Below are 144179 nucleotides of genomic sequence, written 5' to 3'. Positions count from 1 at the left end.
AAAATAATAATAACCGTTTGTCTTTTCTAAACTTATAAAGAACTTCTATACGTGATAACTGAAAACTAAATACATGGTTAATTGTACCAATGATCATTCATTTTCAAACGTTAACTATATTGATCAAAGTTAGTTTTTATTTATCAGAACAGTTATTTATTAAAGCAGTGAAACAGTTATCTTTAATACGTGCTTAACTAATCCAAGGGCAATGCACCGAGCTGTAACCTGATAGGTGTGCGAACCTGAGTAACACATACTACCATTTTGACTAATTTAAAAATGCTTTTTCAACATTTCAGTGTCAAGTATTCATTAGTGATTGATATCTTTTGCGTTATAAAAGAAAAATATGGTGTGTGGGCTTTTTGAATGTTTAATTTGGTACAAAAGATTATGGACGCACTCGTCAATATATACAATGCACGTTACATGTTTTATTTATTTAAAATACGCTTTTGAATATGTCTGTATTTTTATTAATACCAGACTGTGGAAGATTGCCAAATCCATCAAACGGCTATGTGTTTGCAAAGGCATCAACGTACGAATCTACAGCAACTATAAAGTGTCATATAGGCTACACTTTGCAAGGTGGCAGCACTTCCTCATGTGGCAGAAATGGAGAGTGGAGTAGTACTGGCCAAACTTGTTCACTTATTGGTGGGTTTTCTTATTTAAAAGCTTTGCTGTTGTGTATGTCGTTCGTTTTATTAACAAAAAGGGTTAAGTACTGTACTATCGCAGCGAGGTTATTGTTTTGAGGCACTTTGTTGGTCTGTTGTCTGCATACAATCCACAAAACGTATTGTTATTTTTGATTAACTTCCTCTCATCCATATGTCTCAAGTAATTTAAAACTTCATAAATCTCGTCACCTTCACGATTAAATGCGCAAAACACTTCTTATCTTCAGTGATTCTAAGAGACGCATTAATAATTGAGATATATTTTCTTGAATATTCTGGCAAAGCGTTGTAACGTTGTCACGTTTTAAGCAATATTCTAGTTAATGAATATAGTTGAACTGACGCGTTCTTTTATATTACTAACAGATCAGTTTAGTGTAATTTTAAATAATATATAAAGACAGAAACATGCATATTATTAAATAGCTTTTTATGTCATTGAAATACTGGTATTTATTGACCTTGTTTTGGAGACAAAGAATGACAGTTACAATCTAATACAGATTTCCCGTAAAATATACCAACGATAAGTTTTTAAAAATAAACAATAAAATGTTTACTTTGCAACATGAAATCCATGCGTTTTGGATTTGATATTGTAAATTAAAAACTGAACGTTTGGTACAACATAAAAATTAAGTTGAAATCAGATGTTATCTATGTACCAAGTGCCAAATGCCCCGATGGGGTTGATGTTTTGACCCAAAATTCTGAAATGAACCTTTTGTTATTAGACAACATGCAAAGTTCATTTACTGATTGAAAGAAAGTAAATTATAAAAGAACAATCTCTCAATATAAGTCTCATTTGAGTGTCAGTTGTAATTATCATCATAAAAACTGTCTGCGATATCCCATTTAATATTCATAGAGCAATTATAATCCAAAATAAAGTTCAATTTTTTATACTTTTTAATACGTTTCTCAATCGATTGAAATGAACATTGAAATATGTCACAACAAAGAAGTTTACCTTGGCGAGACGCAAGAAACGTGCAAAGTGGGGCACACATTCCGTGTAAAATATATATTATTCTTTATGCGGTCTTGGTGCATTAGTCACGTAATGAAAAGCTCCATTTTTAAATTCAATTGTAATTATTCAATTTAAATATAAGCTTTGTGGTTATGCTTTGAAGAACAAATCCAGAAACTTACCAATTCAAACTAAATTCAGAAGTAAACGTGTAAAAATTGATTTAGGTACATGTATGGCAATTCATTATTCTTTTTTAAATTTAGAATGCCCAGTATTAGATCCTTACGACAAGCTTACAATTGAATTGGATCCAAATACTACAAAGCCTATCGTAAACACGACGGCAATGTTTTCTTGCCCACCTAATTCAAGTTTGGTTGGTTACAAAACAATAAAATGCACGATCAACGGACGATGGACTGGACCGGTTCCAAAATGTATTATGCGTAAGTGTTTTTGTTCTGAGCGTTCTTATGAAATAAAATTCATATATTATTATGTATGCATCATGGGACTTTGGCTATTTTATGTTGTTTTCAGAAACTTCTGAGTTAAGTAATGAAAAAAGATTTGCTAAAAATGATGATATATTATTTCTTGAAGTTTATACTACAAGCAGTGCACTTTAATTCACCGCGTCTGATTTATTTAACATGTTATGGTTTGACTTCATTATTTATTTATTAATTACAATATGTTTCGTAACATAGTCTTTATAGTTAACGTGAGTACCACTTGTACGTCAAATAATATACAAGAAAAGTTTAAGAATTTCGTTTGATGTGTATATAGTGGATAAGACTGTTAGAAACTGTTCGGTCGATGACGATACGAAAAACAGAACCTGGCGAGAAACTCAACCTGGGGCTATTGTATTGGAAAATTGTCCAAATGGTAAATGTTATATTCATGTTCTTACTTGTAACAAATGATTTACTTCTTTCACCTTTATTCTTGTTCATACAACATAGTAGAAGTCTTCTGAAATGTGTTATAAAAACGTGGGCATTATTTGTATTACGCGCTTGGCTCTTTGTTTATTACCGGTAACATTTGCTATATGTGTGTTACACAACAGGGAGATACTATTGAATATATTATAATTCATTTAAACAAAATAATTAGGACACATGTAACTCATGCAACATTCATGGTTTTTTAAGGATATTCTGGCGAGATTAGTCGACAATGTAGCGAGGAAGGACGCTGGCTCAATCCATTCTACAACTGTGTATCAGAACGCGTTGCTCAACTCATATATGAGGTGGGTATACATTACAGTTTATTTATGCTGCATTGTAAAATGGCTTTACTTTTATGTTGATGGTAATTATCTTTATAGTTTAATACAACCAAAACAATACGACATTTATTCTAACACTTCTCAGCTTAGTACTATCAAAATTGTAATTCGTTTACACAATTTCTTCTTGATTACAGGTGAAAAGTATCGAAGAAGCACCATCATCTCAGAAAATCACCCACAGTCTAGATCAGCTAGTAAATTTAACAAAACCTAACAACGGAACATCCTATATCGGCGAACTGAATGCAATTACTAACATGCTCGATATAATAGCAAGCGTCAGTGGCAACATTGAGATTACGGACGAGCAAGCTAATGTAAAATATTTAACCGTCATTGATTTTTAGTTACGAGTTTATTAAACTACAAGCCACTTTTGATCGTAAACATCGTAGTCAAAATATATAAAAATGAATGTTATTCTACTTTATGATACTAAATTCGAGTGCACATCTGAAAGCGGCGGTAATTAAAATACACTTCATTCTTTTCTATAGTCGTTTTTTGCCGCAACAAGTAACTTACTGGACTATGACAACGCGGAATCATGGAAATCCGGGGACGACCACAATGAAATCAACGGGTCACCTGATAGATCTGTAAAATCTGTTCTTTTATGCTTACAATTGATCTTATAATAATAATAATAATAATTATTATTATTAATATCATTTTTAGTATTTCTCTATCATGCAAAGCATTTAAAGTCCACAGCACACAATCTCGGCAAAACGTCATATAAGAACAACCTTTTTACTTACTTTAAATAATTTTGCTCTTTATAAATAAAAAAAAACATCCCACACAAATGGTTTCTATGATCACAATTATTGATATGTTTTCAAGCAAAACAGCCAGAGCTGCATACATATACGAAATGCATATTTCGTTTGTGTGCTAAAATGACATCTTAAATTTATAAATAAAAACAAAATCAGAACAACAAACCACACAATATCTTTATGCAACGTTATGTTTCCCTCATCATATTGTTTTTTACTTTGCAGAGTACGGCTAATCCCAGTGCGATGAAAGTTCTAAATGTGGTTGACAAGTACGCAGACATTTTAATGAATACACTCGCAAACAATTCGGAGAGCAGTAAAACCATACAAATGGACAATATGGGTAATCCGTTTGTTCTCTGCAATGAAGTGTATGCAAATTCAATATTTATCTTATTTATTGATTATATAGATACGATATGGCGTTTGTTATTTGTTCTTAGCTTCTTACCCTATTTCAGTGGTGCATGTTAGTAAAGTAAACACGACAATAGACGATTTGAAATTCCCAGATAAACCTGTCAACATTTCGAGTTCTGTTATTCTGCCGAAGGCCTCATTAATAGGTATGAAAATAATGTGATTGAGTTCAAAATGTTCATTTGGGCTGATGCCGTTTTAAATCTGTTCTATAAGAACTTACCATGCACATTCATAACATGGTCTGCTGAGCAGTGTTCATAATATTGAAAAGAGTCTCGTATGCATTTATTGAATGTTTAAAAGAAATTATGTATGCTTCTCTGGCTTCTATGTAAATAAGAATTTCTACTCCTCTTGCGCAATTGAAATTTAATAATCTGCATAAGTACGTGTTTATTTTTTTTAATTTCGGTAAATCGTGTTGAGTGTATTTGAAGTAATACATTTACTTGATTAAATACATTTAAGGATCAAACTCAATCGCAGCAGTAGTATACAGAAATCTGACAGGCATAGTTTCATCAAAGCTAAAAAATGACAGGTATGTACTATATGTTTACCTAGACTAAGCATAAACCTTGATGTATGAAATAAATACTTCAACTATACATATACCTAGACTACAATTACTTTATATTCCAGTGATTACACTATAAATTCAGAGGTTGTGACAGTGACGTTGGATAACTGGGAGAACACCACGAACTTTTTTCTTGATATAACAATGGACTACGCACAGGTACTTTTATGACGTCTCATTATTTTCTTTGTGTTTTGTGGTTGTGTTTTTGTGTTCAATAATTGTTTTACAAAATGTGTTTGGTTTTATTTCAGAACCTCCACTCAGCCCCAATTTGCAGTTTTTGGAATACTACTCTGTATGGGCAGCGCTTTCTGCAATATCTCCGTCAAGCTAAAAATATCCACATTTACCATATCATCTAAAACTTAAGTTCTTCTTAATCGTTAATGGATTTTGCATAGCGTTTTATTTGGGTATAGATATTGTCTTCATGAATATCATGTACATCATATACACATGTATGTATATAAATATAATTTGTATTTTGCATGCCATGCGATATTGTCTTCATGAATATCATGTATATCATATATACATGTATGTATATAAATATAATTTGTATTTTGCATGCCATACGATATGTTATGCTCGGCATGAACCAAATATTTAATGCGATATTTTAAAATTGATTCATGTTCGCTTTTCCATAAAAACCTACAAGTTTTGCCTGGGACACCACCGGATGTCTCGTCATGTCCTCCAATCATTCCAGCGCAACATGTCGTTGCACGCACCTGACGAACTTTGCAATTCTTATGAGTCCATTTATTCAGGTATTATTTTCATATGATATTATCTATACAGATTTCGCATGATTGTGTAGTACTCTGCTTTACAGTTTAACTTTTTAGTGCCTTTTTATTATTTAGATGGTTCAATGTTACACTTATGCTTCAGGAATATGAGGTTCACAAAGTCAGATGATATTGAACGTATACATTCAAAATTGTACATATGATTACTACAGGTCAAAATAAATGCTTTTTTGCTGTTTATAGAGAATGAGTTAGATGTCCATTGTATGTAAACACAATATTTAACTATTTGTTCTTAACAATTAAAACATTATAATGCAAGTTGTGAATAAACAGGCTTATAAAAATTGTAATACAGTAGACTCTGCCAATACCGGACTCTCTGAATACCGGAACTCTCCCGATTCCGGACGGTCGGGCCAGTCCCGCATTTTCTCCTTCTATTTCTTTGTTAAAAAATGTTGAATAAACCGAACTCTCTGAAAACCGGAAACCGGACGGGTATCTCCGTAAATTTGGTCATTTTCAACGTAAAATACATTGAGTATACCGGACGGTCTAAATTCTCAAGATGCCTGAGGCGTGAAAATAACAATACCTAGTCAGCACAGCGAGTGCGGTGTCACACATTTTTCTCGCGCAATTATCGATAATCGGATTAAACATACCATAAAGGTGTCAAGTCGTTACCGCGCTATGGGAGTCCGATTAAGTTATGTAACACAAACTGTGAATGTCTATAATAGACGTGCGGTTACACCAAAAAGTGATTGACTCGATCGTTTTATTAATTATTTATTATCGCCTATGATAAACAATTTAATTAAAACATTAATGCATGCCGTTGCGACGATCACTTTCTTGTGATCTTTTCGGATATTTTAAAAGATCTTATAGCCATGTTTATAACGCTGAAATGGTTGTTTGGTTTGTTTGTCAGATAAACTGTTAAAAATATGACTGTTAAATATCCATCCATCTGTATGCAAATTCATTCATTGCCGTTTACTAATTTTGAACGCATCTAAAATGTCGCAGTCTCCAGCTAAACGCAGACGCGTAGAGCTTACGTTAGAGGATGAGATAAAGCTCATCGTGTATCTACAACAATCTTATTTGTGTCGTCACTCGCCTATATGACAAATGCCACGTACGTACATTTATAAAGCACCACGCTGACTTTGGGATTAATCAAAACTAGTCGCTATGGCATTGTTTTTTTCTTTTATCGATTAAAAACACATTTTTTAGAATGCAATTAACATCATCAGTACCTGCGTACAGTCATCACATGGTACATGTAAATGTATATGTTTATTTTTATATATGTATAGGTTATACATATTAAATTTCGAATGAAAACAAAATACTTATGTGTATTGTTATTTATTTGAAATACCGAGCTTTTTACAAATACCCCGTTTTTTTTCTGTGCTTCAAATGAAGGCTTGTTGACAGATTTAAACAAGAGTTGTATGATCACTTGCTTAACAGTTCGATATTGGATATGCTTAAACTGTTAAAACCCCTTTTTAACATGATATATTTGTTAAGACTTACTTTGTAAACGTATGCGCTGATTCAGAGTTTCCACACACCCGTTGAGAATCCAAACTGACAGATATGCCTAAAATGACATACGATGCAATAAATTGTATTGTTTATGTTGTAAACTTTGATTAAAAAGATGATTACCATTGTATATGTTTAAGCAGCTGTAACAGAAATAAATGAATTAACAGTATATTTTTATTAACCCATCTTTGTACAAATTACGCCGTTTATGAGTTTGACTTGACAACTCAGTAAAGTTTGTAAATACATCAAAGCAGCTTTTGTTATTAGGGTTTCGATCGTAAAAATGCTGTAAAGATAATTATCCGTGCCGCCTGAATATATATTGTTGTTGTTACCATCGCTTGCGTTAAGTTTTGATTATAATTATATACTGTTATATCTTATTTAGTGACATTATGCAATCTTAATATATGAAAACGATGTAATGTTGTAAGAGTCGCAATAAACTGTTTGTTTTTCTGTCTTTCTTTCTGTCTTTGTGTCAGTCCGTAGATACTGCGTAAATAGATATATGTTACGGTATCACTATAACGATGCGTTTTTTCAGAGCAGAGCAAGTACTAAACACCTGGATATCATTTCCATAGTTGGCTGTTCGGTATCACTGGCCGGCTTGGTGTTGACAATAACTTTCCATATAGCGCTTTGGAAGTAAGTTTCATTAATTTATCTAAAATGTGTAAACAAAATGATATATCGATGAAAAATATTGAGAGTTGTTTAACATGGAATTATTTTTCCAGGTATGTAAGCAAACGACGTGTTGCTGTCTTGTTGAACCTGTCTGTGGCCCTCATAATTGCTTACGTTATGTTTATTGGTGGCATCGACAGAACGGAAAGCAAGGCAAGGCTGAATACTTCTCATTAGCTAACGTGGTAAAACAGAACTGATTGCAGTACATGTATTTTAAACTGACATAATGATAACATTTTACAATTAAAGATAATGCATGCTTTGTAGTTACCACCGTACCAATGAGGTGAACCAATAAATCATCATGTTTTGATTAAAGCTCCATCTGCTATAACGTTTGATAAATTCACCAGCTTATATCATGTTTTTAGTATTATTGTAGTGTGTTGAGTTCCCATTTTCGTATAAACAATCTATCACATGCGTTTAAATAAAAAATACTGCGGGTAAACAATTAATTCTCCTGTGATAATAGTTATGATGTTTCATTTTTCTTATCTTTGATCATGTTTAATGAAGATTTTCACCCAATTCTAGATCATTTGTACTACGTTGGCGTCCTTGCTGCACTATATTTACCTGGTGGTGTTCTCCCTTATGTTGGTGGAAGGTATTGACGTCGCCGTGTCTATACTTATTGTCTTCCAAACACAATCAAAACTGAAATGGATGCTGTCAGCTGCCTGGGGTAATTATCGTTCGATATCTTTGCAGTATACTTGGTATAGATCTACCACTTTTGAATCACTTTATATTATGAATGTTGTGTTATTTACGAAGCACAATGTGAGATGACTGAAGAGTCTTATTTATTGATCATGAATTCTTTACAAAACACTCATTTGTTTGCAGTTTAAATTGTCAAACTGGCTGTTTGATGTGTAATATATTGTTGGTGCATACTTTCTACGTGCAGTTGTTCCTGCTGTGATCGTTGGGATAACGCTCGGTGTCACCAAGACAGAAGGATATGGGAATGAAAGCTCGTAAGTGACCACACCATTGTTCTTGATTTTTTTGTACGGAAAAACAAGGAGTTTGTGTTCGGAATGTAACCATTACAATGAACAGCAAATATGCTGATACGTATATGTCTTAACTACAAATATCTTTTAGATGCTGGTTGACAATTAAGGGAGGTGTCATTTGGGCCTTCGTTGGACCTGCCCTGCTGGTCGTTTTGGTACGCTCTACTCAATTCTAATAATTTTAATAATAATAGTTTCGTCCAATACTAAATCAGAATTATGTTCGAAGCATTATTAACAACTAGATCCTCTAAACACTTGTTATTTAAACTAATTAATTTATTAATATCGTTTTTATCATTTGAATTCTCGATAATTTCACTTTATATTAGCCTTGTTCCGCAGGTAAACTTCATCATCCTAGTGTTTGTGATACGGGCAACACTAAGATCGTACACCATGGCAAAGAAGTCAACAGTTGAAAGATCAAAGTAAGTCATCATGTATTGAAATGTCCACAATAATTCATTTTGCACCTCGAATAATACAATAGTCACTAAGGTTCCGTTATGTCAATATGTAGCTACACACCGTCGTCAATCCCCTTTGTAATTTGCTGATATACTTACTGTACTGTTATGTTTAAATTGCATATTAAATAAAACAACAACAGAATTGCAGATATCATGAAAAACAAATTCGAGGCCAAATGTCTTAAAGTAAAATAGTGTAGCGCAAAAAGAATTACGAACATAATTAGCGTATTCTTAGCAAAGTGAAGTATTATTTATCAGATTTGCATAATTTATGATTATAAATAAGATCATCACCAAGTATAATCGTTTAACTTTTTTTTGCAAAACGATAGTTCGAGTACTTCATAATGTTAATAACTGAGTGATTTATTATAAGGCAAACTATGATACTTCATTTTCGCTTACGAATCTTTATTTTGCAAGTAAATGGTATTATCATTCAGGTCAGCAGTGTGGTGTCTATTAGTTTTACTACCGTTGATGGGACTTACTTGGGTTCTGGGGGTTTTCTATCTGGACGAAAGCATGGCCTGGGTACAATACGCCTTCGCTGTCTGCAACAGTCTCCAGGTACTCAATGGGATAAATATAACTATAATCGTCGTCATCAGTTGCGTGTATTAATGATTATTTTACAATGGCGGTTTTTCTAAACAGATATGCATTATTAATATTCTTGATTTATATTTAATTAATAACATTTGTTATGATGTGTGCCAAATCGAAAAGAATGTGCACCGAATTGCAGCAAATTAGAACGGTATTGTGCTTTTTCAAAACTAACAAAACAACTTCATATTGTATCATGATTTATATGTAGACATTACACGTTAGCTTCAATGTATTTTGCGAATGTTAGCGACTTGCAGATTTTTCAATAAAATCTTATGTTGTTATATAATGAAATTGATTTTTTATATTTGAAAATCTTTTCAGGGTTTGGTGATATTCATGTTCCATTGTGCATTTAACAAAACGGTAATTAACTAAAATTTCCATTTACGTTTACTAATGTGTTGATTAGGTAACTGATGAATGAATGTAAAAATAAAGGGACGCTTAAAAGCAGTGTATTACATAAACACAATCAAAGTTATTTTTTTTAATTTATAACTATGTGTTCCCAATCTTGTTGCTTGCTTAAAGCAAACTTAACAAACTTGTCATAAATGAATAATAAACACTTTGAATATTGTAGCTTTGGAAGGCATATAAAACGAAAAAACAAAGGTCGTCGTACGCCAGTAGAACTTTCCTCAAATCTAGAAGCACTTCAGTAAGATCGGTAAGACTCCATAATATCAATTCATTTTAATCATAACATTTTCTGCTACAGAACTACGTCTGCTATAAAAAGATTGCTTAAAAAGCCCATATATAAAATGTCCAAACGAGTTGAAGTTTAAAAACAGCCGTTGTCTCTACTTGAGATTTCTTGTCAAACATGTTATATATTTTCATGTAGATAATATAAGTCGTATGATGTAATATAAAGTATTTGGTGCAATAAATCTGATTTAACCATCTCAAGTATCGTGCTAAAATACTATCCGCTGCTGACCCGATATAATTAAATGCGCTCCCAACAAATCTTTTCCTTTAAACATTTTCAGCTAACCCTTGACGTGTTGTATTAGAATGTCATATCATCGTTATCTCTATATCGATTCTTTTTCTGAAATATATTTGAGAATATATATATAAGAATATATAATATCTGATTAATCATATTATGATATAGGTAATAACGGAAAACAGTGAAGTAAGCATGAATGTTAACGACACATTCGAAATACCGTCAGTTGACGAATCGGCAATTACACGTTACAAGGACTTACCGATAAAACAACCAATGCAAACTGCTGCACAGGCTGACAAAGAAGAGCAAGTGGATGGTTTCAGTAAGCACTCTGGGGACAACACTACTGACGACAAGCTCAGAAGAAACGGTGATGAGGAAACGGTGAACAAAAATAGCAATGGTAATATATATGCAATTAATGATTGATTACTAGTATTTATTTGTAATATTGTGTTTTCATGTTTAAAAAATCGGCACAATATGCGATATTCAAAAATGATTGAATACAGTAAATTCCTATGTCGATATTATTGTGTTAGTTAAATGTACAGTGTAGCATATTTAAATGAATTGCAATAATTCACTTAAGCCATATCGAGAAATACAATAGCATCAAACATAAATTAATGCAATATGATTGCATTTTTTAAGACGTCGGACTGGAAAATCCTGCAGACAAATTCCTCTTTAGTACGGCGTTATAGATGTTGAAGAGTTACTGAAGTAAAAATGATGCGGAACTATTTGGGTATACCGTTTAATCAGTCTCATAAAGACACGGAGAGTCTCCATTTCCTGTACTCACAATGCTGCTGATGAATGCACTACTGAAAATGATTATATGCATGTCGAAGGATGGTTGGTTTATATGAATTCCATGTAAAAAATTAAAATACTTTTGTTTAAAATACTAACGTTAAAATTCATGTTATTGTTTGTTATTGAATCAAAATATTTGTGTGATCTTTTCTTGGAAATGCCGCCTCGTTCGATACGGCTTTTTTGTTTACCGTCACACAACATTTCACAGCTTTGTGATATTTATATAAGAGACGGCCATTTTAGTTTAAATTACTTTTATAATGTAATATGTATTACATACATCAAATTAATTATTTCTTAAGTATACTCCGTAAACCTTATATAGATGCATGACCATAATAGAGTTTATCGATAAATACTGCTGTTTGTTAAAGTATGAATAAATGTTGCCGCTTACTTACACAAAAACGTGCACTGTAAATGAATTCCCCATACCTCAAAAAATGATTAAAAACAAATCGGGAACTACGAGTGTATATTGTGTTACCACGTATGCTATGCATAAAACAAACTTGTTGTTGGTATTTTATTTTTTCCGTACTATATGCTTAGTTTGCATTATCAAGTTTTATCCCACTTTTATAGCAAATTCGGTTGATTAAAGCCCCGTTCATTAAATTTCTGCTATAATCAACGGCACGTGCTACGTTGTAAGGCTACTTTGTAAACAAATGTCGTTCCTTGTACATAAGAACTAAATGTTATATTGATAAACTTTTAGATTTGCAATTCAATATGAATAAAATTGTAATTAATAACGCACGAGTCTTTGTCACAGAACGATATTCTGATTATTTGATCAGCGGTTGTTTTTGGAACGCGGAGTAATACATTGACCTCGATTACACGACAGTCATTATCAAAGTACCACAAACACTCATGAAAACTAATTTTGTTTAAATAAAAAGGTTGAGTGAATAAACAGTGGGATAAATAGAATAATAGGTTAGTGTTGATTATAGATCAGGTTTATAATGCTCGGCACGAAAACGAAAAAGAACTCGCCAAGGCTCGTGCTTTTTGTTTTCTAAGCCTCGCATGATAAACCTGCTCTATAATCAACACTAACCTATTATTCTCTATTTAGAAAATGTGTTATAATAAACGAATCGAACATTTAAATTTTCAGGATGTCGGTCGACATGAATCGAGCCGTGTAAATCTTAGAAAGATCAACAAATGAACACATGTTTATATTAACTTCCACATAATCATTACTGAATATTATTGGCTACCCAAATAAACACAATATCTTACATTCTATGAACATATCAACGAGATACTTAAGGAAAACCACCGCCTAGCATGTAAGGTAAACTTTAAAATCGAAGGTTACAACGAAGTTGACTATTTATACAAATAATGGAACCCGATATTTTTGTTTAAGTAGTAAAAGTCTGACATCAACCAAATGGTAACACATTGGTTATAAACAACATTAATTGTAACTTGTATTTCTCTGAAACGACAACGGCGCCTGGAGATACTTATAATATTGATTTGAAAACATCGTATTTTGGTACTATACAAACATGTCATGCCCCTTGGGTCAAAACGGGCCACACCCTGGTGTCTGAAGGTTTTAACGTTAACTTTGAAAGTCCAGAGCTCTGATAGCGAAGTTTGTTACCCAAGTTCATGGTCGACATTTTATCATCGCCTCTAATGTTACAATATCTGGCGGCATAACGGATGTGTGTGTTTTAGTTACTCTATGAAACATGAATTAAGAAGGAAATGTCTCGTTTTCTAGATAAACGTTGTTCACGTCTACATAGTTATGCTTTCATATTATTACAGTGTACATTAAAATTACAACTAACTGCATATCGCGTAGATGCTTGATCGTTAAAACTGCTACTCGCGCAATAGTTAAAAAGTGAATGTGTGCTTCTAAATTGGCGTCAACGTCAGAACTCATATGCGTCAAATAGGCTTAAGCTTTGTTTCTCGAAATTTTACAAACAAACCTTAATTGTGCTCTCGTTAATTTTTTTCCCCATACTTTAATTGGTTCCTTGTCTAAGACAACAAGCACAAATGAAATCAATAAAACAAATCGGTATTTCACAGATTTATGTAGGCTGTTTTTTTTTCTTCAGCTTTTATTCATCATCTGATTTATTTTAAATGTTTTATTTATTCGCATAATCGGCAATACATGATTTTGGCAATATAAATCATATCATCAATACATAAACACAGATGAAGTTCGGCTATAGAGAATTTTTGTATGTAATAATGATTGTTACTTTACCACTAGTATAGGCAAGTAAGTCGTAGCATAAACATAATGTCAAAAGTTGATATAAATAAATATTACATATCGTTACTATAAATAGTAACAAAATGAAGTCGCGAGCGGGCCGTTATTCGTATCTAGCGGGCCAATATAAATTATATCGGCCCGCTTAGCCGGGCCGATTTTTCATATCAGAAAATATCGGATTACGCTACTTCAACTGAACAAAATGGCGTCCACATTCAATCTAAGCCAACGATGATCAACGATGATCAATAAAATTAGCACACAATTTGGATAGTACAAATTTGTATTAAAACTGAAAGTCATCTGTAATTAGATTGAATCATCTATTTGCGTTTTAAAGCGGGTATGCACGATTTTGATATGTGTTAAGTTGTAATATATTTATAAAAATATGTTACAATAACACAAAATAGGCAAGAAAAATTATACATTTAAGACGAATTTCGTAAAATTCAGCGAAGACAAATTAGCGCCCCCAGCTGATTGTGACGAAAATATTTCGTACATTTTTTCCTACAATAACCGAAGCATTCGTCTTTTTACTAGGATCGGAGTAAGTGTTCGTATGTTTTATGAATAGATATCGTTGCAGGAAATTAAAATGATCCGTAAAATTAAATTTAGATTCAAATTGTACAAGCATGATATACATACTGGCGAATTCGACTGTACAGACATTTTCGATTTCAGAATTAAATATCTGGCCTATTTCGCATTTTTCGACACATATTCTTCTTAACTTTTATTTAATTTATATTGAAATATATGTAAAATAAGTTTGTATGCATTTTATATAAATTCATACAAATTTGACAAAATCGTGCATACCCACTTAAACAGGATTCATCAAACAGCAAAATTTATTGTGAAAGACAAACTTACCTCGATGGCAACTTTAATCCGGCGCTTTTGATAATAAAATAACAACGATGTTTTATTCCGTTTTTCGTTATTCACTCCGTTTTACTTTATCTCTTTTGATTTTAATTAACATTTTTTTTTAAACAATTGTATCGAATGCTAACCACTGTCACCAAAAACACGATTTCAAAAATCGATTGTCGAAGCGATTACAATAATTTTATTCCTATCGAAGCTCCCAACTATGCATGACAAACTCCGAAATACGTTGTGGATGTGTTCGATGCTTAACAAATATTTAACTGTTAAATAAAATCCCGTCCGAATTGTTGTCCTAAAATCCAGAGAGTCTAGCTGGTTTCGTTACAGAAATTACTTCACATGATATACGTCATAAATTTTGTAATCAATTGAATCAAATAAAAGTCCGGAGAGATGGTTCTGTAAAATGTGTACTGAAGGAACAAAATAGTATGATATGTAATATAAAAGATAACACACGGCAGAGCTGGGCCGGACGCCTGAATTCGGCCCTCGCCGCCTAATGTCCCTTGGGCAAAATAAACAAGAAAATATAGAAAACAAAAAGGTCTATCATACGAAGTAATTTTAAACAACTGCGAAGCAAACGAAGAATCAATTTTATCTGTTAGTGTTAACATTGCAAAATAGATTACTTTCGATACTTTACGGATACATCTTAAGAATTTTTGATTCCATATTTTTTTTCGAAATAATTCAATGCGTTAAATGACAGCCTTATTTGGTTTTGACCAAAAATCTCTATACATTTGGTAAATGTATCGAAAATGAAATTCTAATTCAATCATAACAGTAGTATACACTGTACGCTTACGAGAATCTACTTAATGCAATTTCATGCCTTTTATTATCTATACCCGATAAGTGGGATTCAAAACATAATGATTATTTTTAATATGATATCATATTAAAGCTCACTTTTAGACTTAATACATTCAAACCAAGTTTGGATGTTAACATCACAAACTCTTTGTTTTAGTATACAAATGTAATCGATTTAATGAAACTTGTGCAACCATTAATTACTGAATTGTAACAGCATTTGGCAAACGCAGTTTGCGATCGATATATATGCAAGCATCGGCAGTAGTTAATGTAATAAATTCTCGATTTATCATAGTAGTTTGTGATTCCTTGATTCTAAACTAAAAGTTAAAGGGAGATTATACGATTTGTATGTGTGCTAAATTGTAATACATTGATAAAAATATGTTACACAAAATAGGCAAGAACAATTATTTACTGAAGACGAATTTCGTAAAATGCAGAAAAGACACATTAGCGCCCCGAGCCGATTGTGACGAAGATATATTTCGTACATATTTCCTACAATAACCGAAGCATTCGTCTTTTAAATAGGATCGGAGTTAGTGTTCGTGTGTCGTATGAATAGATATCGTTGCAGGAAACTAAAATGATCCGTAAAACTAAATTTAGAATCACATCGTACATGCATGATATACATGCTAACAAATTCGACTGTACATACATTTTCTATTTCAGAATTAAATATCCGGCTTATTTCGCATTTTTCGACACATGTTCTTCTTAACTTTCATTATAATTTATATTGAAACATATTTATATTAAGTTGTTTACACATGTTATATAAATTCATAAATATTTGACAAAATCGTGCATACCCTCTTAACAGGATTCATCAGCCGATATGATATTTCTCACAGCAATAAGGTTAATCTCAACTGACCAGGATTGATTAGTATTCGTCAAATACATTCAAAAGCTTAACTCTTCCATACTGATTTTCGCAAAAATTGTGCCAATATATGCCAAAAGCATAAAAAATACGAAACCTAATCATGTACAAAACGGAATTCTGAAGACTATTATTAACCTGTGACGTATGCACGCTTTGGGTCACGTGAGCGCCAATTTCACGTGATTTCCACTTCCGCGCATTTCAAAACAAAGAAGAACTACTAAATAACACAAGCGATTTACAAACGAATAATGTCTACGGATGGCCCTAGCAAAGTTATTTTAAAATACGTTTTTGTTGAAATGTATAAACGAGGATCATTGTGTATTGAATATCATGTTCGTAAAAAAGTAATAATGCAAGCTGATTGCATAAAAACGATTTCTTAGATCAGAGCGAATTCAATAAGGCCGATTTGTGGATTGAAAACATAAGGAGTTGTTATCAAGCTAGCAGAAAGTAGATTAAAATTTGTCGAATAATATGCATAGTTATTGACAAAAAATCACGCTGCAAAAAACATTACGCTGCTATGCCCTGTCTGTTTGCTTGTCCCATTGTTAACGAGTAATGGCATGATAATTCATCATTCATGCAAATGGCGTTGTAAACAATGATTCAATGGTCACGTGGTTTTGCATGTGACCCGCGCGTGTTTAAAATTAGATTATTTATGTGCATTCGCAGAAATTGAAAAGCCCTATCTTTGTACTGAATATGGGCATTTCCTGGCTGATGTTGACCAAATTGTTTGCACATCTGACATCTACAAACACAATTTGACTCATAATCACTTTTTGCGAAGCATAACAAAAATTGGAAAATATACCAACATCAACTCGGGCGGCTTTAAGGGCCCATTCTTTACAAATGACAGAAAACGAGAAGTGACAAAGTTCATCTATTTTAGCAGCATTAGATGTTTGTTGACGAATCCCAAGAATATGATTTCAAAATTTGAAATGCAAAAACAAAACAAAAACATTTTCGTTTAAATATCTAAATTGATTCCCCAAAATAATGAAATAAGTGATTATATACTTTGAAAGCCTGCTCATTCAGTGCTTCAACTGCACGTTTGAGTGAACCGTTATAGAAAAGTTAAACATCGAAGTACTTAAACACATCTAATATCTCAATAGTGTCGCCGTTGAGTTTCCATTTATGAATATTTCTATATTTATACATTTGAAAAATACATTCCTAAGTTTTCCAGACATTTATCTTGATAACCCACCTCTTAGAATATTTATTATGCTCCCCCAAATTTTTTTTGGGGGGAGTATTAAGTCGCCGTTTCGTCTGTCCGTCCGTCCGTCCGTGCACAATACTTGTCCGGGCTATTTCTCAGCAACTACTGACCAGAATTCAATGAAACTTTATGGGAAGCTTCACTACCAAGAGGAGATGTGCATTTTATCAGCCGGTTCTGGTCGGATGATTTTTCACAGAGTTATGGCCCTTTGAAATTTTCCATTAACTGTACATATAGTGCAATTCTTGTCCGGGCTATTTCTCAGCAACTAATGACCGGAATTCAATGAAACTTTATGGAAAGCTTCACTACCAAGAGGAGATGTGCATATAATCAGCCGGTTTTCGTCGGATGATTTTTCAATGAGTTATGGCCCTTTGAAATTTTCCATTGGGCATATAGTGCAATTCTTGTCCGAGCTATTTCTCAGCAACTTATTACGGGAATTCAATGAAACTTTCTGGGAAGCTTCACTACCAACAGGAGATGTGCATATTATCAGCCGGTTATGGTCGGATGATTTTTCACAGAGTTATGGCACTTTGATATTTTCTGTAAACTGTACTAATAGTGCAATTCTTGTCCGGGTTGTTCCTCCCCAACTACTGACTGGAATTCAATGAAGCTTTATGGGAAGCTTAACTACATTGAGGAGATGCGCATGTTATTTGTGGATTCTGGTTAGATGATTTATTTAGAGTGGTATGGCCCTTTGAAATTTTACAGTTGCTAAACCATCGTATTATTTTGTCCAAAGTTATGCCCCTTAAGACATTTCCTTTTATCTGAATATATAGTGCAATATTGTGACAAAAAAAACTTTGGGGAGCATCACCCGTCTCCGACGGTTTCTTGTTCATACAATTTAAATGTTGTTGTAGACTATGGGGATCAATTGAAGAAATTGCAATGTCATCGGCAAACATTAACATTAAAAAAAGATAATTTATCATCATCATTTATACATGGGTTTGAAGATCTCAAATAGTCACTAATATCGTTCATAAACAGAATAAAAAAAGAGGTAACAATATATCACCTTGCTTTATCCCTAATGATACGTGAACTCATTTTGAGTACGACATTAAACTTGAACACAAGATTGAACATTAACATATAAAATTATGGATTTATGTATATAAAGCATATTCAGCTGATACCCAAGATCACAAGTTTAATCCATACGGCATCATCAATGGCAGTATCAAATGCTTCTTCATAGTAAACAAAGGCACATAAAAGGTTAAAATTATTCGCTAAAACCTACTAAATACTTCTATGTAGAACAAATATACAGTCAAACATAATATCTAAAACCAAATTGACAATCATTAAAATCGTGTCATTCTCGCTCAAATTATTAAGACGGTTGCGCAGCGTTTAGGACAATATTTAAGCAAAAATATTAATTGGAGTTATACCTCTATAATTTGCCGGATTAAATTTATCACCCTTTTTGAACAATAAGACAATTGAGACTTTGGTCCAAGACTCAGATTATACGCTGTTATCAAATAATAATTGAATATTTTAACTAGGTGAGGGCAATGAATTCTGTATAAACAATAACAAATTCCGCAACGTTTCCGTCCATATCAGCGCTTTTATTTCGGGACAACGAATTTATCGTTAAAATTATTTCATCGATCGTCGAGCAAGTCAACATTTATGCTGAATCTGAGTAAATGCACTTTCCATAACAATTTTCGTTTGGTGTTGCAAACATTTGCTTAAAATGATTGAAACATTCATTAACATTTAAAAATGTAAACGCTTGTATCATTTTGCTGGGTATAAAATAATCTATATATTTCGATCCATAAAAGGTATTTTGCTTTTTTTATAATCAGTGTTAAACCAATGCGGCCTAATCCGAAATTATCAGATTTATATTAACTCGTACTACAGCGTCGTTTGCCATGGACACGAAATGATATCCGATAAATGATTCAGGACAGGTCATAAATACACGAATCCAAATCCAATGAACCGTTAACCAACGACTGTGTAAGTCGGTCAAAATTGTATGATTCGTTTTGTAATAAATTAAATAAGGTATCTTGATATCTACTCGCTGTGATCCAATTGATACGATGATGTGTATTGTTTAATGACGCATTTTTATTTAGTATTTTTAATGAAAATTAAATTGCACAATTATCATTAAATTCGCAAATATTCATGTAAAAATTGTTTCATAAAACTGATAGTTAGATAAAATATAGTTAACAAAACTCGCTCAAACATTATTTCTGTATTAACTATAGGAAGTGAATAATCCTTGCTCTAGGCGACAGTTAAGAACACATACACTGCAGTCTTTGCATGCAGTAAACAATCTATCCCTAAACCGGTTTGTAATGACACCATGTGATGTGCGACGTGGTAGATCAATATATTTAACTTCATCGACGGACATGTTTACAAAAGGGTTCAACTGAGTATTTTCTATGTCACTTTTTTCGCCAATGCGCGAGTATAAATCGCCCATGAGAACTACATCACCAAGCGTATTATAATACTATATGCGTTCAGTAATAAAGTTTTATAAGTCAAATTTAAATAAATGCGAATTGTAATACCTATTAACTAAAGAGTCTTCTGGTGGGATGAAACAGTGTAACACATACTCCTCATTATTACAGACATATTTGTTTTTAAGTAGTTTACATAAAAAAACTACATGCATTATGTTCATTTTGACGTTAGCTGAATTTGTGTTTATAGTCACCAACAAAATTATCGCTTTTACGTTAAGCTTTATGTTAAGCATGAACTATCAGGGTCACATAGTTGTGAGCTTAAACGTTGAACGTTCCAAACAAGAAATTTAAGCGGCTTCCATTGCTGATTCTAGCTCGCGACTTGAGGTAGGCCAGCGCTCTGTAATTTGTTTGCTTAGTTGCATGTTGATGCTGGGTCTCGGAGCGTTGTGGCGGCAGTTCGGGTGCAGGGCTTGGAGGCAGTTTATCCACTGTAAATGTTGACTCATCGATGTGAAGTTTGTCTTTAAGAGATATGGAATAAGACGTTTTCGTCTCTCCTGGATCGTCCATGGAATCTGATCACGGATGCGTTTGTTAAGAGCATAATGAATGTCGAACATTTGCTGTTTAATTTGTATTTTGTCTTGAAACTAGTCAATTTTGCTACAAGAGGTGGAAAGAGCATCGATCATAACTGCCGATACGATTCGCTTTGTCGATTTTTACTGCACTGCGGGCATTTTGTTTTGAAAGCTTATTTTCACAAACACTTTAAAGGTTTATCATCACAATTTTCATTTTTCGGCTTTCAAATAATGCTTTTTCTAAAAAGTTAAAGAACAATAAATTATCCCGCATTTAGCGTGATTTAAGACCTAAAAGTTCGTAAAAGAGTGACATGCTATTTGATTTCAAGTCAAGTAATTTTGTTTTTAGAGTGGCTATCTGTCAAGGTCGGTTCAAAACTTGCCTTGAGATCAGACAGTTTAACCTTCAAATAATGACGTTATTCACTATCAAACTGTCGACGTGTTTAAATATCATTAAATTTGGATTCGAGTTAAGAGAAGTTCGTTTTCATAATGCCCATTCATGCTTCAACAAGAGTTACGTATCAGGAAAGTTTGTTTTCATCATTTTCAATTGATAAAGTTTCACCAATTTAAATTCAATACATTCTAGTTTATGTCAGAAAATTACTGTCATTGGCATATGAAGGAGGTTTGGTTGCGGGCGGACCGGAAGTGCACAGTGAAAGAGGAGATGCAACCCAATAACCCTGTACGATACATTGTTAATGGTGATGAGCAACGTATTGTAAATGCGGTGGAAAGTACGGGCGAACTGTTCATACACCGGTGTAGATGGCACTTCCAGAACACTTGATAGTTGCGTGGGTGATTGATTGGAAGTGCGGCTGCATTTGTCGGGTTGTTTATCACTTATGAAGCCAGGAGACGCTTCGTCATTGGTCCTCGTTTTGTTATTGGATTATTTATTTGCACAATTTGTGTTGGCTGACATTGTCAAACATATAAAAACGACGAAGTATATGTAATCCAATAAAAGTTATTTTTGTTATGAACAGGTATACACAGGTAAACACATCAATTGATCACTTTAATGGATTGCAATGCTGCATTCTACTTTCTTCTTGCATCATTTGAAAAGTATTTTAATGTTTCGTATATTTCATTTGTAAATAGGCGATTAATCATTATGCACTAAAACGAAATATTCCGACAGTAAAATAATTACAGAATGTGCTTGATGTTAGAAAAACTTACACACTAATGTGGAGATACGAACAAAGAACGTTATAAACAATTGTTATTTCAACGAAATTATGTTGGAACATAAAATAAATTGTAGTTGTGTGTACTTATGAAAATGTGGGTATTCCAAATCTTATGTATTCGGTGATAAATAAATTTTCAAACAGTATATATATATGATATATATATGATTTTTTGTCGAAGCTCACTGTATATATATATTCCATTATCCACTGTATATATATATATATATATATATATATATATATATATATATATATATATATATATATATATATACAGTGGATAATGGAATATATATATACAGTGAGCTTCGACAAAAAATCAGCATGTATAGCATTACGAAAGGCACATTCCTCATTAATGTAAGGTAGTAACTGTTAGTCAGCATACCACATGTATCAGTCGTATTGGGTATGAAATGTTACTGGAGTTATTTGCAACAATATGGCGCCATACATTTGTTGTCTGACAGCGACTTTAAATCACTTCATCGATCATTGAAATGACCGGACAGTATTAAAACAAATACAAGAGTTATCTACCGACAAAACCACTATAAATTTATGATCGTGCATAAAATCTATATAAAATTGTTAACAATAGTACAAGGCATTTTAACTTAAGTCGGTTTGCTGAATTAATAACTGTTTCTATCACCTGATCGAGTGTAGGTGTTACAATGTAAAATCAATGATATATACTAACTTCACAAGTATTGAATAATATCAAGTTGATATATAGTTTACCGCGACTCCATATTGAGAAGTTATTTAGATAATGCAGCCGTTTTATCAACGATTTACGACTAGTTGTAAATAACGATTAACATAAATTACGATGTTTCAATGAAATCGCGTTTCAAGCAAATCGTAAATTAAAATTACATACATTTCATACATAAATATACGACAGGGAAAGGGCACCCGTAAATAAACGTAATGGAGGTCGTTTTTATCATCGTCGATGACTGGAAACGAAAAATACCATTGGCAAGGCTTTAAGAGAGAGTATTGTTCCGAAAACATAAGAGATGAATAGAGCGTTTGCTGGGTTTGGTCGGGAAAAAATGGTACCCACTTGCCGACGATCTAATGTCACGCAGCTATGTAAATTGGGCGAAGAAACCTTTGATTTTAACAATGATTAATATGAATTGTATTGAAAAAGATTTGCAAACAACAAATAAGTAGAATTTAACCCCTAACCCTTAGAGTAGTTCCCTTTTGTTTACATAGCGTTTGACCACTCTGGATTAGCAGACAATTTATTCCATGTATCAATATCTGCCTTCTTTTAAACTACTTTCAATATGGGCGGCTGTGGGCATCGAATCTCTAATTTTTAAATGTCATGGAAAATGATTCAATCATGAGGACGCTCGAAAAAAACAACAGTGGAACACGATTTATATTGCGAAAAAGTGAGAAATTTTGTACATGTGGCACGGTTCTATAGTGTAATAGTGTTATTTTCAACTGTTTTCGAAGCAATTGAACTGGTAGTTGAATTGTTAGTGGACTTGGAATTTAGAAATATCTTATAATTCATCATTGTGTAGAATTATCATCAGCATCATTTCTGTGGAAATTGCAATATTCAAAATACTAGTGTTTCATAGTAATGGTGGTTTGGACATAGCTCGCTTACCATCAAGACTGAAATGATACCTGTCCACAGGTAAATTAGTTATTCCCGAATGCTCTGAGCTTGCATTGGTACATACGTACAGCTCAGGAGGGACAATAGCTGGGAGTTGGATTATTGCAACTAACAGGTAAATTAAATAATTGTATTTGTGAAGAATGTTTATTTTTACAAATAGTTATTTATTTAACAAATTTATTTGAGAGAGATTGCACTGACAGTCTAAAGCTTACTAAGACACTCAAGCCTGTTTCCTGGGTAGAAACAATCCCTGTTGAGATTATAGCAGACTCATGCGACCTTGGGTTTATTTGGCCTCGGCCTTCAACCTTGGTAGATTTGGCTCCAGAATTATTAACCCCCCAAATTAACAAGGCTTTCTTGGCCCTATCTTAACTTAATCATATTATTTAAAGATTTTTAGAAACCTCACATAGTGCGAGTGGGGATCAAACAGGGCCCTTCTTAAAGCTAGATGAACACAATCTCCAATATGACAGCAATCTTTTTTATAATCGAAAATATGATAATTGATGATTCTGTCCTTCTAACTACATTACTTATTTACTTAAACAATGTGCAACTCAATTTTTTGCTACTGTCCTCTGCACAAAACATGATATATATGCATATGCATCCAACCAAATCAGTAAAACTACCTGTCACTTAATTAACTTAATTACAGTACATGTAACTTTTTTGCCTGTTAGCTTTTCCACACTAACAAATCTTGAAAAAAGTTAACATCAAATTTCACATTGTTTTAGTAAATTATGGGCTTTAAATTGTATTATGACGCTTTAAATTGTATTATGACAACACTTATGCTTGTGACTATACAATTATACAACTATGGGTCACATTATTTATGAGAACTTCCAATACATCACCATATCATCTCAGATTTAAGGCACATAAGTGATTTTTTACTGCCATTTTATACTATTTTTTTTTTCATTTTATGTTATGATGCACTCATTCACAAAGCAATTATGTTAAACTTTTGAGGATAGATGTTGCCTGATAAATAATGGAAATATAATAACTACAAATTGAAAACAATCAGTTGAATACTGTGACCAACTAAGATTTTCCAAAGGACAATATAGATCATGAATTAAATTAAATATAAATTATAGGAAACTCTGCCTCTGGGATCACGGTTAAGACTTATTTGTCAAATCTGCAAATTTGCACTTGACCATATACATGTAGAAGTGGGGAATAATTAACATCAAGTCACAAGGGACAGGGTATAGCACACTGTTATTAATCTCTTGATCTTTCAAATGACCTGTGCGAGTAATTTTCATACAACAAAATAGAAGTGGCAGATACATTGTTTTCTAAGCAGAACACATGATTCATACACATGATATCATAGCGTGTAATGAAACAGCATATGAGCACAAATTATATCTTATATTAGTGTTTCAAATGTCATTTAAGCGTCATATTTCAAAAGAAAATTTATGTAAAAGGGTATTATTAATTGTTAAAAACGTTATTAAATGATGATTTCATTTTCACTAAAGCATTTAATTACAAGAAAAAGGGCATGTGATGCCCATTAAATATAACTGTATTGGCATTTTTGTATTTTATGCATTTATTGCACATTTAATACACAAAATACCTTCTAAATATGAAATTAACTCTTTTGTCAGACAATCAACAAAATGTCAGATGTCTATTAAAAATTTGATATCTTAATTCAAATTCACATAAATAATTGTTCAAAACACACAACTTCTTCAAATCCTTTCACACAATACTGTGATAATGTCACAGTTTATGAGTGTTATTGATTCTTTATTAATTTAAACATTTATCATTATTATCTTGATCATTGATGCATCTTCCATAGAATTCAACACATGTAAAATCACTGATTAAGGCTGACTCAGTAAAATAATTCTCCCTGATTTCTAAAGTACTTTCACAAAAGCAAGGGATACTGCTGTGATAGAAATTTTAATAGCTCATGTGATATTTATTTGACCTCAATAGAGAAAACTCAAATCAAAGAATAGATCTATAAGTTAACCTAACATTGATTGACCATCGATAAAAAATATTGAAATATATATACTTGTAAAACGAGTAATACAAATATGCATGTTTTTATTACATTATTTAAGATTATTATTATAAGACACAGACGACTGAGAAGCTTAAAACAGTATCACATTGTGACAGTCATTATTGGGAAAATCAACATTTTTGTATTTGTTCTGTGTTTGACAATGCCATAATAAATATAATATGTATATTACACTGGAAGTTTTTTTATTATATTAAATGATAATATTTGCTTGGTCAGCTAGATTGTCACACTCCATAGGCATTGTTACACTGAAGTTTCTCATTAGAATCAGCCACACAAGGTAGCACTGGGGAGATGTGTTGTTAAGTTGATGATCATCAGTCTTTTATAATCGAGTATACCTGTAAAAAGCGAATTTGCAACTTATAATCAAGGACAGACAGGTAGTTATCATTCATGTATGAAGAGGGATGCACCATTAAAATTGTATGCATACGGCCTTATTTTATACTACATATGAATTGTGTTCCACATGTTTGTAGCAACATAATATTATATCATGCTGAAATACTTAAATATTCAAAGGTCGCAGTGGAGTAGTGGACATGGTGTCCACCTAGCGACCGGGTTCAATCAAGGAAACGGACTCTTCCTTGCGCTTCAAATAAGAAGTACGTACTTAAAACGCAATTGAGTTAAAATAAAAAGGTTTACACTAAATAATACTATCCCGATTCATACATTTTTGACGATGCTGCTTCAGCGAAGCAGCTCGTCTAAGTTATCATACCATGAACCAATTCTTCACAATGGCGAACTATGTAAAAGACCGAACCAGTCCGATTGAAATAGCTCGATTTTTCTAATCGGCATACCTCGCTGATTATCATTAATAACATTCTCCTAGCAGAGTTGTCGTTCGTGCCTCAACATACAACAATTGCCGCGCCCATGAAAGAACGTTGACACTCGTGTCAAAACTTTTTTACAGCAATAATCGGCTTGTTTTGCTATTTAGAAACTGTCATTTATGATATTTGAGTTATTTATTCACTAAATGTCCGCTTATGACAACAATAGATGGAATTCGAATGATATATTCGATGTGAATGAAGGATTTTTTTTATCTTGACAGCTTGACACGGCAAATCTGGCATACTGGTATTTTTAGTTATCAATTTAAGTCACATTTTGCTTTATAAATTGTATTCGAGCATTTTTGCGACTTATTGAATGACTATGATACCCGATATCAACATATCATAGGGGATCTGCAGATCACCAAGCTGTCCTGAAATTCAACATTGATTACAAACTCTGTACTGTTTTGTACTCTTTCTTGTCTCTATGTTAGTACCTTATATCATTTTAAAGTTAAATGAACCGTGTCACAGTAAAAGAGACATTAAGTGGTCAGTTTGGATCCAGATCAGCCTGCGGTCGCTTGGAAGCTGTTTGCTTAAAAGCGGTTTTCTGACAATAACAAATAGTTTAATTGGATACTGGTTGGACTGCGCTTTTCCTTTGACCTGGCTCAAATAATAGAATTGTCATTAATCAAATGATTTTATTTCGAACATTAATCATGTGGGTTTTTTCTGGTCCCTTGGGATCAATAACTCCAGCACTTTCCTGTTGAGAATTGAATACTGCTTAAGGCGATGCTAGGGGCCGTGGGAGATGTTGCACCTTCCATTATTGCTCGATTGGTCATTGTCGGATCGGGTATTACTTACATGTACCCCGGGTACTCTTAAGTATACTTACATGTATAAATGAATTATATTAATAATCAACCCAGACAATTTTAATTAATCATTTATACATGATATGTCATCATATGTATTTGTAGCCAGTACACCAATCGTTAATTATAGTCTGAATTGAATAAATATTACGTCTTCTGTGATCGATTCGCTTCCTCAAACTGAACAAATATTTGATGTTTAGATCGCGAAACGTAATGAATCCAGTTTCACTTTCGGTTTGGTTGATTTTGTAAACAACGTAAATTAATTTTCAAAAGTGGGCAATAACGTGATTACTGACAGTACTGGTGTGACGATGTTTTTGAAGAGGATTGATATAAAACATATATTTAAGTTTATCTACATCACCACAATGGTGTTTGTGGGTACGAACATTTTGGGTAGGAAAAAAATGGGTACGAAAATTTTTGGTACAAAAATTATGTCAAAACAAATTGGGTACGAAAAAAGATTTGGTTACGGAACAAAAATTGGGTAGGAAAACAAAATTTGGTATGAAATTTTTGTTGGGTACGAGCAAAAATTTGGGTACGAAAAAAAAATTGGGTACGAAAAAAATTGGGTACGAAAAATGTAGGGTACGAACAAAAATTGGGGGTACGGGGAAGTAGTACCCGTGGGGAACTTGATCCATTCAGCGAAACTGGGAGGCGGGTTACATTCTTGATCAAATATAACACGAAATATCTTTAAAAATATATTCGACGTGTTTTTTCTGTACCACTTATCTTAGAAAAAAACGTTCTGTTACAGTAAAACGTTTGTGGTTTATAACATTACGTTTCAGCATATAAATTCAAAACTTGACATGCTCTTTAATTACACCATGCTCTTTAATTTCACATGTATATCATACCAAACTTTTTATTTCGTTGTTTTCTTTCCTAAGTTAATGATGCTATGTGTACGGACGTGATTTCACATGCCCATGTGCATGAAAATATAATTTTTCTCTTTTGATTATTGTTTTTTTTTCTCTAATGCAATAAGCTTAGGCATGTTTGTTCGTTAAGTACGGCAATAATGTCATGATGATTCCCGAAAGAAGGTATGAGCACATAGTCGTAAGAGCACTTGAATACGTGAGTTCGCCCATGAACACACGGTAAGGTTAACTAAATCTCCGCGATATGACCTAATATGTGTTTAAAACAGTAAACAATATCCAACAAACGAATGAATTATCAACCATAGTATGTGCACTGATGTGGCTCTGAAATTTATGTTTGAAAAGTTTATTTAATATGCAAAATGAGAAAGCACGCATGAGAGCTATAATGCTGTTTATATACCATTTTCGCTACAACGTTTACAAATGGCAGGTTCGAAATAATTCGTTTTCTTTACACTCATGATCGCGTTTGAAAGTTAATTATACACGTTTTAATTCGCAATTTATTTACTGAATAACGACAAATGTCAAATACAATACAGAAAATGCATAGTTGTTTCATTGATATATAAACATATAATGGATTGAATATAACTGATTTAAAATTAACGTGTTCAAACTATCATTAAATCTTTTTCCCAGAATATGTTGTCCTATTTATAGCTGAGCTTCCTATACCTTTATCAATAATAATCAGCGAGGTATGCCGATTAGAAAATTCGAGATATCTCAAACGGACTGGCTCGGTCTTTTACATAAGTCGCCATTGTGAAAAATTTGTTCATGGTATGATAACTTAAACGAGCTGCTACGCAGCATCGTCGATAATGTTGGAAAAGTAAACAATTTGGTCAAAATGCAACACAGATGCACGAAGACAGCGCTTTTTTAAAGTTTCGGTAGAAAGTTTGGCGCTAGTTCAACTTGCGTCGCATACAACCTTATAGCAATAGACTGATTTTCGTTTGGGTATTAAGTAGTAATATAAGCCAAGATAGCGACCATTATACACGAGGCATATCTTGCGGAGGAGTCCGGAATAGCCGATGTATCACGATTGAGCATTTGACAACACATAACTTGGTTTTAGCAAAACGTTTGAGTGATGAGTCAGTTTTGTATCTTCTTAATAAAGCGGAGCTTATGTAAAATTGTTAACGACTACATTAATCTCGATACATAATTTACGATCTTATAAAAATCGTAATTATTGATGAAACGGCCCCCATATAATCGCACATTCTGCTCAAAATGTTTATTTGTTTAATTCATGTATTAAATTGATAATCTTACTTCCGTCAAACCAACTGATAATCTTTTACAAAGGTATTCGATCACGGCAACAAACTAATACCATGATAAATCTTTGAGCACTCACATAAATGCTTAAGATAACGAGGCCTTCAAAAACAAAATCCAAACGATAACGGTCTAAGCGAACACAAAATGTTTATATTGGTTTACGTCTACGCTATTATGGTGGTTTAAGAATCTTTATATATATATATTGAAAAATATTTTGCGTTAAAATAACAAGGATCTAGCGTAAACTGTAATTGATGGAACGTTGAAATGTACAAAATAATTGGAATACTTTGCATTTTAGTGGGCTACACATTATCAATAGAAGGTGAGAAATGGTTTTGTTTTCTTTTTAAATATAATTTAGACTGAATTATAGGTTTTCAAATGCCTTTGTTGGTTTTTGTTAAAATAAAACATTACAAAATCGCCTCATTAAACCTGTCGCCAAATACAATATACTGTTTCAGACACAATGTGTCTTTGGAAATCTTTTGAAATTAACTGGGGGTATAATGGCCATGAGTCTTGTTAGGCATGTTTTCGTAGAGTCTTATACTGTATGTCGTTTTACTTGACTCCCAATAACGTCGTTCTACTTGACTCCCAATAACGAATACGAAATCGAATTAATCAGAATCAGTACGTTTAGAAATCTGTTCGTTATGACATGTGTTCATTCGGTATTATATCGGAAAGCTCCTACAAACATCTTCAAACTTCTGAAACCGGAAGGATGATGAATGTTTCGGAACTCTATGTCGTATGGTTTCCGATTGTGCTAACTAATTTGGATATCTCAAAAGACGGTAAAATAATTTACCACTTGATATCGATAAACTGTTAAAATGCTGCTGATTATCTTTCGTTGTTTTTAAAAAGTTGCCGATCTATCAACATATTTTCAAATGGTAGTAAGACAGCATTTGCACACAAAATTGCGTCCATGTGATTTTGACATCATGCTTGTCGTTGCAATGTACTTAATATGGGGAAAATACATTTTCGATTGTAGGTAAAAGTAGGTCAAATTACGGCATCACCTGATAGATGATAAGTGTACTTAAACTCGAATTCATGCAAAACAAAGTCCTGTTCATAAGCGTAAATAATGGCAAGTGATCATACATAATTAGATATGCACGAATTCTGTGTTGCTTCTTACAGTCCACAGTATTGTGTCGGCTGCCTTGCTTAAGAATAATTGTCAGGTCATTCCCAAGATATCAGTGGCCTGGCGCAATTCTGCAAAATGTAAGTCGTGGAATAAACCACATGTTGTTGGGTTTCATTCAAATATCCGAACCAAATAAGCATAGCCCTTTACACCTATTTGCAACATTTTCATAGTTTTTGTTTCTTACCAACATGGGATTTCAGACATTAGTTTACACATAACAATTTACAAATTAGACATAAGGCATCCAATTTCGCCCAAAAGTGTTAGGGGAGGTGCACAATTTTTACGGTATGATACGAAATGGTTCCGGTTAATAGGGAGGAAGGCACAACATTTTGAACTCGCCAAATTTGCATTCGGAATTAGCTGCATAGTGAACAACTTTCTTATTGTTCTCTTCGTGGGCGGCATTAACATTAAGGCTACTCTTCAAAGAGAAGAGGTTTGACACATCCAAATTGCCAATTATGATATCTAACTCATCGAACGCTTGAACGTAAAAATATAATAAACCGACCAACAGTTATTCTTAACGATACTTTATTTAAAATATAGTAAAATGTATGTTATAATGACTTAATGCAATTTGAGAAATAAGACAGTCTCTTGCAGAGAATGGTATTCATTTCTATATTTTATATATTTGTTTAGAATAATCATTACATAATTACTTTATCAATGGTTAAATTCTAGTCGACAGACATTTCATATTATTATACCTCACTTTTATTTACAATGCTAAACTCCCATAGGCCATCGTGACATAGAAATACTGTCAGACCCAGCGGGAATAAATTTACTGTCCAAAATATACTGTATCCCGCTGTCATAGCAAGCACGTGCCACCAGCGAGAAAAAATTTACTGACAAAAAAATACTGTATCCCGCTGCCTTAGCAATCACGTGCGGAATGTTCGAAAATTATACTGTCCCATTCGCGCATGCGCAGTACGCAGTTTTGCGTGTCCGTTGTATTTGGATAATTAACATCTCGATTGCAGCTGAAACTGTGCTGTATAATAGATTAATGCCATTATTTAAGCTTTGACAGGAGTCAAAAAGAAAATCAATTTAGTATAAACGACACGCTTACCTCAAAGGCAACTTTAATCCAATGCTAATAACAATAAAGTTACAACGATATTCACTTCCAGTGTCTGTTCTTAAGGTGTTATGCATGACAAACACACAATCCGAAATACGTTTTGGATTCGTTCGATGCTTTAAACAAATATTTTACTGTTAAAAAAACCACCACGTCCATATTGTTGTCCCAAAATGTTTCGTCACCGAAATGACGTCACACAAGTACGTCATGAATTGCGTAATCAAGTGATGAAAATAAAATACGGAAAGCTGGTCCTGTAATATATTTTTAAAGAAATAATTGACGACTAAGAAAATTGCTGGGATAAATTGATTACTAGGTCGCTGCCGAATAAAGCGTAGTTCATTTTGCTCTGCCCGTAAATCTGAATCACTCAACATATTAATGGTTGTTCATTGCTGAAATTAAATTCAATTATTGAATATTAAAATTGTTCATGGTTCATATAAATTGTTAATGTTTGAATAGTTTATTCGGTATAATAAAATAAATATTACATGTCTGACAGGGTGACATTAAATTTGTCAACTTTCGGAAAATACTGTCAACATTGGCTTCGCCTCGGTTTACAGTATTTCCTCAAGTTGACAAATTTACTGTCACCCTGTCAGCCATGTAATATTTATATACTGTGCTACTCACTTTCTTTTCGATTCCATATTACCCTACTAGCTGGACTATTTTAATGACGTCATCATAAAGTTTCGTTAAAGAACAATTATCTTTAGATAGTTGGCGCAAATTCTAAGTCACTTTAAATGTAACAAATGGATAAAATCAATTTAACGAAATTAACCTCAAAAGCATGAGATTTAGGCTGTTCATTTCGTTTTGCTAGTGCAACATGATCACCACAAAAAATATCATTAAATACTAATACATCTGCAAAATCATCAACATACACACATGAGACTTTTCATGACAGAAACTGACAGCAATTTAAAAGTGTACAATGAAAGTTAAATCCTCACAAGTTCAAATACCATGCTTTTTGTTTACTTAAGTTCGGAATGATGTGCGTTGCCAATGACGTGAACTAGTGACGTCAAGTTTATTCATACGAAATCAAAATACGAAGTGTACTTATTGTCATTAGTGTTCTCTTATTGCAAATAAAATAAGAGAATGTATATTTGAAATTTGTGATCTTTAATATAAGGAATATTACGTAATTCACTAGCTTGTATCAGTCTTGTTGCGTGCGCTTTTTCGTTTCACACGAGATCCTCGATTTTGATACGACACAAAACAAGCTTCACTTATTACAATTGACTAGCGTTACATATGCAAGATAAGAATTGATGCAAAGCATCAAACTGCGTCGGGAATTTCAGTGTAAAAGGCACTCAATGAAGTTACATGGAACGATTTTTTTTTTCTACTGCAAATATTAATATATTGGCCGATTATTTTAAACAAAATAGAAAAAGATACTGGTATAACCATTATCTATGATTTTGTGTTATAACCCCCAAATAACCATTATTTATGATGTTGTGTTATAACCCCCAATAACCATTATCTATGATTTTGTGTTGTAACTTCCAAATATTTCATAGTTCATTTTATTTACATTGGTTTCATTTTTTTACTGGTAGCCGTGGGGCAGTTTTCATTAATGGAACAGAACTGTGTAGGTTTTAAAAAATCTGCTTCATCTTGTAAGCGTAATTTCATATTTTTCTCAACTTCAAGGGGAGATGAATCTGAACTTATTGTTACGTTGCTCATTTACGATAGGGGTTGAGTACTCATTGATATGAAAACACTGTAAAAGTTTGAAAAAAAATGAATGAAAACTGTAAATTGTATGAAGAAGCTGCATTTCACAATACTTTGAAATTCAGTAAGAGATCAAGATAGATTTATTGCTCCGATATTCATCATTTTCAATAGGGTTCGAGTAATACTGATATAAAAACACTTAACAAGTTTGGAAAGAATCAGACGAATGTTGTGAAATCTTTTAAACAAGTGGAAATTGTTTATTTTGTCAAATTTAATAGAACAAAATTCTGAACTTATTGTCCCGATGTTTCTCATTTTAAATGAGGTAAAAATGCTCATTGTTATGAAGACACTGTAAGTTTGGAAAGAATCTGATGAAAAATGTTGACATAATCACCTAAGCAAGCAGTTTTTCACTTTTATTTTTAAATTCAAAGAGACATAATTCTGGACATATGGTCCGATATTGCTCATATAGAGTTTGGGTTGGGTCCTCATTGATAAAAAAACTGTGAAAGTTTGGGAACAATTGGATGAAAATTTTGGACTTCGAACAAGGATCTCAAAATTTCTCAAATTCTAAGGATAATAACTATGGACGTAATGGTCGAATAATGCTAAAGGGCCCATACCACCTGGATAGTAATACGTATCGAGCTTCGCGCTCTATATGTGGTTCCTAAAAAAAACTCCGAGGATTGCTTGACTCTAGGGAAACGGGTTGCTGGGACAAAGCTCCTCCTTGATAAGGGGCTGCTTCCTTTATCGCAACTCATTGTTACAATCAATAATACGTGTCGCGCTTCGCGCTCTATTTGTGGTAGGGATAGGCCTATGATAGACAACCATAAAAATACATGGAAAATAGATGTGTTGTTTGCATTTATTTGTTAATATAAAAACACGTGTATTTTTTATAAGATATTTAAGTGATGTAAGACATTTTAATTAACGTTGTCACCACGTTGCATCCATTAATTTTAATAAAAATCTCCAATTATAGTAAAATGGATTTTAAAATGTCTACATAAAATAAAGCTTTATTATATTTATTAACCTGACTGAAAAAAATGTCAGCCGCCGAACTGTTCCGTTCGTGCCGGAACACGGGATTGAACCGGGGGCCTTTTGATGACTGTTGTGTAAACAACTTCAGTCGAACGCTCTCCCAACTGAGCTATTCCGGCTGACATTCACTTATTAACTGCTATTTGGTGAAGTTGTGTATAGAAATCGTTATTATATGTATATTAATAAACTAATACATTGTACATTTTCGTACCACTACGCCTTCCAATAAACTTGCTTGCGCGATAGGTCGTCGAATATCGTACTACATTGATTCCCCACTAAATAAGTAAATTAGAAAAAAACACAAAATTAAAATATTTTGATTATGTTTTGTTTTTATACAAAACATCATTTGTTTTTATACAAAACCAGAAAGTTTCGCGTATTTGCCCAGTCCCTGTGATCTTTCCCCTGTGATCAGTTGTGGATCAGTGATTAATTAAAACAATTAGCTTTGCATTATTGGCAATACATGTTGTAATAAATGTAATAGGCACAAATGCAGTACTTATTTACACTAATTTACGCAAAAAAATCACCACTATGCAAGATATTCTTAAAACAAAAATATATACATTGATCCGTAAAATAACTTCTCCTCCCATAAGCGAAAAAAAATGCATTACATACTTGTCGCCGCCCTCAATGCGACGCTAATAATCGTATAAAACATGTTATAAAAGTTCTAACACTGATAATTACTTGTAAGTGACATTTCTTTTTTCCCTTGCATATATCAACCATAGAAGACTTAAAATCTGCAGGATTCTCTAAAAGTTACCTCGTCATAGTTTCCACAACGCAAATAAATTTTAACACTGTCACTAATGATACTCAACTACAAAATATATATATAATTGTATAATTATCATGAATATAATATATGATATTGGAGTGTTTGTTTATACTGCGTTCGAAATCATTTAATGTATCGACCATTTTGAATACCTATCGGTATAATGTATGAAATAGCACACACAATTTCGAGCCTTCTTGCCTTTTTCGTGACTTCAACCTTCATAAAGTCTTTAAGGTCGCCGTGGCGTCCACTATGGTGTCTGCCTAGCGATCGGGAGGTCACGGGTTCGATCCCCACTGTGGGAGCGTTCTTTAGATCTCCCCCATAGACACCAAGGAAACGGACTCAAGAGCGTTTCATATAATCCTTAGGCTTGTTATGCAATCGAGCTTTAATAAATAGGTTTAAAAAACAAAACAAAACAAAAAACTTCATAAAAGTAATCAAATTCAGCTTTCGGCTCTGGTCCGCTTACTGGTCAGTCGTTTAGGTTAGAAAGACTCAGTTGTGTTTGCTGTTTATATAATTGACATCGTTGGAAAGTGATCAAAAATTGTAAAACCTTAAAATATGGTAACCAAGTTGCATGATAGTTTGAAGTAACCCTATATTAAATATCTATTCATTTTCTGTAAAACAATTTATTCAAATACGAACTTTTAAAGTCTCATGTTTTCTGCATAGGTGATGATCTAACCATGGTTTTGCGTTCTGAAATTACCACAAAAAGTAAAGAAAGAGCCTCTCCAATTGTAACGAATGACCCAGGGGTGACACGAGTCATAGATGGTCAAGTTGGCGATCCGAATATATGTAATTGTTGCGTGACATTGTTAAGACCCGCCTGGATTGAACTTGATTTCGGAAAACCGTATTTGCTGCACACAATTAAACTATTTGGGCCGACGAAAAGTACAAATATATCTGTGATTAATCAGTTTAAAAACATCGTCCTCTTTGCTGGCGAATCGGCTACCAGCCCAATGATTGAGGTTTCCTACAGCTCGCCGAATACAACCGATATCAAGTTTGAGTTTTACCGTCCTCGCAATATTCAGTTTGTTCGTGTGTATGGATTCGATGGCGATGCACACATGACTATTTGTGAAATAAAGGCATTTCATGTTAAAGGTATTGTTTTAATAAACATTTATAAAATAAATTCGGAAATGAATGTTTATTTTATTTAATACCAATTTAAGTTTAATAAACTGATATAAATTTTCTTTCATGAATGTGTGCCAGAAAAAGTCCCAAGTTGATAAGCCTACTCAAGCGGAATTGTTTTGAAATTTTTAAACTTAAGTTCATTATAGAAATATGTCACATTTCTGATACACAGGTAAGAAGTGACTGAGTGACTTAAAGGGGCCTTTTCACAGATTTTGGAATATATTGAAGTGTGTCATTATATGCTTTACTTTGATAAATGTAAACATTGGATTAAAAAGCTCGAGGAAAAAAATAAATAAAATAAAAGATAGAAAAAAGTAATCCTCAACTGGGCCCTAACCACTGACCCCTGGAATAAAAGTCTATCGCTTTGACCAATCGGCTATCCGTGTTAATACGATCAGTGATGAATTATATAGTTTATTTAAGCAATCCTTGTAGTATAACAAAATATAACGACAAAAACAGAACTCTTAAAATTATTCAATCGGTTTGCGTTGCAACGCTTTATAATTTTCATGTTTTTAAATCTTCACCATATGCATACTAGATACTAGATATGTACTACATACTAGATATTTAAGAGCATGGTAAATGTTAAGTATTACAGTTACGTCAAAAATATCATAATTACAACGAAAATATGCGAATCGGAAACATTATTTTTTATTTTGTCAATTTACCAAAACGTGAAAAGCCCCTTTAAAATATATACTTACATTCACATTAAGTACGAATGTTCGTCACTTTCATGTTTATGTTCACATATTTAAATATTACATATAGAGAGATACCCTTAAAACATTTAATCATTATCATATTTCTTTTTAAGGACGTAGGATTATTGGAAAGGTAACACTGTCGTCACCGTCAATGATAGAGGATGCCAACGAAGCTTGCTCTGCAGCGCATGCCTTTGATGACAAGGATATCACCTCCGCTGGAGACCTATGCTCCAAGTGTAGCGCAGCTAGAGGAATGACACCGTGGTTGGAGGCAGATCTCGGTCAACACTACCTGATAGCATACGTTAACATAGCTGGTCGACTAAACAGAGGTTTAAAAAATGGAACTTTATGGAATGTTGATTGGAAGGTTGTTGAATTACTTAACATTATGCTTACGTCCAACAGCATGTCGTTTATATATTTAATAAAGTGGTGACCAAGACGACCATTCCTCTATTTTCAGATGTTCAGAGAGCCGAAAGTCAGTATCTGGTAATGTTTTTAAGCAATAAAAGCCGCATAGACGTTGACAACAACACACCTCAGAATGAAGCTTCGAGTTCGACTGGACTTTCTTTGACATTTAATCCACCAGTAGTTGTCCGGTATATGCGTATTGTTCAGACACATCCAGCTCCACAAATGATAATTTGTGAGGTTGACATTTTTGTGATAGGTAAGACAAGTATAGATAGTTTTATTAAGAACCATATTAAATAATACATGATAATGGCCTAGCTCTTTTAGCACGAACTAGTAATTGTTTAACTATTTAAAAATTGTTGAATCAAAATCATTTTATAGTTTCAGATGTAAATAAATCAGATAAATACCAAAACGAAAAATACAAATAATAAAACGCCACCAGCGCATTAAAATCGTTTACTAAAATAATAAATGTATACTAATTATTTTATTTAGTACATAAAATTACTATTGATTATGTCAAATTATGTGAACAATAGCAAATATTGGCAACAGTATATATCTTGTAAAAAAAAAAACATTTTTCAGAAGAGACGATGACAACTACGATCGACTTTTCCTACATAACTGATGTTACAACCTCCAAGAAGATCATCGAAACAGCCTTTATGAATACACATACCATGTCTGCACCCTCCGTTTCACATTTAGGCCCGACAACACAAAGTACTATGGTAGACACGACCTATGAGGAAACTGCTAAATCTAACATTTATCTTAATATTATCGTGCCATCTCTTATTTCATTGTTGGTGATAATATCGATTATTGTTGTAATATTGGTGTGTCAACGAAGGATAAAGAAGACAAAGAATCGGTGAGAATACATTAAGGTTTACTTTCTTGCAATGTTTTGTGAATTATTCCGTTTTGTAATATGTACAGCTAAACTAAATACCTGAATGCGTATATGTATAGCATATTTGTGTCGTATCGATACTATTCAGGTATATGACTAACCAATATGTTTCAGTAAACAATCAAATGCAGCACAAGACAGCACGTATTGTACTATTTCAACTCCGCGGAATGAAGAGTCCAGCTACTCTTCGTTGCATAATCCATCCAATGGAGGCCACCAAGAGATAATACCGATGACGATCAGGCTAGTTCTTCTTAACGACATCTCAGTAACACTTAATAATTGACATTTATGTCCGATTACATGAATCTTCGCCAGTATGCACCTGTGTATGTACTTCCGGCTATTAATATACACTTAGTTTAAGGATTAACAATTACTGCAATTGTATAAGAGTATTCCTCAAGGACGGGCCTATAATGCTATGACATCAGTGACACTAGATTTAAAATAAACAGGTATGGATTCATGCGCATTGATGAAATATTTTATGATATGTTATTTGTGCAAACGGGGAGTAACAAACATAGAATCGCCTCTCAAATATACTGTGCATTTCCATATGAAAAGTATACACTGACCAATTGAAATAGAGCATATAGTACTCAAACTATGAAAAGTGTAACTGGTACGTCCATTTCTCAGAAACAACCATCAATCCCGAAGTCAGTCTAATAAACTTCCCATGGATTAAGTTTGACTACAATCACTTGAGTACACGTTGGCTAATCGCAGAACAAGAAATAAGGCTGAACTAATTTAGAGGTACTTGTTTACATTTGGTAAAATCAAAATTACAAAAATGCATAGATACAAATAAATCATGTAATACATTCAAACGAGCAAAATGAGATAATTTTTAAAAAGTATGTTCGCTTTTTTTCTGATCATGAATTTAAATCATAAAATAATAAAGCGTATTAAACGCTTTTCACCGACAATGAAAACGTGCATTCACGACATAGATTTTAAACTACAATATAATTTCTGTAGCCTTCATAGTGAAGTGGTAATTCAGGTATATGACTAACCATTATGTTTCAGTAAACAATCAAATGCAGCACAAGACAGCACGTATTGTACTATTTCAACTCCGCGGAATGAAGAGCCCAGCTACTCTTCGTTGCATACTCAATCCGTTGGAGGCCTCCAAGAGATAATACCGATGACGATCAGGCTAGTTCTTCTTAACGACATCTCAGTAACACTTAATAATTGACATTTATGTCCCATCACATGAATCTTCGCCAGTATGCACCTGTGTATGTACTTCCGGCTATTAATATAAACTTAGTTTAAGGATTAACAATTATTGCAATTGTATAAGAGTATTCCTCAAGGACGGTCCTATAATGCTATGACATCAGTGACACTAGATTTAAAATAGACAGGTATGGATTCATGCGCATTGATGAAATATTTTATGATATGTTATTTGTGCCAACGGGGAGTAACAAACATAGAATCGCCTCTCAAATATACTGTGCATTTCCATATGAAAAGTATACACTGACCAATTGAAATAGAGCATATAGTACTTAAACTTATGAAAAGTGTAACTGGCACGTCTATTTCTCAGAAACTACCATCAATCCCGAAGTCAGTCTAATAAACTTCTCATGGATTAAGTTTGACTACAATCACTTGAGTACACAAACTTCCCATGGATTAAGTTTGACTACAATCACTTGAGTACACAAACTTCCCATGGATTAAGTTTGACTACAATCACTTGAGTACACGTAGGCTAATCGCAGAACAAGAAATAAGGCTGAACTAATTTAGAGGTACTTGTTTACATTTGGTAAAATCAAAATTACAAAAATGCATAGATACAAACAAATCATGTAATACATTCAAACGAGCAAAATGAGATAATTTTTAAAAAGTATGTTCGCTTTTTTTCTGATCATGAATTTAAATCATAAAATAATAAAGCGTATTAAACGCTTTTCACCGACAATGAAAACGTGCATTCACGACATAGATTTTAAACTACAATATAATTTCTGTAGCCTTCATAGTGAAGTGGTAATGGATTAGCTTTGGCTACCAGAGGCCCCGTGTTAGATACCCAGGGCAGGCGCATCTTATTATATTTTTTCCGTGTTAAAACTGTTCTTCAAAACTACTATAAATATTTCAGTTTTGTGAGTAAATTCATTTCATTACATTTTGTTTACAAATACGAACATCTTTGAACAAGTCCTTCTAAAGGTCAAATGAAGCTTGGATAGAATTACCATACGTACAGAAATTAACCCATTTATGCCTAGCGTCCTGAAAAAAGGACATTGCAAACAGCGTAGACCCAGATGAGACGCCGCATAATGCGGCGTCTCATCTGGGTCTGCGCTGTTTGCTTAAATGAATTTCTTTATGAAATATTCTAAATATAGAAATAAATATACTTGACACCCCTAATTTTGGAAATAAATTGATCCAATTAAGAAGGATGGGAGAGTCCACTGGGCATAAATGGGTTAAGCAGATCAAGCCGTTCTTAAGTTATTTGTTTAAAATATTGAAGGGGTAACTCTAAAGATGATAGTGCTTTGACTGTTCCATTCAATTATCGGAAATGGCCTTAATCGATAATGGTTAGTATTCCCTTCATAAGGGCACAACTTCCAGCCACAGTTCAACACCAACAGAAACAAGTTGGTATGAATACATTTTTATATGTAGCTGCATATACTTTACAATGCACAGATATCTAGAAAATGCAAGCACTTACGTAAATATGCACGTCTATTCAATAACACAATAAATCAGGTTTTGAAAGTGTTCGAATGTTTCTGTTTTCAGCGAAATTCAGGATGTCGGTTGGTATGAGACGTTGAACTCGGAAACAAGAGTGGTTGAGTCATACACAACTCTTCATACTGCCGGGGGAAGATAATTCGTCGTAGATTGTTTCAAGTTTCAAAAGAAAACAATCAACTAAATTGAAATACTAAACGCTTTCAGCTGACAAAACACATAACGTCGTAACGTAAATGAATGTGATAAATTAACAACGTGCTTTTGTTTATTGATTAGCATATATAACAAAAACACAGAAAAAGTAACTATTCACGTTTTAATTGACAGATTTATCATGCATGTGTTTGGAGAGCAGAACTTAAATGTCATCTACTCAGTTGATAGCAGCATAGTTACCGAAGAATTTAGAACTGTAGGCCAATGTTGATAATCATATTAGAATGCTTCGCAAAGAAGACATTTAATTTAAACTTTCCTTGGCGCACGATCAAGTGAAATAGTGAATACTTCAATTTATCTACTTTGGCAAAACTATGATAATATATTGACATCGTTTATGGCAGTTAACAAAAAAATACCATTTGTTGACAAACATGTTTGCATTATTAATGATAAATATAAATGTGTTTTGTTAACAAAAACGTGTGCTTTTTAGAAAATCTGCGTGCAAATAAAGCCCATAAATCGGGTCGCTAGTTTAATTCTTGTTTTAGTAAATTCAGCTTAAAAAATCTCGATATACGGGTAAAAGTTTACTATACAAATACGATTTCATTATTGTATTACTTTTGTTATACTAAAGCTAGATGCTTCTATTCTACATGATATATAATAGTGGCAAAATGTTTGTTTATTCGATTAACGAGTTTTCGAAAACAATAATAGGTTTAATTGGCTTTGAAATTAATGAAAAGGGTGGATATGGAAACTGTACATACGGACATCGATTGCCAGTTGAATGATCTTTTTAAGGCATCTTCTTTATTCTCACAATGACACTCACCTTGTTTAAACACGTCTCTGAGCAGTATGCGATCTGTTCCTGGTCTGCAAACTAAATATTACCGTCGTTGTTTATAATATAAGTATGACAGCAAGATCCTTTTCATTATAATCGAACCGTTAAACTGTAATCACTGTCAACCTAAATAGCTGGTTGACAATCGATTGCATCATCAACGTGGAAACAGTTTATTTTTTATTATACTTGTCTTCTAGTTATTTCAATCCTTATTCGACACAAGTCAAAAGCTTATCTTACATCCACAATATCTCACACTTTATGGACCTTAACTAAGATTGTGTAATTGAGATGATTGTACACCTTAATTTCTTTTCTATTGACAACAGCAATGCGACATTGAAGTTATGAACCAAACGGTTGGCCAAATACCTTGATAAACGTATATTCCTTCTAGTCTGAGGTATCTTTAAAGACTGATGAGTCATTGTTTTGTATTGCTTTTTATATCCTATTATGCTAGGTTTACATCTGGCCACGATTACCACGATGTCCCCGATTCCAGAGCATCGTGGCGAACGTAATAGAGCGTGGAGTCGAATCGGGGTGATCGTGGGGGAGCCTAACGGAACGTGGTTGAATCGGGGACATCGTGGGCATCGGGACAGATTTTTAATCAAACTTAAATTTCACCACGATTGCCCCGATTCATTTTATAATCTCAAATCGTAGGTCAAATCGCAGGAGATCGCAACAAAGCGGCTTTGTCGTGGAAGATCTTAACAGGACGTAACGGAACGTGGTGGAGCGTGGAAGCCAATCGTGTTGATCGCAACAAAGCGTAACAGAACGTGATGCAAATCGTGGGCTCGATCGTAGCAACAAAACGTGCTGATTTCGTAAGAAAGCGTAACAGAACGTGGAGTATACCATTTAATCGTAGAGCTCCCCGATTTGTAAGCCTCTGGCTAATCGGGGAGATCGTGGCCAGATGTAAACTTAGCATTATAAGTCAACAACCCACTTATGTGGTGCGGCGCACGATGTTAGATGTTTTTGGAGTTGTATTGCATGCGCATTATCAGTCTTGTGTTGTCAGGCTCGCACATGTCATTAATGTACCGAATATTAATTTGTGATGAATTTGAATGGGAAGCATGAGCAAATTTAAAGAACGCTTATGTATGGTGTGTGTTATAGTTTTGATACATCAGGCTTACACCGCAGGTGAAGTACTTTTTTGTATTTTATCTAACGCATTTAAATTGACCGAACTCGTCTGCAAAAGCATATTATTATATTATTCTTAACGCTACAATGCGACGGCTTAAGTTTTACTCACATATTTTAATCGTTCTTCAGTTAGTGTGCTTATTAGTTGAACTAGATGCTTATGCTCATTCAACATTCGTATGCTCGAGTAATCTCACCTAACATCTACTTAGCGTAATACTATTCCGGTTAAAGCAACTATATTAATGCATGTATTTAATTGATAAACATAATAGAATAACCATCGCTTTTGCTTAGATACAGCAGACCTCATATTTGATTATTTCATATATGATACGATGTTTCCTACAAAGGTCATGTACTGAACACGAAAATTTGGTTTACTAATATTATAACCTGGCTGAAAAGCGCTTCTGAATAATTTTGCAATTAAATTAGTGGAAGCTTTTCACGTTTTAAAACATATCGTTAATGTATATGTATGATATAGTAAAAACGATTTTTTAATTAGGCTCAAACGCTGTAAGGGAACATTTTAGAGCTTAACTGTAATCATTAAATATGTTTAAGGTAAACATAAACATTGACAGATTTTCTTTGTAGAGAAAGATCAACCTATTGACAGCGGCTGTGAAACAGGAAAATTTGGGATTGATTGCAGCTTAGAATGTGGAAATTGTATAAATAATACCTTCTGTAACAATATTTCTGGCCGGTGTCCGGACGGATGTGATCCCGGATGGACTGGTCAATTGTGTAATATAGGTTAGTTGTTCCATACATTGTAATATACATTTACATATCCTCGTATCAAAATAACAAAATACAAAACAACATCTCCGTTTAACCATACTTATTATTTTCATATTAGTTGCATTTTTTAGTTCCTTTCCGTCCTTTTGACGATTCATAGTTATTCATTTTAACACTATCACAGTCCTTTAAGATTGATATTTCAATCTCCACCTCCTTCAACCTTCTGGTTTTATGAACATTACCAATGTTTAACGATTACATGATTCAGCCTCGTTTTGCATCTATCACCACAGGTAGAAATTAATGAAAAACGTGTTGAAAACGGCACTTTAATATATCCATTAAGTACAATGTTTCAAAAGAGATCATCTGACAATGAATGACGAAGGCTAAGCTGTATTCCACTTTGCTCATTATTTTATTTATCATAGACTAAACCTATTGTTACAAAAGCGTACTTTGTGCATTTAGCATTCTTATGTTAATTTGACAGAATGCGCAAATAAAACGTTCGGTTTAAACTGCTCCAATCGTTGCGGGAATAATTGCAATTCTGATGGAAGATGTTACAAAAATAACGGAATATGTATAGGCGGCTGTACATCTGGGTACGACTACAACCATGATAAGACATGTAATACCGGTAAGTAAAGTAATAAGGAAACTCGAAAAACATTCATAGGAGAGAATATCTTATTAACGTATTCTGGTATTTTATTTAATGTGTGTGATCATTTAAATGATACCATGTCCCATGATCCAAGCGCTTAAGCGAGTCGCTGCAAAAAATGAAAATTTGGGATCGTTTGCATATTTATATTTTGCTTCTGCATCGATAATAACTTCTATAAAAAAATTTTGTTTCAATAACTTAATGTGATCATAGCTTTAATACCATTATTTCCACGAAGATAAGATATATCATGTTAATGGCTTTGAAAAAACTATTCAGTTAACTATGTATACATTTTATAAATTAAAAAAGCACCATGTGCCATGAAAACATGACATATGTATAATGAATCATGCAATTAAACAAAACGATGTCATGTTCCTGCACTTGAAATGTTTATTCCTGCAAGGTTTGAATAAAACGAAGTTTTTTCTCGGGGTATTAAGTTTCAACACTATCCGTGTCATTATGGAATACAAATGTATGTTTTTATTTGATGCTGTTTAATTTAGCCTGTTCAACTGGATTTTTCGGACAAAACTGCACTCATAGGTGTCACTGTTCAAATAACGATTCTCTGAATGCGTGTGGAACAACAGACGGCAGTTGTCCAAAAGGCTGCGAAGAAGGATGGACTGGTCGTAACTGCAGTGTTTTGAAAAGTGAATATTCTTTAAGTGTTACTCTTAAAACGCTCTTATGTATAGTTCTTAAAAAGGTATATACACACATGGCTATATTTACGGTGCGATATGGGGCAAGATATATAATTAAAGAGCGCATACAACAATCAAATGTCCAAAACACGAAAAATATACGCCAAAATAAAGAAAACAAGATGTGATCCAAAAGCTTGCAAAAGAGCACTCATTTCGTTCTTTAATATAGGTAATAACAGAAAAGTGAATACGATATGGTATATTGTTTCTATGCTCGTTAGTTCAAATACAATTGATTCGGCACAGGATGTCAACATATTCCTTTAAGTATTTGTCTTGATATTGGTTTTAGTGTATGTATTATTATGTGTGTTGCAAAGCATGCAGTAGCAAAGTCAAGATACAGCTTCCATTACACAAATCATTTTCAGTTGACATCATGTTTTCCTACTTAAGATGTATTGTGAAATTATATGTAAATCAAAATGCACTAATGTTTTTGCAGTAAGTTACCAGGAGTCTGGTGATTCAGTGGTTGTTGTTGCCATTTCTATTTCCGCATCAACAGCGACAGTCGTCGTACTTGCCACTGTCGTCGGAGGTTGTATCTACTGCAAAAGGAAAGATCGGTAAATAGCAATGGCAATCTGACCTACACGCATATAAAACCTATTGCTAAAGCAAAGCTTTTTATGTGTTAAGCGGAATTGTCCACGGCAAAGTATATAGTGTGTATGTTTAATAGAATCTTGTCTCAATCAACAATTCCAATCATTTGATTCAATTTAAAAAATGTTATCTGGGGATGTTAGCTGAATGTTTAAAGCGATGGACAGATTCCTTCAAAAATAAAAGAGGCAGAAAAGGAAGATGTATAAGATTCGAGAACAAAGTCCTCAAATAGTCCCCATGTTTATAAAACATCACAGCCACTTACTTAAATATTTATTCTTCCTTAGTAACAACTTAAACATCTATATCTTCCAAAAACATTGCTTACAATGTCTTCCGTTAATAATGTATATGAACATGTTGAAACACTTTTTTATTGTACTCGATAGTCTCCCATATCGTTTGATAATGCATTATACCAAGCGCTCAACAAATATTGTCAGTTTTTCTATCATTCGGACTTACGTCAGGGCCATATCTCGAAACCTATAAGAAAATATTGTAGATTAATTTAAACTATAACACTTGCCTCTAAAAATATACATTTATCTATTTGTTACGTTTTGTATTAACATTTCGTCCGCGGTATTGATCTAAAACAGACTGTTGAAGTATGTAGATAGAAATTTATGTAAGGGTTATGAAGACTATGGACAGTCAACAGAACACAAAATGTATCAAAATACTAAGTGTTTATTGATGCCTTGTAGACTCGTATATACATTTAGAATCATTTAAAAGAATTTCGAAGTTTTTGTCAGTAATTTTGAATGTTCGGCATAAATTAAATTTCATCAAGACTATGATCATGCAGATTAAAATGTTAAGGTTAATAATCAAGGGGAAATGTTGTATATATATTGTGGCTGTTAACCCGTTGATTAATGTTGATTTAGACTTGAAAACATACCCGTTCTGATAAGTTTAGATTCTCACAACATGCTATTTCGAACAATTAAAATTAAGAGATTCTATTGCCTGGTTATCTTACAAATTCAACGTTCTGGATATGTTTTAGGCAATCAACAACAGCCGACACCGAATCTGTAGGGGCACCAAGTGCGTCAACGTCAAACTCTGATGATTATATCACAAACATTGGTATTGCGAGAACAGTGAACACATGATTTCAACGAACAATAACCATACAACGCAACATAAGATTGTGCAAGCGTTTGTTAACTGTACAATGGGAAGGTTATTGAACCACATTGATCAGCAATTATGACCAATACAAGAATACCTTGCGATATGCCGTATGTTCAATCTATTTGCTTATATGTTTTATGTAATTTAATTTTTAAATAATTGTTTTAATCTAACGATTTTAATAAAAGTAAAAGTTATCCAAAATAATTATAGCTATAAAGAAAATATAATGATCCTGTCATTAGATGCAATTATTAACAGATTATGGTAAACCTTTTTAACAATTAAATCCATAATTTATTATATGTAATATTGTAGCAGTATATTATCTTTAAAAATATTCAAACGGAAAACACTCGTTCTATGATAAGTGCAACATGCCAAAATGAGACACAAATAAAGAGCAAGAAATACTGATGCAAGTTCATTACAAAATATGAGGGTCATAATTTCCATATAATGCCCTATAATGCCCACCAGAATAAACGTCATGAAGCTAGAGTATCGTTAGGTGTTTTTGTCTGCACAAACTTATTTTCACATCTCAGCATTTCATTCAGTAGCATTAAAAGTTGTATTGCAATCTGTAATATATCTCACATATTTCCATTTTGAAACAAAAACGACAAAAAGACAAAATAATTGAATATTAATATATCTAGTATATTAGGTATACAGAGTTAACGACGACATAAATGTTATATCCAGTAACTTATGGTTTATGTTATATGATATTAAAATATGTAAGATACTGATATCGCTTATCTCTCTTACTTGGGCAATTGTCAGATCTCTAACTACAGCCCTTGCGATTATACCTAAGCCTGAAAACATTATTGTATGCAATGTGTGTTTTGCTATATTTGTGTAGTTCTTTCTTTCAGGTTGCATAAACGTGCACATGTCTCATCAATGCAAACGGATCTGAGTTTAAGCTCACCAGAGCCACGATTAATTGACCCTAAACAACGGTGATCTTTACAATACACATACAACAGCCAATTCAATTCTCTTATAAAATTTTATGCTCCGATCTTAGCTTTATTCGATAGTATTATACATGAATTAACGATTTTTATCTAAAAATGAATACAATGTATATCATCGCCGAACTACTGGCGTCCGGGATACAACTGAATATAAAGGTTGGAAAGGAGCTATCGTAACAATGCCTAGCTCATCTTTATACTTTAAGACAATATACATCTTTTAAAGGCTCATAAAAGGTGACAAATCAAATTATTATGCATATAAACTGTACTCTTGCATAAAAAATGATAATTACACAGCTAAAGTGCAACGTTGTCAAGAATTATGTAAGATATGCCATTTTCATAATTGGAAGAAATGTTTACAACTTTGCAACTAACGTGGTGTGTAGCCTTTAAGCGGAGACGTATGCTCAAAATAACCTAAAAGAAAATTCAATTTAAATTATATTTTAAACAACTTTTTACCAGCAGAAAGTAACTTAGTAGATCAATACAAACGTTTTAACAATTTAGAAGAGACCTATTTTGTGAGTGATACCGGAAAACGTTGAAAATCAACGATATATTTTTGGTGACCTGAGTCAACCGAGCGCTTGCTCTATTCTGAGTAAACAGCGATGTAAATAAAGGTTAATCATGCGCAATTAATTTCCTTCTATATAACATATAAAGTAGTTGAACTTCGATATCAATTTTTACCATGATCAAGCGTATAGGCACTATTTCATCATACATCATTGGAAAGATAAATGCATTATGTTTTGAAATAAATGCATGTCATTTAATTCGATGCGTTGTAACTCAAAATGTTTACCTTAGAATAGGCACACCGGTTTTGACAGCTGTGGCGACTGCCATTTTGGGCTCAAATAGTATGACCTACATTTAAAGCCGGGAACCATCAACAGAAAAAGTAGAGCACACAAATGGCTTTTTTTCTTATTGCTCATAACTATACTTTCAATTTGATACCCAAACCAACCATTTGCAATGTATTTTACAACTCCTAGGCCGCATGCACTGATCAATGTGTGCTAAGTCTCAAGTTGACTGCATGTAACCCTGAAAACAGGAGTTCCGGTTTGGAGCTATGTGACCTAAACTGATTGTTTGTAAATACAATTGACTCGGAGGACACTGTATTTTGAGCTCAAAACATGTTGTATTGCTCATTTTTTATGGTTATGTCCAATAGCATATATATATATATATATATATATATATATATATATTGTTTTTTTATAACCTTGATTAATAAAATATGCAAAAAATATCTTAAAAATCGGTAATAATTACGGATCTTCACCTTTTATGAGCCTTTAACGAATCTGATTACATGAAAGAATCATATATATAGTTTACATCAGTTCATTAGTTTTATAGTTGCATAACATTTAAAAGTTGAAATTTGTATATGCTATACTGTTCACAGCTACATATAAAAGTTTTATTTATTTGTAAAATAAAAGCAATACTGAATTAATGGAACGAATGATTGAATGCAAATGCTCTTCATTTATTGTATTATTCAATATAAGCTTATTATGCAACGCAAACACTATTTAGAGGCTGATGATTAGTTGCTTCTCCTTGTAATGTGATAATCAACTGACGATATCTGTAATGGTCTTTAATTTTATTGAAGTTAACGAATTTAGGAAGGAAAACACCCGATGAAAGCGACGATTCGTTATTAGTTCACCCAATTGTGAAGTAACTTCAATAACTTCTCTATGCAACACGTTGACCGTCATCATCATCATCATCATCATCATCATCATCATCATCATCATCACCATCATCATCATCATCATCATCATCATCATCATCATCATCATCATCATCATTATTATCATCAGCAGCAGCTTCAATATCATCATCATGATAATCATCATGATCATCTTCATCATCATCATCATCACCACCGCCATCATCATTATCATCATCATCATCATCATCATCATCATCATCATCATCATCATTATCATCATCATCATCGTCATCATCATAATGTGAATCATTATCATCACCACCACCATCACCAAAACAAGCACAACCACCAAAAACATCACCACCACCATCATCATCATCATTGTTGTCGTCGTTTATGTTAGTATTATAATCATTAACACAATATGTAGCCACTAATTTGAACTATAATCATCACAATCATCATCATCATTTCCACCACCATCATTGCTTAGTATATGTGATATTTATGTGGGCCAACGCTTTTGTATTAGGATTTCTTTCATTAAAGACTGATATTAATTTTTGAAATCATGCGATTGTGATGAGCATGATGATGAGAAGAATCAAGTGGAGTTGGAGAAGCAAGCACGCTATATTTCTTTGGATTATATTGTAGGTTGTTCAAGGATGCGTGATGATAGTGTCATGATGTAAGATAAATACTGCAACATGGTAGAAAACAAATTCAAGTGTTCTTATTCTTTTTTTGCACTACACTTGTGAACACAATCGATCACTTTATTTTTCACTAATATTTACAATCTCTTGCACGACGGTTACATTACATTCACATCTGTGTTGGGCTCAGAACGGACTACTGATATGAAAGCGTGTCATTCATGTCATGATCATTCCAAGCGTTCATCATTGAGGTTACAGTATACTAAACAATCTCTTGCGCGACGGTTACATTGCATTCACTGCTAAAAAGAATCAAAGCGCTGAAGGCGCTGAAGATGTTCGCTATTGCATAATTCAACACGCAATTCATTTTTGAAAATCAATCGCAAGTTTGAAATGAACACACGCCATTCAACTTTATAAAGTGTGTGTCATAGCGCACGGGTCGAGTTTTGTGTGCACTTTTTATCATCCTTATTATTTCATAGAAATAACTAAGACAAAATAAAAACAACATGCTTTTTGGAAGTTCTGAAAGCATAGAAAGTATGATGAAAATGGTAATGATAACTTAATATAAAGAAAATTTGCAGTCACCATATTAAAGGAATATTTTTTTCTTATATCAAATGACTATCTCACCAAGAATATAAATTCATAATGAAAGTTCCGTGTACAAAACTTTTGATTTTTGACACCATATACAATTCAAAATATACAACAATCTTCGTATCTTGTATATGGAGGAATACAAGTATATAAACATTGCTGTTTATGCTTTACTTATTACCCGAGCAGTTCACACGGTGTCAACAACGCTAACATAAACATAGGTATAGAGCACTCATGCGCTTTTAGGCGTAGCTGTTTCAGTTTTCATCTTAGTGACTTTTACATAACGCCAACAGACACGCATGAATATTTTCGAATATTTAATAAGCTGATTCGAGATACAACCTCTGAATTTTTGCTACATCACTGCGTATGTGCTCAATTCAAAGGATGTAGCACTGTTCAGTGTAAGGAATTCCGGACTACTCTCTGTATGCTCAAACGACACAAATTGTGGCCCTGTTACAATTACGCGTTACAATCCATCTCGCAGAATTTCACTTTCGCCTCCAAGATGAGAAAACAATCATTAGCGAAATAGTATAGTGTAACGATAAGAGAAAATCGTTTAATTATCATACCACAATGTTTTCCGTACTTGGTCAGCACGTCTGGAAATCATTCCTTTATGTGTGGATAGGCTGCCATTATTAACAAGTTTGCTATTTTCAATTCAATTTTGTATCAAAAAGCATTGTTCTTAAATGTGGCATTTTCAATTCGCAATGAGATTTGTACTGACCCTCGTCATGTGAAAATGGGTCTTATTCCATATGCGCCCATCATATAAATAGCCCACTCAGCTATCACTCCTTCTGGTAAGGAGAAACATAACATATTGAGTGATTTTAAAGCGAACAGCATCGCCTATGGCCTGACTGCGCAAAAGCACATGTTGGGTTTAACAAACGCTTGCCGAAACGCATAAGACCCATTTTCGCATGACGGCGCTATTGACGTGTGATTTAAATGTGTCGAAAGAAAACTGCGTTTAAATCAAATATAAACATACGATATATTTCGATAGTGAAGAAAGATACTCATAACAAGGCATATGAGGACACATATGAAGTGCTCTCCCCTAGTATATTTTTTATTTTACTCACACTAATGTTTGGTTTGACAATGCTAACACACATTTCATGCGGTGAATATGCAGCTTACAAGTGAAAAACACAACACAATAGTTACACTTTTGTTTAATTGTATTTAATTATTTAGAAAAGTAAATTGCTAATTTTATTTCAAAGTCAGCGTATACGCCGACTACATTTTTAAAAGACATTTATTGTTATAAATATATTTAATATAATATATTAGGTTGTTTTCGGTTTTAGCGATTAAAAAGCATTTTCGAGGTTGCCTATAGTATGCCTGTAGTAATTCATGAACTCATATCCAACTGTCTATGTATTGAGAACTGTGAATATAAACAAGCTTAACCTTCTACTAACCTTCTGCTATTGCATTCGTATTATTATTATAAATTGTTTGTTATATTCGGGTTTAGCAATTATGAAACTATTTTTGTCTATCGTATCGCTGAAGTTATTGTTGAACTTATGTTCAACGTTTTATAAATTGAGAATGTAAACAAAGACCTATAGATAATATGGGTCTTTGATATAAATAAGCGTCAACTTTTTCCCAAATCTCTCATTTTACGACCTGTACTACGTCATTGAGTTGTATGCGAGAGCGTAACCTATTGCGTTGTTATAACCCGTAAACTTTCCTTTGTTTATCGACAGACGCATCTATTAATAGCCTCATATATCATGAATGCCAAAACAACCGGGAAAAAGAACCAGGTGACCAAATAGGACGCAAAACGCAAATACCATGCGACTACGACTTTTATTATGTAAGAAAGCTCCGCAATTCCTTTGAAGTCGGAGCCTTGTGATTGCTATTACTTAAATAATTGACCTCTAACTGAAGTAAGCAAAGGAAACGCAGCACCTAATTGACCCATTCCTTCTATGTGCGAAGGCAGATTGAATTTTACTAATGTATGGTTTGCCTATTATAACACACATTATAATGCGGTAAATATGCGACTAACAAGTAAAAAACACTATAATTAAACTTTTGTTTTGAATTAAGTTATTTAGAAAACAAAATTCCAAACCTTATTTCAAAACAGCAAGACTACATTTTTTAGAGAATATTATTGTTATATTTAAATGTTTTTTTTTAACAGTTTCAGCGATAATGAAACATTTTTTTATGTTGTCTATCGTATCCCTGTAATAATTGTTGAACTCGTGGTCAACGTATTATTAATTGAGACCTGTGAATATAAACAAGCGTAACCTTATACTACTGCGTTATTCTCACACGGACTCCCCTTTGTTTATCGCCAGCCTCAGATTTATGAATGAGCTGAGCGAAAATACTACGTCACGCACACGCAGCAGAAAGTGGACTATTTTAATCATTCATAAACAATCTCCTCCGCGACACGTACAATACGATCATTGTTCATTGATTCTTTTCTATAAAACACCGTTCGAAAATATTGAATGTAACACGATATTAATATAATGTTGCCATTTGTGAATACACATAATTGGAGAACTCAAACCTCTTGCATAAATTATACAACTCTTTCTTGCGCGGATACGCAAGCGGGTATTGGGTTAATCATACCTAGTCGTATCGACCTGAATTTCACACTAAGCACTTTAGACGGGCGCTAAAGCGCCCATCTAAAAACCATCGCATACCATTATATCTTATATCAGTCTATAATTATATAATAATTAATTATTATAAATTTGATATGTTTTTTTGATGTTAAGAAACCAACATACATAAATACGTCGAAGCAATGCCTAACGTCACTCAATAAAAAATATGTACAATTGTTTACATTTGTGAAGTGCGTGGACTGATTCCATCTGTGTAAATGGGCAATAAAATAGTTCCAAAGAGTTGCATTAAAACTCACAAGTTCTTGCACGATTTATCGTAAATTTAAAAGTCATATTTCTTAATTTAATGCAAGCGATCTTAAATATCCACTCAAATATACATTGAATGCGTTTGTTTGGTTTTACCTATTTGGTAGACAAAATGGCATGCTGAGCCTTACGCAGAGGTGTATATGAGAGCAAGGAACGACAACTCTGCGTGGAGATTGTAATATTTACAGGACAATAACCTAAATCCATGATCATATTAAAGTACCAATACGGTAAATACATAATGGTTCACACATAAAATATGATTAAATAGACAGAGGAATATCGAATCGACTGACTGTTATGTTATCACTTATCCGTGGAACTCGTGCGCGAATGACATTGAAACGAATTATGTAGGCCACTAAATCATTTATGTTGTTATAACTATTGAGTTCAAAAGTATCAGATCAATATTTGCGAGCTTAAACAGTACTCGAAATGTATATAAAACATAATAACCGTTAGCAAGAGTGGAAATACAGAAAAACAAAAATGATCAAGATTAATCATGTTACTCTTACAGAGTTTGACCAGTTTATTGGACCGGAACTCTTTTTCTACAATGCCAAAGAACACACAGCGGAACATTTCGTACCCATGTCAACGAATGAGACCGAATGAAACGGACCAACGCCTCATTACTATATGTAAAATAAGAGTGCTCCAATATACATGTAATATCGTACCCATATTTAAATATAATCATATGTGCAACCAATTTAGTCATTTAATTGGTAAAAGTACATATTTCGAGATAGAACCCTTGATTCAAAGTTAGCATCAAAATTACACTTTTATTTAATATAAGTTTATTAATTTCAGATATTACAAATCAGTTTTAAAAAATAAAAAATACCGATGAGAATTTAAATAATTGTTTATCTATCATATAAATTGAGATCCAAATAATCATCATGTATCATTTCTCGTAAATAAAAATACGTATATGCTCGTTATTTTAGACGCCTAATTTATTGTATTGAAATCCCAAGAAAAACAAAGCTTAAACATATAAAACGAATAAATCGAGATCCAGATAATCATCATTTATCGTTTCTCGTAAATAAAAATACGTATACGCTCGTTATTTTAGACGTCTAATTTATTGTATTGAAATCCCAAGCAAAACAAAGCTGAAACATATAAAACGAATATGTAACTGTAGTTATGTAATTTCCAGTATGCAAAAAGTTTGGTACTAATATGTTAAATCATTTTATGTGCGTCCATCATAGTCTTCCATCTGCGTTTGAATTTTATGAAATTCTATATTATTTGTTTTAAAAAGAACAAATATAAACTGTTGGTGATATCAATGTGTGGTGTCACTTACTGCAAAATACACAACATAAAGTATTGCTTATAAAAGGTTAGCATAGGGAAAGTTAGTGATCTTGCATAAAAATGTATCTAATTCCAACAAATAGTTTTGATGGAATGTTTAAACATCCGGGTATAAAAATAATTTATTATGTAAAATGGCTATAACATCATCGGAATACAAATCGGCAATTTCTGGTTTAGCACACGATTATACAATGTAACATTTTACACGTAAATGAAGTGCTGCTTTTGTCTGCTTGAGGTTTGATTAGGCAAATCGTCTGTTAACAGACAATAACGTTAACCAGATGTTATTAAATCCGAAAAAACTGGACGACAAACGGGCACATAGGATCATGCTTTATCAATTGTTTAAATGAGAAATTGTCAATAACGGCCGTATGACCAATTATATGATTTCTTGATATCTGCTTTGGCGTACGCTCATAAATCAACATAATTTTGAACGTTTTGTTTAGTTTGATATTTTGAAGTTTTTTGTTAAGGAGAAATATATGAGTCGCGTTCTGAGAAAACTGGGCATTATGCATGTGCGTAAAGTGTCGTCCCAAATTAGCCTGTGCAGTCCGCACAGGCTAATCAGGGACGACACTTTCCGCCTTAATTGGATTTTTGCTAAGAAGAGACTTCATTTAAACGTAAAAAAGGCATAAAAGCGGAGAGTGTCGTCCCTGATTAGTAATTGTGTGTAATTGTGCCTGTTTCTGCTTTTAGTAATATTACGTATCGTTACTTTAAATTCTAGTCAACGACTGCCTATTTTAAATATTTAATAGGACTATATTTAGGTTTATATCTTATACGCATAGCTTAAGTAGCAAGCTGAAATTTAAGTATAAAGAAAGACATTATGCCCATTGTTGATTTTTAAAGTTACACAAAAACTCCTCTTAGTGATAGTTATAACTTGTGTTAATAAACCTATATCAACCATTTAAATCCGTGTGTCGACGCATTCGATTCATACGCGAAGGGGTCAACAGTTCGAACATATACTTGCGTTGTGAAAAGTTCTATGAGCTCACTGTTGAACCTGTATCCACTAGTCGGTTAATATCTGGAATATAGTTTTATTTTAACGAATTTAGAGCTAAAGGCATATTACGCACTTTACCGCGGAAATTATCTTTCTACGTTTTCGTTGCAAATATAGGTGACAGGTCGATAACGTTGGCCTTAATTATGCAACTTTTATGTTGATAATTTGCACCTGTTGTGACGATACATATAATAACATTTTCAGATCAGATCGAAAGCGAGAGAAAAGAGAAACATGGATATTATTGTGTTGTTTATTGGTAAGGTCACCATTATACTCCTAAACAAGAATTTCAGATGTAATTGTTAAAGTAACAACAAATTATGAGACAAAATGATTTGCTGGGCGAAGTTCCTAACTGTATTTGTGGTATTAATATTCTTACTTCACAGCAAAATATAATTACAATGACATGCTTCTGTAATACAATTCCTAATTTAAGTATGCTTTTAAATACAACCTTATAGGTTATATTCAACAATTACACCAACGTTTAAACGTTTTACAGTTCTACTGGCTGTACCGAAAGCAGATGGGAAATGCCAACCGTTGTTAATGTGTCCGTCGTTTTGCATGACTGTTAAAGATGGATGCTATGCATGTGATTGTGGTAATTAAACCATCTACTATTTTGTCAGCTGCACTATGGTCAGATTTACCGTTGTTACTTGATAAAATTGCAAATTACTGTAAACCTTAGTTAATCATTCGTGAGCAGAACGTACTATTACTCAAATTAGGCAGTTTTAGATAGTCCGAACATTACTGCCACTTCATGTGATATAAATTTGACATAAATGTTCATATATTTTGCAAATACCGCTAAACATTTAAAATAAACGGTTAAATTATACAAAGTAATAAGATTATAAACATGTTAACGCAAGCGTCCTTGATATCCAATATACCAAGCAACTTTATTGTGTTGGTTGAGCGACAATTAATGCACTACATTAGTTGCATACAAAAATCAAGAATATATCAGCGTGTTGTTTGAACTGTTTGTTTGTCAGATACCAATTCGTTATACTTTGCAATTTTTAATATTGTTATAAGAACAGTGTTGATTTAGAATTAAAGAAAATAAAAATAAAGTTAGCCATATTCAGACCGAATACCTTGGACAGCGATTTACGGCGGCATAAAGGGGACATAGGAAATATTTTATTTAACTATTTTCTATGACGTGCGCACGTCATAGTTATGACGTGCGCATGTCAAGGCTATGACGTGCGCACGTCGTAGCTATGACGTGCGCACGCGATAGATATGACGTGCACACGTCATAGTTATGACGTGCGCACGTCATAGGTATGACGTGCCCACGTCATAGCTTTGACGTGCGCACGTCATAGTTATGACGTCATAACTATGACGTGCGCACGTCAAAGAAATAGTTAAATAAAATATTTCCTATGTAATATTATTTAACTATTTCTATGACGTGCGCACGTCATAGTTATGACGTGCGCACGTCATAACTATGACGTGCGCACGTCATAGCTATCGCATAGGCATAAAGGGGGCATAGGCAATATTTTATTTGACAGTCTCTATTAGGGGCATAGGCATAAAGGGGGCATAGGCAATATTTTATTTGACAGTCTCTATGACGTGCGCACGTCATAGCTATCGCGTGCGCACGTCATAGCTATCGCGTGCGCACGTCATAGTTATGACGTGCGCACGTCATAACTATGACGTGCGCACGTCATATCTATCGCGTGCGCACGTCATAGCTATGACGTGCGCACGCGATAGCTATGACGTGCGCACGTCATAGAGACTGTCAAATAAAATATTGCCTATGCCCCCTTTATGCAACTGTATGACGTGCGCACGTCATAGCTATGGCGTGCGCACGTCATAGAGACTGTTAAATAAAATATTGCCTATGTCCCCTGTATGCCACCGTAGCGATTTGATAATAAATATAAAAATCTTATTTCGAAAAATCTTGTCACGAAAAAGCAAACTTGATACCGACATTTTTTTTTTCAGAAATCTATCATTAATATGTTATGTATAATGATAAGCGATGCCTGATAATCCCCGCCGACTTTCCCGTACAATAGAAGCTGGCGGTATTGTGCATGATTGCTTGGGTGGTAGTTGTTGCTCTCTGATAGCTGTGCTGCATAAACGCACTAAAACGCGATCCTGGTGGATCTTATGAATAAATCATCCATCTAAACAACTAGACATTTACAAACTACAATAAATAAATACTGCACTATATTGGTTATTTTCATTAAGGTGTAATACTTACTTCATTAAGGTGTATTACTTACTACTACTAATGAAATGTTTAAAACATATTCTTTTTTTAACTAACACTGACATGTTACAAAAACTTTCGACTCGATGTTTATTTACTTTTAAGGCCAGTTTGTTATTATTGACAATACAATTGATAAAAGAAAAGGTGTTTCAAGTTACAAAAAGATATATTTCTAGGACACACAATTTATCTGTGAAATGTTATCGCCTCAAAAGGCAGATGAAAGTGTGTGCTAGCTATTCCCCTTCTATCACTAGCTAAACAGATAACACATTATATATAATATCTAACAAAAAGATACTTTACGAGAAATTTGAGATATTTTTTTCAAATTATCAAAACGTTTATGAATTTCATCCACATGTAAAGTGTTAATTTGACGTACAATGTGTGTTCAAAACAAAATACACTTCGCCTAACAGGAAGTTTCAACAGTTTCATGCAGCATGCAACGCTCAACATGGATCAAATAGAAAAGGGTCAAGGGTCACAGACCGGGACTCAGCTAAGCACATACACTTCCGGCTATTCCGGCACGGACATGGGGTTGGGTAGACTGCTTTCTCCTCAGACGGGAGTTGAGAGCATGGTATTTTTTTTGTTATATTGTTTACTTAGTACTGCGGAATCACGTGTGTCATTTTTAACGTGAAGCTATATTTTTGGCACGTTTAAAAAGATTAATGACTTTTGCATAACACTTTTCTTTGCTCTTTTCTTTTAAACTTGTTGTGTATTCTTAATATAATTTTATTTAAACGTCTTAACTATTATTTCGGAACGACACTATGAAAATGACAAAAATAGTTCAATACCTATTTTTAAATGATTACTATAATACTATGATGATGATAATGATCAAAATAATACTAATGATTATTGATAATGATGATGATTATAATGATGATGATCATGATGATGATGTAAGGGAATATAATGATCATAGAAATAAAAATAGTACAATTAACATGAGTTATAATAATAATAATAATAATAATAATAATAATAATAATAATAATAATAATAATAATAATAATAATAATAATAATAATTATAATGATAATAAATAATAATAATAAACAATAATAATTATAATAATAATAATAATAATAATAATAATAATAATAATAATAATATTATTATTATTATTATTATTATAATTATTATTATTATTATAGTAATAATAATGATAATAATGATAATGTTAATAGTGATGATGATGATGATGATGATGATGATGATGATGATGATGATGATGATGATGATGATGATGATGATGATGATGATGATAATTATAATGGTCACGCCAATAATGTTTATATTTGATTTAAGATAAGGCCTGGCGTAGGATCTTCAGGAAACGTACAATCCCTTGGTCTTAACAAACTGCCGTTTGCGGCACCGGATGTGCAACAACAGAATTCCGCGATGATCAGTAAACATTTCGCGTTCATATAGATATACGTAAAAATATTAGTTAAATGAATGTAGTACATATATACTCTATATGGAGTTCTATTATCAATTTATAAACGTTCTATCAACGTTTATGTATATGTTATGGTATATGCAGGCCTCAATAATATATGTATAGACGTCATATATACTTATTTTTGTATAATGATATTGATTCAGGATATAATGGGATGTCGCCGCAAATGGCACCTATGCCAGGGATGAATTGTCCTCCGATGGGGAACCTTTGCCCTTCTTCATGTTGGTCAACTGATGTCTTAACAGGATGCATCAAGTGTTCGTGTGGTATGATATACATATAATGTATAGGATTATAACAAAATAGATAAAATAGATAATACGAGCTACACTAATGTCTTTATTGCAACGCTTGATAATTAATATACATGTATATCTTATTGAAAGTTAACTACGGCATGGATTGTCTTTTTGTAGAAATGAACGTTGCCAATTCCATAAAACCAAAGTCAACAACATCCCCTGTGACAGCACAAAATAACAGCAACTCAGAATCAACACACGCAGTGCTCAGGCCTACGCTTCAAGTACCAACCCGCCCGCCAGCATCAAAGAATAACATGTCAATCGAACCAACAACATCAACAGTTCATCCTTCCCTCAAAGGTACCTTTTCAACAAAACAAGTCAATCAGCAGATCCCATTTGCACAAACCATTTATCCAACTTTGAAGCAACCGTTCGATAATCTGTCGACACAAACAGCAAATGCACAAAAACAACAGACGCCAGTATCTCCAACCAGGAAATGGCACCACTTTAGCACAGCGCTGATTCCATTTTCTACAAAAGAACCATTCGAAACGAATGAGGTTCTCGAAAAGCCGTTTACCCCTAACAGCTCATTAATAATCAAAACCTACCCAATGACAGGACCAACGAACACAATCCTGTTGAGTGAAGCTGATACTATGATCACTGCGTTTCCACCAAGCCCTGTCCACAGGTTGACCTCAAATAGTGCTACAACAACCACAGCTCTAAGCAGGGCTCATCCCTCAAGGCCTACAGACACGATTCTGTTCCGTGAAGCTGACAGTACGAAAACCTCTTCGGTTTCACTAATCCCTTCACAACGTTCGTCGCCACATAGTTTTCCAACAACAACAATTCTAAGCAATACCGATCCATTGGTAGCTGCCATTCCTTTAGACACCCTCGGAAACACAGACCACAACAATAATAAGAATGCCATTAACCATTCTGGAATGGGTTTTTACAACAACAGTAACTCTGGAAAGGGCTAGTATGAATTCCTTACGTGGGATTACTGTAGAACAGTTTTGAATAAATCCTGAAGGAAATGCATCTGCACGAATTTTATTTCGGATATTTTTGAAGAGGTGCACGAGTTTTCTTAACATGTACACGTAATGTTATAAATGCGATACAGTTCACAATATTCCGTTCTCAATAAATGTATTCATGTACGATTTTTATTTACGTATAGGGTGTGACTTTAGTGTATGCAATTATTATTCTCATATTGTCCAAGACTAAAAATTAAGCTATTTATTTTATTTCACATTTATGTCTTGTTCTGAGAAAACTGGGCATGATGTATGTGCTCAGTGTCATTCCAGATTAGCCTGTGCAGTCCACACAGGCTATTCAGGGAAGACAATCTCAGCTTTGATGGTATTTTTAGTTTCAAGAAAGTCCCTCCTTACCGAAAATCAAGGTTAGGCGGACAGTGTCGTCCCTGATTAGCCTGTGCGAACTGCACATGCTAATCTGGGATGACACTTTACGCAAATGCATTAAGCCCAGTTTTATCAGAACGCGGCTCATTTGATCATTGTACGCGTATCATTGGTGTAAACCAATTAACATTAAAAGCTGTTTAGTTGCATTTGCCATACAGTCAGAAATGTTTACCGCACTACTTTTCTGTTGGGAGAGCAGCAGCAGTCCATATAAATACTTACTACAAAATATAATAAAACAAACAAAACAAGTCATTGGAAAAGGATATTTAAAACATGTGCAGGTGTTATGGGATTTATGATAGTATCATTATATAGTTTCGATTTATGCAATTATAATTATTGAAAATGCTGAAGACTCAAATTTTTTTAAATTGCTAGATGGCTAGTTACATAACTTTGCTTTTCATGCAAATTCTTGTATTGTTTGATGTTTTTTTTGCACAGAACCATCGAAAAACATTATGTTGTTTGTGGTTAAGTTTTGCCTATATTTCGAAAAATTGTACAGAGTGGTTGACAAATGAGATTACAAAAGAAAAATTTTACTTTATTATGACCGAACATTTCGCCCCCAGGTAAGCTGAACGGCCGAAATCGTTTTTAATAAATATATTTTTCTGACCACAAACCGACCATAATTAAACATGACCGCAATGGAATATGGGATATACCCAACAACATTGAAGGAAAATATGCGTTAATTCATTATTTATAACGCACCGATATGAAATTGCTTTAATCTTTAATTCGCAAATCAATTTATTTGGATTTATGGTAATACCAAAATGCATACGAAAGGATTTAGTATTTTTCACAAAATGTATTTAGATAATGGATATTTGTGATTTAATACTTTTAGATACGAGGTGAGCTGTGACATTAACCCAGTTTATATCGCGATAGCTAGTGAATCATGTAGAGTAATTCTTCTGGTACGTGTGCTTTACAATGGGACCATTCTGTTTGTAGCAAATATGTATAATACTATACAGCTATAATATGATTTGAACACTATATTAACGTGAGCTTCTATTGAAGATCGCTGAATCGGTGATACTTAAAGGACATTTAGAACCCGGAGATACGCAAATAGTATGTTACTACTAGAGTGCTCTAGTTACATCTTTAATATGTAATTAACCTTTAAGTCTGACCGTGATCGTCAAGACAGCTATCTGTCGGGGAAAAGTGAAGAATTGTTTGACGTGTTTGGCTTATTTAGAAACTAAGACCTCTGAGTAAAACTACATGTGTCAAAGTTTTGAAAGTTAACAGGTATGGAAGTGGGTTTGCCTGTGGGGCTTACATTGTTGATAGGCTCATAGTTCATTTTCATGTTATATGGTCAAATGACGATTGCAACAATGTTCTTCTTGAGAAGGTCAAGAGGTAGTTCTAGCTTTACGGGCCTATGTGAATATTTTAGGAGGAAACTATTGAGTGATTTTCTGACTCTCAATCATGTGTTCATGTGGTAAAGGTAGGAAGTTCTAATGTTGAGTTACATGATCTAGGCTTATGATCATGCATATTTTGGTACAACTTTAACATCCCTCTGAGCATTTCAATGATCTCTTCTTTTTAGTCCATATATACCATCGGCATAAAGTTTTAGATTAAATGGATCCTTCTGAACTCATTTGAATCCCCATACATTCTACCTTAAATGGCGAATACATACTCAGCTAAACTGGACAACTTTACAAAACTGGGTATTTTCTTTGCATAACATGACCGCATTCAAAATGCAACTAGCCCACAAGCAAAGCTAGTCAGAGTGAGTACTTAACAGACACGTTTGCCATATTTTGCGCACATTTTTATATACTTTGTGCAAGCTTTCGTTACAGTCGTAAAAGCTAAAATGATTTTATACTGGAGGCCCGTGTTAACACTTTTCTGTAACAAAGTGATAGTCAACTACTTAAAGTAAGTTTAACTGTATTTCATAAAAAAGCGGGTGCCATACGCTAATCCGCATTTTGAACATTTCTACCAGTTTTCATTCAGCAATTACTCAGTGTAAGAAGTTATTCCTTAATTACAATATAGATAGATGCCTTACGTTTGCACTGTCCATTGTTCATACTTAAGCCCGCGTCACAAATATGTCCGAATTCAGCACACGAGCCGTGAACGTGATGGCATACGTTGCAGTGGCATTCCATGGAACAGTTAGAACCATACCGCCTTGTTTCACAAGCTACAAATGTTGGCCATATACAGTTCAGACTTTGTTTGCCTGAAACACTATACTTACACATACATGTATGCCAAGAAGTTAATTAATCATTAAATAGACAAAATGCAAAAATCACAATTGCGATCTTATAAAGGTCCGGTTAATAACACGTGCTACAATATTTCAGCCGGACTTAATTTAGCATGTAATGCGCAGATATATAGAAATTGAGATAAGTGACTTATCGGAAAATATTATCTTTTCTTTATGACACATACAAGTTGAATCGAAATTTCACAAATCCTTACAGTTTATGCACCTTTAAACAAACAAAATCTGGAAGAAGAAGGAGAAGAGAAGTTTCATTAGCACGGAATGACTAAAACAAAACGGTACAGTACAATAGTACATACAACACAAACACAATTTACTAAATAAAGGAGTAAAAACCTACGAAAGTTCAATGAAAAGCTTTCATGGTTTTACGTGTTCTATAAGTGAGCAATCTTCACCTAAATTCTTGACGTAGAAACAAAATGAAATTACATGCATAATTTCCATGTTGCCATCTGTCCATGTTTCAAGTTTCATTAAAATATATGAAGAACTTTTAAGGTTATCGTAGGATCCAGAAAAGTGTGACAGACTGACAGACACACAGAGCGCAAACCATAAGTCCCTCTCCGGTTTCACCGGTAGGGGACTAATAAAAAGCAACTTGCGAGCACTGCACGAGTCTCCCCTCCAGCCATCTAGACAACCTTCTTTAGTAATGCTCTCAAATGATCCATGCATGCAATGACATTCATTAGAACATCTCGGCCCATATCTTCCTACAGGTCAATCAGGCATATAAAATAATTAAAATGTTAATGCGTTTGTGTCGTTTGGTATGTAGGATAATATCATAGTTATACATGGAAGTAAAAGGTAGATAAGTGTTTTCTAAAAAATTTAATACAACATTTGATCAAAATTAAACCAGTTAGTAGGATTTCAGCCTATTGATATTGTTGATATATAAATATTTATGTTCATCCTTACAGTATAACATCTACGCTGCATAGGATATATATATATATAGTTTTTATATATATTTGTTTCGACCAGTATTTAGATAATATGTAGTTCAATGATACGTCATACACAATGAGGACGTTCGCAGTATTGAAAATAAACTTTGTGATATTAACGTTATGCGTTTGCATTGGTTGTAAGCCTTTAAAGTCATGGACATAACTCATAGGCATATAATATTAGTTTAAACAACACATAAAGTTGGCAGTTAGATAAATACTAAATGCTCTGAAATGAAATATTAGTTCGCTTCGCGCACATTATTTTTTTGTAAACCTGATTGTGTTTAATATAATTTTCTTATTTACTTACTACACCAAGTATTTGAAATTTTTGCCAAATTAGTATTGTATATGGTATATTTACATTTAACTAAATATTTCATTTAAAATACTTTAAACAAACAAAATCTGGAAGAAGAAGGAGAAGAGAAGTTTCATTAGCACGGAATGACTAAAACAAAACGGTACAGTACAATAGTACATACAACACAAACACAATTTACTAAATAAAGGAGTAAAAACCTACGAAAGTTCAATGAAAAGCTTTCATGGTTTTACGTGTTCTATAAGTGAGCAATCTTCACCTAAATTCTTGACGTAGAAACAAAATGAAATTACATGCATAATTTCCATGTTGCCATCTGTCCATGTTTCAAGTTTCATTAAAATATATGAAGAACTTTTAAGGTTATCGTAGGATCCAGAAAAGTGTGACAGACTGACAGACACACAGAGCGCAAACCATAAGTCCCTCTCCGGTTTCACCGGTAGGGGACTAATAAAAAGCAACTTGCGAGCACTGCACGAGTCTCCCCTCCAGCCATCTAGACAACCTTCTTTAGTAATGCTCTCAATATATATATAGTTTTTATATATATTTGTTTCGACCAGTATTTAGATAATATGTAGTTCAATGATACGTCATACACAATGAGGACGTTCGCAGTATTGAAAATAAACTTTGTGATATTAACGTTATGCGTTTGCATTGGTTGTAAGCCTTTAAAGTCATGGACATAACTCATAGGCATATAATATTAGTTTAAACAACACATAAAGTTGGCAGTTAGATAAATACTAAATGCTCTGAAATGAAATATTAGTTCGCTTCGCGCACATTATTTTTTTGTAAACCTGATTGTGTTTAATATAATTTTCTTATTTAGAAATTTTTGCCAAATTAGTATTGTATATGGTATATTTACATTTAACTAAATATTTCATTTAACTGAACTATGATGATGCCAACGCCTTATAAGAATACGTTACTACAATCACATTTTTCAATTCAGTAATCATTTTGCAGATGCACCTCGTCAACTCGGATATACACTGCTTACTTTGTACTGACAGATAAAAGCATGCTGGGATTCGGAGTACGAGAATGATTGTTCAATTCACAACGACGACCAAACGCAGACGACTCCTATCAACACTATCAAATGAAAGTAAGGAAGGAATGATAACGATATACTTGTGTGTACTTTGAATAAATGCGTTATTTTGCCCATAACCTCAACATGGTAACAAACACAAGTATTGTATAATAACACATACAATAAAGCGATCATTAAATCACTGCGATCAACATGTTGTGTTCTATAAAACACGTACACCTCCATGTTTAAAATAACTTAAGAAAAGTGGCAGTGTCGCGAGCCTTTCACCCGTCATCCATACATTGTTTTTATGTTCGCTTTTGCAACGAAAATATAAAACGAATGTACGCTCTGTGGGGCGATATTATTATAAATCACACGTGTGATCGACGATTACCAAGTTTCATAATAAAGCAGTGCGACCATGAATGTTTTAATGTTTGAGTCCTTTTACGTTGCACATATTTCTTTGGAACTATATCCATCCTCCTCGTTAAATTATTAAACACCACGAGTACCGCGATGGTGGAGGAATTACGAAATAGGACTAGCGACTCATTTAAGTACACATGCTCTTCAGTAACAATAAAGCTTATGTATACAATAACATATACGAATATTTATTTCTAGGTGATATTAACAAAATGTCCGTTTACATCAGTTTTTATGTAAATTATTATGTTTGAAAATTACGCTAATTTTCATAACTTAAGTATCACTATCAAAATCATGTTAAGTCTTGTCTCAGCGTACATGCATCGATCGGTTTGTCCAAAAACTCGAATACGTTCCACATGATGAATCACGGGTAGATCGTATGTATATGTTTTAGCCTGCTTTTACACACCAGCTCAAATTATGCAAAGTTAAAACGAGGGATTCGTTCATGGTTTGATACATTTACAATCATCAGAAAATTTATTAAAAAAACAAAACAACTTATGTTTTGTTTATGAATACCTTAGATAAAAGGTTTTGTGAGGAGTGGTGACTCCATGATCTAGCTGATTGCCTATAACGACAGTAACAAGTTTAAAGTGAAAACACAATGTAATTAAGATGTTAATAGTTTTACTTTACGCATGGAAAAGGTATGCAACCCTAGGGCACAATTACAAAACACAACACAGGCTGTAGCTGATTTCAAAAAAACATATTCCAAGTTTCAAATCCATGACCTGTAAAGTTTGAATGTTGCAAGACACTACAATAAACTCTAACTCTTTTTAAACACAAATGCTTTTATTTTTGAATGATGCAACTCAACTTCTACTTATGTATGCATCGAGGCTCACTTTAAGAAGATATCTTGGTTTAAAGTTACAGCATTTGATGTGAATACCATAGAACTTATCTTTGAAACCACTTTTGAATGTTAACTTTTCACTGCTTTTAACTGCTAACCCTGAAGTCAGGTCAATATACATTCTGATCCCCCACAACTTACTAAACCAAGTATTTGAACTGATCCTGTAAGATAGAAGGTACTTTACAACATATCAAAAGTTTACATAATCGGAACTTCGCAATTGTTTTCCAAGATGGCTGCCAAAAGCTATTAATGATATTATCTATGTAACTATCCACACAAAGTTGATGATATTGGTGTCTATACCTAGGTTTCTGGAGGCAATAAAACACACCAAGATCTTAAGACATAGTGAATTATGTTACACACATAATGGCGTCAAAAATCGCCACCGACAAAATAAGGACAACAAGTCCATTAATTTTGACTTTAACGTTATGATAGTAATGTTTACCGCCATTGTTTGGGAGACAAGGAACGCGTTGATTTGATGGTTGATATCACTAACCACTGAAATAATAATGATATCAAAATTATGGCATTCAGCTGTCCACTTTCATTTGATTTACAATCACCTTTGTCCATAACATTTGTCTCAGAGCGTTACGTTGTCGGTGTCGTCGTCGTCCTCCTCCTCAGTACCAATCTCTTTTTAAAATGTTATCAAAACGGCTCTCCGCCCATGTATAATATTATTAAAACAAACGACACTTTACCTACATGTATGTTAAAATGGACAAGCACCTTTGAAACAATTGAATTAAAGGACTGGAACCATATTTTCGAAAAGCCATTTTCTATAACCAAAGATTCATCACTACAATCGTTTCAGTATAAAATTATACTCCGAATAACATGTATTGGTACAAACTTTTTTTGAATAAAATCAATTATATAGCATCTGCAGAATGCTCTTTTATGTCATAATAAACATTATGCCGGAAACAATCGAGCACATTTTTGAGTGAATGTGAAAAGCACAAGTGTTCCTCTCAGTCTTGCATTCCTTCTCACTAATTTTTGATATACTTGTAAAATGAATAAAATTAAAAACCCACCGTTATCGCAGCAAAATCGTACTTTGCAATCCAGTGAACTATTTTAAAGTAAATTAATGCCATCTGAAATCAAGATTCTAACGTTATAACTTCAAATGAAGAATTGGGTATTTTGCTAAGTCTGTATCGTTAGAAAAGTGTGCCTTGTATAATGTATCCCTATATTGATAACTTCACAACATGTATCAAGTGGTATGTTGCTATTTATGAAATTATTTTATTACTCTTATTATGTAACTGTGAGCACTTGGCGACTAAGCAATACTGTAAATTTTGCGTTGTGACATGCATAATTTAGACATATTATTTAATACTTTAAAAGATACTCATGTATTGCTATTATGACAGTTCTTTTTAGTATGCAGATATTAGCACTTGACTATCTTGCAAAATTGTAAATCACGCATTATGATCTTCTATAGTTATATATACTATTGTTGCACGGTGTGGAGGGGGATTTCCTCGACCACCACAATCCTATTGACGAGGTAAGTTAAATGTTTAGAACGGAAAACCAACTGTTTGGATTGCCAGATTTTAGTTTAATAAGTGGCACAAACAGCAGTGCAGGGGAGTCAATAAGGACTTTAGCTGCATTAAGAGGACTTACATCATACAAAAGAGTTATTATGGATTATTTACCATTGCCATTGATATTTTTATTTAATAGTATACGCGTTGGCTATGGACTACGGTTGCATGTGAAATTAGGAGAGGTTGCTCATAAGCGACGAGTGTTTCACAGTAACCACATTATTTGTTCAAATGTAAGAAGGCAGTGATTCTAATTAATCATTGGACTTGCCACCAAATCAGATCCACCATCAAGCATTTGCCAATATTGTATCTGTCCTCTTGAGACTTGTTCGGAAGGAGGACTGAACAAGCAAATAGCTTTATGATATGAAGAGGTGTTACTAATTTTCGAAAGGACGACTCTTTCCCGATCCCGAAAACCATTAAAGTTAAAGCACAGCCTTAATAAGCGAATATTCTTTTCGTACCAAACATGTTCGAACTTCAATTTGTTATAAACAATATATGGACTGGGGCTTTCAATTTAGATCGCTGAATCGATTGCGACGAAAGGCAATTCTTCACGTTTTTATGACTTTAAAGTCAAAAGCTGTCAAAACGTTTTGCATTTTCTACCAGTATGAGTGTCAGTGTAAGCTTAAACTGCTTAATATCTATCACCCAACACTGAAACATCCACAGACGACGCAATCATGCAATGATTTTAAGGGGGCCACACGGCGGAAACTTCTTCAAACAAATTATGAATTTGAGATAATAATAATAATAATGTGGTATAATATCGGATACATATCGCTGTATATAAGAAGAAAATATGATATCAATTCTGATATAAAAATCATTTTATTATTTGGGACCCATTTGTTACGCCTTTAAATGTCCACATTTTGACTTAATATTTATGAGTATGTTATATAACCTTAGGTTGAACAGGGTATTTACAAAGCATATTATCTAAGTTGGTTAAAGCGATGTCTGCAGGCGATTCTTTGTAAGATAACATATTAAACAACGCTTCAGACTGTTTTCGGCAAGCAAAAAGAATATTAAATTACACGGCTTCGAGGTGAGCGCTTAGGCAAAAGGCTCGACATAAAGTGGGTAATGTATGTACAGTAGTAGGTACGCGGTAAAACGAATATAGAACATTCGTCAAATAAAATAAGATTTATTAAAATAATTTACAACATAAAAAGTACTCTAGAAATATATATCAACAAATAAAGATACACACAAAATCCAAAAACAAACAAACAATTCTGTTGTAAATAAGCATGTAACATCAATTTTCAAACAAACAGAACATTTAATATTTCAAACTCTTTGTAGACACTGTTCCAGCAGTTTTTTAATATAAACGTATATATATATATATAGTTGTATGGTTTCGTTAGTGTTTAAAAAATATAGGCTTTCGATATTAAATCATAGGACTACAATCAATATTAACACAAGAATGAAATGGCACACAGTTGAGACAAAGCAATAGAAACTAGAGCTTTGTCACAGACGTGACGAATACCCCGACATGCCGCATTGACACCGAATATTGTGCACGTTGTCTTAACAAAAAAAAGCATAGCATGCTCAATTTTAAAAAACAGTAAATTACCCCGTGACCTTGTTTTTGACCCAGCATGGCCCATGTTCAAACTTGACCTACACATCATCTAGATACGACTTCTGACCCAGTGTGAAGATCGGATAAAAACTACTTGAATTAGAGAGCGGACACCATGATGGATGTGTAAAACGTACTAAAAGACTCCGTGACCTAGTTTTTGATCTGGCATGGCCCGTGTTCGAACTTGGCCTTAAGATCATCTAGATACAACTTTTGACCAAGTTTGGTGAAGCTCGGATGAAAACTACTTGAATTAGAGAGCGGATACCATGCTCAATGTTTAAAACGCACTAAGTGACCCCGTGGCATGGTATTTTTACCCGGCACGACCCATATTCGAACTTGACCTAGACATCATCTAGATACAACATCTGACCAAGTTTGGTGAAGATCGGATGAAACAACTTGAATTAGAGAGCGGGCACTTAATACGGACCGACAGACCGACCGACAAGCTCACTCCAATATACGCCCATAAACTTCGTTTTTGGGGGTATAATTAATTGAGGCAAAAGAACTACAATAACTTATGCAATTGAAACACAAGTGAATTTCATATAAATATGCATTAAATTATTAAGTATAGGCGTAAATGTAACAGACTGAACAAGAGATGTGTTTGTCAGAAAGACAATGCCCCCGATTGCGTCGCTTTAAAGCCATATATTTGACCATTGACCTTGAAGAATGACCTTGACCTTTCACTATTCAAAATGTGCAGCTCCATGAGATACACATGCATGCCAAATATCTAGTTTCTATCTTAAATATTGCAAATGTTATCGCAAAACTTTAGTTTTGGGACAGAATGACAAAGTGACAGAATGACAGACAGACAGGCCAAAAACAATATAACCCCGATCATTCGATCCGGGGCATAACAATCAAACTAGGAATACATTGATTACATAATAAACACATGATGTACAAATGAGGTAGTTACGGTTATATTGTTAAAGAATGAAATTACGGTTATTCAATGATGTATGTACTTTTTAACTGCTACAACATTGTTCAACCTTGTTGTTATCGAAAACCACTTCACTTTGCGCATGAAATATTGCAAAATAATGCGCGATGTATTAATCATAATCGATTTTTATTTGATCTCAATTTTTCAATAGGGCTACGAACAGATATTTGCGAACGTTCCGTAACCAACGAACTACACGACGGGACGAATTTTTACATAAGGGGCATGATTTAAAGAGGCATAATTTGAACAAACGGTTTAGTAGAATACCATTAGCTGATATATTCCATATGTTACACATCTTGGTTTTGACGTTTTAGAGAATAAAATTAAATAATTTTGCTATATTTATATTAAAACATTACGTGACTCATGGGCCGCGGTAAAAACTGACACCCCTCAGGGGCAAGACTTGAACGAGTTTAGTAGAAGACCGCAAGACGATGATATATTTTAAAATTATAAAGCCACGAACCCTGTTGTTTAAGAGATTTTTTAAGTTTTCATTTTAATCGAATTTTATACAAGGTTACGTACATATTAAATGGAACGAAACAATTTGAAACAAGAGGGCCAATATGGCCCTAGTTCGCTCACCTGAGCGGAGTCGCTTCATTCAATCATTACCAAACGTCAAACTTGACCTAGATATTGTCTAGACAAACATCCTGGTCAAGTTTCATCATTATTGAACCAAAACTCTGGTATATAGAGTGTTTTTGTTTTGGTAAGATTTGACCTGGTGACCTTGAGTTGACCTCCCTTACCAAACATCAAACCTTGCTTACAAAAATAAATATTATGACCAAAATTCATAAAATCTGAAACAAAATTGTGACCTCTAGAGTGTTAACAAGGATTTTGTATAATATAATGAAAATTTGGACAATCTAAGAGCAATAATTATGGCATTAATTATGTGATATATATAAAACCAATCTTTTCACCAAGTTTCATGATGATTGGACAAAAAATGTGACTCTTAGAATGTTCACAAGCTTTTTATACTATATAAATATAAGAAAACTGCCCCCCCCCCCCCCTGGCAGCCATGTTATTCAACTGACCGGAACCATTTTCGAACTCAACTCTCATATCAAGGAAAAAATATTCTGACCAAATTTCATGAAAATTGGCCATGTGTTTTCACCAATCTGGATCATTTTCGAACTCGTCTGAGATATGAATAAAACCAATGTTTTGACCAACTTTCATGATGATTGGGCAACAAAAAAATGTGACTTCTAGAGTGTTTACAAGGTTTCTCTATAGCCAAATAAGGAAAACTTCCCCCCCCCCCCTGGCAGCCATGTTATTCAACTGACCGGAACCATTTTCGAACCAAACTCTCATATCAAGGAAACAAATGTTCTGACCAAATTTCATAAACGTTGGGCCAAAAATGTGACTTCTAGTGTTCACATGTTTTACACTATATACATATAGAGAAAAATGCCCCGCCCACTGGCGTCCATGTTTTTTCACCGATCTGGACCATTTTCGAACTCGTCCCATATATCCTTAAAACCAATGTTTTGACCAACTTTCATGATGATTGGGCAAAAATTGTGACTTCTAGAGTGTTTACAAGGTTTCTCTATAGCCAAATAAGAAAAACTGCTCCCCCCCCTGGAAGCCATGTTATTCAACTGACCGGAACCATATTCGAACTCAACTCTCATTTCAAGGACACAAATGTTCCAACCAAATTTCATGAACATTGGGCCAACAATGTGACTTCTAGAGTGTTCACATGTTTTCACTATATACAAATAGAGAAAAATGCCCCGTCCACTGGCGGCCATGCTTTTTCACCGATCTGGACCATTTTCCAACTCGTCCGAGATATCAATAAAACCAATGTTTTGACCAACCTCCATGATGATTGGGCAAAAATTGTGACTTCTAGAGTGTTTACAAGATTTCTCTTTAGCCAAATAAGGAAAACTGCCCCGCCCACTGGCGGCCATGTTTTTCAACGGACCGGAACCACTTTTGAACTCAACCAACATATCATTTAGACAAACATTTTGACAATGTTACATGAAGATTGGGTATGAAATGTGACTTCTACAGTGTTTACAAGTTTTTCTTTTTTTTGACCTAGTGACCTAGTTTTTGACCCGGCACGACCCAGTTTCAAACTCGACCGAGATTTCATTGGGACAAAGCTTCTGACCAAGTTTCATGAATATCGGACAATAAATGTGGCCTCTAGAGTGTTTACGAACAAATGTGGACGGACGGACGGACGGACAGACGACGGACAAAGTCTGGTCACAAAAGCTCACCTGAGCAATCAGGTCAGCTAAAAAAAACACTTTAAATAGAGGTTAACCCGCGAATTACTAATCTGCAGTTTCGTTAAAATCGGTTATTTTCATGAATGTTCTAAATTCAACTAATAATACATAGCATTTCGAAAATCAACATAAAAGAAATCAATTTTTTGTCGACATTAAAAAATAACAATATCATCATATGGTTTAAAACAAAATAATTGTTTAAAATGTCCACCGCATAAAAGTAAGATAATAACACGTATTTCAATGTAGAAACATGCAAACAATTTAACGTTACGAATAAGTTTGCATGTTTCGCTGTGGATAATTACATGTGTACCTGCGTTCAATGTTATAATTCATATTTATTAAGCAACAATGCTTTTTTTATATTAATTGATAATATACGTCCATTTGTAGTATATAATTAAGACAAAGCTGTGTTAAAAAGTGATGTCAAACAACAATACATGTTGACCAGACATGGATGCATCCACGAAATAGACCGATGCATTATGTCCAGTACATTCTAGTGACATCGACAGTCTAGCTAGCGTCACATGTCTGCCTTAAGCCACTTGTAACGACGTCTTCACACTATTATCATGTTTGACAGACAATTTTTGAATTTGCATTAGCATTATAGAGCTTATTTTCAGACACGTTGTACTACGCCAACATTCAACTGTTAGCGTGAGCTTGATTACTAAGGGACACGGCGTGATGTATACACGATAAAGTAACATGTCGGTTAAGATCGCACAGAAGAAGTGTGCACGCACAGTAGTTACAATGGCTACGAGCAAGTGCGGTGTGTGTTGCCTGCCACGTTGAGCCATATTACAAAATACCGTAAAACTGACCGGTCCCTTTAATGCTAGTAGAAGGATGACGTTTCTTGGTAACAAATATTGTTTTGTACTTTTCTTTAAGTGCATTGTGGTTTTGTTTCTCATACAGCAATTATGAATCTGTCAAGGTTTGTGCATTTTCGTACAGTCCGGATGGTATCAAGCAGTCTTTCGCACCAGGAATAGTTTCTGAAAATTGGTGGTGTACTTTTCTGAAATAAGATGATATCATGGTTAAGCATATTTTAATAACTATACAATATTTGTTGTAAGAAATTACAAAGTACTAATGAAACATAACAGACGTGTCAAATGATAACGTTGATAGTTGTGATAATCATTAATGTCGCAAAAGCGTAAGGCAAATTTGCAATTTAGCTACTTGAAACAGTGCGTACATGGCGCATAAATAATTGTATATATGGGGCTTATGAGAAGTCGTTTTCTAAAATAACAGCGGTCTGGCTATATGAAATACTGTGTCCTTAGTTATCCTCATGAAACATGCAATTGAAATGGACAGCATGTCTTTCAAAGGCAAATAACTAGTGTTCAGCATAGACACCGACCTCTGCACAGAGTTTTGGCTGGATACAGCATAGCTCGATCAAATTCCTGCCGTTATAACCAACCACGTGATGATAACCCAGTCACGTGGTACAATAATTTTCCCTTTGTTATTTTTATAATTTAGGCCTTTTTTAAATTAACAACCTAAACTTATACACTACTTTTTAAAAATATAAATGAAAATGATACTACTTTTCATAATATAATACCATACAAAAAATATCTGGAAGGATTTTCTTGTGATTGCAGAGATTGCATGGGACGACAACTCTGCGTGGAGATTTTTATAGAGACAACAGTTTTTAATGCTCCGCATGACCTACTTTATAAAAATACTTATTTCTATTATGGGCATGCTGACAGCGTATAACATAAGGCACATATGTACACAATTCACAATAATACTGTTATGTTTAGAGACACCTATTTATTGAATAATTTTTGTTACATATTAAACAATAATTCCACAAAAACATTACGAAACTAGTGACCTGAAAATCAATAGGGGCCATCTGCGAGTCACGATCAATGTACCTATGAAGTGTCATGATCCTAAGCAAAAACGTTCTTGAGTTATCATCCGAAAATCATTTTACTATTTCGGGTCACCGTGACCTTGACCTTTGACCTTGTGACCTCAAAATCAATAGGGGTCATCTGCGAGTCATGATCAATCTACCTGTGAAGTTTCATGATCCTAGGCGTATGCGTTCTTGAGTTATCATTCAAAAACCATTTTACTATTTCGGGTCACCGTGACCTTGACCTTTGACCTAGTGACCTCAAAATCAATAGGGGTCATCTGCGAGTCATGATCAATGTACCTATGAAGTTTCATGATCCTAGGTCCAAGCGTTCTTGAGTTATCGTCTGACAACCACCTGGTGGACGGACCGACAGACCGACCGACAGACCGACCGACCGACATGAGCAAAGCAATATACCCCCTCTTCTTCGAAGGGGGGCATAATAAAAGATTAACATACCAACGAAGGTATGGCAAACCCTGGGTTTATCTTTCCACATTATACCAACCACATATATTGGCAAGCCTGCTACCAAAATGGCAAGACCTCTTCCCAGTTTGTATGGTTCTTGATAAATGCTGAGGAAAAGCACCACGATGATCAACACTAATTGTGAAATCGGTATAAACAGCATGGTCTGAAATGTAAAAACTTTACAATTGAAAAAAAAATCTGGCAAGCAAGTATAATTCGCATGGATCAATGAAAAGGCATATAATGTTTTAGTAAGTTTGATTATATTTTATTACATTCAAATTAAAGTCAGGATGCTGTTCACGCTTGTTCAGCCCGAACTATAACACAAATGGGAAGAAATAGGTTTTAAACACCATACCTTTATATTATCTTAAAGAAAGACAGATTTCAATATCAATTTAGAAGACATTTCACAATATCCTGTAGTGTATAAATCAGTTCACAAATGTCGTGATAACCCGTATGCTCCGATATAGCAGAATGCTCTGATATAGCAGAGATGAAATAGTGTCAAGATGGTTTTAAATAAAACTAGTGAATAAATTAAACAATTGCTTAGCAGACTTACCTTATATGGGCGGGGCATATCTGGTTCTTTCCAGCGTAAATACAGTAGAGTAACGACAACAGACAAGCTCAAAAGAATGGAGAACAGGCTCACGAGTTCGATCATGGTAAACAAGGCACCTGACAACAGCATCGCAATTGACCACACTGTCTGAAAATAACAGCGAATTACTCAGAAAAGGATACACTATTATTTGTATTGCTTGTAGGTTGAAGACATACTTTAAAAAACAATACATACAAAGTCTAAAAAAATGATTTAGAAAGCATATACAAAATTGATTGTGATTGGTTTCATTTTAAAGAAACACTGAGAATGACTGCATAATGAATACATAACAAATAGAAAAAAGTGTTTTTTATTTGTTATGTATTCATTATTCAGACATGTCAACGAATATCCGAATATTCGGTCCCGCACCGAATATTCGAATAGTATTTTCCGAATCGAATATTCGGAAGAAAAAATAAAGTATTTTCAAAGACTTTGTATTCGTGACATTTGCTTCATTGTTAAAAAAGTTGTTCCTCATCTCAGTGTGTATTGCGGTAGTCGCAATATTTCGTCGCTATGGTGATGACAGTACACATGTCATAAATCCCGCTAAGTGCCTACCTTTATGAAACTTTAATTGACCAAAGACAGTCACTTTGTGTCAAAATTATGATACAGTGTAGGTGCAAATCGCATAGGCAATTAAAACACCGACCCGCATTTGATCTAATGACTCGAATTACATTTAAAATTATCAAAGATTAAATGAGTAAAGAAAAAGCCGACTTGGTGTAAAAACAAAACAAATAAGAACTTCTGCAAAGGATTTTTGATTGACGTAAATCCAATCGAAAATGGTTTGTTTTTATGCTCTAATTAAATTCAGTAAATGCGTATCGTACATATATGGTTACAATCAGGTTGTCCAATCAAAAAAGCTTTTAGAAAATAATTTACTCAACCTCTAATGAGTATTTGCTTATCCTAAGGTCCAAACTTTAATTAATAACTCAATATTTGATCAGGTACTTAATGAAAGAAATGTTCTTGGTATTTCGCCCAAGATGTAGACTATTATAAGTTTAAAAACAGTTTTTTATCAATCAATTTTAACAATTACATCTCTCTATAAACAATCTCAATATCAAAATAAACAAAAGTCACTCAAAATTACCAAATGTATATGAACGTTTTGAAATTTTTGACGTTGTTCACACTGAAAGCTAGACGTGGCTGTTACCGTTCAATTCCCGCAAGAATGAACCCACCTACCTTCCAATTCGCCGATTCCCCTACCCATCTCCCTTTCAACGAAGAAAAATTCCGATTCCTTTTCTCGATTAAGCTTTTAAACAAATATTCAAGAATATTTGATCAACATCTAATAATAAATAAACAACAAAATCAACTTCGAATTAGCGACGGCAACGTTGTGCCAATATTTAGTCACTGAACTTTCGGTAAAAACGAAAGTAGAATTCATAAAGTAATGGTACGGTAAACAAAGTTGATTTTGTTGATTTTTTTTCCGACAGATGTTTACCGAATATCCGAATATTCGTTCGGAAGGATGACCGAATATTCGAACACCAAAATCGGTATTCGTTGCCATCCCTAAAAAAACACATGTTATTGTATTTACCGGTACTATTGCTATGATTTAGTTGAGTTTAATCTATGCATACACTTCATTACTTGAAAGAAAAAACTTATTCAATACAGAAAATAGGTGTATGCAAATATTATTATATTATAGACATAATAAGTTAACCTTTTGAGATAACAAACAAACGCAATACAGTATATTATCTTTTGAAATGACAAAAAAGACACTGCATTTTTTTCTGCTAAAGTCGCTTTTTTGGACAACAAAAAGTGGATGATATATATTATCTATTAAAATAGCAGAAAACACGATAAATAGGTTCACGTACAAGCAGAAATATAGCAGGCCACGGGGTCATAAACTTAGTGCTAATCATTGAAAACAGCAATGGAGCCTGCCCGTTCCGTGATGCAGCAAACGGAATTCTGAAATATATTTTAATTTGTATTTTACTACATTAAGTCAGTAAGGAAAGATCTAACTTCATTATTTTACTTTATTTAAATTGCATATATGTAGTGCAAAGTGTTAGCCTTTTATAGATTTTTGAACAAATGTGATGATTTGTTTAAATCTACTATTCTACTAATAATCTATTATATATAAAGTGATACTAGTCAATAACAGAATTTTCAAACATATTAAAATATTCGTTTAAAGACCATCGCTAATGAAATGACAAAATGTACCTTGAATGCCCCAATATTGAACAGTTGAGTACCCCAATTGCTGTCAGAGCAACTAGAATGGAGATCACAGGCTTTAATGGGGGATAGAACCTCTCGAAAAATAACTGAAAATAAAAACTGGATGTAAGTACAAAAATTAGCCTTTTCAATACAGACATTTTCAAAGGAACACATACAACAGAACAATTTGTGTACAGGAGTGGGTGCCAACTTGATGCCAGCCCTGAATGATAGCATGTTTAAAGTGGTGGACAATATATAGCCTTCTTAAAGGCTCTATAAAGGTGACAATCCGTAATTATTTACCGATTTTTAAATATTTTTTTCATATTTTATTTATAAAGGTTATCAAAAAACATTATATATATATATATATGCCATTGGACAAAACCATACAAAAATGAGCAATACAACTTGTTTTAAGCTCAAAATACAGTGTCCTCCAAGTCATTTGTGTTTACAAACAATCAGTTTATTTACATCGCTGTTTACTTGGGAAGGTGAAAGTGAAAGTGACTCAGGTCACCAAAAATATATCGTTGATTTTCAACGTTTTCCGGTATCACTCACAAAGTAGGTCTCTTAAAAATGGTTAAAATGTTTGTAGTGATCTAATAAGTTACTTTCTGCTGGTAAAAAGTTGTTTAAAATAAAATTAAAATTGAATTTTAATTTTATTTAGGCTATTTTAGCATTACGTCACCGCCTTGAGGCTACACATCACGTTAGTTACAAAGTTGTAAACATTTCTTCCAATAATGAAACGGGTATATCTTCCATAATTCTTCACAACGTTGCACCTAAGCTGTGTTATAATCATTTTTTATGCAAGAGTAACTGAACTCCGGTAAAAATTACACTAGTTTATATGCATAATAATTGGATTTGCCACCTTTATAGGGCCTTTAAGTTACAGAAAAGAGAGTACAAAACCCTGTACATATATAAAACTAAACAATATGCTAGCTAAACAATTAAGACAAAATAAAAAAAATGTTTTGATAGGGATGCTTTTCCCAAATAAATTCAGAAACAAGTTCAGTAATGCCATAATTCAAAAATTAGACCAGATTTCTTTGTGAAACACTATGCCCCCCCTATATTTAACCTTTGACCTTAAAGAATGACATTGACCTTTCACCACTCAAAATGTGCAGCTCCATGATATACACATGCGTGCCAAATATGAAGTTGCTATCTTCAATATTGCAAAAGTTATGCAAATGTTAAAGTTTGAGTCAAACCAACAAACAAACCAACAGACAGGGCAAAAAAAAAAAAAAAGTTTTGATAGGGATGCTTTTCCCAAATAAATTCAGAGACAATTTCAGTAATGCCATAATGCAAAAATTAAACCAGATGTGTTTGTGAAACACTATGCCCCCCCCCCCCCCATATATTTAACCTTTGACCTTAAAGAATGACATTGACCTTTCACCACTCAAAATTTGCAGCTCCATGATATACACATGGATGCCAAATATGAAGTAGCTATCTTCAATATTGCAAAAGTTATGCAAATGTTAAAGTTTGAGGCAAACCAACAAACAAACCAACAGACAGGGCAAAAACAATATGTCCCGCAGTATATATAAACGGTGTAAACATATTTTATTTAACACATTTTTTACAGAACTTAAAGTTTGCCTTAAACATGAATAACAGTTTCAAGAGTATACACTGGAAAGTGTTAATTAAAAAAATTAATTAAAAAAAAGAATACTTTAAAAATTCACTGTACTAGTTCTTTCGTATTGCAAATGTTGCGATCATCTCAAATGTTCAGATAAGAATTTTTATATCTGGAGAAATGAAGTCTATATAATAGGTTTGACATAGTTTAAGACAATGTTTATGCAAAAAGAAGATGTATACACCATTAATAAAAATTAGTTTTTAATATACTTCTATTGCTTTATTTTTTAAAGGCTGAACTCACCAAAGCTACGGTGGTAGACTGCATGATTTCAGATTTACTGAGGACAACATAATAAGCCAGATTTGCCATCGTGAATTCAACAATAATAATCGACAGACTCCAGTATACAGCTCGTGGCAAATCTCTGAAACACATTAAACACATTCATGGCACTTTGTCTGCAGAGACCTGTCCTACCATTTGATTTTATTGAAAGTGTCCTACTAATTGATTATATTATTTACGTTAACTGCAACAAAATACATCGAAGAGTCTAACAACTTTTCAGTTGTTTTTTCAGATTGTTGAGGACATTTCTATCAAGACAATTGATTATATTTAGTCACAACTCATCCTATAACTGAACATGAGTCACACGAAGGAAACATAATTTTCCATTAACAATTATATTTGTCTTAAAAGCATTAATTAGAACCTTCTATGTTAACAGTAAAATGACATTGGTTTCCCAAATGAACAAACGGTAGGGTTTTGGAGACCAATGCAGATACTTGACGATCATGCAAAGTTACATCAAAGTATTTTTGGTGGAATACATAAGACATAATCATGTCGTGGTGGCTTTTAACAAGCCAATGGACACATAGAATAAATATTAAAGCTTTATTGAAATATCTTAAAAGTGTCGGAGACAGAATGTTAATGAATTTCAGAGACAGTATTATCATAGATAATACAATAAAGTTTCCAAACCTGCCGGGGTCTTTGACCTCTTCCAAAAGGTTGGTAACAATCTGCCTTAAAACAAAAAGGTATATCAATTATTGTGACGGTGCCAACACAAAAATGCATTAAGCAAAGGTATTGTCACTAATGTGTGAGTAATACATATATTAGCAAAAAATTACCTATATTGCATATTGTCAGGTAAAACATTTTTCATATGAAATGATTAGTCACCTGGTAATGCAAAGATGTTATTGTTGTCCTTTACTTACTATTATTGCTTTTACAAGTCTAGATTCATGTCCTAGCATTACCTGCAAAGTCTATTTTAAGCTCCAATTTGCTAGAGTACAAGTATGAAAACCAACTTTTTTGATACATTGAACATATTCAATCAATTCTGTATTCTATAATACATGTACTTTCAAATATTATCAATAAAGTTGCGACCCTTTAAAAGCTTTACACATCACTCAACATTACTGTTTTTACATGTTAATAATACCAAAGTGATTTAATTGTGAGTTCATTTTCAGCTCTGACATTAGCCATAATGACTATACAGGTAAAGCATTATTAAACAAGACTATTGCCAAGCTAATATATGTCCCCTACCGGCTCCACCATTGTCAGATTTTTTTTCTTTTTTATATTTGTTGCCATAGCAACCAGAATTTTTTACATAGGAACAAAATGAAGTGACGTGCATAATGTCCATATTGCCATCTATCCATGTTTCAAGTTCCATGAAAAAATATAAAGAACTTTTAAAGTTATTGCAGGATACAGAAAAAAACACCATTTTCAGCAGTATTTCCAATCTATTTTTGCCATAACAACCAGAATTTTTGACGTAGGAACAAAATGAAATGACGTGCATAATGTCAATATTGCCATCTATCCATGTTACAAGTTTCATGAACAAATATTAAGAACTTTTAAAGTTATCGCAGAATCCAGAAAAAACACTATTTTCAGCAGTATTTCCAGTCTATTTGCTGCCATAGCAACCAGAATTTTTGACGTAGGAACAAAATGAAATGACGTGCATAATGTCCATATTGCCATATATCCATTTTTCAAATTTCATGAACAAATATTAAGAACTTTTAAAGTTATCGCAGGATCCAGAAAAAACACCACTTTCAGCAGTTTTTCCAGTCTATTTGTTGCCATAGCAACCAGAATTTTTGACGTATGAACAAAATGAAATGATGTCCATAATGTCCATATTGCCATCTATCCATATTTCAAGTTTCATGAACAAATATTAAGAACTTTTAAAGTTATCACAGGATCCAGAAAAAACACCATTTTCAGCAGTATTTCCAGTCTATTTGCTGCCATAGCAACCAGAATTTTTGACATAGGAACAAAATAAAATGACGTGCATATTGTCCATATTGCCATCTATCCATGTTTCAAGTTTTATGCAAAAAATATGAAGAACTTTTAAAGTTATCACAGGATCCAGAAAAAACACCATTTTCAGGAGTATTTCTAGTCTATTTGTTGCCATAGCAACCAGAATTCTTGACGTAGGAACAAAACGAAATGACATGCATAATGTCCATATTGCCATCTATCCATGTTTCAAATTTCATGCAAAAAATATTAAGAACTTTTTAAGTTATCGCAGGATCCAGAAAAAACACCATTTTCAGCAGTATTTCTTGTCAATTTGTAGCCAATATAGCAACCATAATTCTTGACGTAGGAACAAAACTAAATGACGTGCATAATGTCCATATTGCCATCTATCCATGTTTCAATTTTCATGAAAAAAACATTCAGAACTTTTTAAGTTATCGCAGGATCCAGAAAAGTGTGACAGACACACAGAGCGAAAACCATAAGTCCCCTCCGGTTTGACCGGTAGGGGACTAATTAATCTAATGAGACATACCCACTCAATTATCAGATTCATGTCTTTAAGATATTCTGTGAAAAATTTGTAAAATATTTGCAATTTACATTCATGAATATTTATCATATCATTTTATGACAGGTTATGCAGAAATTCATGCACTAGTAAGTAAGTTAATAAAAAGTTGTACCATCCACCATATGTGAAGACTGAGAAGAACAAGGACATTGCAACAGTAAATGGTTTTGATTCTGTCCCTTCCCAGGGCTCAGATAAGTTGGCACTGCCATCTGAAATACAACCGGTATACCAGACTGCAGTAACACAATCATATGGACATAATAAAATTAAGTCAGATAATTAAACTATATCAAGTTTCTTTTTATTTATATAGATAATCATGAAATGATGTAGATTATAAGCTATTCTTTGTGCTCACTATAGGCCCAATAGGGGCTAGTGAAATGTTAATCAAGCTCCTAGATAGTGATCATTTATATTGTCAGGCTATTTAATTTTTTATCAACTTTTTTCTATAATAATTAGGGTTAGATTTTTAACAAGCCGCTGTTTGTAAAACATGCATGCCCCCCATATGGGCTGTCAGTTGTAGTGGCAGCCAATGTGTGAATACGGTTTTTGTCACTGTGACCTTGACCTTTGACCTAGTGACCTGAAAATCAATAGGGGTCATCTGCCAGTCATGATCAATATACCTATAAAGTTTCATGATCCTAGGCCTAAGGGTTTTTGAGTTATCATCCCGAAACCATCTGGTGGACGGACGGACCAACCGACAGACCGACATGAGCAAAACAATATACCCCCTCTTCTTCCAAGGGGGGCATAAATATATTACCATTAAGCATTGGTATTCGTTTAATTGGTGATTGTGGATTTTTTGTGAACATATTAATTATTACTATAATATCATTATAATAATAAATAGGGATGGCATCGAATACATATATCGGTATTCGAATGTTCAAAAATCCATTCAATTCAATATTCGAATATTCGCATAAAACGGCTGGATTGATTGAACTTCTTTTACTCTGATTCGTATCCAGTTGGGATATTAAATATGAATTGACAATTCTTGTGTTGAGAAATAGATAGAAAATGTAGCTTAATTGTAAAAACAAACTTTGAAAAAGCCTATTTAAGTTATGTCCGTTTGCTGAATATGAGGCTGTTTATTAACGTTGTTATCGAATAATTGTATTGCTACCGACTAGTACTATGACCGATACTGTTATCGGGCACAAGTAGAAGGAAAATCATCATGTCATAGAATTTTATTTTTATTTCAAATTTTAAAGTCACAATAGCATGAACGTTAATATAAAGAAACATATCAATAAAGAATGCAAAAAAAAAACAAATATTAAAGAACAAATGTAAGGAAAAACATCATGTCATAGAAATTTATTTTTATTTGAAATTGTAAAATAACAATATCATAAACGTTCATAAAAAAAACATATCAATAAGTCATGCAAAGTACATCCCAACGTCGGTGGTGACAGCGCCATTTTATATTCGGGCCCTTTCTTAGAGCGTGTATTGCGCAATTTGAGTAATTCACACATTTAAATGGCTGTTCATATACTGTGATCACAGAAACTTAATTATTATTCGCCAGTCAATGGAAGCCGTTAATTGGCACCCCATTGACAAACAACAGTTCGGGGCCTTTCTTAGAGTGTGTATATTGAACTGCGCCATCAACGCTGATACGGGCCGCGTTATCAGTTTGACACGAAGAACGTCACATGAAACATGTTAATCCTAAATGATTTCGGGTGCCAATTAGTAAGCGGCTCGCAGAACATTAAATATTATGGCAAATACGTTAAAAAAATGTGTTTATGCGAATATCAATTCTGTGATTCAAATACTGACCATTCAATCGAATATTCGAATAATTTTGCCATCCCTATTAATTAATATAATGTCAAATACCCTGAATGGCAAAATAAAAGTCATTTCTTCCAAAGAATCCAGCTCAGATTGCCTCATTTACAAACTAAATAAATTTTTGATAGCAGCAAGTTTAGTGGGTGGTAGAAACAAAGATTACTGACTTTAGGACTCATGAATAGGTTGTATTTCTTGAATTTAATATAATTTGATTGATTTGGTTAGTAGACAGGGCTTTTTTCTTGATTTGGGGAAAGGGCCTGGCCTTCAATTTTGGGGAAAAGATTCTAGACAAAACTGAGGAAAAAAATTACAAAAGTAAGCTTACAATTTGGGGAAATTTGCATCATTTTTAATAAATGCTCTGTGTGGAAGGGGCCTTTCTCTTTGGGGAAAGCACCTTTATAAGGCCGTTGCTGAAGAAAAAAAAGCCCTTGCAGATCATATTATTTTCATATATAAACAAAATATATATTATAATAGAAGTTGTTACCTTGTAAAAGGCTTATTGCTCCGCATATTATGATCAACAGCAGAGCCAGCAACTTTGTAAATGTTAAGACACTCTGGACTTTAGTGACAAACTTGACATACACACAGTTGACTGCAACAAATGTTACTGCAACAGAAAAGCAGAAAAAAAAACTTAAAGTAACATAACGATGGTCCCAATTTAAAATGACGAACCTACATTTTTGGCATTTCGCGATTTTGATACTGTGCAAAGCGTGAAATCAATGCACATATACCCCCAAAACAACAAAATAGTTAACCAATCGCAACAGCCCCATAAAGTCACGTGATGTAATGACGAACCGCAATTGCTTGAAGTCAAAATAACGAAGCTGAAAAAAATTGTTACGTCGGCATTTTGCGCGCTTATTAATATATTAAAGTATCAATATAGCCATGTATGTTAAGGCAAATTGACGAAACGTAAACGTTCGCTTATCAAAAAATTAAATGATGTACATTTTATAGCATTGATAAACGCAAAAAGATATCAAAATAATATAAAATGTTGAGGTATTAACTTAGTAACTTGTGGCCGCAACTAATAGCTTGTTCCTACAACTTATTAAGTTGAGGTTTCAACATAGTAAGTTGTTCCTTCAACTTAATAACTTCTGGCCGCAAGTTACTATGTTATAACCACAACTTAATGTGTTGTGGGAACAACTTATTAAGCTTCGACCACAACATAGTTTAAGCAATCAGATAGGCCGTTTCATCTTTACCGTTTTATCACGTTTAGTACCTGTATACGCGTAATATTGTGCGCCGATTTGAGCACTATCCCTGTAAGCTATGGATCCCGGGATTGAGTCCCTGTCTGAGCACTTGCCTTGTTTGCGACTGGGTTCAGGGTTCCATCCCCGGTCTGAGCACTAGCAACGTACGCGTCGGGTCCCGGTTTCGAGTCCCATGTTTTTTGGATTTGAACCCGGGACCCTTCTTGTAAAGGGCAATTCCTCTGACCGGAGCTCGATCCCGGGAACCATCGTTTACGAGGCGAGTGCAAGATGCCTAAGTTTTCGACGGTCTGAAAATCTAATTTGGAGTTATCGACGGCCCCGGGTTTCGAATCATAGTACGAGCACTAGCCCTGAAAGCTTTGGGTCTCTAGATCAATCCTCGGTTTGAGGATTTACCCTATAAGCGACGGCTCGAATTCCGATGTGAGAATTTGCACCAACAGTGACCGGTCCCGGGTTCGAGCCCCAGTCTGAGTACTAGCCCTGAAAGCTATGGATCCCGGGTTCAAGCCTGTGTCTTACCACTTACCCAGTAAGGGAAGGATCCCGGTTGCGACCCTCAGTCTGAGCGTTCGCACCGAAAGCTAAAGGTTCACACAGGGACTTGAACCAAACAGCCGTCGCTAACATACCATACTGCGCACTCGCCTTCTAAGCGACCGGCTGCCGAAATGAGCACAAGCTTCGTAAGCAACATTTCCCGCGTTCGAGTCCCGAAATGAGAGCTAGCCTCGCAAGCTATGGGTGTTCTGGTTCTAGCGCCGGTCTGAGCACTAGCCCTGTAAGCTATAAATCCCGCATTTTTCGGGTCCGGCGCTAAGACTAGGACTTTGATCAGGGTCCGTTCGCTTAAATGGCAAGTACTTAAACCGGGATTTGAGCCCGGGGCCCATAGCATACAGGGTGAGTGCTCAAGCAGGGCATCCAAACCAGGATCCGTTACGTAGGGAGCGAATGCTCAGACTGGGATCCAAGTCGCTTACAGGGAAAGTCCTTAGACTGGGGCTAAAACCCAAAGACCCATCGTTTAAAAAGGGGGGTATCAGACCTGGATTCCCAACCGGAATCCGTCGCTTATGTGCCTAGTTTTCACACCAGGGTTCAAACCCTGAACCAAGTCGCTAACTTGGCGATCTCTCAGATAGGGGCTCAAATCTGAAATCCATGGCTTACATGGCAAGTGCTCAGATAGGGCTCGAACGGGGGATCCATAGCTAACAGGGATAGTGCTCAAACCCGAGCATCTAGTAAAATAAGGGGTACTAATTGTGATAAAACGGTAAAGATGAAAATCCCGATCTTATTGGTTAAACTTAAATAAGTGGCCTCAACATAGTTAGTTGGTCCCACAAGTTATTTAGTTGAGGCAACAACTAATAAGTTGTGGGAACAAGTTATGAAGTTGTCGCCACAAGTTTCTGAGCTGAGGCCTCAACTTAATAAATAAGTTGTTCCCACAAGTTATTTTGTTGAAGGAATAACTTAATAAGTTAAATGAACAAATTACTAGGTTGAAGTTTTGGGAGCAAGTTATGAAGTTGTGGCCACAAGTTACTAAGCTGAGGTCTCAACTTAAACAGTTGTGGGGACAACGTACTTAGTTGTTTCCACAAGTTATTTTAAAAATTGTTCCCACAAGTTACTAAGTTGAGGCCACACTATAAATAAAGAATTGCGGTTGTCACCTCTGTTCCACCGTGTAAAACAGAAAAACACGCATTGCTTTGCTATATCTAACGGAAAAAATGGACAAATTTATTCTATTGAAACAAAATCTCTTACAATAAGCTGTCCAATTTGCCGAAACATCACATAAATGCAAGTCTAAATGACGAAGATACATTTTACAGCAGATTTATTAACTTAACGTCAAATTAGTTCCATACGAACATGGTTCATCATGCGACACTTTTAAAAATGTTTAAAATAATCTTTATTTGACTTTGTGCAAGAAATGTTTAACAAAAATACGTCTCCTGAAAACTTGTGTTTTTGTAGGTTCGACATTTTAAATTGGGACCATCGATAAGTAACATACGAAAAATATCATATCGATTAATACACATAAAGTTCCAAGTATTTTGCATTTCTATGGCAGACTTGGATGCATTATACATGAACCAATTTATTTGATAAGTTTGAAAACAACTTTAAACAAGAGATGTGTTTGTCAGAAACACAATGCCCCCTATTGCGCCGCTTTGAAACCATAAATTTGACCTTTGACCTTGAAGGATGACCTTGACCTTTCACCACTCAAAATTTGCAGCTCCATGAGATACACATGCATGTTGCTATCTTCAATATTGCAAAAGTTATGAAGAAGGTTAAAGTTTTTGAATTTGTTTTTTTGACCTTTGACCTTGAAGGATGACCTTGACCTTTCACCACTCAAAATGTGCAGCTCCATGAGATACACATGCATGCCACATATCAAGTTGCTATCTTGAAAATTGCAAAAGTTATGAACAAGGTTTAAGTTTTGGTTAAAGTTTGGGACACATACACACACACACACACACACACACACACACACACACACACACACACACACACACACACACACACACACACACACACACACACACACACACACACACACACACACACACACACACACACACACACACACACACACACACACACACACACACACACAGACACACACACACACACACACACACACACACACACACACACACACATACACACACACACACACACACACACACATACACACACACACACATACACACATACACACACACACACACACACACACACACACACACACACACACACACACACACACACACACACACACACACACACACACACACACACACACACACACACACACACACACACACACACACACACACACACACACACACACACACACACACACACACACACACACACACACATACACACACACACACACACACACACACACACACACACACACACACACACACACACATACATACAATGACAGACAGGCCAAAAACAATATACACCCGATCTTTTTCGATCCTGGGGCATAAAAATTATTTTGTTGGTTTGTTTAAAAACCATCTATAAGAAACATATCTTTTAATACTTATGAATAGCACATCAACCATTATTCCACTTGTAATAGCAAACTGATTTATTTAAGTTAAACACACTTTAAAGAATGGCAATAAACATGCTTTCTTAAGATTACAGTGCTTGTTAAATGTTTGATAAACAAACCTCTTTCATTTTTAAATTCTGAGTAGAGTTAGATCTGACAGGCCAAATTAGACCTGGTCAAGTAAGTTATTGGAATGAGTTAACATGATACCATTGCAAAAATGTCTTATTAGTTGAAAGTTATTTATAATTAATCATGGTCATTGAAATAAATGTACTTAGTAAGAATTACAACATTAATTTGTGGTTAAGTTCTGATGCAATACAAGTACAATTAAGTGCATATTTGTCATAATTGTGTATCAGTGTTTGGAAACTGTTTAAAATTATATAATTCCTACATTAATTTCATAATATAATATATTTATTATTTAATACAGCAGTAAAACTTTCAAAAATGATGTTATTTGTTCTTTTAACTACACAAACATTTGCTGCGCCAAAACTGATGACAGAAATTCTTTGGTTAGACTAATCAAAATTCTAGACCAGTGATTAAAACCCATTGAAATTCCTGCATCAATGTTTTTCTGGCCAAGGCTGTAGTTTTCTTCAAAGAAAATGGCCATTTTGTACAAATTTGATTTTGCAACTCAAATTGTGACAGTTTAAAAAAGTTTGCAACTAAAATTGTCACATTTAAACAAGTTCGGGACTCACATTTTCACAATTTTGAACAGTTTGCTACAAATTTTATGAACAGTTTGTGACACATTTTTTAAAAACAAAATGTGGAAAAAGGTATACGGACCATACGGCCCAGACTATATGGCCTAGATTTGCGGACTATACGGCCCAGATTTGCGGACCATACAGCCCAGGTTTGCGGACTATACGGCCCAGATTTGCGAACCATACGGACCATATGTCTTCACGCCATGTAGATTATTTTAATACACGAAATATACTACACTTCTTAGTATGCTGTGATACTGTACATCTGTTAAAACTAACAAACGGGTAATGAAACGTTTGTGTTCATGATTATTTCAATCAAGTTATTTTATTCTCAGATTTGTAACTCGATCATTTTAATTGTGCCATCAATTATTAATTTAAACAGTATGCATTCATGGATATAATCTCTTTTTATAAAATTGGACATTAATACTTACTAAGATTAACAGATGCAGCTTGGTGAGTTTATTAAAATTTCTTACAACACTTAAATATTTTACAAAAATACACATGTGTTTTTATCTTTAAAAATAAATGCAAGCAACACATGTTTTATCAATATATCTTTATTAAACACGTTTTTATACCTATTTAATACATGTTATGAAAGTTTAGCAGTCAAATGTATATTTTAAAATGTCAATACGGGTACAACACTCGCATTTTTGACTCTTATGTTTGCATCTCGAATACGCCCTATTTATGACACTTAGTGATTGGTGTTACTTATTGTTGAGAATATTATACCATAATTGATTGACAATTGATTAACATGTCTGTAATAACCAATTAAAGGTACATGTAAAGTGAGACAATCGTTTTTATTGTAGACAACATCGTCATATGTTTGCATCTCGAGTACGCCCATTTATGACACATATTGTTTGATGTTAATAATTTCACTAATTGATAATTGATGTGTCATTAACGCTCAAAATCAATGAAAATTGCGTTAAGTATTTCGTAAAATAAAGTTAATACCTAAACAATCAGTGTTCCTTATAGCAATAGCCACAGTTTCAACAGGAACACTGATATTTAATTGTTTAACTTTGTTTTACGAAATATTGAACGAAATGTTTGTTGATTTTGAGTAGTATTGAACGAAATGTTTGTTGATTTTGAGTAGTATTGGGGCTTACGATAAACAATAGAACTATTGCCGTTTACGGCCACGTCATTTTTATATTTATATAAGTATTTTGTCATCAATGTCATTACTTTATTGATAAAATATTGAAAGAAGTAGAACACGAAGTGAATATTAATTCAGACATGTTCCGTATGGTCCGCAAATCTGGGCCGTATAGTTCGCTTATTTGGGCTGTATAGTCCGCTAATTTTGGCCGTATAGTCTGGTCCGTAAGGTCTGCAAATGTTCAAATTTAAACAAGTATGTTGTCATTAATGTTATTACAGCAACTTTTAATATTTTATTAAATTTATTGATACAATATTGCAGGAGTGGAGCACAAAATAAATATTAATATAGACATGGTCCGTACGGTCCCCAAATCGGGGCCGTATGGTCCGCAAATGTTCAAATTTAAACAAGTATGTTGTCATTAATATTATTAATATTATTTCAGCTACTTTTAATATTTTATTCAATTTATTAACACAATATTAAAGGCGTGGAACACGAAAAGAATACCGGTATTCATTCTGACATGTTCCGTAGGGTTGAATGTAGTCATTAATGTCATTACATCAACTGTCATTAATGACTGTCATTAATGTCATTACATCAACTTTAAGATTACATTAAATGTATTAATACAATATAAGGAAATGGAACACGTAATGAATATTAATTCACACATGTTTTGTATGGTCCGCAAATGTGGGCCGTATAGTCCGCAAATATGTGCCGTATGGTCCGCTAATCTGGGCTGTATAGTCCGCTAATCTGCGCCTTATGGTCTGGGTCGTATGGTCCATGGTCCGTATAGTCCCTAATTCGTGGAAAAAAAACCCTGCTGGCTAATAAGCTAGGCAGTCAGGGGTGTGATTGAGGCGAAGTCAGAGGGGAGGAAAATTCTGTCGACTGATTTTGACTACGCGAATGACGCACATAACGCAATGAAAATCCTTAAAACAGACATTAAAATAAACAAGTTTTTGAACTTCATAACAATATTTCTTTATAAAAACCTGTTAAACTTCACATTTAACATACTGAGGATGCAGAGTAAACAGTATTTATTGTGATCAATAGCAGCAGTTTTTTAATTTAATTACAGTAAATGGACATAATATAAACAAACACACTTGAGTGTTTTTCTTGTGTTAATGATGTATTAAACTGAGTAATATTAATATATTTAATTTGTTTACCTTTCAATATCTTGCATATCACATCTTCAGTTCAATGCTTTTCCAGTTTACTGAACAGCGTGACAAAAATAATAAAGCAGAATATGCATATGAATCTGATTATACACAGATCCACTAACATATAAATCAAATCATGTTTGTCTATTTCCATGTTCGACTCTTCTAAATTGTTTTACTTCGCGAGTAGACTGCACTTCAATTTGCTCACACTGGTCTCCATGACACAAATTCATTGTGCACATTTCTAAACAAAAATAGTGTTGCTTGTATCTAAAACGTAGTCTTTTTTGTTGACAAACACATTTCATTTTTCCTATCAAACTATATGATGTCAGTCGTTCATTCGCTCGCTATTTGTCATTTCAATTATCTAAATTTTCGCTTCACAACGTCGCCATTTGCAAGCGTACCAAACAAATTTTAAGAAACCGATTTTAATTGGAAGATTGGAAAACGACAGCCAATCATATCGCTCGTTTTAAAAATGCTTAGGCAGAATCTACCAGTGTAAAATGCGGATTGATTTCGTGATCCGAGGAATCGGTGGTACCTCCTCTCCCCCACATTTTTTTACGAATTTACGCGAATCTCAGAAGCGACCCCCGGGACAACCCGACCCGCGGAAAAATCACACCCCTGGCAGTGGCTAGTAGTACGGCTCCGTACGGGTAGACACAAGGCTACCCGTACGGCTCCGTATGGGTAGACACGAGGTTATTCTTGTTTTCATTCAATAACCAACTTACCAAGGATCCAAATGGCAAATAGACGAACAGCTGAATCATTGGGTTCACAGTCCATATAGAATGGCTTCAACACATAAATAGAGGCACTATATGCACAAAATGCCCAGTACGGCCCACTTATTAAGGACATATAGCCCCATCCAATAAGAAATCCTGGCAAAGGTCCAAAAACGTTTAGAATGTACCGTATTTCCTCGATTATAAGACGGGTTTTTTTCCCGATTTTTTAAGGCCTAAAGTGGGGGGGTCGTCTTATAAGCGCAGTCTACGAAAAAAAAATAAGTTTCTTTACCAATTTTTGTGAAGTGATAACCGTATTTCTGATGAAGAAAAGAAACTACTTTCGTTTAGATACGTGATTTGCCGCTTACATCCTTATGTTATGATATATTATAAATGATATGTCTGTTTGGAATACTCGCGAGTTTAAAATCGAATAAAAATTAAACATAAAAATTTATTAAAGCAAATGTGTACAAATACTGTTGTTATTATTCTATTATTTTCTATTTGCAGCAAAATATTTACTGCGGATCGTTGCTACTGTGGCGGTGAAGAATCAGCGTTAGATCGCTTATGTCATTTTGAATAAATCGGTTGGAAACAATTAACGTTTCTTAAATTGATATAAATATATCGGCTATCTATTTCATTATAATAAATAATGTTTTGCATATTTTGTTCTATTTTCAGGGAATGCAGGGTAAATGTACGTCATGCTTTATTATCTGTATCTTTATTTTTCTAAATAAAACACCTATTTGTTTCCAATTAAACTGCAATTGTTGTGCAAACACTATTGTCATAGATGACAGTTTGTTTATTGCCGACTGACTATCAACATGTGCAACCGTTATCTAGCCGTTAATTGGCAGTTTTATTGATACAATTCGAGATAGTATTGACCCCTAACAGACCCCCTGCAGATAGCTTGGTGCTACAAACAGCTAGCAACTAATTGTCAGACAATACTCTTGTTTATTAAGCCGTTAATTGGGTGTTTAATGGACACAGATGGCATTATACCTCCAACACTAATCAAGTTTAAATGACATACCTGGTATTTGATTGGCCAATCTGATGCATACATTAATATATTAATATACATAATCATACACTCTGTATTGAAAATAGGATGACGTGAATCAGGGAACGAATCCGATAACGAGCTTACTTGGTGTATTGTACTTACTTACAAAATGGCCGACCAACAAATTTTGACTATTGAAATTTTACCGATTTTCGTCTTTAAAAAATTGCCCCGTCTTATAAGCGAGTCTACGCAAAATACAGCCAATCTGGACCTAAAGTTGGGGTCTCGTCTTATAGTCAATCCGTCTTATAATCGAGGAAATACGGTAATCCCAAGTTCAGTGAAGCAAAGAGCAAGGAACAAGTTCATTATGCCACCAAATACCCATAGTATCAAAGATAGTCCGATAGAGCCAGTATATTTTAGGATAGCAGTTGGTGCGACGAAAACAGAGACATGTCCGGTTACTGAGCACATTAATGACACACAGTGAAAAAGCGAAATAGAACGCTTAAGTTCCAACTTTTGCTGCTCAACAACAATCCCTGGAGATATCGTTCGTGTTGGTTCCATTTTAGCTCATAAAAATAGCTGAGTTTGAAAAATCGAAACAAACAAATATTCACTTTCAATGTTTACACATTCCAGTAGTCGCTTAAACGCTTGTCTATCGTCTAAGTGATAGGGTGGTTACATGACACTAAATGTGCACATTTTCTTATTTGGATACACGAGAATCAGGAACTTAGCTTACCATATTTAGAGAGAGGTGCTTCTCTATTTGAAAAGTATTAAACCTTGAACGGTGAATTCAAAAAAACAAAGGGAATTTCAGCTTCATGAGCAGGAGAAAAACGTTAATATAGCCTTTAATTCGTTTATTTATTGCAAAAACTTTCCGCGAAACACTTTGACGTTACATATTTTTTCACACACGTCATTCTAAACACACAAAAAACACACATAACAAAGAACGCAATTGGGGTCATCGCATTGGAGCAGTACATGAAATGCATACGACACGGAGGGAATTGTTGTAGTCTTGTCGGTGTTATTAATATAACGTAAGGCGTATGTGGCTACATGTTTATTCATTCATACCCAAGCTGCAAGCGTACAGCAAACTATTAAGCATAGTCATATAAACACAAGATTAACAGAAGAGACAACTCTTATGGGATCTAGTATTTAGTGTAACACAGTAATGTCCCTTTAACATATTTCTTGACAATATGTAACATCTCCCTTCTTTTCAAATAAATGTTTTCCTGGGAAAATATTTAATCTGTACAGGGACCTATTTGTTTGTATAGGTCCCTGATCTGTATCTCAATGGTGATCATATAACAAAATCTTGTGTCCAGGTATAACAAATGTTTCACATTTACGTTAATTGGTGAAGCACTGATTATAAATCTCACACACTGCTGGCTAATGTTAAAGGGGCCTTTTCACAGATTTTGGCATTTTTTTACTTATTCATTAAATGCTTTATATTGATAAATGTAAACATTGGATCGTAAAAGCTCCAGTAAAAAATCAAGAATAAAATTAAAAAAGGAAAAAGAACATTGCCCGGAGCAGGTTTCGAACCAGTAACCCCTGGAGTCCTGCCAGAGTCCTGAAGTAAAAACGCTTTAGCCTACTGAGCTATTCCGCCGAGTACACATTATTTACGTATTTTATACCTTATATAAGCAATCTTCGTAGTTATACAAAATTTAACGACAAAAACAGAACTCTCCAAATTATTCAGTCGTTTCGCGTTGCAACGCTTTATAATTTTTAGGTTTTATAATCGTCAAAAGATGCATATAATGGCTATATTAAAGCATGGTAAATGTTCAGTATTACTGTTTCCTCACAAATATCATAACTAACACGAAAATTTGCGAATCTGAAACAACTTTTTTCAATTTTGTCAATTTACCAAAGCGTGAAAAGATCCCTTTAACATCCTGATAACACTGCTCAAGTTCTCTCGAAAATGACATAGATTGTGGCGTTGTTCTAGCCTCATCTTAAAGGGGCCTTTTCACAGATTTTGGCATTTTTTAACTTATTCATTAAATGCTTTATATCGATAAATGTAAACATTGGATCGTAAAAGCTCCAGTAAATAATCAAGAATAAAATTAAAAAAAGGAAAAGAACATTGGCCGGACCAGGTTTCGAACTAGTGACCCCTGGAGTCCTGCCAGAGTCCTGAAGTAAAAACGCTTTAGCCTACTGAGCTATTCCGCCGAGTACACATTTAGGACGTATTTTATACCTTATATAAGCAATCTTCGTAGTTTCACAAAATTTAACGACAAAAACAGAACTCTCCAAATTATTCATTCGTTTCGCGTTGCAACGCTTTATAATTTTTAGGTTTTAAAATCGTCAAAAGATGCATATAATTGCTATATTAGACCATGGTAAATGTTCAGTATTACTGTCTCCTCACAAATATCATAACTAAATCGAAAATTTGCGAATCTGAAACAACTTTTTTCAATTTTGTCAATTTACCAAAGCGTGAAAAGATCCCTTTAACATTGTTGATAAATCCAATTAACACTGTAAAAATATAATCCAAAATGTTACTTTCTTACGAGAAAAAGAAATATATTGAAACTTGACAAAATACACCTGTTTATTTCCCGATTTCTTAACACTTTGATACTTTCACAAAATATCTGCAGACTGCAGTATGAGAATATGATGACTTTCACATATGAAAATACATATATATATGGAATACATATAATAGTATTGTGATAAAAAAACATGCACATATAATATTAAACATACATATTATAAAATCAAATTACATGTCCAGTTGTTTTACAGGTCTGTCCTATGAGGCGGCTTGACGGTTCTGCCCGATCTAGTGACATATTGTTTATCTGCCTGTATTCGGTTACTACTATCTTTTGGTACCGATGCATTTTGTTGTAACTGCTGCTGTTGTTGTTGCTGCTCTTGTTGTTGTTGCTGCTGTTGTTGTTGTATGTCACTATGTGGGATATTGTTGTGATTGTCACTGATAGGTAGTGATTGTGGATCGAAAATATACAATGGTTTTTCTTTTGTTTTGAACAATGGCCACGATTTCGTCTATAAACCCCACCATCTTCAGTTTCAACAATATACGACCTGTCATGTATTTGTTTTCTTACAATAGCTGGTTTCCAACGTTTATCTTGTTGGATTCTGACAGTTTTGCCCTGTGATAAATGTTTGAGTGGTTTTGCGTGTTTGTCGTATCATGCCTTTGAAATATTTTGTGATTTTGACATCTTGTCTTTGATCTGTTGGTGATTTTGTACTTTGGGCTCAAGATGTTTTTGTGTTACCGGCAATATTGATCTTGTTTCCCTACTCATGAGTAATTGAACAGGTGACTGTCCACAAGCAAGTGGAGAATTTCTGTACTCGAGAATTGCAAGATAAGGATCTCGATTGGCTTGTAAAGATTTTGTGAAAATCTTCTTGATTGTCTGAATACATCTTTCAGCAACAGCGTTGCCCTGGGAGTGTAATGGAGATGATGTGACATGTTCAAAATCCTAAATCTTTACAAAATCTGTCGAATTCCTGGCTTGTATATTGACCTGCATTGTCACTTATCACTTTAAAAGGAATACCATGTGTGGCAAAATGACCCTTAAGTTTGTGTTTCACTGTTTCACTTCTTATATTGTTCAGCAAACTACATTCATAATATCTGCTGTATAGATCAACTATTACAATATAGTTGCAATCATTCCAGTGAAATATGTCAGTGGCGACAACCTGCCATGGTCCTTCAGGAATTTGATTTGGAATCATAGGTTCCTTTGTGTTACTGTTTCTGTGCTCTAGACAAATAGGACAATTGAGAACTCTGTCTTTGACGTCTCTTGTCATATTCGGCCAAAACATAACACTTCGTGCCCGTTGTGTGCATTTCTCAACTCTTAGGTGTGAGTCATGTATTTTGTCCAACATCAACTGTCTGAGTTCCTTTGGAATGATGACATTGCTTCCCTTAAGCAATAAACCATCAACGAGTGCCAATTCATCTCTAAAATTCCAATATGGTAACAAACATTTTGGACATTCCTGTCTTTTATCAGGCCAACCACTTAGAATGGTTTGTTTAAGTGACTGCATTTCAGAGTCAGATTCAATTTTGCTCTTTATCAGTTGGATTTTCTGATCACTCATAGAAATGTTTTTCATAATCGCATGAACATATGAGTCCATGTCTTGACAAACGTCAGTCTGTTCGTCGGGCAAGAAATTGCGACTTAGCGTATCTGCCACTGGAATCTGTTTTCCAGGTATATGCACTATTTCATAGTCATATTTGGTCAATTGCAATAGCATTTTCTGCAATTTTGGCGGAGCTGCTAGCAAACTTTTTCCGTTTTATGCTAACAAGTGGTTTGTGGTCACTTTGGACTACTATGTGTCGTCCGTATGTCATTTGATGAAACTTCGTCATGCCAAATAACACAGCATAGAGCTCTTTTGTGATTTGCGCATAGTTTCGCTCTGTCCTCCGTCAATGCTTTTGAGGCAAAGCAAACAGGTTTGTCGTTTTGCAGTAAAACGCAACCAAGTCCATTTTGTGATGCGTCAACTTGCAACACAACATTAACATTTGGATCAAAATACGAGAGTATTTGTCCTGGGTTTTGAGTGATAACTCCTTTTATTTTGTTTAAGGTAGTTTCATGCTTCGGGTTCCACCGGAAAATACTGTCCTTTTTGAACAATTGCCTCAGTGGACTAGTCATTTCAGCAAGATTTGGTGCAAATCTTTGCAAATAGTTTACCATTCCAAGTATTGTCTCAAGATCAGACTTTGACTGTGGAGATGGCATTTCCTGAATTGCCCTAACTTTTAAAGGATCAATTTTCAGTCCATTTTCTGTCAGTACGTGACCAAAGAATGGAATTTCTGTCTGTCCGACTTCAGTTTTGTCAGCATTGAGTTTTAGACCAATCTGTCGACACCTGTCCATCAATATATCGAGATTCTTGTCATGTTCTAGTCTGTTACTTCCAAAACAAACAATATCATCAACAATGACCTTGATGCCCTGTAAACCTTCAAGACATTCGTCCATTTTCCGAACAAAAATATCCTGTGCGCAGTTTATCCCATATAGTATTCTGAGATACCTATATCTCCCAAATGGAGTATTAAACACTGTCAAGAAAGATGACTTTTTGTTCAATTTTACAGTCCAGTAGCCTGTACGTGCATCAAATTTTGAATACACTTTAGCGCTAGTCAGGTCAGGCAAAATGTCGTCAATTGATCTTGATGGATAGTGTGGTCTCATTATAGCGTCATTGAGATCTTTTGGGTCAATACACACCCGCAAAGCACCACTGGGCTTTTCAACAGTGACCATACTGTTGGCCCATTCGGACGGCTCAGTAACATTGGTTATGACACCATCCTTAACCATTCTGTTTAACTCTCTTTTGAGTCTGTCTTTGATTGCTACAGGAACACGTCTAGGTGGGTGAATAACTGGAACAGCATTATGTTTTATGCAAATGTCAGATTCCCCTGGGAGAGTTCCTAGACCAGTAAATGCATCAGAGTATTTAGATACAACCGTGTCTTTTGTGTAGAAATGTTTATGTTCAATTCCTGACACAAATTTGATTAGATTCATAGACATGCATGTGTCTAAACCTAATATGGGACTGGAGGGGCTGTCTACAATGTAAAAATCCTGATATGACTTTTTACCATCGTAGCTACATTGAAGACGAATCGTGCCTTGAACCTTAAGTGATGTTCCATCGTAAGCTGATAGCTTGATGTGAGTGTTTTTGAGTGGACTTTAATCCCCAACAATGCAAATTTACGTTATGGAATGATATTGACCTGTGCACCGGAGTCAATTTTAAACATTAGTTTTGTTTCTTTTGGACCAACATTCAGTTTAACATGAGCTTGATTCTTTTGCGTATCATAAAAGACCGAATTGAAAAAGTATTGATCATGCGTGTAACTTTGATCTGAGTCAGAAAAGTCATTTACCTCATTAACTCTGGCTTTATGTTTAGCTCTGGTGCTGTTGTCCTTAATCTTCTGGAAACACACTGACGCAAAATGGTTCATCTTGTGGCAATAATTGCAGTTCTTTCCCTGTGCCGGGCAAAGTTCTCTTGTAGGATGCTTGCTACCACCACAGTTTGCACATTTTCCCCAGGTTGCGTTGTTCGGCTTATCATGTCCCTTCCATTTCGGCTTGAATCTGGTTCTTGTAGACCGTTTTGCTCCACTGGTACTGGCGACAGCATGGATACCACTAATGTCCATCGACTTCACCTGGCTTTTCGTCAACTCATATGTCCTGGCGATGTCCAGACATTTTTGAAGTGTTAGATCATTTCCTTCACTGATCATTCTTTCGCGGAGTTTTTGGGAACGGATTCCAAATATAATATGGTCGCGTATCATTTCATCTATTATTCCATCAGGGTAATAACAGTCCTTTATTAATAATCGCAAATCTGTAGTAAATTGTTCTAATGTTTCTCCATCCTTTTGCATTCTTGTCTTGAAAACATATCTGGAGTAAATTTTGTTCGATTTTGGTTTGCAATATTGTTCAAATTTTTCAAAATGATGTTTCCAGTCTTTCTGCTGGTCATTTCTTAGTGTCCATGTACTGTAAATTGAACGACTCTTTTCGCCGACCCACAATATTAAATAATTACATTTGGTTTCTTCGTCCTTTCCTTTTAATGGACCTTTGAACATGAAATCACAGTGCGATCTGAACGATTTAAATGCTTGTTGTAAGTCCGGATTGTCCCATTCCATCTTGGGTGTTTGGCCTATATTATGTCCGCTATCCATCTTTTTAAAATGAACAGAATGTCACAATTAGCACAAATCAATAAAATCCTGGAACTTTATGATTGTGTTAAAATTAAAATTCCATTGGTTTATCCGAAGTTTTTTTAACTTCTGACACCATGTTGTAGTCTAGCCGGTGTTATTAATATAACGTAAGGCGTATGTGGATACATGTTTATTCATTCATACCCAAGCTACAAGTGTAAAACAAACTATTAAGCATAGTCATATAAACACAAGATAAACAGTAGAGACAACTCTTATGGGATCTAGTATTTAGTGTAACACAGTAATGTCCCTTTAACATATTTCTTGACAATATGTAACAGGAATTAAATGGTGTGCGTCATACTAAACTAACAAGTAGACAGCAACGAAGGCTTGTGTTAGGAACACTTGTCTCATAATTTTTATCGACAACTATTGTTAAAAAGCGCGATTATTTCTCAATGTCTGTTTAAGTTGAAAATATAATATCATTTCTGTTTTCTCGACTGTTAAATGATTTTTTTTTCATCGCGAATGTTTATTTGATATAATTTAAAACTACCCAAAAGTTATAAAATATTTTTGAACATTTGTATGTTGCGATAGCCGTTTGACACCTGCTCCGAAAACAAGATAATTTATTGATTCATTTTTTTTAAACGTGTCATTTCGTTGTTCTACGCTCTCACCGTAAACAAATCACAAAGGGTCAATATAGAAACAATTGACTCTTCAGGAATCGTACGTATAATGAGAAAACTAATTTTTGCCATACCAGGTTTCACAGTGACCAAAATGACATCCGATACATCACCATACGTACAAAAAAACATCTATAAAACAGCATTTAACAGCTATATGTTGACACTCTAATATTACCTTAGATAGCTTAAATATCATATGCGATTAACTATCATAATTGAAATCTGTAATACAAACTTGGTAGTTTGGTCGATTACATCTCATTACATGAAAACGCTTAGATATAATACTTTCGTAATGTTATAGAACGACTATTTATCACCTGACACTTAACTCTCACTTTTGGTTCGATACATTTTACCCAACCACACCCAGGTAACCGCTTCTGTTGGCGGGTAAAACGAAGTGCGGGGCCTGGAACGTTTCGTATGACCAGTTGCAAGAGGAGACGGGCGCCGCAAAGATTGATTTAGGCCTAATCAAAGATAATGACAAGGACAAAAACCAACATAATACAAAGCCGGATCGGTTGCGGCCCGGAATAACAACGACCGCGTACTCCACCGCCAGTCTCCAGGGTGTGACAAATTAGCTACTGAAGCTAATTCATCGATCAAGTTGGTAACAAAGGGAACAACCATAATAACATGGAATGCAAGAACACTGGATGCGTGTGGCAAGGTCCATGGACTGACGTACGAGCCGAAGCGCAAGCGCTGGGATATCATCGGACTCGCCGAGATTAGGTGACTAGGATTCGGAGAAACATCAACAGACGAATTTCATGAGATATGGTTCAGCGGTGAGGCTTTTATACATCGCCACAGAATTATTTCACCGTCAGGAAGGAGGTAGTCAACAGCGTAATCAGTTGCACCCCGGTCTCCAGCAGATTCATTCCCATCCGTTTATCAGCGATAATGCACAACATCACAATCATACAGGTCTACGCACCAACTACTGACTACATAGATGAGGAGATTGAACACTTCTATTTAGAATTAGAGCGCATCATAATCAAAGTCCCCAAGAGAGATATACTTATTGCCCATGGGAACTTGAACGCCATGGTTGGACCAGACGCATACCAAGACTGGTCAGGAACAGTAGGTAGGTTTTGCTTAGGAGAGACCAACGATAGAGTTTGAGAATTCTTGACTTCGCAAGAAGCCACCAACTCAACCTGGCAAACACGCTGCACCCACACAAACCGTCCGGAACAGCGACCTGGCATGCTCCAAACGGGCAAGTACAAAACCAGATCGAGTTCATACTGGCGCCGCAACGGTTCAAGTTCAGCACCAATAAGGCGAACAAAAGAACGTTTCCTGGCGCAGACATCGGCAGTGACGATGACTTAGTGCTCATCACCATCAAGCTGAAGTTAAAGAGCAAGCGCATCAGAAAGAATCCTCGCGTTAGATTTGAATTAGAGAAATTTAAAGAGCAGGTGATAGCAGAGGTATATCACGCACAGAAAGATGACAAGATTGCAGCCTTTAATATAGGCAATGTCATCGACACCATTTACAACAACATCAAGTATGTCCTACTGTCTTCTTCTCCGCCGAAAAAGTGCATCATTAAGAAACCTCGCATTAGAATTGAATTTTAAAAATTTAAAGATCCGCTGATAGCAGAGGTATTTCAAGCACAGATAGGTGGCAAGTTTGCAGCCCTGAATATAGACAATCACATCGACATCATTAACAACAACATCAAGTATGTCCTACTGTCTACTTCTCGGCCGAAAAGGAGAGAGAGAAAGAAGAACAGGCCATGTGTAACGGCCGAAATCATGGACCTTTGCGACTAAAGAAGAGAGCTGAGGCATGATAAGTACACCAGCCTGGAATCTACGGCAAATTACTAGAAAGCGAACAGTGAGGTAAGGAAGAAGATGAAAGAGTCCAAGGCGGACTGGATTGAGGAACAATGTATCATCATCGAAAAAGGGATGACCGCAGTCAGCAATAAGAAGGCATAAAGCACCATCAAGACACTCACGAAGACGAGTCAGCCCAAGGCTAATGTTATATCAGACGCTGGCGTGAATCTCTTTACCGAGAGTGCCGCTATCCTCAACAGATGGAATGAATACTGCAGTGATCCCTACAACTATCCGCTTCAACCGGACCCCAGTCTCCTTCACAACGATCCCAGACCAGAAGCGGACGACAAATGTCCACCCATATATAAGGCTGAGGTGGACTGAGCAGGTGGTGGACAAGCAATTCCATCAGCTTCCCAACTAAGTACAGGCTCTACAAGTCCCTCGTAGTCTCCATCCTACTCTACGGCTGCGAGACCTGGACGCTTTACGCGGACACAAAACGCAGGATACAGGCATTTGAACATAAATTTCATCGAAGACTGCTCCGAATCTCCTAAACGACCAACGAGTACGTCCGGAACATGACAGTAAAACACTTGTTATTCCACATGAGCCCCTACTGGCGACCGTAAAACGACGAAAGCTGACTTTGTTTGGACACGTCAACAGGCACGCTAGAGGGCGGTCGACGTCGAGGCCGACAGAAGAAAAGCGGGATGGATAATGTTAGAGAGTCGACATCACTTTCCATGGATGAATTACTTTGAGCAGCACACAACAGAACTGACTGGAGGAGGATTTCTGTATCGTCGTCCCACATTTCCCCGCAACGGTCAAACCGGTTAAGGAATTGATGGTGGTGATATTATTTGTAAAGCCTGTAGCGGGACTTATATTCACAGATGTTATTAGTTAATATTACACCTCAGAGATATTGGTCCTTCAATATCTATATGACCGGTTTGAGTCTGTAAAATGCGATAGAGAAACCTTAGAGTATATGGACCGCAATCTCCACGCAGAGTTGTAAAATGTAAAATCAGAGTACTAAGGAACGAAATATGCATCAGCACTCTATACACATTTACATATGAGGCAGTAATACATTTATTGATTTATTTATATCTTTTTGAAGAATGACATTATGTCAGTCTGTGTTGCGTTTCTTATTAGCTGTCGTCGAAGCGTTTTATATCATCCAGTTGCGATTGAACATACTGTGAGTTTTCCTCCTCGAGATAATTCCTGATAACATTAATACAAAATGTCATCTTTTACTTGAATCAATTAATGTTTGAGTCGATGACATGTTTGCAATCGGTGTTAAATCACTTATTGCGTGCCTTTAACATAACAGAACAGATATGTATTACGACTTATGCATAGCACATCGTCAGTCTTAACCATACTATAATAGACATATCAAAAGGTCATGTGAAAAGTAAGTGATAATACAGAATTTAGAAATGAACATTTATAAAACATAATACATGACAGTAGTGGGAATACCCCAAAAACGATGATCACATTTTACAACAAAAATATGCGAAAGGGTGGCAATCAGCTATTATGCTGTTCACATATATGGAAAATGAACTAAATACAAATTAGTCATTTTAAGTATATAATTTCGGCTATTATGCTATTAAATTGAAGGAAATAGCCAACATATATTGCACTGGTTATATGAGGCAGCAACTTGTATAATGAAACATGTCTATTACACATTTATAGAGATACATTTTTAGTTCCGTACAATAAATGTTAACAATAGAGTATCTAAAAAAATTAATAAGCTATACATAGGTATTGAGCATTATGCTTATTATATTAGAAGTAATTATACAAATTTGATACATAATATTATATACATACCATTAAACAAACAATTGCACAAACAAACATACAATAGAACCGGCGGATAAAGACACTCATTTGGTCGTATTTGTATTCTGAACAATATTCAATATGGATTTTTTTTATCAACAGTGCTTCTTTAACAAAACAGATAACTTAATTTAGCTTCTTATTTTTTACATAGTCTCATTAGGCTTAGGAATTTATACACTGATGGTCGCTTGAAATAATAAGGTTTTATGTATGTTTTCCTGATATCGTTATAACAAGGGCATATTAACATAAAATGATATTCGTGCTCTATATCACGTGAGCTACAACAAATACAATATCTTTCTTCCCTAGCAATGCGATTAGTTATGAACCTACCCGTTTGGATTCTTAATGGATGACTAGACATTTTCAATCTCCAGAAGAAAAATCTGAGAATTTTAGGTAAAACATCTATGTATTTTTCATATTCAAACATTAATTTAAATTTTTAGTACAACATTAAAAACAGGACTTTCAAGCGAGCGTAATCAATCTTGTTTAAAACAATCTGTGACTCGGCATTTAAATTCAGTCAAGAAAGCGTTTTTGTTAATATACTGATAATTTTCAAACACGTATGCGAACATATAATCATTTAGGAGATGTTTTACATTTGTTACCCAATTTCTCTTCCCGGTAATACAATCTTTGAGAGCCTCGTTATAAACAACATTTAATATAATATTATCACTGTCTTTGATTTTAAACCAATATTTAATTATTCTAATGTATCTATGGATATAATGTGGATATCTGCCCAGCTCACCATAGACTGCAGCGGAGCACGTATTGCTGTAAGCCTCAAAAGCCATGCACCTTCTTTGGACTCGTGTTAACAATGCAAATTTACCTATCGACTTAGCTTTTAAACTCTTTGATCATACTGTTCTACCCATTCTTACCTATGGCTCAGAAATATTTGGATATGAAAATTTAGAAATATTAGAACAGGTTCACAAAGATTTCATGAGAAAAATCACAAAAGCCCGTCGGTCAACACCAATCAACTTTCTATATGGTGAACTAGGACGCTACCCTTTAAGCATTAATATTAAAACAAAAATGATCTCCTTTTGGAATAGACTTATAACAGGCAAAGAAAGCAAAATATCTTTACTAACTTACCAACATATGTTGTCACAACCAAATTTAAATTTCAAATGGTTAAATAAAATTAAAGAAATCCTTACATCTGTTGGAAGACCAGACATCTGGCAAAACCAAACACAAATTACACAAAACAACATCCACATACAAATAAAACAAACACTAATTGATCAATTTAAGCAATCATGGCACGCTGAACTACAAATAAGCAACAAAGGGCGCATCTACAGCAGTTATAAAAGTAACCATGAGTTTGAGCCTTACCTGATTAAAATTCATCCCGATGAGTCCCAAAGTATCTTTAGATTCCGCACTGCCAACCACCTCCTCCCTGTAGAAACTGGCCGCTATGAAGGCATTCCATTCCATGATCGTCTTTGCAACCTATGTAACACACACGAAATAGCTACTGAAAAACACTATTTAATGACATGCCCTTATTTTGATAACGAACGGCATCGATATTTAGGAAACCAAATAGAAAGGCATGCAACATTTAACGAAATCATGACGCCGTCATCAATATTAGAAATGAAAGAGCTTTCGAAATTTAGCAGAATTATAATGAAGAAATTTATCAGGCATTAGACTATTGCATTGAGTTTTATATCTTCGAAAAACAACAACAACAAAACGCCAATGCCTCCGAACTCACTTGCTTTAATTATTCACGATGCAAGTTTATCGAACGCCTACTGTATAACTTTAAAGCATGATATATTACTTACTCTCCAACTATTAAATGGCTTACCTCAATTCGCGGGTGATATCCAATTAATTTTGCACCGACATCTGTTAAAAACACGCGTCTGTCTAAACCGATAATAATCACACGAGGTGATCCATAACTTTTAACTGTACACGGTCTCAAACTAGGTCGCAAAGACCCGTATGTTAAATACTGCAGTAGTGCAGTGACGTCACCTGTGATTTACTATAGTCCGCAAATGAGGCTATTCCACGAAATGATCCGCATCGACTCTATAAACACTTACAATTATAATCTATGTAGACGTACCATACACCAGTAAATAAAACACTGTTATTTATCACGTTAATAATTGTGTGATGTTTCTTCTCTGATGAACAATGAATAGCATTTATGTATGTATACTTACATTATCTATTGTTAAATTATTCCTAACATTATGTTGATGTATATTACCAATGACTATGACACTGCTTAAAATACACGAGATTGTGAATGTGAATATCTTGATTATGAAATCGTTTCATGTAAATGATGATAATGTATAGGGTTATTCTGTGCATGCATGATTCGTATGCGTATTATTATCAATATCATTATTATTTTTTTTTTTTTATCATAATAATATTTATTATTATTATTATTATTACTACTACTATTATTATTATCATTACTATTATTATTATTATTATTACTATTATTATTACTATTATTATTATTATTATTATTATTTAATTACTATTATTATTACTAAATTATTGTTTAAGCACAAATGCTATTATTGAAAACCAATGTTAATTTTTATCTCTCCCATTTTGCGAACTTAATTTAAAACTAACAAACAATCAATGTAACTGTTAAAACTGTTAAGTGATTCAAACTGCTTATATAAATATGACTTCCCCCTATACCAAAATGTCCCGTACTTGAACCGGAAACAAACAATGTATTTTGTACTGTGTATATTATATGTTCCCCATGTTGTATCTATGTATACCTGGGAGTAATAAAGTATTGTTCTGTTCTGTTCTTCTTAATAGTTGTTCACAAAATTTAAGGTGAATTCTTTCTATTTCCTTTGATTTGGTAAATCAAGCGGTCCTAATCGACCCGAAGCGAGTTCGAGCCATCCGAACAAAAGAACGTGTGAAAATTGTGACCGAAACTGTGAAAACAGTTCGAGCTATCCGATAATTCGAGCCTCGCGAATTCGAGCCATCCGACAAAATTGTATATGAATATATAGCAATAAAAAATCGGTGCTTTGATAAGAGTTCGAGCCACCCGGAAATTCGAGCCAAGCGAGTTCGAGCCATCGGGTTTCGACTGTATATACAACCGTATGTAGTTTGAGGTACAATAATCATAATTCGTTTATGTAAGACTAATCCATTGTATTTCAATGTGATCCCTAATTAAGATAACATGCCATAATATGCTATTCATGTTTTAAAAATCATTGCAATACGCCGGGGTGCCATTTTTAATGTTTCTAGACATGCAATAAAATATAATCCTCTTTTAATAGCAATTTCACGTTCTCTACGAATTACGAAGACTATACAAAGTTGTGCATAATATTGATATATTTTTTACCTGGGTAGTACATTAACGCATCTCTTTAAATCAGTGAAGGGCTCATCAGATATGGATCGAATATTTACGCTAAATTTAGTGGACACCATGATCCTATCATGTCTTACGTATTAAAAATCTTACGAAAATGTTACAACTGAATTTTATAATCAATATGTTCGCACAAAATAACATCCACATTGATGAAATCGTGCGAAGTTAAAATATATTACTTCCTTGTTGTTGTACGTGTCTTAGCGAGTCGTAAATTTGAGTAAGGACTCGATTGAAAGCAACAAAAGTAATGATCGGTCGTGTGTTGTGCTCCCATCAATATGTAAAAAAATATAGAATCTTATTTAAACAGACTAGTTCAAAAGAGTGCGACAAATTGCAAAAGAGCCCGATGTGTCGTGTTGTTCCGTGCACGCAGTTCTATCAATCTGGACATGTCAAAGTTTTGTGCACAAAGGACGAGACGATATATGACTCGTGTTGTTACAGAATAACGACTAACGATGCTACCTTGCGCACTCATTTCGATCTTGAAACGAAAGAAAAGTATGTCGTTTGACAGACAACGCCCTCAATCTTTTCATGGGTCGTCAGCACGCGGCACGACTGAGTCATACTGTTCAATAGGCCTTAGGTTAACGGAGTTACGTTGTATGGACAGGCATCATACCATATGGTGTGTGGTTAGCCTCTAGATCACCTGGCTCAAAGATCTATAAATAAATAGTTTACTTATAGATAAAGAAGGAAAACGGACTAGGCTACGGTATCTTGATCTTTTCGAGTATTCGTTAAAACTAATGAAATAAATGAAATTATTTTCGGTTTGATAAATACGGTATAGTATGGTTGTATACATGTTATTTAGAAGATAGATTATGGTAATGGTTTAGCGCGAAAATTGCACGGGTTTTGTGTTAAAGAGTTAGCTCGAAAGCGCACGAGTTTTTCGTTTTGAGGTATATATGATTTGCAAATCTATTGAATCGCCATTCGAGGGTGTATTTGACAGTTAAAAGTAATGGAACAGAAAAACGAAGGGGTGATAACACCGCCCGCCCGCCCGCCCGTCCGCCCGCCCGCCCTTAAAGGACATATGTTTGTCTAAATAATTGGTTACATTATTTTTACGTTTATTATTTTTCAATAATAAAGTCGATATCAAGTTTATTTCCAGTCCGGTTTTTTAGTTCATGTGAGATGGGATCTAAACACGAACCGATTGCTTTACCGAGAAAGTCGATGGGTGTATTTACATTTAAGTCTGAAGCAGCTAAGTTTGCTTAATTATTTTGTTTCATTTTTTACTTCATATTGTGTTTTTAATGTGAATTTTTAAGTTATTGGGTTTCCTTTTTTGAGACTGTCACTTCCTGGAGACAGTACTTCCTGCATATTTATTGAAATCTTGGTACGTTTAAATGTCAGTGTCATCATTTGTTGCTTTCTTACGTAATGAACGTTTAATTTTTAAAGGTATTCTTATTATTACGATTACTTAATTTTTAGCTCGACTATTATATATGAAATATATATAGTGGAGCTATCCTACTCAGCCCGGCGTCGGCGTTAGCATTCCCGTTCCCGTTAACGTTAGCGTGCAAATGTTAAAGTTTGCGTACCTTCCCAAATATTTTCAATGTCCCTTGTAATATTGCTTTCATATTTTTCATACTTCTTTACCAACATGACCCCAACCTATAAACAAGAGCAGACAACTGTATCAAGCATTTTGTAAGAATTATGGCCCTTTTTTCACTTAGGATATGCATATTATTGATAAATCTATGATAAAGTTTGCGTACCACCTCAAATATTTTCATTGTCCCTTGACATATTGCTTTCATATTTTACAAACTTCTTTACCAACATGACCCCAATCTATAAACAAGAGCAGACAACTGTATCAAGCATTTTGCAATAATTATGGCCCTTTTTCCATTTACAATATGTATATTACTTTAGTTACATTGCCATAACTTCTTTATTTATGATCAGATTTTATTAATACTTTGACAAAAACAACACTTACCTGAATACCACAATGGATTCCACCCAAACAATACCCCACTCCCCAAACCAGAATCCCTGCCCCCTCCCCCCCAAAAAATAAATAAATAAATATATTGTTTTCCTTTTTTTATTTTTGAAAGATCATCTAATAAATGACCCCACCCCACATTATACCCCCTCTCAACCCCCCTACCCCCCAAAAAAAATAAATAAATAAATAAATAAATTGTTTTTCCTTTTTTATTTGTTTACTTTATTTTTGAAGGACCGTCCAAACTTCCCACCCAAGCTATTGCTATCAAACTTGAAATAAAATCTATTTAGTTTGTTTTATGTCTTTACAAATGTTCAATAGATTGTGGAAAATATACCTGAACTATTACCTTGACCTTATTGAATAGTTTGAACAATTACCCCATGATGGCTTACGTTATACTGTCAAGCACACGAATAGTCGAGCGCGCTATCCTCTGACAGCTCTTGTTTCGTTTTGGTGTGACTGTTTCGATGATGACGTCGGTTTAGTACAGCTGTTGAAAATTTCGTCATATGCATATAATCATATATATATGATTATTTACAATCTTTTAAAGTATTATTTTAAGGATTTTATTGTTTTAGTGATTTGTATATTTCTTGTTGATGTCCGAGTGTGTACGGGATGCTTTTGATGTTTGTTTGTTATGTTAATTTGCGCAATGAGATTGATAATGTTTTATTTACATGTTTTGCCAAATAATATTTAATTTTTACAGTATAATAATAGCTGCTGATTTGTAGATTTCTCTTAAATTATGAGCCATGGGTCCTCGTACGTCCCCCTGCCATTAAAAGAAAAAAGACAAGAAAAATGAGCAGTAGGGTTGCGTATCCGCTCGCGGTTCCACCTGAATCGTTAATTACTACCGATTTTTGTATGGGGTGAACGTGAAGTCATGTACACTTCTCTTGATTGGTGTTGGTGTATGAATCTTGCAGATAATAGCAGCTTTTTTTAAACAAATTAATGTTTCACATTTGTAAATTTATAATATTTAAGCAATTTGACGTGATTGATTGGCGTTGGGGGCATCCTGTGTGCATTTTGGGCATCGGCGAGGATAGGTTTATTCAAACCGTAACTCGTAATTTTAGGTATATACTTGCCGTCGAATTGTTATGAATAAAATTGCACTTTTGACATGCCACACATGTGCAACTCAACTGTTGCACACGGAACACATACGGGCGTCAGAATAATTGTTTTTTGCATTTAAATGGCGAAAGTCCTGTCAAATACAAGCACTCACTCCTTTGTTTTGGGGTTATTATTTGTATGATTATGATGTTGAAAGGATGATGATGACATGGTTGGTAATGATGATGAGTATTTAATATTATTTTGAGAATAGAGAATAATGCATTTACCCATAACTATGAGTAAAACGCCTATTTAGGTATTGAACCCAATAAAGATTTGCAATATTGGTTATAAATATGCAATGTATATTGTATTCAAGGAATTCGGAACATTTTAAGATTTAATATACTACATACTGAGTATGTTACCGCGTGATTTATGATGATCATGATGATGATCATCAGGTTTATGTGTAACACCTGTGAAACATACAATAGATTAGTAATTTTGAAAACAATATGGATTTGTTTATAGTTTAATTATATTTAAGTATCTATTTATCTATTCATTAATTTATTCCTCCATTCGTCCATCTGTCCGCCCGTCCGTCCATCCACCTGTTTGTTCGTTCGTGCATTTGTGCGTCCGTACGCTTGTTCATTGGTTTATTGGTTAGTTGGTTGGTTCGTTTGTTCGTTCGTTCGTATGTTCGCTCAGTCTATCATTCATTCATTCATTATTTTGTTCATTTATTCATTCATTCATTTTTTTCATTAATTAATTAATTCATTATTTCTTTTTTCTTTCTTTTTCTCTTTCCTTCCTTGCTTCTTTCTTTCTTTCATTCTTTCTTTCATTCTTTCTTTCATCCTTTCTTTCTTTCTTTCTTTCTTTCTTTCTTTCTTTCTTTCTTTCTTTCTTTCTTTCTTTCTTTCTTTCTTTCTTTCTTTCTTTCTTTCTTTCTTTCAGTCAGTCAGTCAGTATGTCCGTCCGTTTGTTCGGTCGTTTGTTTGTGCGGTCGAGTGTTTGTGCGTGTGTGCGTTCATCATCATCATCCTGATCATCATCCTGATCATCATTATGATCATCATCATCATCATTATGATCATCATTATGATCATCATCATCACCACCATCATCATCATCATCATCATCATCATCATCATCATCATCATCATCATCATCATCATCATCATCATCATCATCATCATCATCATCGTCAACGTCATCGTCATCGTCGTCGTCGTCGTCGTCATCATCATCATTGTTTTTTCCTATATCTTTACTTGATATTATATTAGATAAATATAATATTAAAGCTGCCACGTAACAACAAAATAAATGTTTAATGAATATTAAAAATCGCTAGTGATATCGTCACATGGCAGCAGGCCAACTGGGCAGAGACGTATATATCTACGTCTCTGCAACAGGGTGATTGATGTCGGTTTGTCATGCTACAATTTCATGTTACTCATAGTTATGAGTAAATTTATTATTCTCTATTCTCAAAATACTTTTAAATTCTCTTTCATCATTATCAACCATATCATCATCATCCTTCATCATTATCATTATCATACAAATACTAAACCAAAGACAAATATGAGTGAGTGCTTGCATTTGACAGGACTTTCGACATATAAATGCAAACAAAAATTCTTTTGACGCCCGTATGTGTTCCATGTAAAAAGGAGATCGGCCTCAATAGCACCGCTCAGTTGATGAGTCTCGACACGACTGTAAACGGTGTAACATCTTTGTTCAGATGTCTAAATAACTGAAACGATAATCAAATGAAGTAGGGCATGTAATTATGAATACTTAACATGCACATGTGTGGCATGTAAAAAAGTGCAAATTTATTCATAACAATTCGACGGCAAGTATATACCTAAAATCAAGAGTTACTGTTTGAATAAACTGTTCCCCGCCGAATCCCAAAGTGCACACAGGACGCGCCCAATGCCCATCAATCACGTTAAGCTGCTAAAATATTATAAATTTACAAATGTTAAACATTAATTTGTTTAAAGAAGCCGCGATTATCTGCAAGATTCATCCACCACCACCAATCAAGGGAAGAGTACATGACTTCACGTACACCCCATACAATAATCGGTAGTAATAAACGATTCAGTTAAAACCGCGAGCGGGATACGCAACCCTACTGCTCATTTTTCTTTTCTTTCTTTTTTCTTTTAATGTCAGGGGGACGTATTAGGACCTATGGCTCAAGGCCGGTGTCTAGGTGCCTTCATCACCTCCTGAAACCTCTACTTTTAGAGAAATCTACAAATAAGCAGCTATTATTATACCGTACAAATTAAGTATTCTTTAACAAAACATGTAAATAAAACATCAATTTAATTGCGCAAATTATCATAACAAACAAACATCAAAAGCATCCAGTACACACCCCGGACATCAACAAAAAAAATCACGCAAACCAAAAAATCTATAAAATACTTAAAAAGAATATTGCTAGATTATAAGTAGTCCGAGTAATATATATATATATGCCTATAACGAATTTTTTCAATGGCTATACATATGCTGGAGGTACTATATCCAGGAAGTGAGAGTCTCGAAAACATGAAACAAATAACTTAAACTTCCATATTAAAACACAATATGAAGTAAAAGATGAGTCAAAATAATCAAGTAAACTTAGCTGCTTCAGACTTAAATAAAAATACACCGATCGTCTTTCTCAGTAAAGGAATCGGTTCGTGTTTAGATCCCATCTCACATGGACTAAAAAACCGGACTGAAAATAAACTTGATATCGTCTTTATTATTGAAAAATTATATACGTAAAAGTAATGTAACCAATTATTTAGACATACATATGTCCATTAAGGGCGGGCGGGCGGGCGGGCGGGGTTCTCACCCCTTCGTAACATAAATCTGTTCTAAACCATTGAACTGTATGGTATTTAAGAATTACATTTAGACGCAGATGTCTTTCCGCACATTCTTATCACACATTAATGACTCCTTGCGTTTTCTAAATGAAAAATCTAACCACAATAATTAACGACTGAAAATTAAAGTTATAAGTAAGACCCGGCCGATGTCTGATCTATATGAGATAACTTGACGTTCCAAGAGATAAGATAGGGGATCAACACAGCAGGTTTGCTAATACACAGTGTAGACTTCCGCTGTTTTATTGTGGTAACATGTTTGTTTAGAAAGCATAGGCAAAATAATATGGACTCCAATTTTGAAATAAAAACCGTATTAAGAATCTGTAAACAGCGCCGTTGATATTTTAATTGAAGAGTAAAGATGAAATTAAAGTCGAAGAAGTGATTTTCTGGAATATAAAAAAACACACCTCGAGTTAACTGAGGACGAAAAATACAATTAGGTAAATAATAAAACAAGTATTTCGCATCATATGGAGGCAGTTAATATGATAATTAAAAGGCAACAGATAACTTCAGATTAAAATTCGTGTTATATAAGGCATTATAATATAATTGCGTCTCTGTACGATTAGATGTTAGCTAGCGAATTTTAATTTCACATGTAGTATGTGCTGTAATAGAATCAAAATTTGCAAATAAATTATTAAGTTATTTCATAACGTGCCTTGAAATATTTTCTCGTCTTTGAGAGTTTAAACTTGTATTATACTGTGAACAGCACCCATTGTACATCACCGATGATAATTTCCTGAAGACGTTTAGATATGAAGAAGTTTTGAATGTAAACATGTGCAAATAGACATACATTATGGCAAATAATTGTATTAATTTAATAGTTATTATGCATATCAATCAGGGACCTATGTTTGTATAGGTCCCTGTATTAATCAATGACCAGGATTGTTTAAGTGCTGTAATATTAAAGATGTATTTTTTAGTTATTTACAATATTTCAATTGAGAGCGAGTTTATAATTATATTTTATTTGTAGTTGCTTTTAACACACATATATTTAAACAGAAAATAAATACATTTAATTAATTAAGAATACGTAAAAAATCAACAAAAACTAAAACAATAAAACAATAAATAAATGAATCAATGAATGGATTGATGGACGGATGGATAAATGAATAGATGGATGGATGAATGGAAGAACGAACGAACGAACGAATCAATACACAAACGAACGAACCAATAAACACACGAATGAACCAATAAATATACGCACGAGAGCACAAACAAAAGAAAGAACAAACAAACGGACCGACGGATTGGCGGATGGAAAGATGAATGAATGAATGACTAAATGAATAAATATTAACATAAAAAACAACAACATAAAAGCATTAAAACATATAAAATATAAAAACATACAAAAAACATAAAGACGAAAATACATGAAAACATAAATACATAACAACATAGATTAATGAATGATTGAATAAATGAAAGAAAGAAAGAACGCACGAACGATCGAACGCACAAACGAACGATCAAACGGACGGACGGATGGATGAAAGAATGAATGAATGAATTATTAAATAAATAAATAAATAAATAAATAAATAAATAAATAAATAAATAAATAAATAAATAAATAAATAAATAAATAAATAAATAAATAAATAAATCGATGAATAAATAAATAAATGAATAAATAAATAAATGTGAATGAATGAATTAATAAATGAATGAAACCCTGTTCCGTTCACACTTCTTGATCGTAATTATTTCACAGGTATGATAAATAAACTACGCGTTAACAAGATTTACTTTAAGATGTATTAAATTCAATCTTAAAATGTTCAAAATTCTTTTCTAAAACTAAATATTTATATTCAATAGTTCATCTCTTTATTGGGTTCAAGACCTAAAAGGGCGGATTTCTTTCATTATTTTTAAAATAAATAATCGAGAAGATCGAGATACCATAGCGTCATCCGTTGCCAGTTATCTAGAGGCTAACCCCATACCAAATGATATGATGGTAATACCATTGCCTGTCCATACAGTGTAGGTCCATTAACCTAAGGCCTCTTGAACAGTATAATTCGAGTCGTATTTAGTGTCGTCAGGGTAGCAGGTGCGTCCATGACGATTAAGGTGCTGGTGACTTAGTAATGACTGGCATTGTGCGTCGAATGGCAAATAGTATTATATTGTAAATCACTGTAACTTTGTTTTTGTTTTGGATGCAATAGTTGTTTATATTCATAATCATTTATACAGGAACGTTATTTATAAAACAACTACCACCGTTATTATTAGTTCACAAATATTTTATCAGTGAATAATGTATTGATGATAGCAATAATGCAATTAAAAAATGAAAATATAAGTTAAAACTTGCTTTTATCTGGATTAGGTTCATAGACGCCCTGAACACGTGCACCGACCATAATGCAACAAAATCGCAGCAATGCAATGCAAAGCTCATTTGGATAAACAATTTCATTTTTGTACATGTTTGGTCATTAACAACATGCATTATTATTAGGGATGGCAACGAATACCGATTTTGGTATTCGAATATTCGGTCATCCTTCCGAACGAATATTCGGATATTCGGTCAACATCTGTTGGAAAAAAAGTCAACTTTGTTTACCGTACCATTACTCCATGAATTCTACTTTCGTTTTACCGGAAGTGCACCGGAAGTGAATAAATATTGACACAGCGTTGCCGTCGATAATTCGAAGCTGATTTTGTTGATTACTTTTTATTGTTAAAATTGAATGACAAAAACTGTTTTTAAACTATTAATATTGTACATCAACAATAGAACGAGAAACATAATATTACATGACGACAAAATAATTACATGACAAAACAGAACTTAAACGAACTATGTACATAGCCACAACACACTTTGAACCTGTTTAACAGACTAAACAGTCAGTCTTTTAAAGTTGCCACGTTTAAAAGTCATTTGGATCGGCGACTTCTTATCGGATGATGTCGTGAAATACTTCCAAGCAGCGGAAGGCGTAGGTGGAATTTTGCTTGTACAGAGATTTACTTTATGCGTGTAGCAATTATAATACTTTCAATTAAATGAGGGCGAACTACCAAAAACATTTCTTTAAGTATAATACCTGATTGAATATTGAGTAATTAATTAAAGTTTGGACCATACGATACGCAAATACTCATTAGAGGTTGAGTAAATTATTTTCTAAAAGCTGTTTTGATTGGACAACGTGATTATAACCATACGATCTTTTTTGTTTTTCACACAAAGCCGGCTCTTCTTTAACTCATTTAATCTTTGATCATTTTAAATGTAATTTGAGTTATTAGATCGAGACGGGTCGGTGGTTTATATGCCATACGGTCTTATTTGTTTTTTACACCAAGTTGGCTTTTCCTTTACTCATTTTATCTTTGCTAATTTTAAATGTAATTCGAGTCATTGGATCAAGTGCAGGTCGGTGTTTTGATTGCCGACGCGATTTGCACCTATCATAATTTTGACACCAAGTGTCTATCTTTGTTAGGCAATTAGCGGGATTTATGACCGGTATACTGTCATCACCATAGCGACGCATTATCGCGCGTAGCAGGAATAAACATTATGACACGAGGAACAACTTTTTTACAAAGTTTGAAGCAAAATTCACGGATACAAAGTCTTTGAAATTACTCGATTTTTGTATTTTTTCTTCCGAATATTCGATTCGGAAAACTGTATCCGAATATTCGGTCCGGGACCGAATATTCGGATATTCGGATATTCGTTGACATCCCTAATTATTATCGATAAGTATGTTGCTAGTTAATATACGTGGCTTATTGGACTCCTACATACGCAATTTACTGTATTGAAAATAGTCTGGACGGATTTTTTTAACGATACCATGATTTACTGCTGTTAAAATAATGAATACGACTGACATGTTTTAAGATCGCATCTTCATGACGTGAATCCTTAATGTGTCTGTCTTGTAAAATTTTGTTTGCAACACGTCGCACAATCCTTAACTACATCCTTAACCATGAAATTCAATTAAAGTTATAAAACATTGAGAGTGATTAGCCAAGAGGTGATTTCTTATGCAATAAAATTAATGAAAGGATCATGGAGAGACTGTAAATTTTTTAGGAAAGTTGACTTCAAGTGAGAAATCATTTTAATTGAAGTAACATATCGCATATACAAGTTGAAGAATATCCCCAAAGCATTTGCCTTTGGAGTGGTATGTTAGCTTCTTTAGGTGACTTCGTGTAATAATATGTCATGATGTGTTATTTTATGGTGACGATGTTAATTTTGTAAATAAAAATGGAAAATGGTCTAATTTAAATTAGGAAAAGTCTATTAAAAATAATTACCTGATTTACAACTAACTAAATGGGCATGTGTTGTCATGATTTCTTCTGGACCTCATGTACAAATTGAAAAAAAGAAGATCCCATGAACAGCATGATAAGTTTTATTCGAAAATCTATACATTACATTATAGGGCCGATCGGCATGTTCTCATTACGATGTATATTAACATTAAAATAACTTTATCGGGAATTATTAAACTTATGTTATTGCACTTATGATTATTGCAATAGAAAATTGTATTCGTCGTTTCGGAATCAGTTAAATTTGTGTTTACATTTTGTTTAATAATTATCACGTTTTGTTTGTTATATGTACACAATTTTACGAACAAACTCTTCAGTAATTTTGCGAGGTAATAAAACTTGTCTGGACAATAGGCGCATGTTTAAGCACCTGTCCGATACTTCGAACGCGACAAGTCGATACCATCTTGTTATTACTGTTTTTTTTCGTGTTGTACAGTATGAAACAATAGTACATGTACATGTTAAAGTGGTACATGCTTTCGTGTAATATTAAAGATCAAAGCGCTGAAGGCACTGACGTTGTTCTCTTTGCATAATTTAAAAGGGCGGTCAACCAGATTGCTATATATCACGAAAAAAAAAAGAAAAGATCTAAAATAACATTTTTTTTTTAATTATTAATTAATATTTATTAAAATATCACGACTGGTATATTACATTATTTGAAAAATGTTATAAAGTTTTCATATTTTCCGCATATTCGGTAATACAATTCTACTGAGTATGTCTACCAGGTAATTTGGAGAATTATGCTGTTGTCTTTATATTTTGTGAAAATACTTTGCTTATATTAAGTATAAATTACAATGCTAAGTGAATGAGCATGGATGGCCGAGTGGTTAATGGGAGACTGTTTACTCTTTTTACTCCAGGACTCCAGGGGTCAGTGGTTCGAGCCCTGTTCAGGGTTGGGTTACTATTTGTTTTCCCTTTTTTCATCTTTTTTTATATTTTTTACTGAAGCTTTTTATATCTTATGTTTAATTTTATTAATATAACGCATTTAATGTCGGTATTTAAGAACGTTTTTTGTATCGTCAATCTGGTTGACTGTCCCTTTAAGACGCAATTCATTTTTCAAAATTAATCGCAATTTGGAAGTGCACACGAGCCATTCAAATTTATAAAAAGTTATTTTTAACTCACGGGTCCAGATATGTGTGCGTTTTTTATCATCCTATTTATTGTTATAGAGATAACTGAGACAAAATAATAACAACATGGCCCTTTTTGACGTTCTGAAAATATAGAAAGTATGATGAAAATGGTGATGAGAACTGAATATAAAACAAGAGCTGTCTCCATCGGAAGACATATGCCCCCAAAACGCTTTTGGAAACCTAAACACAGATTTCGAAACCTAAACGCGGAACATAGGTTCAAGGTCAAGGTCAAAGGGGTCAAATTTATGTGCGTATGGAAAGGCCTTGTCCATATACACATGCATACCAAATATGAAGGTTAAATCTGAAGCGACATAGAAGTTATGAGCATGTTTCGAGCGGAAATGCAATTTTTGATGATTCAAGGGCCGTTACTCAGAAGTGCCTGGGTAAATTTGGCTGATTATTGCTCTTAACCTAGATTTTATTGCCTTACACATTTTTATAAAGTTTGGTGAAGATCCGATGACAATTGGTGGAGTTATTGAGTGGAAACGAGAAAAAACTCATTTTTTATGAGTCGTAACTCAGGACTGTTTGGGTCAATTTGGCCAATTATCGAACTTGGCCTAGATCTTATGACCTTACACATTATCATGAAGTATGGCAAAGATCCTATGGCATTTGCTTGAGTTATTGAAAAAAAGCAATTTTTTCGATGATTCAAGGGTCGTAACTCAGGAGTGTCTGGGTCAATTTGGCCGATTATCGAACTTGACCTAGATGTTATTGCCTTACACATTGTCATGAAGTTTGGTGAAGATCTGATAACAATTGCTCGAGTTATTGAGCGGAAACGAGAAAAAAAAACAACAAATTTTGTGATGAATCAAGGGCCATAACTCAGGAGTGTGTTGGTCAATTTGACCGATTTTCGAACTAGACCTAGATGTTATTGCCTAACACATTTTGATGAAGTTTGGTGAAGATCTGATGCCAATTGCTTGACTTATTGAGCGGAAACTAATCCGGACGGACTAACTAACTAACTAACTGACTGACTGACTGACGGACGGACATTGCGATTTTAATATGCCCCCAGAACCTATGTTCATAAACATTTGCAATCACCATCATATTACATGAATATTGTTGGAAAATCGAATACCTATCTCACTATGAATATAGTTTCATGATGGAAATTCTCTGTACAGAACTTTTGATTTTAACACCATATACAAAGTCAAGATATATACAATAAGATAATTGATGAAAATAAATAAAAAATAAATCTGCGTACTTGTTTATGCGTTACTTGTTACCCTAGCAGTTCACAGAGTGTCATCAACTCTGACCTAAACACGAGTAAAGAGCCCTAATGTGCTTTTTCGGCGTAGCTGTTTTACCCAGCTTTTCACCTTAAATGACTTTCACATAACGCCAGCAGACAGACATGAATATATTCGAATTTTTCATAGGCTGACTCAAGATAAAACCACTGAACTTTGGCTTCATCACTGTGTCTGTGCTCAGCGTCAAAGATGTCGCACTGTTCAGTGTAAGGCATTCCGGACTTATCTCTGTATGTTCAAACGACACAAATTGTGAACCAGTTACAAGTACGCGTAAACATCCATCTTGCAGAATTTCAGGGTAAGTAGATGAGAAAATGAACACTACCGAACTAGTATAGTGTCTTAACAAGAGGAAATCGTTTAATTATCCAACCACAAATGTTTGCCGTACTGGAAATGGTTTCTGAACGCCCGGATAGGCTGCCCTTATTTACCAGTTTGCTATTTTGAATTCAATTTTGTATCGAAAAGCATTGTACTAAATTGTGCCATTAACAAATCGCAATGAGATTTTTAATGACCCTCGTCATTCGAAAATGGGTCTTATTCCATATGCGCCTATCATATATACAGCCCACTCAGCCTGCGCATCTCTCTCTTAATCTGCTCAGCAGATACACAATGAGACGCTTAGACATTGATTGATTATATAGCGAACAGCATCGCGTCTGACCAGACTGCGCAAATGCACAGGTTGAGCTTAAGATACACTGGTCGGAACGCTCAAGACCCATTTTCGCATGATGTGGCTATGAAAGTGTGATTTAAATGTGTCCTAAGAAAACTGCGTGTAAATCAAATATTAACATATGATATAGTTCGATGGTGAAGAAATACACTCATAATAAGGCATGTGAGGACACATTTGATATGCACTCCCGTAGTATAATTTGTATCTACTTACACTTATGTGTGGGTTGACAATGATAACACACATTTCATGCGTTAAATATTTGAATAACATAAGTTAAACTTTTGTTTTCAATTTCATTTATTTTCATTATTTAGAAACGTAAATTTCAAACTTTATTTTCAAGTCAGCATTTACGCCGACTAACTTTTGAAAAGATATTTCTTGTTATATTTAGTGTTTTTTTTATATTCGGTTTTAGCGATTATAAAGCATTTGTTGTTGTCTAAAGTATACCCTGTAGGTATTGGTGAAACCATGTTCAACATTTTGTAAATTGAAAACTGTGAAACTTAACCTTCTATTATTGCAACTATGAAGGTTGTTCTCTTGATCTGGATTAATCATTTGAGTAAATAAATTCGCTTACTCAGAGTCATATATGCTTACTCGAATATTTATATCACATAGTCTTCATCAGCGATGTGCTGGTCAGTTGAACGAGTCAAGATCAATTTTGGTATGCCATACATCCGGGGCACATCAGAAGCTCTGCACAGAACATTCAAGAAATATGGGGTCAACATGTACCATCGACCATATAACTCAATTAGAGAAAATTTAGAGAAAAATTAACTCACGTTAAAGACAAAACAGACAAAAAAGTGTGGGGTGGTTAATTACATTAAGTGTGAACAATGCAAAAACGATTACATTGGTGAAACTGGAAGATCATTGCACATAAGATTGAAAGGACATGTAGCCAGATCCAACTCGGCCATATATTAACATTGCTCTCACACAGGACACAAAATTGACCCAAATAACACCAAAATTCTAGCATCTGAGGACTCGCATATCAAACGTCGGGTCAAGGAGGCAATAAACATTAACAACGAAGACCGTCGCTAAACCGGTACGAGGGGCTCAAACTTCCGCCTGTGTACAATTCTCTCCTCGTGTCACGTGACCATCCTACGTCACGTGACTCGTTCAACTGACCAGCACATCGCTGATGAAGACTATGTGATAAAGTCGAAATATTCGAGTAAGCATATATTGCTCTGAATTATGGAATTTATTTACTCAAATTCTATTTTTGCGTTGTTAGTCCCCGTAAATACAAAAGATCGCCGCAATCGCCGTTGAGAACAAAATAAGGTTTCTCAGACATATCAAATTTAACCCCGTTGTAGTAGCATGCACTATGAACGAGGTTACGCAACAGTCGCGTGATAGTGTCTTGGACATCCCACTTTACTTGTTTATCAGCAATTTTTTATTTTTCCACATCTATTAATAGCCTCAGATTATTAATGACGTTTGCTGAGCAAAAATACTACGTCATTAAGACGCAGCAGATAGTGGACTATTTTAATCATTCATAAATATGCTCTTTCGAGACACGTATAATACAAACGTTGTTTATTGATTTTTTCTATATACGCTCCGTTCAAAAATATTCCATTTAACACGATATTCACAATATGTTTGCATCTGTGAATGAATATAGTTGAAGAACTCAAACCTCTTGCATAAATTATACAACTGTTTCTCGTGCGGTTGCGACAGATGCGGAAATTATCAGCTTTATCGTAGTTAAAAGAGAACTGGCTTGAAACACGTGATACTAATCTTAGTTGTTCGCAAACGAACAACGTAAAACGACGATTACAATGTTCACGAAGCTTACGCGCGTTATTTTTTCATATTTTGTTTAAACGGAAAAATTGTGCATACATGTACTGTACATGAACCAATATTGCTGACAAAAAGATAATAAATCGCCGCAGAAAACATCGATTCCACCGCGGACCGCCGCGATACCACCAGATCCCGTCGCCATATCCCCCGCAAAAATAGCGCAGTGATTAACCCGTGGCGAGTTCTCAACACGGCTTACGAAAGTCGTGATACGTTCCCGCGATAAAAGCGCACTCAAAAGGCTCACAACCGCGATATTGCGCATTTAACTGTGGCACAATCGCGGGATTCGACAAAGGGCCTCAAGCAGTAGTGTATAATCAATCTAAGTGTAGTCTTGTGCCGCTGAAACTCAATATATCCGGTATAGCGACCTCCAATCGAACTCATATACAAAGGACCGGGAACAGAATAATACAGGTTCCAACCTTTGCGATAATTGGAAACAAAACTAGTGGGCTTTTTTTCTCTTGATCATAATCAAACTCGTTTTTCTACACATTTTCTTGACGTCAATTATCTGGTCAATTAAATAGCCGTATGCTTTTGCAACGATAATTGATAAACACATAAAATCACAGGTCTATCAATACATTGCAAAGTCAACATACGTAACACAAGTAAAAAAACTTGACGACACTATTTTCATAGAATAGTTTTTTACATTGCTACACACCACCTAGCTACACTCGTTTGGTTACCTATACTACATAATCTTTTGCGCTTTTTCCACCGACGTTAGAATGTTTGAAACACCAATCAGTTTAAGTATCTTAATGTTGTAACCATTATGTGCTGAATATTGGTATTTTCCGCGTTTGACGGCTTAATTAATAACCATTAATTTAGCAAATTGAATAAATCTAGGGATTAAACAAAAACTGGTTTATTTCCGGTCATTTTATCTTTGCCACTTCCCAGCAATAAAAGATCGCTCTTTTCCGGAAAAAAATACAAAAAGCATTGTTTAAATAATATGTGAACCACATAAAGTTTCACAAGCATGCATCTAACGATTATTTAACGATCAAAACAACCGTTTACTAATATTGTTATGAAAATACCTGCCTTATTAAAGCATATTTGATAAATACATCTACAAACGCTGACATGTTTTCAACAATAATTTATTATTTACAATCAATATAGACAACCAGTTGTCAATATAACTGTTTTGTACCAAATTGAATAAATGTATTATTATGCAAGATTGTTTCACCACGATATCATGAAGGATAATGAATACTTACAGCTGCAATAATAGCTGCAAAAAATCCATAAATTACAAATTTGCAATGTGTTAATATTAATAACTGCAAATAAATGCATAGCAGATGTCAACAAGAAATGCCACAAAAAAAATCCGTCTTATTAAACCTGGTACTCTTTACAGTTTTAGCGATAGTTAAAACGAATCACACTTTTTCAATTTGAGGAAACTTTAATGAAATTATTTTTATGGGTTTTAGGGATTTATGATGGCGAAGCATCGAAAGGATTTTCTTACATGAAAATACCGCAATATAGTTCATGATTCAAGTATTAAGGTATACATAACAATCCATCAGACCATTATTTGCATATTCAGGTACGGCATGTTAAACAAATATAAAATGTTTTCTAATTTATGTACTATAAATATATAATATATACATATATTAGTTCAATAAAGTAATATTTGTTTGGTAAAATTCAATAAATGTTGTAAATTAATCACATAAATAATGTAAATATACACTTTGTACTGTAAACATACATATATTTATTCTTCAAAAGTATCTGTATGTAAAAACATAATAAATGATGATAAAAAATATGTGTTCTATATGTCCGTATGTAAGTTCTATATTTCTACTTATTTGTGGTTGCGAGATTATGATCGAGAAATGTTAATCGAAATATCGCTCTTTGATCTCGTACCCTTACATCGTATTTTTAAGTTCGAGCCTTCTTTGAAAGGTCGAAAGTGCGAAGATGATGCGAAATTGCTAAATTAATCCCGCGATATCGCATCATATTACCGGGCCGTATAAAAGCATGACTGTACTTTAATGCCGAGGGGAGGTTGTGGTCGTATTGGTTGAGTAGGGTGGGGACTTAAAGAATATTATCAAACACTGTATTGGGTATGAACGTTAATAAATACTGTTCTGTTGGGTATGCACGATTTTAATATGTGTTATTGTAATATATTAATAAAAATGTGTTACAATAATAGAAAATAGGCAAGAATAATTATACATTGAAGGCGAATTTCATAAGATGCAGCATAGACAAATTAGCGCCTCGAGCCGATTGTGACGAAGATATTTCGTACATATTTTCCTACAATAACCGACGCATTCGTCTTTCTATTAGGATCATATTAAGTGTTTGTGTGTCGTATGAATAGTGTCGTTTCTAGAATTTAACCCATTTAAGCCTAGTGGACTAAATTGGATCAATTTATTTCCAAAATTAGGGATGTCCAGTATATTTATTTCTATATTTAGAATATTTTTTACAGAAATTCCTTTAAGCAAACAGCGCAGACCCTGATAAGACGTCGCACCATGCGGCGTCTCATCTGGGTCTACGCTGTTTGCCAAGGCCTTTTTTCTAGACGCTAGGCATAAATGGGTTAAAATGATCCGTATAACTAAATTAACATTCACATCATACATGCGTGATAATACTGTCGAATTCGACTGTAGACATTTTCGATATCAGATTTATATGTATATGTATCGACATTTTTGACACATGTTCTTCTTAACTTTTATTTTATTATATATTGAAATATATGTATAATAAGTTGTCTTTTTTACACATTTTATATAAATTCATAAATTATTTGACAAAATCGTTTATACCAACTTTGAAGGGCTTGCTTAAGCCGTGGAAGCAATTTGTTTTTGCTGAGGAATAATAATGAGCAGAATAATTTAGTAATAGAAACGCTTTTCGAAATATCTTCTTTTTAAACTAGTAACATGATTCTCCATAATGAGTTACAGATAAACAATCGTCTTACGTTTCTTGATTTTGAAAATGAATCTATAAATCACTGTTTAAAGAAATGATAGCTTGTAAACGATCGCCGCAAACCATTTGGAACAAAGGGTTTATAACAATAATTCAGGAAGCATTATTGGGCAGTTTCAAACAATAACAGACATTCATCAATTTAAATTTTAATTATTGTAGCCACATCACAACAGGGCTAAATATGGTAAATGCTCATAACGACTTTCCCCAGGATATTCAAGCAAAGCGATGCTTCATTTTCAAATCCTTATTGCGGCTGTATTTAAAGCGACAACAGTTGATTCAACACTTAAACAATAAAATGATATTTAAGTCAAGAAAATCTCTATTGAAACGCAGTTTAAGCATTTAATTTTGATAGTTTTGGATTACTGCTTATCGTGATTTAGTTGAATTATAAAACGTGTAAAAAAGAGAAATAATCATGGCTCAAGACCGGTGTCTAGGTGCCTTCATCACCTCCCGAAACCTCTAATTTAAGAGAAATCTACAAATAAGCAGCTTTTGTTACACTGTAAAAATAAAGTATTCTTAAGAAAAACATGTTAATAAAACATTATCAATCTCATTGCGCAAACTAACATAACAAACAAACATCAAAAGCATCCCGTACACACCCCGGACATCAACAAGAAACAAACAAATCACTAAAACCATAAAATCCATAAAATAATACTTAAAAAGATTGTAGATAAATCATAAGTATTCCGAGTAATATATATATTAAACATACCAAGATTTCAATAAATATGCAGGAAGTACTATGTCCAGGAAGTGAGAGTCTCAAATATGAAACACATAAATTAAAAATTCACATTAAAACACAATATGAAGTAAAAGATGAAACAAAATAATCATAAAACTAAGCTGCTTCAGACTTAAATCTAAATACACCCATCGACTTTCTCGTAAAGGAATCGGTTCGTGTTTAGATCCCATCTCACATGGACTAGAAAACCGAACTTAAACTAAACTTGATATCGACTTTATTATTGCAAAATTATAAACGTAAAATCATGTAACCACTTATTTAGACATACGTATGTCTATTAAGGGCGGGGTTATCCACCCTTCGTTTTCCTTTCCATTACTTTTGCCTGTCAAATATACCCTCGAATGGCGACTCAATAAAATTGCAAATCGTATATACCCCAAAACGAAAAACTCGTGCGCTTGCGCGCTAAATCTTTAACACACAATCCGTGCAATTTTCGCGCTAAACCATTACCATAATCTCTTTTCTAAATAACATGTATAAAACCATACTATACCCACTGGGGGCTGACGAGGTATAAGCGAAGTCCGTTTCGCTACGACGTCGAGTATATGTTTTACTACGAAAACATTTTGTAAAAACACATGACATCGTAGAACGGATTGGTTGAAATTTGTGTTTAAAACAGGTAAGATTATGCTTTTGTCATAACAAAACTCTGAATTTAAGCACAACGACATTTCATAGATTTGTTACATCAAATTATGATTCAACATGTGTCTGGTTTATGCGGTTAATCATTAAATATACCGCTGATTTATCAAACCGAAGTCAAGTTTCACTTTAAAAAAATGCAATAAAGGTTTACAACTGTGTTTAATTGACAAAATTTTACAATTTCCATATTGATGTATGTATCGTTAAGCCAATGGTGTGTTTATAAATGTGAAGGGTGTCCCAGTTATCAGAAATAAAGGCTTAATAGTATTATTATGCATGATCATGTCTCTGAAAGTTTACGTACATCCTCGCTACGACAACGCTTTAGCGTGTATGCGTTTCTCACAGAAGACTTATTTGTTATCTCTCAAAGGCGAAAGAAAAAAAAAGCTTCTTTTTTTTTAATTCAGAGTCATGGAGTGGCTGGATGTTTCCTTTTCGGGAGAGGTAGTAACAACGACAAAAGATGACCCGAAGCGCACAGTCGACATGGTAATGCACATTATTATCATATAATTAAATTCACGACTAGGCCAAACGAAACGATCATAATCAAAAATCCATATATAAGACGACAGTTGAGAGTCGAGAACTTATGTCGTCGATCTCAATAAAATTACGCATCTTCACCTTGTGACAATAATGCCTTATACGTTCTTTTGGATAGAGACCGACGATAGGTTTTTAGCATACGGTATTCTTTATCAAACAACATTCGTTCGATCCTCGTTATGCCCAACTCGCTTATCTCGAAACTCTGCTTATGTCAAAGTAAATCCCATGTCCCAACTTCGATCCTTCTTTATCTCATACTGATTTTGATTTTTACATTGTATATATCAAAGCGATTTTCTTAAAAATCTGTTATCGCCAACTAATTTTGAGATGAATTTCATGTTAGTATACATTATTTTACCTGTAAAATCAACACCTGTAACAGCCGTAAGGTGTAGAAAGTAGGACCCCAATGGCACAAATCCGCAATTGATTAATCAATGTATTGTTGTAAAGGTGTGGCAGTGGTTTTCTGTCACAGGTTATTGTTAACTGCGTACATGACGGCCGGTATATTTACCTCGTGTTACAACGCGGTTAATGCTGCGCTTACACCATGTTCCCGGCGACCACGGCAATCACGTTTCGGGCCACCATGGAGGAAACGGGATGAACGTGAGGCAACGTAGGGGAACGGAATAGCCAAACGTGACACAACGGGGTTGCCGTGGTTGCCTTGCCAAAATTTTAAACTGTCAAAAAATTTGCCACGGCAGTCACGGCGGAAATGAGAAACGTGATAGAACTTGTTAAACGCAACACAACTTGACAGTACGTAGCAGGCCGTAACAGAACCCGAAAAGTGTCCGTACTCTGACGGGAATCCTTTTCATTCCCCGACATGTTAAGTTTCTATCACGTTGTGTTACGTTTTGTTACGCTTTGTCAAGATAACCACGGCAAGCTAGGATAATTGATAGCCGTTTTGCTACGTGTTTAATCCGACCCGTTACGGTGTGTTGCGTTTTGCAGGCAGATGCGTTACGGCCAGTTGAGTTGTTGTACGGTCTGACACGATTCGCGCGGTCTGAAGCTGAGTATATAAAAGCCGTGCTTCTCAGGAAACTTTCATTTCAGTCTGAACACTCGATGAGCAAACATGCCACCAAGAAAGCGCGGAACAAAGGCTACCCCCCCGCGCTGCAAACGACTTTCAAGTGGAGGAACAATCTGAAAGTACTTGCCTTCCACCAAATGCCGCAGAGTCAGTGCCAGTTTCAATCCAGGTGTAAGGGAGGAGCGATACTTCGTATCTTGTCTTGAGATGACTTGAGATATCCGTTCAAGGATCTCGTCGAATAGTTCTGAGGGCATCCTCAGATAATTCTGAAAGGTGTTGATATCTTCGTTGCGGAGTTCCCTGGTAAGAAATGCATCAAAGTGCCCCTGCTGCTGCCTTCTAGCTTCCGATAGCCATGGACGAACCCACAGGGACCTTGGCCTCCTTTTTCGTCTTTTCCCGGACTTTTTTGCTTCTTTCAGCTCTTTACGACGCAAAGATTTTATTAATGCTGCAAATAAGCAGGCAAACATAAAATCATCCTCGTCGTTCACATCCATGTCACTGGAATTATTTTGTTATAATAAATACTGTTGCTTGAGAGTTTTCTTTTATACCGGGAGCGCAATCGTGCCCGAAACCTCGATTGCATAGAAAGCCTTAGGCTTATTTGAAACGCTCTCGAGTCCGTTTCCTGGGACTAGAACCAGTACTTGGTGTCTATGGGGGAAATCTAAAGAACGCTCCCGCAGTGGGGATCGAACCCGTGACCTCCCGATCGCTAGGCGGACACCATATCCACTACACCACAGCGACCTTGTTGTCGTTTAAATTTGTGAAACTACGAAGATTGCTTATATAACGTATAAAATACACATCTTATGTATGCTTGGCAGGATAGCTCAGTTGGCTAATGCGTTTTTGCTTCAGGATTCCGGGGGTCACTGGTTCGAGCCCTGCTGCGGGCTACTTTTTTTTCCTTTTTTTGAATTTTATTTTTGATTTTTTACTGGAGCTTTTAAAATTTAATGTTTACATTCATCAATAAAAATCATTTAATGACAAACTTCAAAACATGCCAAAATCTGTGAAAAGGCCCCTTTTAGTTACCGTAATTTGCTACTTTAACAGAATAACCACCTTATGTATTGCTTCAAATCAATATTTCGATTTTAGCTCAAAATAAATGTAATTGTTGCAACTACGCACATTTGTTAGTTTGTTATTGAAAATAAGTACCTACCATTACTGGCTGTTTCGTTCTATAATCCACAAATACCAGAAAAGATGAAACTCGCCTGATTAAGTAGTGTATTTACACAATGTTTTCGTAGTAAAACATATACCCGACGTCGTAGCGAAACGGACTACGCTTATACCTCGTCAGCCCCCAGTGATACCATATTTATCAAACCTAGAATAATTTCATTTTCTGTAAGCTTGTAAAGAAGATTACTGAACGCGTTTCCGCATTTTAATTTTGTTTTATATCAATCGAAAGTATTGTCTTGTTCCAGAAGTTGAGAGCAACTTTTTTATTCTATATACGTGATACGTGCATTTTTAATCAGTACCAGACCTTCTTTACAATTAGACTTTTTAATTTTCAAATATGATTGTGAAATAAACGGTCAATATTGACAAAGGCCCTATATCGAGTAATTATTGTTAAGTTTAAATAAAACTCGTGTTTAACATATGCATATTTGGTAACATTTTATAAAATTTACTTTATTTACCTTGTGTACGTTTGCATTTAATGGAATCCCGTATTGACACATCAATCAAAGTAACCGCTACGGTGTCTGGTACACGAACCTGGCGCAGTTTAAGGGCCATGCAATGACGTTTTATAGATTCGGTAATAAATTATCTTTTAGTAGTTAACTGTAATTTCTTACAGAGTGACAGTATAATAGAATTTGATACGCCATAATATAGCTGCATTTTCGATAAGCGAAATAAAACTGTCTGGAAGATGAATAGCCCAGTCTAGACTCGAAATAACTGCTACTACTTTTTTCTCGTAGACAAGACATTTGGTTACTACAACTATCGTTATTGCTTTAATTTGGCACACAGCCGAATCTTTTATTTGATAAACTTACTCGTCCTCCATGCGTAGTAAGTTAAAATCCGTGATATTGCATGGTAATGCTCAATACAGATGAAATATGAACTAAATGTCAACGTGTAATAATTTATTACAATTTTGTGATTTGTATTTTTTGTTTAAAGACATTTAATAACAATATAAGCATGCAATTATTACACAAAAAGATAACTGCTGCCTTATACAGTGCCATACAAATCACGCAGTATGCGAGCAAAACGCGTTGTATCTAGTATGCTAATTGGCAGAACATTTATCCGTGTTTGTGCGCGTACTTTGTTTCGAAAAAGGCAATATAACGCGTTAAAAATAAATCGCGCACAATAGCTCCCGATCGATCGATGTCCTTTTGGCGTTTGAATAGGCAGTCCTTGTATGTTAATACGACACAAATCTATAAAACATACTACACATTACACATGATCTAGAAATTGTCTTGTCTATTGCGTATCAATATGTTCGTCCGTTCGCGATGACCATAATGATAATTTATGGAATATATGGTTGCATAGAGATAAAAAATACGTTCTCACGGATGATTTTGTTAAGCATAAAACAATGTATTGTTTATGAAACATCAATTGCTGAGACTTGGAATATGAATTTTTGTATACAGAGTACTCATCTGACCCATAACTCCATTACGCTTAACCTATTGTTTAGGATGAATAGCTCTTCTCTATTTTTTAAAATGAATCGAACCGGACAAGCACACACACATTATCATTCACATCACCTTCCACCTTTTTTAAATGATTAAAATATGTACTTTGAATGCAAAAGGGCCAAACAATAAAGACAAACGAATAAAAATCTTCAAATTGTTAGGCGAATTTTTTTTAAAGAGTATGCCTACTACAAGAAAGTCACTTGACACATACTTTAGCACAAAACTTAAAAGATGAATGGAACGGTAAAATCTACCTCAGTGGACAACATACTAATAAACAAGGCATTGCCTTTCTGATTAAAAACAATATAGGGATCACAGTCGATAACTTTAACGAAATAATAATTGGCAGACAAGCAAGTATAGATATCAAAATAAATGAAACACAATTAACATTAATCGACGTTTACGGCCCTAACATAGATGACTCCACATTTTACGAAACATTACAATCGTTTGTAAATGAATAACCAAGGTAAAAACATTATAATCGGTGGTGATTTCATTACTGTTCTTAACCCATTATTAGATAAAAAAGAAGGGAAACCTTTATGCTCATTCTAAAAATTCTCATTCTAAAAAGACTATTCGTTTATGTTCTCTTGCTTAGAAAATATGAATTTCGGTGAAAGTCTTATTAAATGGGTAAAACTATTTTATACAGTTTTAACATCGAACGAGGGGTACGACAAGGATGTCCACTCTCATCCTCACTATTTATTATATGCATCGAGTATCTATCACACTATATCCAATCAAATAAACATTTTAATGGAATATCGCTAGAACCTGACGAAAAAATTAAACAGTCCCTATTTGCTGAAGACGCAACTTATTTTGTAAATGACAGTATTGACTCATTCAATATTCTTATAGAATCGCTTACCCGTTTAAGAATGGCATCGGGTCTTAAACACAACACAGTTTAAATTATGATTGGCTCAATTATTTAACTTAATTTTCAAATAATCCTTTAAAAAATGTAAAGTATGCATTTACATCAGGATCTTGTTCAACCCCATGTTCCGCCCCTAATTTGTCAAATAATTGAATAAGGTCACGCAAGCGAGACAATGGAATAAATTACTTTGAGATATAATAACGGTAGTGAGAAATATATGTAATAATATTAAAATTGTAGATATAATTAGGTTTCAGTTTTTAAAATTTACTCTTAAATAGTAGCTTTTACCAGGAAGCTCTGTTAGTCTAGAGATTAACATGTATTGAATAAGTCATAAAAGACTAGTTAACACAGGCATGTTTTTGCTTTGCTTTGTTTAAATTTTATGTCATTAATGATGAAATCTTATTAAATGATGAGAAGTCTTTAAATTAAAAAAAAAGCACAATTGCAAACTATTTTGTTTGCGTGGACTAAGTTCAAACATAGCTGTTTTTCACCTCAGACAGTAAGTGTGTGATTGCTTCCCTTTGGTATTATTAAGACATGACCTTGATGTTCTGTCTGCAGAAGATGAAACAAAAACAAATTTTGGCAAACATGTCATACAAAAGGTATGTATATAGTTTGTTTATTTGTACAGTGCTAAGCCTTATACATATATATGCAACACTTTTGAAGAAAGAATTTTAGTCTACTTGGAATTAAGAATAAAAACCTAGGCTTAAAGGCTTAATGTTTGAGGGTCAGAGCCCCCAATCTATTTCAAGGCATACATACATACATATCCGGTTAGGGCCGCAAGCTGGATAAGCTTTTAATAGCCCCCCTCATGTTCGTTAACCCAGGTAGTCTCCGGTATAACTGAGTACATTTTATCTGCCATGTATTTGTCCAATCTGTTTTTAAAGGTATTAAGGGATGGCGCTGTAACAACGAATTCCGGTAGATTATTCCACGGATTTATCACTCTCTGAGAAAAGAAGTATTTTCTGGTGTCCTTTCTACAAGATTTTTTCTTGAGTTTTAAACAGTGACCCCTTGTCGAAGTATTGTTCATTTTAAAAAATCTGTAAAATTCAATGTCTTCTTTTTTATTCAAGATTTTAAAAACTTCGATCATGTCTCCACGGAAACGACGATATGACAAAGATGGTATCTTCAATATTTTAAGTCTTTCAATGTATGGTAAGTGTCTAACATAGTATTCTAATTTAGTCGCACGTTTTTGTACTCGTTCTACAATTTCTATATCTTTCTTGAATCGTGGGTACCAAATTATATTACCATATTCCAAGTGAGGTCTGATTAACGACTTGTATAATTTCCTTAGTTGTTTTGTAGTAATGTGAAGAAAAGTCCTTCTAATTAGTCCTATTTTGCTGTTCGCTTTATTTATACACTGGTTCATATGTTCTCTAAATTTCAAATCAGGACGAATATAATCCCTTAATCCCTTTCTTGCATTTTACTTGAAATTTCCTTTCTTTCAGATCCTTGTCCAAGCAGGTATGTCTTGTTTGGGTTATTTTTTCCAAAATGCATTACTCTACATTTTTCAGTGTTAAAGTTCAAAAGCCAAGTGTCACTCCATTTACATAAGTTGTCATTGTCTCTTTGAATTTGGTCCGTATCTTGTTGTAATTTTGCAAGGTTGAATAGTTTTGTATCGTCTGCGAAAAGTTATATAAAAAGGCTATTACTGTTATCTTTTTGTTTATAAAAGAAATTAAATATGAAAGTAATTGTGTTTTTCAATGTGTATGAATGGGAAATTATCAAATAATAAGCTTATAGTACACCCTATCTCTGTTTGTTTTTTAAACTTGAGTAGTATCCGGATTGATACAAATAACCGGATATTAGTAAATAAAACGTTATTAAAGTTGAATTTTGATATATTATAATTTTTCTGTTTTTCAGTTCACATTTTGAGAAACACATCTAATGATAGATCTATAGCTTTTTAGATGTTGACAAAAGGTATGTTTGGGCTATTTAAAAGTATAGTTAGTGGCTCTAAGATATCATTCCAAATAATGTTAATGTTTGACATTAGTTAATAAGAAATTATTGTTTACAATGCATGCACATTTACTCAAAATTGACTTTTATTATAATACACTTTTTACAAACATAAGATGTGTAAAAGATGAAATTAACATAATTAAATTTGTTAAAATTTAACCTTATGATTTAACATTTTGTTTGCTGCATGTTTAAGTGTGAAAATTTGTTTAAGGATCAACTCAACACAAAGCGTTTAGTCATACTTCGAAGTGATGCAAATAGAGAACTGTATGCAGGCAGTGGAACTTGTGTAGAGGTATACCAGTTAAGGGCAATTTTACCAACTTAACAAGATTAAGACATAAATAATTACATCTTATATTTGTGTGCATACATAAGTTGTATTTGATTACTGCCTACCATGGGAAGAAGGACCAATCCTTGCAGTTATAATATAATACTGAGTAAGCTCAACATAGTTCACTGTTAAGTACAATTTATAACAATATGTTTTGGTGATCGTACTACACAAACTATTGATGATAATGGAAAGAGATGGAGAGGATGGATGGTGATAATGGAGGATGTTGATGGATGATGATGATGCATATGATGGTGATACAATTTGATGATGATGGTGAGGATTATGATGATGGTGGTGGTGGTGGTGGTGGTGGTGATGATGATGATGATGATGATGATGATGGTGGTGGTGGTGGTGGTGGTGGTGGTGTGTGGTGGTGGTGGTGGTGGTGGTGGTGGTGGTGGTGGTGGTGATGATGATGATGATGATCATGAACCAAACCAATGCAAGACACTTTCCTAGAGAAAACATTCTTAACCCATTTATGCCTAGCGTCTAGAAAAAAGGCCTTGACAAACAGCGTAGACCCTGATGAGACGCTGCATGATGCGGCGTCTCATCAGGGTCTACGCTGTTTGCTTAAAGGAATTTTGCAAGAAATATTCTAAATTAAGAAATAAATATACTAGACATCCCTAATTTTGGAAATAAATTGATCTAATTTAGAAGGATGGGAGAGTCCACTAGGCATAAATGGGTTAAACCTTAATCTTCCAGCTGTGACGGGTGCAACAGCAGACCAGTCCGGGTAAATCACTGATGGCAGAATGGAGGATCCCAATAATTAAACAACTCCTTTAAAAACAAGGTCTTCTTCAGAAAATTTCAACTGGAAACTGCAATGTTTCATTTGTCGAGAAAAATGTAATCCAAAAAGGGACAGTAATTCAAAAGGTTATTCTAGAAGTTGGTCATTTGTTGAACAATCTAATTCAATAGATCCTATAACACTATAATCAAAGGTCTTAGATTTTGCATATAAACGTCATGATGAGCGTGTTATTAATCGTTTTTTAAGTCTTCCAAAAGGTGATCTTGTTGCTGTTAAGGCTAAATACCACCGAAAAAGGGGTTGTCTTGCAAGTTATTACAATACTGCTGATTTAAACATTGAAGAGGGTGACAAATACAATATCACTAACAAGAAAGCTGCCAAAACCCCAGAGCTTCTCAATGATCTGACGTGTGACTGTGAAATATGTGAGGACTTTACATGTCGCTGTTTTATAAACAAACAGCCATGCACAGCAGCCTGCAAGTGTACTGCAAATATGCTTTGTGCCAATTTGCATACCTTGACATTAGTGTTTGATCAATATAGTGACATTTCTGATACTGAAGCTTGATGTGTGTTCAAACAGCAGTAAATAGACAGTTTGACAGTTGCATTAGGATTTAAAATTAATTATAAAATAGCATAATTGATAAGAACAACTTATTTCACATAAATCAGAAAACATATTTTCCATGTATTACCTTGATATAACCCAAACAATCAATACAATAATAACATATGGTCAAGTGTTTTCCAATTTTTTTGTCATTTTATAGGTCAAACACAGTTCACTAAATCTTGTTATTATTGTCAACACGTTAGAAAAGTCGGTATTGTAAGTACAATGTACACTTCTCAATGCCATTTGTTCATTGTCTGTATTGCTGTGACATGATATTGTTTTTTTCCATAGAAAGACTGAACTTAAAGTTTACCGATGTACTGCTCTAGTATATGTTACTTGTTGACTTCACACTACTCGATTATGAAATATAATGTATTATCTTCAGAGATGCAATATTGAGTATTTATTGAGATTTGCTTGTATTTCTGTATTACATACTTTTCAATATTATTTATGTTAATATTGATTTATTCGAGTTTTAAAAAATGAAGAAAAAAATCGAATGACACAAGTGGTTTGTAACCTTTAACATTTTAGTAGAATGCAATCTTTCGGTTTTTATATTTACATCCAGTTGGTAAAACATTGTTAAGAAGTTTGTTCAAAGATTGTTATATTGTTCATAACTGTGATTGTATGTCATTGCACAATAATTTTGACATGTTCATCTTATTTAAAAATAATGTATAAAACAGTATGATTTATATACATGTATGTGTCACAAAACACATGTGAGGTGGTTCCAAAAGGCATTTCTGAAATAAATGAATGTTTTGTGATGTAACATCCCTTTATTATAGTCAGTGAAGGGTTTTGTCAATCTAATTTTTTTGTATTAATCATTATTTTCTTAAATACTTATCTACAAGTTGATAGAAAAATAATGACATAAGAACATGTACAAGATATAAGTGGTGTGTAACCTTTAACATTGTAATAGTGTGTCACCTGTTTTAAATTATACATCTAGTTGATAAAAAGTTTATTATTGGTTTAAATGATTGTTATATTATTTGAAGCAATTGTGTGTGTGTGTCATTTCATCATAACCATAACCATGGCATGTGCATCTTAAATATAATATAGTATCTAACAGTATGTTTTATATATGTGTCACAAAACACATGTTAGCTTGTTCTAAACTGCATAACTGATATATTTCATGATTGTTATGTAATGTAAAATCTATGATAATACTCAGTAAATGATTATGGTAATATAAATGACATTGTTTTTGTATTATTTACTATTTTCTTGCATTTAAGAGTAAAACATGTGTTATAATAGACACTAATTTGACCTTTGACCTTCGTTTTGACCTTGAAATTTTTTAATTTATGAACTAAGTTGTTGTTAATAATGTATTGTATAAATATACAATATTAAATATGTATTTTTAATACATTATGGTGTTGTTATTCAAAATGAATTTTATTTAAACTAATATGGTTGATTTAATTTCGCCTTTACATATTAGTGTCGGCCATGTTGTACGCCATGTTGTTATGTACCATCTCCGACCTATTTGGAGAAAACGAAAGTCGTTTTCAAAAACTACAGACCTATACAAATATTTTGACATATAACACTTGCTGTTGAAAGTCGTAGACTAGTTACCCCCTAAAATAAGCTAGTAATCTGGGCCTGTTTGCTAGTAGGTAAATTTAAACAAAGTAATATTCAACTTAAAAAAGAAATGAAATTCCACTGGACATCAGATGAAGCAACAACGTTAGGAATAACATTTACAAACAATGAAAATAAAACAGTTCTAAAAAACATACTGCCTAAATTACAAAAAATTAAAAATTGTTTAAAATCATGGCAGCATCGTAAACTTTCTCTAATCGGAAAAAACACGGTGTTGAAAACGTTTGCACGCCCTAAATTAATTTATACACAAACAGTTCTCCCAAACCCACCAAATGATATTATTAAAGATATACAATCAGAAAAAGTTAATTTCATATGGAACGGTAAACCTGATAAAATTAAGCGAACTCAATCCGAAATACGTTTTCAGTTAATTCAATACTGTAGAAAATGGAGGTATCCAATTAACGGACATCAACTCATTCTTGAATGCAATTAAATGCAGCTGGGTTAAAAGATATCGAGATAATACCAATAGAAGTAAATGGAAATTATTCTACCAGGAAATCCTAAAAAAATATGGTGACTCCTTACTTTTTGAATGTAACATCAGGAATACCATTTTGCATGAAATTGCATACGAAAACATATTTCTATCTTATGCTTTATCGGCATGGACTAATGTTACTCATAATCTAGAAACCCAAATCACCAGTAAAACTATTTTATGGAACAATAAAGACATAACTTCAAACAATAAGACTTTCCTATAAACATTGGTTTGAACAAAACATTAAATATGTCGACCACTGTACGATTACAGATTAAAAGACTTCTATTCTTTTGAGAATACATGTTATATATACGAAATACCTTCAGGCAATTACCTAATGTATTACACATTAATTAAAAGCATACCCATATATATTAAATCTACAATTACTGCAAATAACACACCGTGCACTCAAACATCATTCACGGAAAACATACTTGCAAAACAAAACAAACAACATTTTTACAAACTACAAATTAAACACCCTGCAGAAAACTCCAAGATTCAAAATAAATGGCAAAGCCTTCTTCGAGAATAAGAATTTAATTGGAAACCAATATTTATCATGCCATATAAAACAACTATAGATTGCACACTGAGAAATTTTCCAAATAAATATGTCCATAGAATCATAGCTACAAATAAATACCTTTTTAAGGGCAACCTATCCAACACAAATTTATGTGATATATGCAGCGAACACATTGAAACAATAGAACACCTTTTCTGGGAGTGCAAACATATTCAAATTCTATGGAATCAGTTAACAACATTTCTAGAGAAACAACAATTGAAATTAAAACTGTCTCTCTTAAATATCAGTTTCGGTGTGAATACTTTTAAAATACCAGAAATTAATAACTCTGTGAACCGCATTATCATATTAATGAAATATTTTATATTTAGCTTCAAATACAAAAAAACAAATACCTACTTTCAACTGTTTTATACACTATTTAAAACTAAAGATCAAAATTGAAAAAGAAATAGCCCTCAACAACGATATTCTTCATATTTTTGAACAAAAATGGAAACGCATAAACTTTCATAACCGAGTCCAGTTGTCTTCTACCTAACTCTACGCAACTCATCTATAGGATTGATTATTACATTTAAAAACAACAGCATACACCACCTGCAACCAAAGCAAAAAAAAGTATATCCTAGCATATCATGTACAATATGTGTTTGCCATTATTACTGTTGTATTATACCACTTTTGTTCTTGCTTATGCACATATTTACATTGCATGTTTTATATTGAATAAAAAGAAGATAATTAAAAAAAAAAAATATTCTAAGATATACTTTTCAAATGCTTCCCCTTTAAAAAAAGCGATGAAATACAAATAAGAGAAGTATTAGACTATTACCCCCATTTTTGTGACGAAAACTTAACTTGATAATTAATGGAAAGTTCTCTAAAAAATCTTATAAGAAAATCTAATTGTTTCTTTGTCTCCTATTGTGTAACCGAAAAGTTTTTAATTAACTCTACTATTGATTATAATTGCTAATATATCTAAAGACTTTATATTGAGACATTGTTACACAAATAATCACGCATAATCGCGCTTCGATATTTGAATGCATCACACATTGGAGTAATTTATCTTCACCGATGCCATTATTTTCAGAGAGTTATTCTCTTGTAGTGTGTTGTTCCGCTATATTATTAATATGCTTTTAATATAAGAGGATTTATATTTAATTAAAGTACGTTCAATAAAGGCCGTATTTAAGCCATATATTTGAATCCCGTTTAAATCCCATGTATTATAGCCCTGACAACTGGCATCCGCTGAGGAGAAGGTGAAGGGAATCGTTCTAGTGATGATTACTATGAAGATGCAGCGGAAAAAGAAGATCAATACACTTATGAAATACCTACTGTTGCATTCAACTGACACCCAAAGAAACGTCACGTACCTGATCTTATTTCATGAAGTCCAATAAATGAGGCTTCTTATCGAGTTCTTCTACCACATATTGTGGCACGCATTTTTGTATTGACAGAGAATTTAAATCAATAAAAACATTAACATATTCTGACCCTTTTTTTAAAAAGGCAACTAATATTGCAACAGACACGGCGTTTTGATATTATCAATTACCATTTTGAACCACAATTTTTTGTATTGTTCTACCAGAACAACATCATGACATCTGCGGATTTTAACTGGGAACAACTTTTGTACTCGACATATATATCAATATACCAACATTATATCCCTGATAATTTGGAATAAATAACTTCTCAAGATTTTTGAATTTGACATACTGACCTATTTTTGAAACACACGTGGCAATATATAGAACTCAGCCAAGTTATAATAAAGACATAATGTACTGTTCTGACTGCATTAGAATATAAGCAAAACATCAAAGATAAACTGGCGCTTCATGTGACGAGAATAATTTTTGCACAAGACAAGACAGATGTGAGATATCATAAGACCACGTGTTGAACAATTTCACGAAGGCCAGAAAATAAAATGTTA

General features: G+C 34.0%; 5 protein-coding genes and 2 long non-coding RNA genes across 17 annotated transcripts in view; 5 read left to right on the top strand and 2 right to left on the bottom strand.

Annotated features, from left to right (window-relative positions):
• The window catches only part of LOC127877457 (adhesion G protein-coupled receptor E3-like), a 14318-nt gene extending 2575 nt beyond the window's left edge, over window positions 1-11743 (top strand). The window contains exons 4-26 of one of the 5 annotated variants that reach the window (XM_052423363.1): window positions 490-663; window positions 1932-2114; window positions 2461-2562; window positions 2832-2932; window positions 3109-3291; window positions 3472-3573; window positions 3982-4102; window positions 4221-4325; window positions 4651-4723; window positions 4825-4921; window positions 5017-5060; window positions 5427-5538; window positions 7646-7749; window positions 7842-7944; window positions 8332-8482; window positions 8711-8780; window positions 8911-8977; window positions 9168-9253; window positions 9742-9868; window positions 10235-10276; window positions 10497-10583; window positions 11040-11280; window positions 11532-11743. In XM_052423363.1, coding sequence (XP_052279323.1) covers window positions 490-663; window positions 1932-2114; window positions 2461-2562; window positions 2832-2932; window positions 3109-3291; window positions 3472-3573; window positions 3982-4102; window positions 4221-4325; window positions 4651-4723; window positions 4825-4921; window positions 5017-5060; window positions 5427-5538; window positions 7646-7749; window positions 7842-7944; window positions 8332-8482; window positions 8711-8780; window positions 8911-8977; window positions 9168-9253; window positions 9742-9868; window positions 10235-10276; window positions 10497-10583; window positions 11040-11280; window positions 11532-11584 — 2528 coding nt within the window. In that variant the 3' untranslated portion in view covers window positions 11585-11743. Of the gene's footprint in view, window positions 1-489; window positions 664-1931; window positions 2115-2460; window positions 2563-2831; window positions 2933-3108; window positions 3292-3471; window positions 3574-3981; window positions 4103-4220; window positions 4326-4650; window positions 4724-4824; window positions 4922-5016; window positions 5061-5426; window positions 5539-7645; window positions 7750-7841; window positions 7945-8331; window positions 8483-8710; window positions 8781-8910; window positions 8978-9167; window positions 9254-9741; window positions 9869-10234; window positions 10277-10496; window positions 10584-11039; window positions 11281-11531 lie in introns of those variants that run through there. The other 4 variants (XM_052423364.1, XM_052423365.1, XM_052423366.1 and 1 more) reach the window with 4 other exon arrangements.
• Window positions 11744-29888: 18145 nt separating this feature from the next.
• LOC127878091 (uncharacterized) lies at window positions 29889-42377 on the top strand. 3 transcript variants are annotated; one of them, XM_052424509.1, is made up of 8 exons: window positions 29889-30116; window positions 36359-36805; window positions 37680-37904; window positions 38039-38251; window positions 38590-38878; window positions 39035-39166; window positions 39968-40099; window positions 41732-42377. In XM_052424509.1, exons 1-8 carry the CDS (start codon window positions 30059-30061, stop codon window positions 41823-41825), a joined length of 1590 nt encoding a protein of 529 aa, XP_052280469.1. In that variant the 5' UTR covers window positions 29889-30058; the 3' UTR covers window positions 41826-42377. The 3 variants fall into 3 exon arrangements, with proteins under 3 accessions (XP_052280469.1, XP_052280471.1, XP_052280470.1); XM_052424511.1 differs by lacking the exon at window positions 36359-36805; XM_052424510.1 differs by lacking the exon at window positions 39035-39166.
• Window positions 42378-42977: 600 nt separating this feature from the next.
• LOC127878093 (cell death abnormality protein 1-like) lies at window positions 42978-48711 on the top strand. Of its 4 annotated transcripts, none has more exons than XR_008048736.1 (6): window positions 42978-43113; window positions 44487-44648; window positions 45133-45282; window positions 45825-45974; window positions 46477-46600; window positions 47662-48711. XR_008048736.1 is itself a non-coding variant. In XM_052424516.1 (6 exons), the coding sequence occupies exons 1-6, from the start codon at window positions 43799-43801 to the stop codon at window positions 47768-47770; spliced, it is 711 nt and encodes a 236-aa protein (XP_052280476.1). In that variant the 5' UTR covers window positions 43605-43798; the 3' UTR covers window positions 47771-48711. The 4 variants fall into 4 exon arrangements, 2 of the variants coding, with proteins under 2 accessions (XP_052280476.1, XP_052280475.1); XR_008048735.1 differs by lacking the exon at window positions 42978-43113 and adding an exon at window positions 43135-43549; XM_052424516.1 differs by lacking the exon at window positions 42978-43113 and adding an exon at window positions 43605-43877 and having other exon boundaries at window positions 46540-46600.
• On the bottom strand, window positions 45854-64808 carry LOC127878094 (uncharacterized). Its single transcript, XR_008048737.1, has 2 exons — window positions 64671-64808; window positions 45854-46582 (listed from the first exon to the last, which is right to left on the bottom strand). It is a non-coding gene; the product is annotated as an uncharacterized LOC127878094 (long non-coding RNA).
• Window positions 57231-62326, top strand: LOC127878092 (integrator complex subunit 6 homolog). 2 transcript variants are annotated; one of them, XM_052424512.1, is made up of 6 exons: window positions 57231-57380; window positions 57630-57731; window positions 59825-59991; window positions 60735-60837; window positions 61032-61163; window positions 61314-62326. In XM_052424512.1, exons 1-6 carry the CDS (start codon window positions 57356-57358, stop codon window positions 62141-62143), a joined length of 1359 nt encoding a protein of 452 aa, XP_052280472.1. In that variant the 5' UTR covers window positions 57231-57355; the 3' UTR covers window positions 62144-62326. The 2 variants fall into 2 exon arrangements, with proteins under 2 accessions (XP_052280472.1, XP_052280473.1); XM_052424513.1 differs by having other exon boundaries at window positions 57232-57380; window positions 61038-61163.
• Window positions 64809-70436: 5628 nt separating the features above from the next.
• LOC127877172 (Y+L amino acid transporter 2-like) lies at window positions 70437-96563 on the bottom strand. The gene is made up of 10 exons (XM_052422836.1): window positions 96257-96563; window positions 94900-94963; window positions 87199-87324; window positions 84973-85072; window positions 82943-82987; window positions 82250-82373; window positions 80311-80414; window positions 79950-80046; window positions 78022-78171; window positions 70437-70490 (listed from the first exon to the last, which is right to left on the bottom strand). The coding sequence occupies exons 1-10, from the start codon at window positions 96503-96505 to the stop codon at window positions 70437-70439; spliced, it is 1113 nt and encodes a 370-aa protein (XP_052278796.1). The 5' UTR covers window positions 96506-96563.
• A 40297-nt stretch (window positions 96564-136860) lies between these two features.
• On the top strand, window positions 136861-137736 carry LOC127878976 (uncharacterized). The gene is made up of 3 exons (XR_008048868.1): window positions 136861-136946; window positions 137252-137267; window positions 137682-137736. It is a non-coding gene; the product is annotated as an uncharacterized LOC127878976 (long non-coding RNA).
• The last annotated feature ends 6443 nt before the right edge of the window (window positions 137737-144179 follow it).

The sequence above is a fragment of the Dreissena polymorpha genome, chromosome 4 (assembly GCF_020536995.1).
Source record: "Dreissena polymorpha isolate Duluth1 chromosome 4, UMN_Dpol_1.0, whole genome shotgun sequence".
Classification (NCBI taxonomy): Eukaryota; Metazoa; Mollusca; class Bivalvia; order Myida; family Dreissenidae; genus Dreissena; species Dreissena polymorpha.
Note: the sequence above shows the minus strand (reverse complement) of the source record. Positions and strands in the feature narration are given on the sequence as shown.

Bases quoted from the DNA above. Each gene is read 5' to 3' on its own strand.
- LOC127878091 (XM_052424509.1), top strand. From the start codon at position 30,059: ATGTACAAAATAATTGGAATACTTTGCATTTTAGTGGGCTACACATTA. The intron at 36,806-37,679 runs GTATTGTTTTAA...TTTCTTTTTAAG, and splicing joins AAAGGCATTTCATGTTAAAG to GACGTAGGATTATTGGAAAG. The intron at 38,879-39,034 runs GTGAGAATACAT...AATATGTTTCAG, and splicing joins ATAAAGAAGACAAAGAATCG to TAAACAATCAAATGCAGCAC.
- LOC127878093 (XM_052424515.1), top strand. From the start codon at position 43,799: ATGGGAAGCATGAGCAAATTTAAAGAACGCTTATGTATGGTGTGTGTT. The intron at 45,283-45,824 runs GTAAGTAAAGTA...TGTTTAATTTAG, and splicing joins TGATAAGACATGTAATACCG to CCTGTTCAACTGGATTTTTC. The intron at 45,975-46,476 runs GTGAATATTCTT...ATGTTTTTGCAG, and splicing joins TAACTGCAGTGTTTTGAAAA to TAAGTTACCAGGAGTCTGGT.
- LOC127878092 (XM_052424512.1), top strand. From the start codon at position 57,356: ATGGATATTATTGTGTTGTTTATTG. The intron at 57,381-57,629 runs GTAAGGTCACCA...AACGTTTTACAG, and splicing joins TATTATTGTGTTGTTTATTG to TTCTACTGGCTGTACCGAAA. The intron at 61,164-61,313 runs GTATGATATACA...GTCTTTTTGTAG, and splicing joins ATGCATCAAGTGTTCGTGTG to AAATGAACGTTGCCAATTCC.
- LOC127877172 (XM_052422836.1), bottom strand. From the start codon at position 96,505: ATGGAACCAACACGAACGATATCTCCAGGGATTGTTGTTGAGCAGCAA. The intron at 82,988-84,972 runs GTACAACTTTTT...TTTTGTTTTAAG, and splicing joins GTCTTCACATATGGTGGATG to GCAGATTGTTACCAACCTTT. The intron at 70,491-78,021 runs GTAAGTCTGCTA...TTGCTTGTTCAG, and splicing joins ATATGCCCCGCCCATATAAG to TCCTCCTTCCGAACAAGTCT.